General features: G+C 44.4%; 3 protein-coding genes, 3 non-coding genes and 1 pseudogene across 11 annotated transcripts; 6 read left to right on the top strand and 1 right to left on the bottom strand.

Annotated features, from left to right (window-relative positions):
* The first annotated feature begins 70,486 nt into the window (after nt 1-70,486).
* On the top strand, nt 70,487-70,558 carry Trnad-guc (transfer RNA aspartic acid (anticodon GUC)). Its single transcript has one exon. It is a non-coding gene; the product is annotated as a tRNA-Asp (tRNA).
* Nucleotides 70,559-71,197: 639 nt separating this feature from the next.
* Trnaw-cca (transfer RNA tryptophan (anticodon CCA)) lies at nt 71,198-71,269 on the top strand. Its single transcript has one exon. It is a non-coding gene; the product is annotated as a tRNA-Trp (tRNA).
* An 8,997-nt stretch (nt 71,270-80,266) lies between these two features.
* Nucleotides 80,267-107,502, top strand: Tmpo (thymopoietin). Of its 4 annotated transcripts, XM_051172765.1 has the most exons (9): nt 80,267-80,805; nt 88,854-88,980; nt 90,945-91,103; nt 96,476-96,573; nt 102,301-102,420; nt 102,520-102,615; nt 103,040-103,150; nt 103,914-104,002; nt 106,785-107,502. In XM_051172765.1, exons 1-9 carry the CDS (start codon nt 80,521-80,523, stop codon nt 107,065-107,067), a joined length of 1,368 nt encoding a protein of 455 aa, XP_051028722.1. In that variant the 5' UTR covers nt 80,267-80,520; the 3' UTR covers nt 107,068-107,502. The 4 variants fall into 4 exon arrangements, with proteins under 4 accessions (XP_051028722.1, XP_051028723.1, XP_051028724.1 ...); XM_051172766.1 differs by lacking the exon at nt 102,301-102,420; XM_051172767.1 differs by lacking the exons at nt 102,301-102,420; nt 102,520-102,615.
* Nucleotides 107,503-117,096: 9,594 nt separating this feature from the next.
* Nucleotides 117,097-121,720, top strand: LOC127212680 (40S ribosomal protein S2-like; annotated as a pseudogene).
* A 466-nt stretch (nt 121,721-122,186) lies between these two features.
* Nucleotides 122,187-130,411, top strand: Slc25a3 (solute carrier family 25 member 3). 3 transcript variants are annotated; one of them, XM_051172886.1, is made up of 8 exons: nt 122,187-122,337; nt 122,564-122,712; nt 124,112-124,236; nt 127,446-127,625; nt 128,532-128,713; nt 129,181-129,353; nt 129,888-129,998; nt 130,072-130,411. In XM_051172886.1, the coding sequence occupies exons 2-8, from the start codon at nt 122,568-122,570 to the stop codon at nt 130,230-130,232; spliced, it is 1,077 nt and encodes a 358-aa protein (XP_051028843.1). In that variant the 5' UTR covers nt 122,187-122,337; nt 122,564-122,567; the 3' UTR covers nt 130,233-130,411. The 3 variants fall into 3 exon arrangements, with proteins under 3 accessions (XP_051028843.1, XP_051028844.1, XP_051028842.1); XM_051172887.1 differs by lacking the exon at nt 124,112-124,236 and adding an exon at nt 124,405-124,526 and having other exon boundaries at nt 122,199-122,341; XM_051172885.1 differs by having other exon boundaries at nt 122,199-122,341.
* Nucleotides 128,866-129,110, top strand: LOC127183846 (small nucleolar RNA SNORA53). The gene has a single exon (XR_007830090.1). It is a non-coding gene; the product is annotated as a small nucleolar RNA SNORA53 (small nucleolar RNA).
* A 7,979-nt stretch (nt 130,412-138,390) lies between the features above and the next one.
* Nucleotides 138,391-139,032, bottom strand: LOC127212679 (inhibitor of nuclear factor kappa-B kinase-interacting protein-like). Its single transcript, XM_051172761.1, has one exon. It carries the CDS (start codon nt 139,030-139,032, stop codon nt 138,391-138,393), a length of 642 nt encoding a protein of 213 aa, XP_051028718.1.
* Nucleotides 139,033-142,784: the final 3,752 nt, after the last annotated feature.

Genomic DNA, 142,784 nt, shown 5'->3' with positions numbered 1-142,784 from the left:
CTGCCGGCCCGGGGGGCGGGGGAGGGAAGAAACTAAGGTTCTAGAAGGAACACTCTGAAAAACATTTTCCTGGCCGGGCATGGTGACACACGTCTTTAATCCCAGCACTCAGGGGGCAGAGGCAGGCGGATCGCTGTGAGTTCGAGGCCAGCCTGGTCTACAAAGTGAGTCCAGGACAGTCAAAGCTACACAGAGAAACCCTGTCTCCAAAACCCAAATTAAAAAATAAAAACATTTTCCCAAGACTACCCAGCTACTGGGAACAGAGTTTTTATGGAAGAGATAAAGAGAACTATTGTTTGGTCAAAACAAAGAGAGAAACACAAATTTTTAAAATTTTAGTTATTTCTGGTATCCACTTTTTTAAGCTAAAAAGGGAGGGTGGGGAACGAAAGGAATAAAAGCTCTTAAAAATCGCAAAAAATACGTTTGGTTTTTGTTGTTTTGTTTTGTGTTTCACGTCTGTCTTTCCCTTGTGCAAAAATGGATTCTTAGGTTGCGTCCCAGCCTAGAATGAATCTTCCGGGCTAATGACGAATTCGGGGATGGTAACGGAAATCGCTACTGACCTTTAAAGGGGCATTCTCTCTCCATCCTCGCCTGGCGCTGTTTGAAATGTCTGCTCAGACTCAAGGAAACTGTCTGCCATCGATTTCTCTGCGTTCCTCCCACAACATGGCTTGAAAGCGACCTGGAAACTATTGCTATGTGTTTTCTCATTACTGGGTCGACACCATCGGAAATGATGATTAATGATTCTGTCTTGGAAGCAGCACTCTTGACCTGGTAATTACTGTGTGGATCGTGTCCAGGCAGCCGTGAGCTTATCATAGACACAGCGCCGCCCAGAAGTGTGTCTTTTAAAACTTTCGCGGGGTGAAACTTTGTGGTTGCTGGCTAAAAGCCTGTGTGTTATGACGATATTAGTTCCCTGTGTTATAGTTTATTTTATTGCTGTCTTCTCCCTTTTCAGTATATGGCCCTCCATATACTCAGGTTTTTTTACATCGATATATACATCGTTTTTTTTTTTTAATATTACCCCTGTACTGAGCATGTGCAGACGTTTTTTCTTATCGTTATTCTCCAAACAACACAATCTAACAACTGCTGAAATAACACTTACCTCCCATTCCACGTTATGAGTCATCTAGGGAGGATGTGCATAGGTTATATGCAAATTTTGTGACGTGTTATATGAAAGACTTGAGCATCCGTGGACTCTGGTACCCATGGACATCCTTGAACAAATCTCTAGTTGATGATGAACAACCCTCCTCCTCCTCCTCTTCCTCCTCCTTCTCCTCCCTCCTCCTCCACCTGCTTCCTTCTCCTCCTCCTCCTGCCTCCTTCTCCTCCTCCTCTTCCTCTTCCTCCTCCCTCCTCCTCTTCCTCCTCCTTCTCTTCCTCCTCCTCTTCCTCCTCCTCCCTCCCTCCTCCTCCTCCCATCTTCCTTCCTCCTGCTCCTCCCTCTCCTCCTGCTTCTCCTCAGCCGTCCCCTCCTCCTCTTCCTCCTACTCCTCCCTCCTCCTCCTCCTCCCTCCTCCTCCTCCCTCCTCCTCCTCCTCTTTCTCCTCTTTTATTCCTCCTCCCCTTTCTTGATGCTTCGGTCGTGAGCAGAGCCGTTTTCTGACCCACATCCTTCTTAATGCATCAGGATTCTCTGACAATTTCTTAGTTTGTCATTCATTTTTTTCCTACTAACCTTGTTTTCTATTCCATCTCATTAGCTACTCAGTCTTTAGCTCCTCCCCCCCCCCCCATTTACATTTTACATCTCAGCAAAACACAGCTGAAGACCCGTGGACTTCCAGGTAAACAAGGAAGCTGACAACCACAATCTCTCTTCATATTAAAAGCAGATGGGGTGCTGGAGAAATGGCTCAGAGGTTAAGAGCACTGCCTGTTCCTTCAAAGGTCCTGAATTCAATTCCCAGCAACCACATGGTGGCTCACAACCATCTATAATGAGATCTGGTGCCCTCTTCTGGTATGCATACAAGCAAAACACTGTATACTTAATAAATAAATAAATATTAAAAGGGGAGGGAGGGAAATGTAGAGAGATGGCTCAGTGGTTAAGGGCATGTAATGTTTAGGGTTTCCAGCACCTATGTTTGACAGCTCATAACCATCTCTAACTAAAAACTCCCTCCTCTGGCATCAGTGGGCACCTGCACTCACATGCATACATACAATTAAAATATTTTTATAGTGTACGAGCCAGATATGGTGCTGTGTGCCTTTAATTACAGCACTCACTCGAGAGGCAAAGGCAAGCAGATCTCTGTGAGTTTGACACCAGCCTGGTCTACATAGTGAGTTCCCAGCCAGCCAGGGCCACATAAAGAGACCTTGTCTCAAAAAAATAAAAAATATATAAATTAAAAAGTTGCTTCCATTAAAGACATATTTCAGGTTGCCACACTGGACTGGTTAGACACACCTCCTTCTGCCCCACCCCATACCCAGCACTGGGGATTTTAGACACATACTACCACATATATAATTTTGTCCACTGCAGGCTGTATGTATGTGTACATGCATCTGAGGAGGTAGGAAGGCTTCTGGCAGGAATTGACTCTCGCCTGCCTTCCGTTCTGTGGGTTCTAGAAATCCAACTCAAGCCTTCAAACTTAGCAGCAAGCATTTTACCCCAAAATTCCCAAAATGTCTTAACATCCCAAAACCTTTATTTGCATAATTGAGGCTTCTCTTGCAAAAAAACAAGGCAGATATGTCAAGCAGGCCTCAAATAGCTTGAAAACATGGGGAAAGGAAATGGCTTAGGTTCCTTCGTTTATGTAAGGTTTATTGCTAGGGTGGGGCTTCCCAGAACAGACAGGGACCATCAGGGAGAAAACAGTGGCCCTTGCATTTGACGTACCTGGCCATCACAAGATGTGACTTCAATAGAACAAAATGTGTGCATGCCCTTGCATTGGTCAAATGATGCAGGGTCGCTGCAGTCGGATACAATTGGCAAGCCCTCCTTCAAATACGAAAAATCAAAGATTTCCATGAAATTTAGAATAACATTGACAAAGAGCACATCCTACGGGCCTTGAGTCAAGCTTTTCCTTTAATGCTTTTACAATCTTTCAAAAAAAAATGAACTTTGTCCAATGTAGGTAAAAATACTCCATCAATTCTAAAGACCGTTTTTCTCTCAATTCAGTGCCTCTCCCAAAACAAAACAACAACAACAACAAAAACCTGGATAAACTACAACTACTTTTTTACTTCTGAAACAGGTCCTTGCTCTGTTGCTCAGGCTGACCCCAGACTCATGACCTTCTGCCTCCACCTCCAGCCTTTAAATGCTGGAGTTAAAAACATGAGCCACCATAGCCGGCTTCAAGTAATTCTGGTCCCTAAGTCAGACTCAGTGCTCTCTATGCCACTGGCTCTCTCAAATACATAGTACCAATATGATCGACAGCTTTTTCCCCCCTGGATGTGTATAGAACAGTGGAACACATTATAATTGATGGCTCAGCCAAACGCAGTGAGTTCACCTCTTAGTAAGTGCCAAGCCAAAATAAGCACAGCCAAGCATGGAGAAGAACTCAGTCCCCTGCGGCAGGCAAGGAGAGCGCATGGCTGCTCTGAAGCAACACACTCCTGGAGCAAGGAAAGCAAGGATTTTATTTGAGGAACATGTATATATTTACATAGAAAAGTGCTTCCTGGGGCAACACATTCCTGAGCATGCTCAGTTAAGGAGCACACTTCTGAACATCTCAGTTCAGAGATGTAAAGACAGCCTGTGCAATTTTTTTTTTTTTAAATCACCTAGCTCAAGTCATGCAGCACACATTTGAAAAGTCAAAACTGGGCACAGGAACATCTGGGGCATGCTCAGATTGTCCTATCATAAGAGTAGAGAACAGACGGGCCAAGCATGGTAGCATAGGTCTTCAATCCGAGGACTCGGGAGGCATAGGTGATGGGTCCCTATGAGTTCAAAACCAGCCCACATAGAAAGCTCCAGGACAGCCAGGACTACTACATTGACTCGTCTCAAAAAAAAAAAAAGTACAAAATGGACAGTTTGGTCTTCGTGTGCGTCCCCTTAGAAGGATAGTGGAGGCCGTCTTTGAATGGACTCTGTGGCCTGCTTTTTGATCACTCCCCCCTAGCTGGGCTGTCTTGCCAGGTCACCTCGGAAGAGGATGTGCTCATTCCTAACGTAACTTGATGTGCTGGGGGTCAGGGCTTCTCCTTTTCTGAGGGAGAGGGGAGGAGGAAGGAGAAAGGAGGGCGGGACTGGGAGGAGAGAAAGGAGGGAGCTGCAATAGAGATGTAAAGGTAATACATAATACATAAATAAATTTTAAAATAAAAAAGTAAGGGCTGGAGAGATGGCTCAGAGATTAAGAGCACTGACTGCTCTTCCAGAGGTCCTGAATTCAATTCCCAGCACCCACATGGTGGCTCACAACAGTATGATGCCCTCTTCTGGCCTGGAGTTGTATGTGCAGCCAGAGCACTGCATACATAATAAATCAATAAATAAATCTTTAAAAATGAAAAGCAGTTTTAAAAAGAGCACAGGAATGCCTCTGGACATGCCCCGCTCTGCTCTCTCCTAAATGCTTCAGCTGGGAAATTTTTTAAAAGTGAAAGGCCATTTTAATTTTATTAATGTGGATGTTTGTCCCTTAAAGGTGCAAACCCTACTTAGCAACTAAGAGTGACATCTTAGATAATATGACGTTTGATACTTGATAGGGCTGTGTCAAAGGAAGAATGTGATGGTACTTTATTCATTACGTAGACAAGTGTGTCTTATACCTCCTCGAACCTTGAGTTCCTTTTATGTACAGTTAGAGTGATGGAAGCACTGGCTGCGCACAGGTGCTGTGAGGGCCACGTGAGTGTCACGTGAGTGCCACGTGAGTCGGTATGTGTCAAGAGTTCAAATCATTACCAGGCCAAGGCGTCTGGGTTTGCTCTTCTAAATACAAGTAGCCAGAATGATGCTCCGTAAGCCGCCCAACCCGTCATCCTCTCGCTCACTTAAATCAAGCATTTGTTGTTTCCTCCCCAAACACGATGTTCTGTGGGTTCCGGGCAGGTTCTAGCATTGCCTCAGTGGAGTGAACTCTGGTTCAGAATACTTTTTTTTTTAATTAAATTCTACTTATGTGTGCATGTGTGTATGTATGTGTGTGTGCTACATCTGTGCTTAAGTTGTCGGAGGACAACTTAAAGGAATCGGTTCTCTCCTTCATGTAGATCCCGGGTACCAAACTCAGGCTGTTAGAGAACAGCTAGTACCTTAACCCACTGAACCCTCACTGGCTCTGTCTTGGACATACCTAAGCCGTCAGTTTCCATAGATGCATGCAGGCTCCCCTTCCGTCTCTGGAAGATAAGAAGAACTAAAGCAGCTAGTTCAGACAGCATTGGTGAGCCCTAAATGGGTCAGTCCACACAGGGCGAGCTAGTTAGTACAGTGCCTGGCAAGTGGAGAGCCGCAGAAAACAGGATTTTTCACTGGACAGTTCTACTTTAAAAGAAGTATCTGGTCTACCTGGAGCAATGGAGAATCACAAGTTAGACATGGCTCCTCTTCACACATGCAGTGCCCTGGAGTTAAAGAAGCCTCCAGAAATGCACTGGATGCTGCGGTCACATTCCTAAGGACGCTTAAGTAAGGCGTGAACTCCTAAACATGTTCTCTCTAAGGTCATAGTTCAAGAAAGAAAGATGGCAGTCTGAAGGGGCGGGTCTTGCTCTGTGTTATAAGGAGACCTCACACTGTGTCCAACTACAAAACCAGATCAGACAGAGGGAGCAAAGAAGGGCTTATTATGGGAGTTAGGCTGTTAGCTGATTTGGAGACGCATTAAAACTGTAGGAATGCAACCATAGTTAAGGGTTACACTGAGGAAGCAGTAACTCTCCTGTTAGCCAGGAGAGGGGGGTGTTTGGTCACTTTTTGCAGTTGTACATCTGTTTTTGTCCTCGTGCCGGCATAGTTAAAGAATGGTCTCGTGTTTCTCTTGTTCCATCACGTTCTTGAAAACTCTCACGATTGATATTAATGTTTAAAGTGTAATACACTAATAATATTAATGTATAACAACATCCTGCTTATGCTTATGAAGGGAACCAAGTGATTTTGCTGATACAAATAAGCCATCCACTAGCTGTCAGCTGTAGGGGGTCTAACTGTCCCAGTTTTTCTAGCACTGAGAGGGTCCCTGAGACTCAGGACTTTTAGTTCCTAAAATGGGAAATATCACAGGTTAGCAAAGTAGAATTTGTCATGCCAGCTGCTAAGGCTGCCTGCTTCTTTCTCTGCTTTCAGCTGTTTGACAATATGTCCGGTGAATGACCTCATACAGGCTTGGTGCCTTGCCTCACTGGTCTGTATACAAGGCCTAAAGCAGGTTGCTCAGTGCCTCTGAATCTTGGTGAAATGCACTAAGGACACACCCAAACATAAACTCCCTAGCTTAAGTTGTTCCCAAAGCCTTTCATTAGTGATTCTTATGAATTGGAACTGGCTCACCCAAAACAGAAATGCCCAAAAGACAAATCATCAAAATCTCCTGCACAGGACTTCAGTGTCCTATGCTAAAGTGAGTGCAAGTTTTCCAGCCCATGCAGCTTCAGCTCCACCCGCTGCATCCCTTACCTCCCAGGGTCTGACAGCCAGAGACTTCTTTTGTCTCCATACACAGGGTCAACAGACCAACGTCAGCTAGAAATAGCAGCAGAGGATGGATCTTCACCCCTCTCCAACTCCTTAAGATTAGAGGCTGAAAGTGTCTGAGGCAGGAAATGAGAGAGAGTTGATAGGCGCTGGGGAGGGGGGGACGATGACACGCAGGCATGTGTACGGTGCCAAGAACTGCTGCCATCATAGCTGATTTACGGGAAGACATGGTGGCAGCTCACAAAGGATAAGGATACAAGACCGCCCAAAATATGTTGGAACCAACATGGCCTTCGTTTCACTGTCCTGGCATCTTATAATTAGCCTTGCAGAATTGCCCGCTCCCATCAGGGCATCTGATGCCTTGCACGTCCAAAATCTCCACACCCAGAAAGAAAAATGAAGTCAGCCCTTCTCTTGGAAAAATTCCAACTGGATCCCGGGGTGCCCACCCCCACCTAAGCTCATGAATAACATTCCCCTCCAATAAAGTTGCCCATAAGAGAAGCTACCGCTCACCCAGAAGCCCGGCAATATAGCTTATTCTTGAGAAAACCACACCCTCTTTTTGCTCTGGATATGTGTCCCCACTCTCCATTTCCTAATAAACCCCAACTTCTTCAAAACAAGAAGAAAAAAAATCCCATGAACCCAGAATATGTACCCACATCTTCTTCCTCTTCATTACTACAAATCTACACACACACATACACACACAAACACACACACATACACACACAAACACACACACACATACACACACAAACACACACATACATATACACACAAACACACACACATACACACACACATACATACACAAACACACACATATACATACACACACAAACACACACATACATACACACACAAACACACACATACATACACACACAAACACACACATACATACACACACAAACACACACACATACACACATGTACACACACACACAAAACCAGTGAATCGGGGAGGCAAACTGAGCCCTTCTAGTTGCCAGCTACACAACAAAGCTTCCTGTTTGGGGTGGGGGAGGAGAGTTCAAATTCAGTAGTGTTGGCTTCTATGTGAGTCAGGCAGCCTAACTCTTACTCAACACCATTGGTTTCCTCTTCTTTAGAATGAGTTGGTATATGAGCTACCCACTGCATTCCAGTCCAGCCTGGGCTACAGTGTACTACCATGTAGCCAAGGATGACCCTGAAAGTCTCTGGTTTTCCTGCCTCCATCTCATAGGGAGATACAGGTTTTCTCTGTGTAGCCTTGGTTGTCCTGGAAGTCACTCTGTAGACCAGACTGGCCTCGAATGCGGAGATCTGCCTGCCTCCCAAGTGCTGAGGTTAAATGCATGTACCACCACCGCCTGGCTTGAAGTTTTATTTTGATAGAGTGTTATCTTTACTCTTTCCTTCGGTGTTCCCGCATGGGCTTCCCGATGCATTTCCCTGCAGGAAATGCAAACCTGTAACAAAGTTTGTATTTCTAGAGTCCATTGTGGCTTACAAATTACTTTTTTAAAGAGGTTTTTGTTGTTGTTGTTGTTGTTGTTGTTTTAAAGGAAATTGAAAAAGAAAAAAAACCTGAAAGGTATTATTACATTTCTGTTTACAAGCTAGCAGACCGGGGCTTTGAGAAATCGCCTGGCGCAAGACAGCAAGGCCAGCAAGAAAATCGAGCCAAGCCTAGGAGCCTCCCTCCGCTCTAAGCTCCAAAGCCAGGCGCCAACGGATCCAACCCCTCCCATCCCAGGGGTCCTGGATGAGGCCTCTGGACCAGATGTTGCCATTGAACTATGCAGCTGTCGTTTGTAATTTCCTTTGCTGTCTCCAGGGTCCACGGTTTCATTTCACTTTATTTCTGGCAGGGTTCTTGCCAAACCAACGAGACTATGCCCTTTGAAGCCAGACCACTGAAATCAGATCCAGGGTTCCCTTCAGCGTAAGCTCTCGCAGCTGGCCTCCAGTGTTCCAAGAGAATTCTTAAGCTCCCGTCACTCCCCATCGCCTTCCACTAAGAAAGAATGTCCCAGCAGACTCACACTTGTCACACCTTAGAATCCCTTAGGTATTCGACTCTAAGCAGACACCACAAATAGGGCTTTGCATTTAATTCAGACAGACACCGAAATATTTCCCTGCCTGGAGTTCCTCAGTGAAGAAAGCGCGCGCGGTATGCACACGGAGGGAGCGGTGCTGGAAAGACGCCCAAGAATGTGAAACCAGCAGCCATGAGCCTACCAGCCAAAAGGGTGTGAACACAGAAACCCTTCCAGAATAAGCGAAACCAGGTAGGACTTAGGGCCAGACAGGTTTAAATGCCAGTTCCTATACTGGGGTGGGGGCTGGAGGTGGGTGTGGGCAGCGCTCTATCAGGCATATTCTCTCTCTCTCTCTCTCTCTCTCTCTCTCTCTCTCTCTCTCTCTCTCTCTCTCTCTCTCTCTCTCTGTCTGTCTCCTCTATACTCCCTGCTCCCTCTCTTTAGGGTGGTCCTCTGCATAATGGATATAAAAGTGTTTGAGAGACTAAAAAATCAACTGTTAATGTTGCAGGTGCATGCTTCCAAAGTCGGCGACACATCTTTTCTTTTCCAGACAGGTTTGCTATGCATTCCAATTCTCTTTGGTCCTTGTTTTTCTCCCTGTTTCTTTGATCCTTCACATGCTCAAAGTCGCCAAAGAACAGGCCCTGTGTTTGTTTCATAATTCACATGGTGTTCAAGCAGCATTCCAACCCCCCCCCCCCCAATAAAAAGGAAGTCTGGGGAAGTGCAGAGACCCTGAAAAGGAGGAGAAAAACACTCAGCCGCAAAAATATGAGCTTTTGTTTCTCTAGTCTAAAAGGAAATTTTGAGCTTTAAGACAGAGGAAAAAACCTGGAAATTAAAATTAAAGAAGAGATGGTTCTCAAAAGATGGTCAATAAACATTTGAAAAAAAAAAAAAAGTTCAATACGCTTAAGCTATCAGGAGAACTAAAACTTCATTAGGAGCCCACCTCACCCTGGTCAGAATGTGAGTGCCTATGGCTAAATAAAGTAACAAGCACTGGTACAGACAGGGAACGGGACCCTTAGGCTCTGCAGATGGGAACATAAATTAGACGAGCCACTGTGAAAATCATTACAGCTGGCCATTCCCCAGAAAACTAAAGATAGAATTACCATATATGACCCAGCTGAAAGGCCCTGAGACAACACTCCCTGGTCAGAGATATCTACACGTGTGTGTTTCCTGCAGCCCTGCTCCCAATAGCCAAGTTCTGGTTTTGGCCTAGGTTCACAATACGGTCCCTAGGTGCCGGCTGACAGCCGGTCACAGCAGCAGTGAAGTCCCAGGAAGGGAAAGCCATGTCAAAAAGGAAGTCTCCGGCCTGGATAGAGGCCTAACATTCCAGTTGGGCAACAGCAATGGCTTAGGCAAAGGAGCCTCCCTCAGGAGGGTGGACAGCCCTTAGAAAAGCCAGGCCACCCAAAGCCATGCTAGAGATAGGTGCAGTAGCCAGTCGTTGAACAAGATGATGCGCTTTTTCTTCCCTGAACTCTCCATGACTGCAGTCCCCGCAAGATGCCAAGACCTTGCTCAGGCGAGTTCACATTCTGAGTCCTAAGTTTCCCTGTTTCTTTTTCCTGTACCTTTCTTTTTGGGCAGAACTTAAGTATATGTTTTTTCTGGTGCACTGGACTCCCTTAATCTTTTCCTAAAGCCACCCCACCCCGTCCCCCATCACCACCATATGGCTGCCAGCTGCCATACAGACTCCCCCATCCCCTTAACTCAGACTGTGTGGCTGTTTTTCCTTCTTCATGCTCCTCTTCCAGGCAGCTGATGAGACCTACAGCTTTCCTGCCCTGGACTTTCTTAAAATTGTTTTATTAATAAGACTATGAGGCCAAGAGGGGAACTCAACCCCAACTTCCCCGGATCCTTTGGCAGCTACAGGAGGATCCCAAACTTCTACTAACAAAATGACTGGATAAAGAAAATATGTCAGCTATCACTTCCAAACCTGCAAAATCCTTAACTGCTCTCTGAGGTCTAAATACTTACCCTGGCATCCACAGGGAAGTGTGGTTCTCACCCCTCAGCTAGGAAGCTTTTTTTTTTTTTAACATCAGGTAAAGACTATTACAGAAAGCCAGCCCTGGCCAAAAAGCAGAGAACAACTGACTGTAGACTTGTCTTCCCCAATGGATACAGTCTAAAAATATACCCCTACACCTAAGACTCAGGGTGTACCCCAGAAGAGGGGGTAGAATGGACCAGGATGTCTGATGAGAAAGTACCTTCTACAAATGACAGAAAAGCTGCACCATGAAGTCTTAACTATGTGGTTGCCTCCACAAGACCTACACAATGACACCGCCAGCTGATATGCGAACATGGATGTGAAAAATGAAAGACAAAAAAAAAAAACAAAAAAAAACAAAAAAAAACACCTCACACAAGATAACACTTCTAGATGAAGAGCTACCATCAAGTAAAGACTGCTAAGTGAGTCAGTCAGGGTCAGCCTTTTCCAGGAATGAGCCCCTTGACAGATGACCTGATTCCTGAACACATACACATACAAGCAATAATAAAGGGACTCAGTAAGCTGTGTGTTTATATAATTTGCATATAACAATAATAATTAAAGAGGAGACTGAAGAGATGTGTCATTGTTTGAGAACACAGGCTGCTCTTCTAGAACTCAGGTTTGAGTCCCAGCAGCCACATGTTGGCTTACCAACCATCAGTAACTCCAGTACCAGGGGATCCAATGCCCTCATCTGGCCTCCAAGGCCACTGCATGCACATGAGCTCAGGTACAAGTGCAGACAAAACACTCATATAAATAAATAACAGGGACTAGAGAGATGGCTCAGTGGTTAAGAGCACTGTCTGCACTTCCAGAGGTCCTGAGTTCCATTCCCAGCAACTGTATGGTGGCTCACAACCATCTATACTGGGATCTGATGCCCTCTTCTGGCCTGCAGGTGTACATGCAGATAAAGCACTCATGTACATAGGCAAGTAAATAAATCTTTTTAAAAAAAAATAACAAATAAATAAATAAAACCCTTAATGCAGACCCCAGGGAGAGGGGGGTTGCTTACCCATCTTGCAGCCATATGATCTGCTCATCACAAATTAACAAATGTAGAAAAAAGGTTAAGAAGAGGTCATGAACTTGAGAGGGAGTGTGGGGAACACGGAAGGGATGGGTTAAAAAAAAAAAAAGATGTTAAGACAGTATTCATGTATGAAGTTCTCAAAAACTAAGTGTAGAATGGGTCATGCGTGCACAATGTAGCTTTACGCATCCGTGAAGAATAGAAGGCTGTCTTTGCAGGAAAATACAACTGGAGCTCATTACATCAACTGAAATAAACCAGACCAAGAAAGATTTATGGGGGCTGGAGAGATGGCTCAGAGGTTAAGGGCACCGACTGCTCCTCCAGAGGCCCTGAGTTCAATTCCCAGCAACCACATGGTGGCTCACAACCATCTATACTGGGATCTGATGCCCTCTTCTGGCCTGCAGGTGTACATGCAGGCAGAACACTGTATACATAATAATAAAAAGTAAAAAAATTTATAAAGTTAGTAGGTAATGTTGACTCAAGGAAGAGCTGCCTGGCTTCTTTGGGTTGCTTTTTGAGGCCAGGCTGACCTCAGAGTCTTCCTGTAGCCCAAGGTAACATTCCTCTCCTGATCCTCCTGCCTCCAGCTCCTAGAATGCCAAGGTTACAGGAATACACACTAGGGTTACATAACAGGCTGAAATCTACAGTTTGGAAAGATAAAACCATTTAGGCAATGTCTCAGGCATTCGCATATCTTTGCTACAAAAAGATGCCTTTGTTTGTTGTAAATCAAATCACAATTCTAGTGGGTTCTCATCTTCAAATAGAGCTCTGTCCAGGCAAAGGGATCCTTAGAAAACAATACGATTCACTTACTGTTCCCCAAGTCTTATACCACTTTCGTCTGCACAGGGATCTGAGTGTTTTCTGGAAATTGACTATGTTGTTAATAGTACACAAAGGATTAAGAATGGGAAAGTAAGAGCCGGGTGTGGTGGCGCACGCCTTTAATCCCAGCACTCGGGAGGCAGAGGCAGGCCGATCGCTGTGAGTTCGAGGCCAGCCTGGTCTACAAAGTGAGTCCAGGATGGCCAAGGCTACACAGAGAAACCTTGTCTCGAAAAACCAAAAAAAAAAAAAAAAAAAAGAATGGGAAAGTACAGAGGACTATGCTTATGTGCTGTCCTTCTGATCTGACTCCACTTTAGTTCACATATACCCCCATGTTCTAAGTTCCCATTGGACCCGTTCTGGTCTAAGACATGGCATTGCAGCTGTCAGCAAGCAGCATTTTGTAGATGAGCACACAGACAGGCTGTGCAATGTGAAAACCTTCTACCACCTTCCCCCTGCCCCATCTCCCTGACACAGTTCCAAAACTACGTACTAACTCGCCCCGCTACAGATTTGTTTTGCGTTTTCTAAACTTTCACTGATTAGAATCATGCAACAGAGCAAGGCGGGGGGGGGGGGGGGGGGGGGGGGAAGAAGATACAGAAAGGGAAAGAAGAAAGAAAATCTTGGGCAACACTAACCAGCCAGTGAGAAATAGACTCTGCATTTGGCCACAGAATCTTGGACTTATTCCAGTTCAGGAAATAACAACGAGTGTGCCAGAAGCAAACTTAGCTTTCAAGGCCAGAGGGGCCACGGTGTTAGCAATGCAAACTCTTCGAGTCTAAATGGCCACCAGGTGGCCTCGCTTTTCAGAACCCTATTACACAGTCTGTCTTAGTCCTGTAAGGCCTGGGAAGAGTGACTTCGAAGTCATGATCAGTTAAGTGACAAATTTTCTAATTGAGGGTTACTGAAAACAATGGAAGTATCTATTCCTAGGGTCTCCTAGCATGCACTTTTAAGCTGATAGGTCTGATTTTTTTTTAATTGGTGTTTTGTCTGTATGTCTGTGTGAGGGTGTAGATCCTGGAATTACAGACAGGTGTGAGCTGACATGTGGGTCCTGGGAAGTGAACCCAGGCCCTCTGCAAGAGTAATCAGTGCTCTTAACCACTAGGCCATCTCTCCAGCTCCCGATTAAAAAAAAACAACAACAACAACTAATTTTATATACTTCAGTTGAGTTTTCTTAGAATCTTGATAATATTATTTTCAACCTACCATTTAATAAGAATGCTCCCATATTTCAAAATATCTGTGATGCAGAAGACATCCCCAATGCATCATAAGTCACTTTTGCAGAAGGCATTACTATCTGCAGGCTTTCAGGAAATGTAAGGATGTCTGTCACCTGCTTCTGTCACTAACTAGGCTTTTTCTGCTCCCCTCAGGGTCTCCCCATACAGTCCTTATGTTGTTGGTTTTGTTTTTGGTTTCTTGTTTTGTTGTTTTGTTTTGTTTGGTTGTTGTTGTTGTTGTTGTTTAAGATTAAAACACATTTTTTAAAAAATTAGCTTAGTTCAAAAACAAATTTCAAGTCCAGGGTCAGTTTGATAGAAGCCCCAAGTCATTCCCAGTGCCCATAGAGAAACATACTGGCCATGCTGGGCCCCTGAATCTTCCCTCTTACATGACAGGCATGAATGGACAGGCCGGTCAGCTTTCCAAAGAGCCTGATTTATTTAGAACACCAGTTGCCGTCACCTGGACATTCCAGAGCCCGGGCTCTTTCAGGATGCTGTCTCCATTTTCCATTCCACTTTTGGCAAGGGTGGACGCTATAGTTTGAATATGAATTCCACCCCGCCCCACCCCACGCCCAAGAAATATGCCTTGATGCCTGGCGGTTATGCTGAATGGGCAATTAGGACATAGTGTTTGGCTGAAAGAAGCAGGTCACCAGAGGGATGCCTTTGCAGGGCCTCCAAGACATTTTCCTGTCTCTCTACTTCCAGGCTGTGAGAGAAACTCACGAGATCGCTCCCACCCCACCCCCCCAGCTCTGGGCAGATGTAGATCTTGAGCAAACCTGTCATCACCAGGAGTCATGCCTTGGCCACCAAGACTAATACAAGAGCAGTATGTGGCCCAAATCATTCAAGTCTCTCTATATAAATAACCACATCAAAATAATCCTTTGCTGGGCACAATGGATCATCCTGTAATCCCAGAATTTAAGACAAAACCCTATGCCTGAGAGAGAAAAACAAAGGTACAGGATGGGTGTGGTGGTAGAGTGCTTCTCTGGCATGCCCAAAGCCCTAGTTTCAACACTCACAACCTCAAAGATAATATAATAATTCTTAAGTCCGTTTTTCTGGGACTGGAGAGACGACTCTGCTGGGGATTGAGCTAGTGCTGTTATGTACTCAGATGTTAAGTGCTGACCCCCAAGATCTGGTTGCTACCCAGACAGGCACATTCTCACGTACACCAAGGATGCTGTGTGAACCTTGCCCACCAATATTCTCTGACTGGCTAAATAAAGTTGCTGACAGCCTATAACAGGGCAGAAGGGAAGTAGGCAGGGCTTAGGTTCCGGGGTGTGGGGTCGAAGAGAGACCACAGGACCAGGGGGAGAAGGAGGAAGAAGAGAGAGGAGGAAGGACCTGGAGGTTAGATGGGGTGTACCAGGAGCATGTAGCCAAGAGGAGCTTGCCCTGAGGATAAGCTGCTGGAGCAGATGCCTCCCAGGAGTCACCAGGCTGGCAAGTGATGGGCACTTATGTGGGTGTTAAAGGTGGTAGGATTAAAATAGCTCAGAACCTGCCCAGCTTAATTTATTCTTGTTACATCTCAATGGTTATCCCATCCCTTGTATCCTCCCATTCTTCCCTCCCTCCCATTTTCCCCTAGTTCCCCTTCCCTATGACTGTTCCTGAGGGGGATTTCCTCCCCCTGTATATGCTCATAAGGTATCAAGTCTCTTCTTGGTAACCTGCTATCGTTCCTCTGAGTGCCACCAGGTCTCCCCCTCCAGGGGACATGGTCCAATATGAGGCACCAGAGTTCATGTGAAAGTCATACCCCACTCTCCACTCAACTGTGGAGAATATTCTGACCATTGGCTAGATCTGGGTAGGGGTTTAAAGTTTACCTCCTGTATTGTCCTTGGCTGGTGCCTTAGTTTGAGCGGGACCCCTGGGTCTGCCTATCATAATGTTCTACTCGTAGGTTTCTAGGACCCTTTGGATCCTTCTACTTTGCTATTCTCCCATGTTTCTCTCATCTAGAGTCCCAATAGGATGTCCTCCCCTCTGTCCCAGTTTCCTGGTAAGAGGACCAGAATTTGATACCCAGCATCCACGCTAAGCAGTTCACAGCTTCCTGTGATTGCAGCGACAGGGACAATACCTCCTTCTGGCCTCTGTGGGTGCATGCATGAGCACACATGTGTGCATGCGTGTGCACACACACACACACATACATACACACATGCACACACACCTACACACATACATACACCCACGCACACCATAGTCATACGTAAATTTAAAATATATTTTTAATCAATTTTTCTTGCCAAATAAGGATATTGAAAGACTGACCTCAAGAGTTAAAAGCCATCTTGGGGCCCCAGTTTAGGGTGAAAATCATGGAAGAAGAGCAGGGATGGGCTAAGTGTTCGGTGTAATGTTGTTGGCCAGCCAGGTCACGCCTCAGGTGAAGGGAATCTACTTTTGGGTTCTTCAATTACAAAAATCCAAGACTATAGCAAGAAGCACATGCGGGAACAGCGCGTGTCATTCTTATGAGTCAGACGTCCATTCTGGTTGGTTAAAGCTCATACATCATCAGCCATTCAGCAGTTTCCACACCATCCTTATATGGCAATAATTGTCCTCTTCTTTTCTACACACGGTTTAAGAAATTTTGAGCCGGGTAGTGGTGGTGCACACCTTTAGTCCCAGCACTCGGAAGGCGGAAGCAGGTGGATCTCTGTGAGTTCGAGGCCAGCCTCGTGTACAGAGTGAGTTCTAGGACAGCCAAGACTACAACAGAGAAGCCCTGTGAAGAAGAAGAAGAAGAAGAAGAAGAAGAAGAAGAAGAAGAAGAAGAAGAAGAAGAGGAGGAGGAGGAGGAGGAGGGAGGAGGAGGAGGAGGAGGAGGAGGAGGAGGAAAGGAGGAGGAGAAGAAGAAGCATGCATTCACCAGTTTGAGACAATGGTTTGTAGAGGCATGTTGCTGTCCTTTATCTGAGTTTCTTCAAGGGCACGTGGTAAAACTGTACTTCCTAGCTTGCTTTCATGTTGCATGTGACTGAGCAATGTAGCTCAAATCCAAGGGATGAAACCTCCTCTGAGGCCTGGCCTGCCCTTCAGACTCACAGGCAGACAGACTCGGTCATTGGTCTTTCCCTTTCTTTCTTTCCTTGTTCTCTGTCTTTCTCTCTTTCTTTCTCCGTATGAATGTTTGCATTTGAGAGCGTGGGTGTGTGTGTGTGCCCCAGCAGGTGTTGTGGAACTCAGATAACAATCCTGGGTGTTGGCTCTTGTCTCTCACTTTGTCTGAGACGAGGTCTCTTGTTTGCCCCTGTGTGAGCCAGGCTAGCTTCCTGGAATTCTCCTGCTCCCCAGCCCTATTGTCTCACCGTAGGAGTGATGGGGTTACAGACTTGTGCTACCATGCCCAGAATTTCACAGACTCCAGGCTTCCAAACACAGGCCCTCATACATGCACAAGTGTTTAACCGCTGAGCCATAGCCCCAGCCTCACGTGGACCTCTTCATGCTTGCTCCTCTCTGTGCTTAACACAGAAGAGCACAGCCACCTTAGAATCCATATGTTGTACATGGCAGAGCCAAAAGATGGTGCTTATTTCACTTGGGTTTTTTTTTTTTTTCATGTACGTTTACACATAAAATTATTCTACACCTTGATGTTTTTGTTATTTATATAGCAAGTCTTCATAGTAAGGTTGTGCCAAGCTTATCAAACAAATTTGATAATATTATATTATTATCTGCCTTATCTTGTCATTTGTTGGGGTTTTTTGTTGTTGTTGTTGTTGTTTTTGGTTTTGCTTTTGTTTTGTTGTTTTTTGTTTGGTTGGGTTTTATTTGTTTTGTTTGTTTGTTTGTTTGTTGTTTTGGCTTTTGACACAGCATTTCAGGTAGCTAAGGCTGACCTTGAACTGTTGATCCTCCCCCCTCTATTTCTCAAGCACTGGAATTATAAGTGTGTGCCACCAAGCTCAGGCAGATGCTTTTTTGAGTATTGGGACTCCAACCAAGGGTCTGTACATGCTAAGCAAGCCTCGTCCATATGTCCATGGAACTTACAAAGTTAAGACATGCAACATGCGTCGCTTGAGGGACTCGTGAACAGAATACATGACTTTGACCTCTTTTTAGAGGGAGAATGGCTTATTATCTTCCTCCCAGGATTGCTATTCTATTTAGAATGTTCACTTCTTTTTTCCTTCATTTTTCTTATTTATTTGTGTGGTACGTGTGCACCACAGCACAAATGTGGAGGTTAAGACTCACAGGAGTCCGTTCGCTCCTTCCAACTGTATGGATCCCAGGAATTGAACTCAGATCAGCAGGCTTAGGAGAAATGTCCTTTACCTTCTAAGGCCTCTCAGATTTTTGTTCACTTGATTTATAAAATTTTTCATTTATGTTTAATTCTCTGTGTTCAGGTAGTTTGCAGGTGTGCATGTCTATGCCTGCAATACCCATAGAGACCAAAAGAGGGCGATAGATCACCTAGGACTGAAGTTGATGACTGAGCCATGGGCAATGGAAACTGAATCCAGGTCCTCTGGAAGAGCCGCCAGTGATCTTAACGACTTGCCGGCCTGCACTTCCCTCCCCTGCCCCCCCCCCCCATTTAATTATGTGTTTGCCTTTGGGTGGGGGATATACGTACACATGAGCCCAATGAGACGTTGAAGTGCCCTGGAGCTAGAATTACAGATGGTGACGAAATACTTGGCACCAGTGCTGGGTACTGAACTTGGATCTTCCGCAAGAGCAGCAAGCACTCCTCCCCAGAGAGCCGCCTCTCCAGCGCCCCCCAGATTGCTCACATCATGAGTCAGACTTAGGACTGGAGTTTCCTCAGAAAACCATCCATTTCATGAGGGAGATTTTCAAATGTGCTAGCATAGCGCCGAGCGTGACATCCTCCTTTTCTAAATGTTTCTACTTTTAATTATGGGAAAGTTTAAAGACACACAGGAGCGGATATACAGCGAAACGAGCCCCCGATACCCACTAACAGCTTCAGTAGTCATCAACATTTTCGTCAATATTCTTCCGCCTGTTCCCCAATCACCCTTTTAAAGTAGAACACTGTAATCTTGAACAAATCCCAGATTTCCAATTATCCCACTCTCATAAACGTCAGTCATTCCTCCCACAGAAAATAACCTCCTTAGAGAGTTTGATATTTTCTATGTCTGTAATTACAGATTTTTTTCTTTAATTTCCCAAAGACTTCCCTGAAGAAGAAAAAAAAAGACAATGTTTTTTGCTATTGTTTTTTGTTTGTTTAGTGAGTCAACTATTGAACTACATATCTATAGCACTTCTAATTTTCCTTCTTTCTTCAAGGATTTACTTAGTTGCTTTGCAGGGAAATTTTGCCTGCAAGGCATGTGGGTGCACCACATGCAAGCCTGGTATCCCTGGAGAGCAGAAAAGGGTGTCAAATCCTCTGGAACCGGTGTTACAGATGGTTGTGAGCCGCCACGTGGGTGCTAAGAATCAAACCAGTGTCTTCTTTTTACCACTGATCAAACTCCCCAGCCTCAAGTGTTTTCTTTGTTTGAATGCAAAGATCCCTGTTGCTGTTTTATTCTTACTACCCTGGTTGGGTCATTTGTTTTTCTTAGGCTGACTGCTTGCTCAGAGGGTAATGGTGGTTATCAGCGAACTGCCGGAAACAACTTCAGCCTAATGCTTCGCAGTGCTCCCTTTGCCCTGTTTTCTACGTGGTCTATAACTGCAGTTTTTAATTTTCTACTTTAAACCGTAAACTGTCTAAATTATTCTTTTTTTTTTTTTTATGTCCCCTCTCTCAAAAATACCAATATAAATAAATGGATAATTAAGCATTTAAATTTCTTCCTTCATTTGTGAATTCATGAATGCTATTGTATTAAATATTCATATTAATTGTGTGGCATTTATTTACCTTTGCCCGCCTTGTGACCTTGCTATTATACCACATACTGTAATAACTAACATTCCATTATCATAAAAGGTATCCTTGCGTATGTGTATTAACTCTAGAGATTTGTCCTTAACACCTGTTCAGCTTTGTACCTCTTTACAGCCACTTAAGCTTTGTGTCATAAGTTTCAATATTCCCTTCCTCAATATTATAAGTTTCGCGCTCGCTGGTGTGGTATGGCGGGATGTGGTGTGACGTTGGTTGGTTTGGTTTGAGACAGGGTCTAAAGTAGCCACAGCTGGCCTCAGGCTCGCCACGCAGCAGAGGACCATCTGATCTTCCGACCTCTGGCTCTGGGAAAGATGCTGGATTATGGGGGCAGATGAGCATCATCACCCCTGGTCCAAGAACCAAAGCCAGGGCTTTATGCACGCTAGTCCAACATTCTACTGAGTGAGCTACATTCCCAGCCCTATTTTTTCCCAATTAATTTTCTATTGGATGCTCCTCTCAGTCACTTGGTCCATATCTTTAAGACACCTTCTTGTCAGAATGGCGTTGTAAGTATGTAGTTTGAGGTCCTCGTCTCTGGTGGTAATGCATAAGAGAAAGAAAGAAGGGGGCCAAAAACACAGAACGAAACAGCTTGACTGGAAATAAGATGCATAGAAGTAAATGGGCTTGAAACAGCCAGCCTGCTAGGTTTCAGGTCAGATGTGGCTTGAGGTGACAGGAAGGCAGTCTCTGGCGTGCTAACAGGCAGGGCTAATGTGGGCATCACTAATGGACAACACAAACACTGGCCAGTGATAATGGCTGCAGCTACCGAATAGGATAAATTCTGGATATAAACAAACAGCAGGGCCATGTCACATGCTGTCTCCATAGCAACAAGAAGAACAGTACCCCACAGGGGAGCCAGGCTTGTGGGTTAAGACCAGAAAAATTAAGCTGCGCTCCCCACCCAGCTCAGGAAAGGAGGCTGGAAAGGGAAGCTACTGGTCACTGTGTAGGCCGACTGCTTCTGTGAAGTTGCGGGCTGGAAAAGCCGTAACCCTCTACTCGCTCCCATGAAAAGATACTCAGAACTACTGGATGATTGATACCCGTGATATCTCAGAACCCCTGTAGAGCAGGAAAGAGTGCCAAGCTGCTAGTTTAAGACCTGAGACCACTAGGCATTGGTGGTCTTTAATCCCAGCACTTGGGAGGGGAGGCAGAGGCAGGTGGATCGTTGTGAGTTTGAGGCCAGCCTGGTCTACAAAGCGAGTCCAGGACAGCCAAGGCTACACAGAGAAACCCTGTCTCCAAAAAAACAAAAACAAAAACAAACAAACAAAAAAAGACCTGAGATCAACATTTCATATTATACACTGAAATTTTTCTTAAAAGGTAGGAGGTTATCAGGTAATGAACAACCTCAAAAAATGCTAAACTGGAGGAAAAGAGGGAGCCAGGAAATCAAGGAGAAAGTACATAGATAAGTTTTTAAATTGTCTTCACCAAGGCCCTGCAAGCTAAAATCCAGAAAACAAGTAGAAACCAATACCAAGAAAAGTAATGCCACAATCCCAGCACCCAGAAGGCATTACCGATATAGGATTCCAATGGTTATATAGCCAAACTTGGTCTCAAAAGACACAAAGAGGGGGTAGGGACGAAGGAGGGAGCGAAGAAAGAGAGAAGGGAGGGAGAAAAGAACATTAGTATAATCAATACCACATTCAAAGGTTCTAAAGTGGGGGGGGGGTGCCAGATAAAGGAGAATCCTCAGAGGCCATAGACCAGCTAGCCTGCCTGTCTCAAACAAACAGAAAGGGTGTGACAACACCTAAGGCTGTCCTCTGACCTCCAGTGTGCACGGTGGAACACATGCACCCAACACCCGTACACAGACACTCTTACACACGTACAAAAGTTTGGAACACAGGCTACCACCGTAGGTGAGAAGCCAACAGTGGGCACCTCAACTCTCTATAAATGTAGAAGTTTACAAAAAGAAACCTAAAAACAAGACACTCATGTAGTATTAGGTTTGTTCTTTGGACCAGACCCTCATTTTATGATGAACACACTCTTCCTCCAGTTGGATCATTTCCTGTGGCACTGGAGTTCTTCAGTGTTGAACTGTCAAGCTCCACTTATGACAAGTCTGGCCTTATCACTCATCTTGACTTTAAAAAGGGAGTGAAGACGTGAGAGTTCAAGAAAGGCCACCACCAAACCAAGAGCCCTGCTCACTCAGGACCAAATTCAAACTTTAATTTCTTTTTCTTTCTCTTTCTTTTCTTTTTTTTTTTTTTTCTTTCTTTTCTTTTCTTTTCTTTTCTTTTTTTTTTTTTTTTTTAAATTACCTTAGTGTCCTTTAAGCATTAAGTCTAAGAGTCTATGGGGATAAGAATTATAAAACAAGGTGGGTGGTGGTAGCACACACCTTCCATCTCAGTGTTCGGGAGGCAGAGGCAGGAGGATCTCTGAGTGTGAGGCCAGCCTGGTCTACAGATCAGGTTCCAGGACAGTCAAGGCTACACCGAGAAACCCTATCTCCAAAAACAAAAATGAAACAACAACAACAACAACAACTCATCCCAGGGCTGCAGAAGTAGCTCACCTGGCACGGTGACTTCTTTGCTCGCATGAGGATTTGGTTTCCGTCCACAGCACCGCCTTCACTGTGTAAAGCCACACCACACGCCTTTAACCCCAGCACCCTGCAAAGTACAGGAAGAAAAACCTGAAATTCAATGTTACCCTGGGCTGAATACTGAAAAGAGACCTGCTGGGCCACATTAAGACCCTGCCTTTATTAAATAAATAAATAAAATTTTAAAAATAAAAATTATATATATGCTTTTCTTCCTCCCCCCCCCCCCCCCCCCGCCCCAGCTCCCTAGTAAGATAGGCTAGCTGGAAATGGCTCAGGGAAGGAAGGCTTTTTTCTGGCTTCCCAGATCGCAGGCTGTGCGGATGAACACAGTTGAAAGTTTCCGTTCCTGCCTCTGCGGTGGCGCACACATGTACAAGCATGACAATGTTGCAATGATGCTTCAGATTGGCTTCTGTGAAGCTAATTATCAATCTATTTTATATGTTGGGTTAGGTGAAAAAAAAAATATACATATATATATAATCAAAATGTGACCTGTTTTTTTTTTTGTTTTTTGTTTTTTGTTTTTTGTTTTTTGTTTTTCTCCTTTTGCTGAAGCTACTAGAAATGTTTGGGTCCATTTCTATGCCACATAGAGCTTCTACAGGACAGCGGCGCTGGAGGCTGAGCATCTGTGAGCAACTTCCCAGGGCTCAAGTGAGAACCAAGCGATTGTGAAGCCGATGTTCCTGCCACCCACAGAATCAGGAGGTTACCTGCCTAGCCAGGTACAGCCCCAGCAGGAAGCTTGACTGCTCAGTGAGGAAGCCTCCTCCCAACTTGCCTCTGCTCCTCTCACTGCCTACAGCCTAACAGATGATCTGTGACCCAAGTGACCCAGTTCTCAAGCCAGTCTCACTTGAATGCATCAACCTGGCAAAATCTAAATTGTACTCAGGGGCGTGGGCAGCTCTAGGAAGAAGGGGCTTTTGTCTTCGCAGCCTCTGTACTCCACTAGACAACCGGAGTGTACATTGAGCAAGACAAATGACAATTGCGCACACTGTTTCTGCTACAACGGGGACTGTGTTACAAACAGTTCTTACAGTGAATTATTTCACGTCTGTGATTTACTTACTCGTTCCTTTCTCTTTTTCCTATACATTTATATGTGCTGTGTATGTGTCCACATGTGTGCGCAAGCACTCACCCCGGGGTAGACCAGATGTAGATGTTGGCTGTCTTCCTCAATCAATCATCACTTTTCTATTTAAACTTTACTATATGTATTCATTTATAGTGTGGGTAGGTGGGTAAGTGGGTGAGCCAGTGCCATGGCACACGCGCGCGCGCGTGTGTGTGTGTGTGTGTGTGTGTGTGTGTGTGTGTGTGTGTGTGTAGAGGTCAGAGGACAAGTTGTAAGAATCAGTTCTCTCCTTCCACCATGTGGATCCCAGGGATCAGACTCCTCAGTCTTAACAGCAAGAATGTTTATCCGATGACCCACGTGACCAGCCCTACACTTTATCACCACCATCATCATCAGAGTTAGGATCTCTCGGGGAACCTGCCGCTCACCATTTCCAGCTATGATGCTTACCCAGCAAACTCCCAAGATCCTCTTGTCCACTTGCGAGTGCTAGGGTTACAGATGCACATCCACCATGCCAGCTTTTACAACTCCTCATGCTTTACCCACTAGGACAGCTCCCTACACACACACACACACACACACACACACACACACACATACACACACACTTTTTTTTTCTAGCACTGAGGAAAGCTTCACACTCTTTCAATGTTGTGTCTCCCAGTCTCTGTGGTGTCACTTTGGCTCTTCAATCCTTCCAGTTAGGATCTTAATTCTTTGTCAAATTTTAGTTTCTCTGAAGTTCTGTGATAAATGAAACATAAGTGGAAATTATAAAAATATGAAGCTACAGCTGGGTATGGTGGTGCACGCCTTTAATTCCAGCACTCTGGAGGCGGAGGCAGGAGGATCTCTGTGAACTCAAGGCCACTCTGGTCTACAGAATGAGTTCAAGGACAGCCAGGACTGTTACACAGAGAAACCCTGCCCTCTCAAAAAAAAAAAAAAAAAATCCGAAGCTAGTAGCTCTATCCTATTATAAAAATAGAATTCCTTTTTCCTTATTCAGTAATATATTTCCCCTGACTTTGTTTGGTTTCATGTCACTATTTGTTTTTATACTAAAAAAAAGATTATTCTTATTGGTATTTTCCAACACTTACCGCCCTACACTCTCCCCATCACTCATGGAATGCACACCGTGAAACCGTGGCCACTTGAAGGAAGTAACATAGGGTTTGAACCTTTGTTGGGTGATTTGAAGGAGGGCCCAAGGAAGCAATAGTTCTCTCTCTCTCTCTGGACTCAACCCCTACAGGAACCAAGGGCAACTCTCTAGTTATGTAGTCCATATGTCTTATTGATTAGAAAAGCGGGCTACAGCAATCCTAGAGTGAGAGTGAGTAGACAAGTAGCTGTCACTCATTTTGTCTGGGAGGGGAAGATATCTGGTGTCTTGCAGCTCACTCCATGTTTATGTTCTTTGTCAAGGGACAAAGTCGTGGGGTGTTCCTGGCTCTGCCTTGGAACATGGTGATCCCAGATGGCCTTGCCTGGGTTTTGTAAAGGTGTTTTACATCCATCAAGAGCACATCAAGACGTGGCTGTTCCTAACTTGCTTTTCTTTTTATTACCACATAGGGACTGCTGTAATCGCACTCTGCTGGAGGAAAAGCAGTATGGGGCTTCCTTGGCTCATTTCCCAGGGTTCAGCGGACTTCCACCTAGCATCGGTCCACCCTCACTGCCGCATCTCTGATTCTAAACAGATGTGCTGTGCTCTGACTTAACCTCATGCTATATGGTTTGGCTCCGAGACCACATGCACCATGTCCGGTTCCTTCCCGCTGCCTGCATTTCCACTCTGGAAAGACTCGCGGTGTACTGAGAAGCATGTGCCAGCCTTTCAGCAAGCAATACCCATGCAGGAAAGACAAGATGAAACTCCATCTTCATTTGGGCTACAGTATACAGGTAGATTTGTTTTTAAAAACCAGTTGAGTTGCTTTGTTGTTGTTGTTTCTTGCTGACTAGTTATTGAGAATTACAAAAATACTTGGTTTGTTCCTCAACCCATTTCCATGGACTTCTCCATAAAAGAAGCTCTCTTCCTGTTTTTAAATTACCAGTATTATCAATAGGCACAGCTAGCGATCAACTAAGACACAGACATTTGTTATATTTTAAAATAGCCTTAGTTAACCTGGGGCAGGGCAGACATTAATCCTCTAAACTACTTCCCATAGTGGGGCAGGAATGGGATCCCTGCCTCAATCCCATGCCATCCGCTTCTAATAACTTCTATCGAGCTACTTCTCATCCATAATCCCAAATATTCCCAAATGTTCGTCATCTGGGCCGGATTTTCCATCCACGCCGCCTGCCATGTGCTTCTCCTCCATCTAACCCATGGCGGCCTTGCTCTCTTCCCTTCAGATCTCCTCATCTCTCTCTTCTTGGGACCCTTAGCCACACCTATCTCATCTGCCCTGCCAGGTGGGATGGCTTTTTATTAATTAGCATCAAAATACATCAGACCATCCCCCAACACTTGGACTCTGTCAACCCAGCAATGATGGTTCTAATTTTTGAAGACAGATTATCTTCTCCATCCTTGAAGACTATCTACTAAGAACTTTTAGACAGGTCTCTTGTTTATTAGTTTTTTGGGGGGGGTTGTTTTCTTTTCTTTTCTTCTTTTAATTTGAGCCTTGGTGTGTGTCTGTGAATGCACTGGTACACAGTACGTGGCCAAGCTGATCTCAAACACATGGCAATCTAGTCCTGGGATGATAGGTATGTACTTGATGTCTGCCTTGGTTTTTGGTGGGTTGGGTTTTTTTTTGGGGGGGGAGGTGCATAATTTTTACTCGGAATCCTGCCAATCTGGTCTTTATGGAAACAGCCATGCCTTGTCTTCTTTCCTATCCAAGGAGTTTTCTTCAAGAAAGATGCCAAGCTTCTCTTACAAATCGCACAAGAGCCTAGCTGACCCACCGAAGCTCACTGAAAATGACTAATTAACATTTACAAAAACAGAGGATGCCAACCTTTATAAAAAATGAACCAAATACCATTGTAGTCATGGTCTGCAGACATAGGATATAGAATATAGAAAATAACTGATTTTTTTAAAAATGTGCTTTACTTATTATTGTATGGCTGTGAGTGTACATGTACATATGGGCCATGGTGTACGAGTGTGGAGATCAGAGGACAACTTTGTGTGGTCAGCTCTCCCTTCCTTCTTTATTTGGGTACCAGGAATCAATCTCAGGTTACCAACCATAGGCTAGTTCATCCTCAAGACCCTTAGCTCTGTCCACTATTGAAACTTAATCATACAAAAAGCCAAGCATGACAGTGGACACCCATAATCCTAACACTCAGGAGGCTAAAGAGAGAAGACTGCAAGTTCTAGGTCAGCCTGGACTACACTGAGACCTTGTCTCAAAAAATAATCCCAAGCAGAGCTGGGGAGGGGCAGCAAGATGACTCAGCAAGTAAAAGCACCTTCCAGCAAACCCTCAGGACTTGAGTTCTACCCGCTGGATCTGCAGGTAGGAGAGAACTGATTCCCACAAGTTACCCTATCCCCCACCCCCACCCCCACACCAATAAGTATAAGATAAAAACAGCTCAATGCTTAAGAGAAGGTATTGTTCTTCTAAAAAGGCAGGAGTTCAATCCCCAGAACCCAAGTCAGGTGGCTCACGACCTCTTGTAACTCTGACCCCAGGGGATCTAATGCCTCTAGCCTCCAAAGACACTGCCACACAAGTGCACATACACACATACAAATATGTGATTAAAAATAAAATAAATCAAAAATAAAAATAAAATAAAATAAATCACCAGGACACTGTGGTACACACCTATAATCCCAGCACTCAGAGAGGCAAAGACAGGTAGATCTCTGTGAGTTCGAAGCCAGCCTGGTCTACAAAGCTAGTCCAGGACAGCCAAGGCTACACAGAGAAACCTTGTCTCAAAAAAAGCAAAAATTAAGATAAATAAATTTTTAAAAATCTTTTTTAAAGACAAAAAGGTCTGGGAGATGACTCAGTGGGCTAAGTGAGTGGTGTACAAACTATGGTCACAGAACAAGAAAAAAATAATAAAAAAGCTGGTATTGAGCAGAAACCCTCGTCCTTAGCTTTCCGTTCTCAGTAGCTATGGTTACCAGCACAAGATCAAGCAGAGTAGGGAGGCGCTTATGTGTCCCCACCCCTAACTAAGGAGCCAATCACAGCTGATAGTTTCCAGAGGAAGGAGAAGGCAGTTTTCTTTTAAAAATACGAGTCCTAAAAAAATAAAATAAAAATATGAATCCTGGTAACTCAACTGTGCCACACACCCAGTAAATGGACAGCACAAAGTGGTGTCAATGGATTATACATAAAATAAGATGAAAAGAGAACAGGAAATTAAGCAGATAGGTGGAAAGAGTGAATCTGGAGGGAGTTGGGGAAGGGAGAGACCAAAATACATTGTATGAAATTCTAAAACTCAAAAAGGGCATGGGGAGGTGGCTGGAGAGAGATGGCCCAGAGGTTAGGAACTCTGGCTGCTCTCCCAGAGGACCCAGGTTCAATTCCAGCCCCACTTGGGCAGCTCACAACTGTCTGTAACTCCAGTTCCAGGGGACCCACAGACAAACATGCAGGCAAAACACCAATGCATATAAAATAAAAATAAAGCCTTCAAGAAAATGGGACTCGGGGCTGGAGAGATAGCTCAGTGGTTAAGAGCACTGACTGCTCTTCCAGAGGTCTTGAGTTCAATTCCCAGCAACCACATGGTGGCTCACAATCATCTATAACGTGATCTGATCATACTGTATACATAATAAATAAAATCTTTTTTTAAAATGGGTTCGATTGATGGCTGAGTGTTGTTATAGTGACAAAAAATTCCAAGTGTTCAATTTCGCCAGTGAAAACTCAGGAGCCAGATGCGGGGATGAAAACCTGCTAGCTCAGAAAGGCAGAGAAAACACCCAGCTGACATTCCTAGTCAGCTCATGTTCCAAAAGGAAAAAGCCAAAAGCCCATCTGGCTCCTCCATGCTGCCTTAAATATCCTTCTCTCAAGGCCCCTCCTTTCTGTTTTATCCCTGTCAGCTGGTTATTTGTTCCACCTGTTGACCTTGGTTTAACTTTATTTAATCTTATGTACAGAAAGCTCTTGGATTAAAGGTATGTGCCAAGGCTGAACCTCTCCACAATTAGAAACAGGTTTTTACAGTTTACAATCTCGGGATTCACAATGGGATCAAACATGCTGCAACAGCTCAGTGGTTAGGAGCATAGACCATTCTTGCAAAAGACCTGAGTTCAGTTCCCAGCACCCACATCTTGCAGCTTGCAACTGTCTGTAACTCCAACTCCAGGGGCTCTGACATCCTTCTGTCTGTCTCACTCATATGGAGACATATACATGTATATGTAAATAAATAATAATTTTTTGCTTTTTTTTTTTTTTTTTTTTTTTTTGAGAGAGAGAGAGAGGGTTTCTCTGTGTAGCCTTGGCTGTCCTGGACTCACTTTGTAGACCAGGCTGGCCTCGAACTCACAACGATCCACCTTCCTCTGCCTCCTGAGTGCTGGGATTAAAGGCATGCGCCACCACTGCCCAGCCTAATAATAATATTTTTTAAAAAGAATAAAATTCTCAAAGAATTAATAAAATACTATGCTGTGCAAGCATGACAACCTGAGTCCAACAATATAAATGGGAGGCAGAGGCAAGAGACTCCTTCGAAGCTTTGGGGCCAGCTAGCCTGACATATACAAGTTGAGCAGCAAAAAGACCCTGTCTCAAACAAAGCAGGAGGTTATAGCTGCCTCTGACCTTCACCCGCACGGTATGGCCTCCACCCACCCATCCACATATACATCCACAAATACCCAAGCACACGCACATGCATCAAACACAAACACACAGAAAAAAAAAAAAAATGCAAAGGGGGGCAGGCAAGACTGCTCAGTGGGCAAAGGGACTTAACTGCCAAGCTGACAGCGTCTGTTTAACCCATGGGACCCACACGGAAGGAGAGAAGTGGCACCCACAAGCTGCTCTCTAACAGCCACACTCATGTAGTGAGAAGGGTGCACATGTCCACACACAAACGCACAATAAACACCATGTCTTTTTAATCCGTCAGATAGAGAGGCAGCCACTATTCGCTCCGTCCTCTGCATCCTTTCCTTTGCTGCTGTGTCTTTTCGAGAGCCCAGGCAGGAGTGAGAGCATTAGAGAGCGAAAGATGGACGGTATTATTATGCCATACACTACTGGAATATAGTAGACCATGATTTTAATGTAGGAACCCATAAGCCGGTGTACATACATACACACATGCGCATATGTGTGTGGAGGGCAGAGGCGCACCTTCAGGGTCATCTTCACTTGCTCTCTGTCTTGGTTTTTGAGGCAGGGCTTCTCCCTGAACCTGGAGCTCGCTAACTGAACGAGACTAGCTGACACAGCTCTCGGAGCCACCCACTTCCGCCTTCCCAGGTACTGCGGATTCAGGTACGCAGGACCACACCCAGTTTTTCTTACATGGGGTCAAGTCCTTGTGCTCCGGCAGCAAGCACTTTACCAAGAGTGATATCCCTGGCTTTAATGAGATGTTTTTGAAAGGGTTTCTAAGGTTCACCAGGGATGGGGTGGGGAAACATCCCCAATGCCAATGCGCTCTCCCATCGCTCCCAGGGGCATCTCATAAACTTCTCAACGCCTGCCTCCACCTCCCCGAGTGCTGGGATTACAGTCATGTGCCACCACACCCGGCTTGAGACAAGATTTTTGAAGAGATTCAATTCAGGGGCTCCATCTGCTAAATGGAAGCCAGTTTGGGGGTTCAGTAATATTCACGCATGCATGCATTCATTCACTCACTGAGTCCCAAGTAGGGCTTCAGGCTGTGTTCAAGCTGCCGCCGCCACCAGGAGCTCAAAGCAAATCCCTGATAGTGGGAAAAGCCACCGGCAGAGTGGACTCGCCACCCACGGATCTCTCCCATGCGTGTCCCAGATAACCAGCGAAAAGTGAGGGTTCGAGATCAGAAGCGGGAAGCGGAAAGCAGTGAATCGGCTGGTCTCTGGGGGTTCGTTCTAGTCTTTCAAGCCTGCATCTCTGTTCTGGAAGGCTCGGACATGAGGCAAGCCGTCCTGCTGGCATTATGCACAAAACAGAAGGCGAGGTCGACAACTTCAAACAAGGAACGGAACCAAAAGGAAACAGAGCCCAAATGGATAAATGAAGTGTGTCCAGTACAGAAGACAACCAGCCACAGGGATTTCTCCAAGTACCAGATTTCATCATCGTGCCAGAGACAACTCATGTAGCTAGTGAGTGATTTGGAAATGTGCCCGGCTTCGTGTGTTCACACCTATGTGCAAAACGAGGGGCGAAGCCAGGTGTGGTGGTGCACGCCTTTAATCCCAGCACTCGGGAGGCAGAGGCAGAGGCAGGAGGATCACTGTGAGTTTGAGGCCAGCATAGTCTGCAAAGTGAGTCCAGGATGGCCAAGATAACATAGAGAAACCCTGTCTCAAAAAACAACAACAACAACAACAACAACAACAACAAGGGACAAGACTTGTTGAATGTGTCCAACAAATCTGGGAGTTTGCAGGGCTCCTCATTGTAACTGCACCAGTAAGGGGCAGAATTCATTTTTTTAAAAAATCACTCCCAAACTATAACCTATATATAAGAAATAGTGAGGTCAACAGCAAGCAAGATGGAAATGAATTAGGACGCTTGCCACCAAGACTACACAACTTGGTTTCAACCCCCAGAACCTACATGATGGAAGAGAGAACTGACTGCAAACAAGTTGTCTGTTGACCTCCAAATGCACTGGCCCATATGCATACACACACATGAGCACACATAAAAATAAATACAATTTTCTTTTCATGGGTTTTTTTTTTTTGAGACAAGAGTTTCTCTATGTAGCTCTAGCTGTCCCGGAACTCACTTTGGAGACCAGGCTAGCCTTGAACTCACAGCGATCCTTCTACCTCTGCCTCCCGAGTGCTGGGATTAAAGGTATGTCACCACACCCAGCTATAATAAATACATCTTTTTTTTTTTTTTTTTTTTAATCTTCATAGCTTCCTTGTTGGAGTAGGTGACTTCTCTCAGAGGTGAGTCTCACTCTTGAGGAAATAGATTAGTTACCAAGACAGCAGGTTGCTACAGAGCAAGGCCCCTTGTGGTTTGCCTCTTCCAAATGAGCTCATTTATCTCTTCCAAGTTGTCTGTAGGACCACAGAAAAGAGGCTTATCCTTGTCAGGAAATGTTGCAGTGTCGGTAGTCTCTCTCTAGCAGAAGGAAACCCCCTATGATCCTACAAAGCCCCTAATTTGTTTTGTCTGTTATCAGACTTGAGCTAAGACTTGCCAAGTGAGTCTAGATTTATTAAGAAAATATGAAGCCGGGCGTGGTGGCGCACGCCTTTAATCCCAGCACTCGGGAGGCAGAGGCAGGCGGATCGCTGTGAGTTCGAGGCCAGCCTGGTCTACAAAGTGAGTCCAGGATGGCCAAGGCTACACAGAGAAACCCTGTCTCGAAAAACCAAAAAAAAAAAAAAAAAAAAAAAAAAAAAAAAGAAAATATGAGAAAGCATCCCAGGTGGAAAGCATTACACATGAAAGAAAACAAAGGCAGACTTAATGAGAATGAGTAAAGGCAGTTGCAGGTAGGCCAGAATTGCTTGACTATACCAAAACATTAACATCTAGGAAACAAAAGAAAGCTACCTAAGTGGAATAGAGACTTCAAAAACTAGATTAAAAAGGCAGAAGTTGCTGGTAGTGGCACACACCTATAATTCCAGCACTCAGGAAGGCAGAGGAAGGTGGATCGTTGTGAGTTCAAGTCCAGCCTGGTCTACAAAGTGAGTCCAGGACAGCCAAGGCTACACAGAGTACTACACAGGGTGCTGGAATTAAAGGCATGTGCCGCCACCACACCCGGCAAAGTGGTTAGATTTCTAAGTGGATAAACATCACCTGTTCTCTCACAAGTCTGCTCCCCATCCCTTTACTTGGGATCAAAACAAAAACATGTTTGCATCCACTACAGAAGTTTGCAGCAGGTGGCATTATTGCTGGGAACCCATTCTAGAATGTCACATGGTGAAACAGGAAACCAGCAAGTTAGGGAAAGGGCAAGACTTGTTTCGTCATAGCCACCTTCCCCCCAAAACTAACCAGGGCCCCACGAAGGACCTAGCCACCTCCTAAATATTCACCAACTCTCATACCCACACCAAGGACCAAGGCTCCAAAGCATATGACAGACGACACCCAAAGCACAGCTGCATGCAAAGGTGTTGGCGTTTGTTTTAAAAAAGAAGCAAAGTGAGTTAGAAAAGAGCATTCAGGTTGATTTCTGATCTGTTATCTGAATCCTCAGTGGCTCTCTGGACTTAACAGGTAGAATGCGTAGGTCCCCAAAACAGAACTCAACTGACCCTTGAAAAGCATGAATTTGCCAAGTTTCCACTTATACTCAGGTTTTTTTAATTTGCTAACAACTTATTTATTTATTTATTATACAAGTGCTCTGTCTGCATGTACACCTGCAGGCCAGAAGAGGGCACCAGATGACATGATAGACAGATGGGAGCCACCGTGTGGTTGCTGGGAATTGAACTCAGGACCTCTGGAAGAGCAAACAGTGCTCTTAACCACTTAGCCATCTCTCCAGGCCCTCTAGCAACTTAAAAGCATTCGGGTAAAAAAATAAATAAAAACATTCAGATGAAGCATGTAGTCCAGGAGCAGAAAAACAATTTAAAAAGTTATGACTGTTGAAACTACCTAAAATTTACTACCCGATCTATTCTCTTTCCCTTCCCCCTCCCTCTCTTGTTCTCCCTTCCTCCCTCTGCTTCTCACACAAGTCCACACACTTATCACAACAATTATTCCCCTAAATTTCTCAGAGAAACACACAGGAGCTCTTGGCTGCCACAGCTCCTAATACCTGATAAAATCTGAAGAGGGGGTTCCCTGGGGATGCAGAACCATAGACCAAACCCAACCAGATGCTAGGTTTTAAAAAAAGGGCAACTGGCTCAGGTCCCTATTTAGCATATCAAAGCAAACCTGGTCCCCAAGTTCTCCCTACAATCCCTCCGCCTGCCCATTCCTGTTACAGGGCCCTCCTGGCTGGCATACTCCCCCAGCCCCCTACCCTAACCTCTCCAGCCTAGGATGCTGGGCTGCTCTTTCCTATATTAACTCATTTTGGTTCATTGTTCTTCATACCTTTGGGCCTCCTGGCTGCGGCACCGGGTTCCCCCTCTCCTCACATGGCTCAGGGTTAAGTCCACTCTGAACTCTCCCAGCCCCAGCCTTTGACTATGCTCTCCCACATAGCTATAATAAACTTTCCCACTCCACATACCTAGGAGGCAGTCATGTGCCTTTCATTCCCGACCCCCCCCCGACCCCCCGTTGTTTCATTCAACAGGGTCTCTCCCACTGCACCCAGGTCTCACAGAATCAGCTAGACTGGTGACTGTATTTTTGCCCAACACCGTTCTGCTTTTACGCATACACAGTCTCTGTAACCAGCAACCACTACTGCCACCCCCGCTGCTGCCGCCGCCACCACCACCACCACCCTGACTGTCTTTCTTTTCTTCTATTACAAGCCAGAATCTCTGGTGTGATTTTTCAGACCAACGTCAGCCCTGGTTATTTGCCCTTGAATGGTGAAAAGGGGGGGGCACGTGAAGAACGCGTAAAAGCATGGACACTGTGCTAAGTGACCCAGTATCAAACACAAATTGTCTTCCTCTCTCCAACAGCTCAGAGCATGGCGCTCAGCCCTGGCCGGCGATCCAGACTCATTCTTACTTTATGAGACCCTCCTCCCGAGAGCACCTGGTGCCTTCCCACCAATTGTCCTCTATCAGAAGTACATCGAGACTTTGAACTCCAAAGAGAAAGCTTCAGGTCTTCATTAAAACATCCCTGACGTCTTAGCTCCCAAGCCAACCTCCTTGACAATCTTCGAGTTCTCTGAAACAAAAAAATATTAACATACGCACCCCATGGGAGAGAGCCAGCCCCTAACACTAGTAATGATACTCTGCTAGGCTTGGAGACAGGAGCCTAGCGTAACTCTCTTCTGAGAGGCTTCATCCAGCAGCTGATGGAAACAGATGCAGAGACCCACAGCCAAACAATAGGCTGAGCTCAGGGAGCCTTGTGGATGAGTAGGAGGAAAGATTGAGGAAGCTGGAGGGGTCAAGGACACCACAAGAAGACTTACAGAGTAAACTGGGCCTGGGCTGGTGGGGGCTCACAGAGACTGAGCCACCAACCAAAGAGCGTGCATGGACTGCACCTAGACCACTACACATATAGTGTAAATGTATAGCTTGTTCTTCATGTGGGTCCCCTACCAACTGGAGCAGGGGCTGTCTCTGCCTCTGTTGCCTGTCCCTGGATCCCTTTCACATAGCTGGTCTGCCTTGTGTGGCCTCAGTGGGAGAAGATGCACTTAATCCTGCTGTGACTTGATGTGCCAGGGCAGGTTGGTACTCATGGGGGTGACTTCCCTTCTCTGAGGAGAAGGGGAGCAGGAGTTGGAGGAAGGGGAATGGAGGACGGGGACATGATAGTGGGACTGGGAGTAGAGGAGGGAGGGGCTGTATTCAGGCTGTAGAAGGATTAAATAAATTAATTAATGGGGGGGGGAAGCATTAACACGCATCCAGGTGTTGATTTTTGCCAAGCTAAAATCAGTGCACAGTAGGCTTTCTAAAATGACCCATTCTAGGGGTTGTCCCACACAACACACACAACAACATCTGCTTGAAATGCCTCCTGACTATATTAGATAGTGGATGCTTGATTAAAGTAGTAGTGAACACCATTACTATCAAATCATTAAAGCCCACTTACGGGGGCTAGAGTGATGGCTCAGTGATTAAGAGCGCTGCCTGCTCTTCCAAAGGTCTTGAGTTCAATTCCCAGCAACCACATGGTGGCTCACAACCATCTGTAGTGTGATCTGGCCTACATGTGTGTGTACATGCAGGAAGAACACTCAATACATAACAATAATAAATAAATACTTTTTTTTTAAAGCCCACTTACATAGTTCTAGCCTTAGTATGCATATAACTCTGCACTTGGCTTTTTCTGTTTTCACTATGTGAAAGCTTTGATCCTGAATGGTCTTCGATTAAACTCCCATACACAGCATTGGACGTTTCTCCATGATGGCTCCAATCTCCAGCGGTTGAAGAACCTGTGTTCAACAGCTCTCCAGTACTGCACCCTGTCTTCCAGGCGGTTCATTCATTTAAACATCAGATCAAGATGTATTACTCTTTTTTTTCCCCTGAGACAGGGTCTCTCTGTATAGCCTTGGCTGTCCTGGACTCACTTTGTAGACCAGGCTGGCCTCGAACTCACAGCGATCTGCCTGCCTCTGCCTCCCGAGTGCTGGGATTAAAGGCGTGCGCCACCACGCCAGGCTCAAGATGTATTCCTCCTGGAGCCCCTGTGAGAGGAGCTGGGACACACCAGTTTATAGGATGGTGCCCCTGCTCTCCCCGCCCTGCCCAGAAGGGACCAGAAGAGACTAAATATATCACTACAACCTCCTGTGAGGAGAGCTGCCCTCAGGCTACAGCAGGCACAGGCAGACACATGGGAACGGGCCACCAGGAAAAGCAAGAAAATGTCTTCCTTAAAGGTACGCTTTCCTAAAGGTACCCTCCCTTAAAGGCAGGGTGGGTAGAGTTTTGGAGGAAGAATGATCGTTTCCGCATACAAAGGCACCACCTGACTTTGAAAACTTCCAGATGAGCTCTTCAGAACAGAAAAAAAAAAAAACAAGTAAAAAGTAACAAAGAGACGGGAGCCATGTCATGAAATGCTTCATGGATAATGCTGTGGGCTGGAGGTTGGCGATTACTATCTGCAGAGGACTAGACAGTAAATCCTTTAGGCAGCGCCAGCCATATGGTCTCTGCCTACAGTACTTTCTCATTCTTCCATTGTAGCACAAATGCAGCCCTCACAGATAATAATATAAATGAATGGGTATGGCTATTAGGCCAACCTTACATTATTTAGTGGCACTTGAATTTAATGTAATTTTCATATATCATAAAATATTCTTTTGATTTTTTTTTTAATTTAAAAATTTAGAACACAATCATACTACAAAAAATAAAAAAATAAAATAAAAAGATAGCAGGGCTGAATTTGACTTAACAAACAAAGTTTGCAGAGTTCTGCTCTGGGCTGGTAATTACCAAATGCACTTCAGGTTAGAGTCACCTGGAGAATGCTTTAACCCTTCTGTGCCTAGCTTATAGTGAACACAAGTTCACAATGGTGTCTGGCCATGGCGGGTAGCTCCATGTTTTCAAATGTCGGATGACTCAAGGCTAGGATCTCAAACTCTGGAAATCACCACTCTAAGCTAAAAGAGCCACCGAATGGATTCGTGGCTTATAATAGAGGGATGGGATGAAGACTTGGATTCTTTTTTTTTTTTTTTTTTTTTTTAAGATTCCTTTATTCCATATGCGGTGCCCTGGCTGCATGTACACCGGCAGGCCAGAAGAGGACATCACACAGTATAGATGGTTGTGAGCCACCATGTGGTTGCTGAGAGTTGAACTCAGAACCTTTGGAAGATCAGAGTTGGATTTTTAAAAAGGCACTCTGTAGCCAGGCGTGGTGGCGCACACCTTTAATGCCAGCGCTCAAGGAGGCAGAGGCAGGTGGATCATTGTGAGTTCGAGGCCAGCCTGGTCTACAAAGCAAGTCCAGGACAACCAAGGCTACACAGAGAAACCCTGTCTTGGAAAAAAAAAAAAAAACCCGCACTCTGAAATGATGAAGAGATATATAACTGATAGGAAATATGTTCACTGTGCACATTGTTCAGCAAAGGCTATGAATTATATATTGTGGTCCCATATGTTTACATATGTATACATATATATTTAATAGTGGTGATTGGAAGAGAAGAGGCTATCAATCTGAGAGTGAGAGAAGATGTGGAAGAGATTGAAGGGGTCTTGTGAGGGGCTAGAGGTAGTGTTGGACCCTAGAGTCCACTCGGGTAGTAGGGGGTCGTCGCGAGAGACCACTCGAGGACCACAGTGTTGATGCAAAAGCACAAGGTTTATTGCTGACGCGCATCAGGGGGCCTCAGCACTCACTCGGGAGCAAGGGAGGCGCACCCCGAGTCACTGTTACAGACTTTTTAAAGGCTAAAACCGCAAAGGTTAGGAGAGGCTACATGCCCTATGTTAGGATTGGCCCTGGTGGTCGCTAGGGGTGCTTGTCTAAATGTTATTGGCTATTGCCGGGGTCGTTGGTCTTGGGGGCTATTCTTGGCAGGGAGGGGTGTTGGGGAGTTTCCAGAATTTCCAGATGGTACTTGTCTGAAAATTGTTTATCTTAGTTGAAATTGTTTATCTCGGTTGGCCACTTTGATCTCAGAAACTGAAGCTGAGCTGGCCTTCAATTCTTTTTGGATCATATTCCCAGGCTTGCCTGGGTCACGTTCCCAGGCTGGCTGAGAGAGAGTGCCTTACAGTAGAAAAATAATGTAATTATATTTGAATTAAAATGTATAAAATTTTAAAATCAAATTTTTGTTAGAAAGATAGGAATAGGAAGAAAAGGGTTTAGAAAGCAATAATAAGGGCTGGAGAGGTGGCTCAGCGGTTAAGAGCACTGACTGTTCTTCCAGAGGTCCTGGGTTCAATTCCCAGCACCCACATGGCAGCTCACAACTGTCTGTAACCTCAAGATCTGACACTTTGACACAGACATACATGCAGGCAAACCACAAATGCACATAGGTCATGGGCATATTTACTAGATCATGGACAACTTACTGCCCAAAGCCTCTCATGTGCCTATCCCATGCATGCTGGAATGCTGGCAGGCTCAGCCTTCTGAGAGTTTGTTTCGGAGGTAGCCACGGGCTCTACTATGTCACACCCAGCAGACAGCGCTTCACAGCACTTTCCCCCATCTTCTAGCTCTGTTTATGGCTCTCGCTGTCAGTGTGAACCCATAAGAACAGAGCTGACAAATGAGGCAGATGAAAGTCTCATGCGATAGCCAACTTTATTCAACGTATCAGGCAGTTTATACCCTGAGGGTTAAAAAGACAAAAAAAAAAAAAAAAACACACATGAGTAAAGTACATAATCACAAGGACAAGCTGTATGTGGCAAAACCATGTTGGTCCTTAGAGACCTATGAATAGCAACAGCTAACGTAAACCCACTCCCATGTAATACATCTGGGAGGGGCACAAAGGCATATCCAAGAACAATTCTGTGTTTTTTAAGAAACTGAGGTCACAAGACTCTTGTCTTTTTCTTGGAGTTTTCACCCAAGCACTTGTTATGCCGAGATTATCTAGATCGCGAGACCCCCCCAAAAAAAGACCACCAGGACTCGATACCAATGTAACAAACACAGAGTCCTGTATTATGGGCTCAGAACTTTGCATCATCATGCTTCCTGAGGCAGCAGGATAGAAGAGTGATACCGGAGCTTCAAGGGCAATGGGCTTATAAGGAAAAACTGTAATTAGGGGTGGGGGTCACAGGGAAGCAAGGACAAAACCATAAGGGGGGGTGAGCGTGAGTCTCAGGAATGCAGTCCTTTAGGCAGGCTGGGTGGGGACCGGATCTCCAGGGAAAGTTGTGAGTCTCAGGAATGCAGACCTTCCAGCAGGTTGGGTCCAGGAGGCTGAATCTCCAGGGATCATTGGGTGTTAATTGTATCTTCTGGGGAGTGCTGGCGGTTTAGTGGCAGTGTGTGGTGTTTCCCAGAACTCAGGAAGTAGTGGAATCACCTGGAGGACAACTTTCTCACAGACCATGGCATTAATTGTAGAATATAAATTACATATAGAATATGGCATTAAGTTTGCCCCTACAGGAGTAAGGGGAAAATGGGAGGGAGGGAGGAATGGGAGGATACAAGGGATGGGATAACCATTGAGATGTAACAAGAATAAATTAATTTAAAAAATATTTTTTTAAAAAAGTTTGCCCCTACGCACTCAGAATTCCCCTCTCATGACTCCATTCTTGGACTATGTTCTGACACTTACTTTCTTTCTGCCCTAGTGATTCTTTCACAACTGTACCAACACAGACCTTATCTCCAAATACGTCGCCTCCTGAAGCAATAAGTGAACAAAGATTTTGAGAGATGTGCTACTTGTACCTACTGGTTAAGGGTTTTTTTGTTTGTTTGTTTTGTTTTTGTGTGGTGTGTGTGTTGGGGGGATGGTCTGATGTATTTTGATGCTGATTAATAAAAAGCCATCCCACCTGGGCAGGGCAGACGAGATAGGTGTAGCTTAGGTTCCCAGGCTTACGGAGACAGAGAGGAACCCTGGGAAGGAGGGCAGAAGGCCACCATGGGGTAATGGAAGAGAGGCAGGAGGACACGGTCCCCAAGGAGAGAGGAGGAAGAAAGGTGCCAGAGATTAGATGGAAGAGAGGCACGTGGCTGGCGTGGATGGAGATTTGGCCCAGATGAAGAACATTAGCACATATTTGGGATTATGGATGGGACGTAGCTTGATAGAAGTTATTGGAAGCAGATGGCATGGGATTGGGACAGGGATCCCATACCTGCCCCACTGTGGGAAGTAGTTTAGGGGATTGATATCTGCCCTGCCCCAAGTTAACTAAGGCTACTTTAAAAATATTAACAGGTGTCTGTGTCTTGATTGCTTGCTAGCCGGGCATACTGATAATATTGGTAATTTGAAAACAACATGTGCGTTTTTCAACTTGACCCCGAGTCAGAGTCATCTTGGAAAAGAGAATCCCAAAGGAGAAAATGCTGCCCCCGGATTGGTCTGTGGGCAAGGCAGCCCACTGTGGGTGGCGTGACCTTTAGGCGCTCCTACATTTTATAAGAGCAGGCTGAGCAGGGAATGAGCCAGTAAATAGCATTTCCTCTAGGCCTCTGCTTCATTTCCCGCTTCCAAGTTCCTGCTTTGCCTAAGTTCCTGTCTTGGCTGCCTTAGTTCCTGTCTTGGCTGCCTTAGTTCCTGTCTTGGCTGCCTTAGTTCCTGTCTCGGCTGCCTTAGTTCCTGTCTTTGGCTTCCCATATTAATAGGCTGTGATCATAATGTGTAAGACAAAACTCTTTCCTTCATGAGATGCTTTTGGTCAGTGTTTTATCACAGCAACAAAGAACAAACTAATAGACTACCCAGCCTAGTTCACTGAATAAACTATGACTGCACTTTTTGTAATTTGGACTAGCAGGAATAGTTCAATGATAGGGTGCCCCCTTTATGTGAACAGACTCTGTGTTTGAATTTAGGGTGTGGGGAAACTTTCTTTGAAGTTCCATGGTACAATGTCTCACATCTGATGAAGCCAGTGGCTTGCAAACCACACTGTGAGGACAGGTGTTGGTGCGCCTGACATTCTAAGGCACGTGGGCCCCATTTCCAGCTTTTTTTTTTTTTTTTTTTTTTTGGCATGGTCTTTTGCCTGCATATATGTTTGTGAGAACGTGTCACCTCCTCTGGAACTGGAGTTACAGACACTTGTGAGCTGCCATGTGGGTGCTGGGACTTGAACTCAGGACCTCTGGAAGAGCAACTGGGTCTCTTAGCCTCTGAGCCGTCTCTCCAGCACCCGCTCTTCCAGCTTTAAAAGCATAAAGTTTTACAGTCAATATGGCTGTACATCCTCTGCTGCATTAAAACCAGGAAGTGTTCAAGGAAATAAGAAAACGGGGTCCCCTAAATAGGCTTGATTGTGTAGTTTTGAGAACTCAGGAAATGCTGTTACCCTGTAAGGTTTCCAGCACTGTTTTAAGAAATCAGGGGCTGGAGAGATGGCTCAGAGGTTAGGAGCACTGACTGCTCTTCCAAAGGTCATGAGTTCAAATCCCAGCAACCACACGTTGGCTCACAACCATCTATAATGAGATCTGTATACATAATAAATAAATCTTTAAAAAAAAAAGAAAGAAAGAAATCAGATGAACAGTAGTCCAGTGCATGGCTCACTCTTCTCTGAAATCAGTGGCTGAACCCATACAGGTCTAAGTGGTTGTGTTTAGGGATTAATTAAGGTTTCTCTTCAAATAGAAAACCAAAGACGGTTAGGTAGATTTGCAATTTAAAAAAAAAAAAAGCTGTGAGGTGCCACTGGACATTGTGGAACTCCATCTTTTCTTTCTTTCTTTTTTTTTCTTTCTTTTTTTTTTTTTTTTTTTTTTTTTTTGGTGTTTTGAGACAGGGCTTCTCTGTGTAGCCTTGGCTGTCCTGGACTCACTTTGTAGACCAGGCTGGCCTCGAACTCACAGCGATCCTCCCAACTCTGCCTCCCAAGTGCTGGGATTATTTGAGATAATATTTAGTATACTTAAATATCCTGGAAGCACCTGCTCAAGTTTTTCTTTCCTCCTCTCTATTTTCCTCTGCAAGATGAAACCCAGGGTTTTGCTCCTGCTAGGTCTGTCAGTAATCTGCCCTCCCAACCCACAGCTCTTTCTGAAAAACATGCATTGTGCAAGGGAAGTGTTTGGTTTTGGTTTTTTGAGTCAGGGTTTCCCTGTGTACCCCTGGCTGTCCTGGACTCGCTTTGTAGACCAGGTTGGCCTCAAACCCGCCAGCCTCTGCCTCCCTAGTGCTGGGATTACAGGCGTGCGCCACCGCACCTGGTTGTGCAATGGAAATGTAAAAATCTCTGGAATACTGTTTGTGGTTTTATTTTGCTATTTCTTATTTTAATTTAGATACTGATTAATTTGCTCCCTATATTCAAAAAATTATAATCGACCAAAAGCGTTAGAAAAGAAACAGAGTCATGAATGAAAAATCAGCAGATGATGGGGAGGGGTTATTATATAGGCTTGACACAAAAATATTATGAAATATACACAAGAACAGATGCTGCCCTTGGAAAAGGATCGTCAGCGAGCACATTTCCATAAACACATTCGGCAGAGGCTCTCTCACACACATACCACCTCAGCGCTTTACACTGAGTTAAATCATTCAAGATGGTGTGAGCAGATCACAGAAAGGCAATAAACACTCCAAATGAGCTGGGTTTGTCGCTAAAAAAAAAATAATAATAATAACAACTTAGACGCTAATAACAAAAGTCCCTAAGATTAAGGAGACTGGCAAAGTTCCCAAAGTGGAAAGTTCAATATTTGTTGACAAAAAGCCAAGTACAAGATGTAACCAGCCTGTACCTCGTGTTTGTAGCCACAGACATTCTCTCCAACGGCAGCCTGGACTTTCAGGTCTGAACGACTGCTGACTTTGAACAGTATGTACCTCTATAGGGGCCATCACCCAGTACCATTGCCAACAGAGAGCTTGCTAAACTATTTCCTTGCAGAACTCCCTCGGAGTCAGATAAGCACCTCGTGGGAAAACGTGTAGCTGCGCTTTTTAATCCCTTCTACATCAGTGCCCAAAAGCAACAGGGCCAGCTCCAAATGGAAATATACTGCTTTGCCAGAGACTGAATTTTTGTTTGTTTGTTTGGCTTGTTTTTTGTTTGTTAGTTTCGAGACAGGGTTTCTCTGTGTAGCCTTGGCTGTCCTGGACTCACTTTGTAGACCAGGCTGGCCGCGAGCTCACAGCGATCCGCCTGCCTCTGCCTCCCGAGTGCTGGGATTAAAGGCATGCGCCACCACACCCGGCGGATTTTTAAGGAGACATGTGGCCCTTATCTATTTTCAGAAGGATGGAGAAGAGGAGCATGAGCCCCTGGTGGGAGAGTTGGAGAGTGAGAATGGGCGGGGGGGGGGGGTGGGGGCGGGAGGCTGCTACCCCTATGGTTTGCTCTGTCTGCCTTTCAGAAGTTCAAAATCAGACTCAGACATTAAGATCTCTAAGAAAAGACTCAAGAAAGGGCACCTTTAATCCCCACATTTGTGAGGCAGAAGCAGATGGATTTCTGCGAGTTCCAGGCTTACCTGCCCTACCTAGTGAATTCCAGGACAGCCAGAGCTAGGTAGAGAGGCCTTGTCTCAAAAAAGAAAGAAACAAACAAACAAACAAACAAACAAACAGCGAGCACCTTTTAAATTTGGTTTAACATTAATCCAACTTTTCTCAAACTGGCTGGCTGTATAGTCTATTACTCACATAAAGTATTTACTATATCATCCTATTGCAGTGTGTTAAGGGGCAGAATATGGTAGCCAGCCTATAAGATGGCCCGAGCAACCCTCCCTTCCTGAGATACACATCCTTGCATCTTCATCAATTCCTACAGCAGAAATGACAGAGTGTGAATTTTGAGACTAGACCTTTAAGGACACTGGCGGTTCCACCTTGCACCTTCCTGGACTGGTCATTCTTAGCAAAGGCAGCCACCCTGTCATGAGGACACAGGCTGCCTGTGGTGAGCCTCACCCTGAGAGGAGCTGAGAAAGCACACGTGCCATCGTGGGAATCAGACCCTCCAGCCCTAACTGAGCTTTCAGGTGAGTGCAGCCCCAAGCTGTATCTCCTGGAGGATGATTTCATGAGCCATGCCCAAGTCAGAATGAGCCAACCAAATCAAACCACAGAGACGATGTAAGAGCAGAACTTTTTATTATTGTTTAAGCCATGAGGTTTTGGACCAATTAGTTCTGTAGCAATAGATAACTAATATAAGGCTACTAATTCACCTGTTCAAGTTGTTGTCTCGGAGGCCTCCTGCCTCGGTCTGCTAACCTAACCCAGGCCTAGAATGTTTTCAGCCTCTGAGACCTACTGCTTAATAAGCTCACCCTTTCTTGTTCTTACTGAGCTCAAACTCCTATCTCAGCCACCTTCTCTGGTGAATACCCCACAACTTGCATACCTACATTATACATATGTATGTATATATGCACATATATGCATATATGTATGTCTGTATATGTGTTGATGTGTGTACCTCATAAAAAGGTATCAGGATAAAAGAGGCCCAGAATAGAAAAAGTTTAAGAAGCCCTATTCCTGGGGTTTCTCTGTGTATAGCCTTGGCTGTCCTGGACTCTCTTTGTAGACCAGGCTGGCCTCAAACTCACAGCGATCCACCTGCCTCTGCCTCCCAAGTGCTGGGATTAACGGTGTGTGCTACCACGCCCGGCTGTTTTTTTTGTTTTTGTTTTAAACAAATGATTTTTTAGCCGTTTGTAGTGTCCCTGTCTCAAAGAACAAAAAAGCAAAATAACAACAACAAAAATCACCCAAAGAAATGCCCACAGGCCAACCTGAACTATAGACACTCCCTCACTGAGACTCTCTTCCCAGGTGACTGTACGTAGTATCCGGGTTGATGATTCAAACTGATCATCACAATGCAAAAGGAGATAGCACGTGGAGAAGATCATAAAAATTAAGGCCAGGAGCCACTAACTGCAAAAAGGAGCTGAGAAGTCGTTGAAAAGCAGAAAGCAGCAGCAAACCCGGTGGGCAACTCCTGGGTTAACAGCCTAGAGGCCACGTCCACCAGCTCCCCTTCCAAAAATACTCAGGGTTTCTTCGAAGGACCCTCCTTTGTGGTTAGCTGTGAAGAGAAAACCGGAAGAGCCCAAGCCAGCCACCTTTTTACCTTACTGGAGTTTTTCTGGTCATAGCAACTGGTAAAACCATGACATAAAACTTGTTTATTTAGAGCATAGCCCTGTGTTTTATTTGATGGGGGCAAAGTCCATTTTTTCCCCTCTGATATGGACCTTGGAGCTATTGGCAGCATCATGCGCCCATGAATGCAAATAGACTTTGAATAAAGCTGGCACCATGGAAGGTAACTTTTCCTGCAACTAAGTTGTTTTTTTTTTAATTTTATTAATTTATTCAGATTACACCTCATTTGTTATCCCTTCACTTATATTCTCCTGTTCCTCCCTCCCTCCTGCTTTCACTCTATTCCCCTCCCCTAGGTCTAAGACCGAGAGGGACGTCCTCCCCCACTGTATGGTCATAGGCTATCAAGTCTCATCTTAGTAGCCTGCTTATTCTTTCTCTGAGTGCCATCAGGCCTCCCCACCAAGGGGAGGTGGTCAAATATGGGGCACCAGAGTTCATGTCAGAGTCAGTCCCCACTCTCCACATAACTGTGGAGAATGTCCTGTCCTTTGGGTAGATCAGAGTAGGGGGTTCAATGTTTACTACTGTATTGTCCTTGGTTAGTGCAATAGTTTGAGCAGAACCCCCTGGGTCCCGATTCACCCATCACGATGTTCTTCTTGTAGGTTTCTAGGGCCCTCTGGGTCCTTCTATTTCCCCATCTCCTATATTTCTCTTACCTAGAGTCTCCGTAGGATGTCCTCACATCTATCCCATACTAGCCCAAAAGGCACGTCCCACAAAAGTCTTCACTTACCAGGAGATTTCAACTAGGTTTTCAGTAGCGTCATTAAACTCCGACATCAAATCAAACCTGAAGGCCACTCTACACCTCTGGACTTTTGCAATGACATAAGCCAATACACACTCTAAAACCGGAAACTTGAGTTCAGTTTTCTGAATTAACATTACATACCCAGTGCATAAGGGCTAACTAGCAAAAGCCACAGGCCACATTCCACAGAACATTGAAGACACTTTTCTCTGTCACAAAGGCCTTTTTCAGAGTCTTTCAACTCTGTATTCTTTTGTTGTGGTGGTGGTGGTTTGGTTTTGGCTTTTTGTTTTGTTTTGTTTTCTTGGTTTTTTTGTTTTGTTTTGTTTTGTTTTTTTAAGACAGGTTCCTACTATGTAGTCCTAGATGTTCTGGAAGTCACTATGCAGACCAGGCTGGCCTCGAACTCACAGAGATCTGTCTCCGCCTCCCCAGTGCTGGGATACACATGCACTTTTAGGAGGCACACATCTTTTGAAAAGTGGGTGTAGAGCTGGGCATGGTGACACATGTACACACAGCAGCTAGTGGAGGATGCTGCTCCGTCCCTTACCCAGCATGCCTAATCTATGTTCCACACAGCGTGCAGGACCACACTAGCTTTTTTTGTGTATGGGCTGGGATCTTCTTTTGTCTTTTGTCTGCTTTGTTTTGTTTGAGACAGGGTTTCTCCGCGTAGCCCTGGCTGTCCTGGAACTTGCTCTGTAGACCAGGCTGGCCCTGAACTCACTGAGTTCTACCTACGTCTGTCTCCAGAGTGCTGGGATTAAAGGTGTGAGCCACCGTCATCCCCAGTGGGCACTGGAATATGAACTCTGGTTTCCATGCTTGTCTAGCAAGCACTTGGAGTAGAATAGCAACCCATTCTTACCCACTGAGCCATCTCTCCAGCCTTTTTTTTTTCTTCCCCCAGCCTTATTTTTAACCAAAAAATAAAAAAAAAAGAGTTTTTGAGCCTGGGGATGGAGCCCAGGGCCTCAATCATACTAACAAACACCTTCTTCTTCTTCTTCTTCTTCTTCTTCTTCTTCTTCTTCTTCTTCTTCTTCTTCTTCTTCTAATAATAATAATAATAATAATTTATTTATTTTTATTTTATGTCCAATGGTGTTTTGCCTGCATGAATGTGTGTGGGTGTCAGACCTTGGAGTTACAGACAGTTGTGAGCTGCCATGTGGTTGCTGGGAATTGAACCTGGATCCTCTGGAAGAACAGCCAGTGCTCTTAACCTCCGAGCCACCTCTCCAGCCCCCTAACAAGCACCCTCTAACTCAGCTGCAATTCTAAACCCTGATGCTCAGGAGTTAGGCGGTAAACTACTTTGTGGCGTGCAGCATTTAACCAGAGTTAGAGGAAACCATAAACTGAATGCATGATTTAAAACCTGAGACCCTTCATCAGAGGCAGATCACAGACAGTTCCTAGGCATCAGCTTGCCAGTGGGTTATCTATGTTTCATCAGCTGGTTCTAAGGGAAAGACACCTACAGTGATGAATTAGGAATATGACTTGGGGCCATCAAAGCAGGGCAGAGCACCTGCTCCACAGGAGATAACGCTGTACCAGCTATTTGCACATCACCGGCTGGCTTTCTGTGTTCAAAATGTAGACTCTGAAAATAGACTTATGCTATATTTGAACTGAAGTTCAAGCCATTGTTCACAAATTGCTGAGATTATATATGTGTGTGTGTGTGTGTGTGTGTGTGTGTGTGTGTGTGTGTGTGTGTGTGTGCAGGGCTCATGGGAAGCCCAACCAGGAGAAAATACTTCAAGACACTGGGCATTTGGTCCACTTTTGAGTTTTTCCCTATGCTCTGTTTCTGTTGGTAAAATAGAAATAAAATAGTCAGAGAGAATGAATGAGAAGAGGCAAGAATATCAGCTATGCTACTCTGGAGCCGTTTCCTCTTCTTTCTTTCTTTCCTTTCTTTTTCTGGGCATTGGCAGGGACCATTTATTCGCAGTCTTCTTTCTAGTTAGATAAGGTCATGTGATACATCCTGCTGAGTGGAATGTGAGTGGAGGTGATGGATGCCGCCAGAGCTGGTCCTTAAAATCTGTCTCTGGGACCATCCTAGATGCATGGAGTGAGTTGGCCTCCAGGCGATGTGTTAAAGATAGTCGAGCCACAGGAAGGAGCCTGACTCCCAACCCACAAGTATGGAATAAACTGTCCATCAGATACCCGCCACTGACCTGTGACATGGGTAATAGATAAATTTTATTAAAACCATGATGCCAAGAGTTGAAGTTTACCTGTTAAAAACAGCAATGAAGTGGTTAGGTTCATTGAGCCTAGTAGCTAGCTGCCTGGCTGACAGTAATAAGCAATAGAGGTCTAATTTTTAAAAACGACAACTCAGGCTGGAGGGATGGCTCAGTGGTTAAGAGCACTGGCTGTTCTTCCAAAGGTCCTGGGTTCAATTCCCAGCAACCACATGGTGGCTCACAACCATCTATAGTGAGATCTGGTGCCCTCTTCTGGTGTGTAGTCACATGCAGACAAAATACTGTACAAATAATAAATAAATAAATAAATCTAAAACAAACTAACAAACAAAGGCTAACAACTCTGTGGTGGCACGTGCCTTTAATTCTATGACTGAAAAGGCGGAGGCAGGTAGAGCTCTGTGAGTCTGAGGCCAATCTAGTCTACAGAGTGAGTTTCATGGATGTTAAGGCTATGTAATCACATTCTGTCTCACAAACAAAAGAAAAAGGAAAACAAAATGAGAGCCCAGAGTGGCTCCTTCCTGAAACATCAGTGCTGGGGAGGGTGAGAAAGAATGGTGGTGAATTAGAGGCCAGCCTGGGTTACATAGGAGCTTCTGGCCAGACTGGCCTACACAGTGAGACCTTGCAGCAGCAGCAGCAAGACCAGAGAGCTTTACTCTTTTCTCTCAAGTAACATTATAACCTTAGGTGCTAGTGTAAAACTATCATGCCTTTTGGTTTCTTTCTTTCTTTTTTTAAGATTTATTTATTATGTACATAGTGTTCTAACAGAAGAGGGCATCAGATCTCATTATAGATGGTTGTGAGCCACCATGTGGTTGCTGGGAGTTGAACTCAGGACCTCTGGAAGAGCAGCCAGTGCTCTTAACCACTGAGCTATCTCACCAGCTCCCACTTTTGTTTGTTTCTTGACACAGGGCTTCTCTGTGTAGCCTTGGCTGTCCTGGACTCTCTTTGTAGACCAGGCTGGCCTCGAAGTTACAGTGATCCTCCTGCCTCTGCCTCCCAAGTGGCCAGCTTCATGCTTTATTTTTACTTTTTTGACAAGGTCCTACTGTGTTGCCCAGGCTTACCTTGAACTTGAATGTCTAGGCTTAAGAGATTATCCCCTCTTAGCTTCCAAATTGCTAGGATTACAGATATGTACCACTACATAGGCCTAAGCAAGCCACTGACTACACTTTTTTTCCCCCCCTGAGACAGGATTTCTCTGTGTAACAGCTCTAGCTGTCCTGGAACTTGCTCTGTTGACCAGGCTGGCCCCAAACTCACAGAGATCCGACTGCCTCTGCCTCCCAAGTGCTGGGATTAAAGACCTGTGCCACCACGCCTGACAAAAACTGAATTTGTTTTGTTTTTTTTTTTAAAGTGGCACATGCCTTTAATTCCAGCACTGATGATGCAGAGACAGATGGATCTCTAAATTTAAGGCCAGCCTGGTCTATGGAGCAAGTTTCTGAACAGCCAGGGCTACACAGAGAGACCCTGTGTGGATGTGGCAGACAAACAAAAATTTGAGGGGCTGGAGAGATGGGTCAATAGTTAAGAGCATAGGCTGCCCTTTCAGAGGACCCAGGTTTGATTCCCAGCACCCACAAGGCCATGCATAATCAGTTAACTCTAGTTCCAGGGGATCTACTGTCCTATTCTCGCCTATGCAGGCACTGTATACACATGGTACTCAGACAAACCACAATACATATAAAATAAATAGTATTTTAAAGATAAGCCAGGCACTGTGATATTCAACTGTAATCCAGCAGTTGGGAGGTGAAAGGCAGGGAGATCAGGAATTGAAGGTTATCCTTGACTAAAAAGCAGCATGTGTAGCCTAGACTACATGAGACCTTCTCTCAAAAACACAAAAATAACAATAACAATAATAATAAATTAATCAATAAAAGCAAAAGGCATCTCAGTGAGGTTTTTTTTTCTTTTCCATCAGAAATCATATCAGAGATTTCCGTTACTGTGACAAAATACCCGAAACAATCAACTCAAAAGAAGGAAAGGTTTATTGTGAATCGGGCTTTTGGAGGTTTTAGTCTGTGGTCACTTGGTTCTGTCACGTTGGGCCTACAGTGACACGGTACCTTATGACAAGTGTTCCTGGTAGAGCAGACCTGGTCACTTGTGACCATCAAGAAGCAAAGGAGATTAAAAAAAAAAAGCTGGGGCTCCAGTGATCTCCTTCGTGTGGTACCTCCAGTGCTCTAAATCCCTTGCGGGAGGCCTCATCTCATAAAGGTCGGTTCCAACACTGGTTTCTGACACTGCTGGGGACCCTGTCTTCTGTGCAGGCCTCTAAGGGACATTAGAGACCCTAGCCACAGCAGGGACCTTCACTGCAAATGCAGACACTGCACAGCTGTTTCATTCAAGTCTCTTTTCCAATAATGTGGCACACTCAAGACGTGTGTGAATGTTCCCACTGCACCTCTCCTGGGAAACACAGTGGAGGTGGATGTGATGGAGGAGGCCCACGTGAGCCAGCCCTGAGTGGGTGAGAGCGGGAGAGCTGTCTCAGGCCCTCGCCAGCTGTGGCACTTGAGCGAGTAGGCCCCTGTGCCTCGACTAGGCAGCACAATCGAGCTGGAGAGCTGGCCCTGCCCCACCCCATCCCACCTGCGTTGCCGGCATTGGGTGAGCTAGCCGGGGCAGTGCTGGAGAGCTCACACTAGTAGTGTGGATTCAGGAGAGCTAGTGGACTGACCAACTCAGCTACCACCCAGGCCCAGATGCAGGGCTTTGAGTTGTCCCACCCCAACGTCTACTCCATCTATAAACTGTTGGAGTACATGAAAGGGCGGGTCCTGCAGATCCAAAGCTGCAGGATCTCCATGACACAGTACAACAACAGGATATCCAAGAGGAGTCCTGGGGAGGATCCAATATTGATGGTGTAGCAGGAGCCAGAGGCCTCAATTGCAATGAATACTTGACTCATTGCAATGAACATTTGCAAGTAAAGATGTGTGGGCAGCGGGGTATACTGTGGGGCACACTGCGACATGCGGCGGCTTCCATGGTGAGATGGTTTCTATGCTTCGTTTTGGTTTTGAGATTTTTTTTGGTTGGGTGGTTGGTTGATTGGTTGGGGGTTGTTTTTTTTTTTTTTTTTTTTTTTTTTTTTTTATTTTAAATATTTTTATTTAGTTTTTTAATTTATGTGTATTGGTGTGAGGGTGTCAGATCTTGGAATTACAGACAGTTGTGACCTGCCATGTGGGTGCTGGGAATTGAACTCAGGACCTTTGGAAGAGCAGGCAGTGCTCTTAACCACTGAGCCATCTCTCCAGCCCGGTTGGGGGTTGTTTTGTTTTTGTGTTTTGTTTTGGTTTTTTTTTGTTGTTGTTGTTGTTGTTGTTTTGTTTTTGGGGAAAAGATGCAAGACCAGAGGGCAGTAACAAAGGGACAGGAGATGAGTGGGACCGGGGTGCATGATGTTAAACACAAAGAATCAATAAGAAGTTCTTTCAAAGTGAGTGAATATTAAAAGAATAATTCAAAGCTGGTTACAGTGGTGCAAGCCTGTCATCCCAGGACTCAGGAGGCAGAAGCAGAAAGAGTGTCACAAGCCCAAAGCCAACCTGGGCTATATCAAGAGTTCCAGGCCTTCTAGGGCTACACAGAAAGACTCTGTCTCAATAATAATAATAATAATAATAATAATAATAATAATAATAATAATAGAATTCTTTCAATTTTACACCACTTCACTCTGTAGAATCAAAGCTGTAGAAGTCTAAGTAAATCAAGGAAATGTGCATTAAAATATCTTAATATTATAAGCAGGAAAAATCTTTAACTACAAATATATCATTTTATATATTTTTACAATTAACCTACAAGGTAATGGAAACATTTTTATCTTCCTAATTAGTGAAATTTCTTTAAAAAATTAACTGACATAAACTTTTTGGAATTAAAATGCTGCTTTTTTTTTTCCTCTTGAGGCAGGGTCTCACTGTCTCTGAACATATACACACACACACACACACACACACACACACACACACACATATATATATATCCATCCCAGGCTGAGCTTCAACTACTAATTATGCTGCTTCAGCCTCCTAAGCACACAGGCCTGTGCCACTAGGCCTGGATATTTAAATTTTGCCTAGCCTAATTTGTCTTAAGTCTCCAGAATATCTGGAATAAACATGATTGTTTAAGAAAAGTATGTGTAGCTGGGCAGTGGTGGCGCACGCCTTTAATCACAGCACCCAGGAGGCAGAGGCAGGTGGATCGCTGTGAGTTCGAGGCCAGCCTGGTCTACAAAGAGAATCCAGGACAGCGAGGGCTCTGTTACACACACACACACAAAAAAAACCCTGTCTCGAAAAAACAAAAAGAAAAACAAAGAAAAGTATGTGAGGGGCTGGAGAGATGGCTCAGAGGTTAAGAGCACCGGCTGTTCTTCCAAAGGTCCTGAGTTTAATTCCCAGCAACCACATAGTGGCTCCCAACCATCTGTAATGAGATCTGGTGCCCTCTCCTAGCAAACAGGCATATGTGCAGGCAAAAACACTGTATACATAATAAATAGACAAATCTTTTAAAAACTATTAATAAAAAATAAAATAAATTTTAAAAAAGATAAGTATGTGAACTTTTTACCCAACCTAACTATTCTTTTCTAGATGACTTCCATGGCTCAGATCTTGGTTTTTGTACTGATGTCAGCCATCTAGAAACTTCTTCTGTCCCTCTCTTTATACAAGCTTTCCTTTGATTTACTTTCCGGTTGGTAAATTGGCTTAAACACATGCGGAAGCTCCCTCCCCGGGGCTCATAGCTGACACAGTCTCAGGAAGATTGGCCCATCCTGGGGGGATTTTTCTACCCTCTGCTTGATCATCCAAGAGTGACAAGCTTTCCCTAAGAAGACTACGCTAGACAGAGCTACTATCCTGGCAGCAACAATGAGTTCTGGGCAGAATCAACTGAGACGAGACTGCAAAGAAAACATCCTCCCTTCCTTCCTTCCCCGATCACGTGAACCAAATCTGTGATACAGACAGACTTGGTTCCAAATTTCTAACCGAGCCTATTTACACCCCCAGACAACATGGGCAGGGTTTTTCTGACCTAAGACTGACCCGCTAAGGAAGTTAAAGCTTGGAAGCTAACCGAAACTAGGAACGGCCTCTAAACTACACTGGCATTTACTCTTCCTTAAGTGACATCATTAGCCTTGAGAAATCAAATTCAAAGAAACCGGGGGTGGTGACCCATGCTTGTAATCCCAGCATCTGGGAGGCTGGAGAGAGAACTGCCTCGGGACATTGACCAAGGCCTTGTTGCTTGCTGCTGTTGCTGGCATCCGTGGTTATGGTGGTAGACAAATAACAGTCAGAATTTGGGTAACAACCTCTCTTGGTTTCCTTTTAACCAGAAAAGGAGGCTCCAAATTTGATAATACGAATCTGTCATGGTTTGGGAACGGCACACAAACCACTCAGACACCAATCTCAATCAAATAGGAAGATTTTTTTGAATGCACACACCGAGACTGACCATGGTCAGGAACACAGTGGACTCAGGAGCCAAACTGTGACCCTGGTCTGTTTGTAACTGACCTTTAATTTGATTGATCCTGCAGTGGGGACTTTCCAGTTTCCCATTGTTCCAGCAGAAAGGAACATAGCAGGGTATTGTGGTTTTGTTTAAGTAGGACGTGTATCATCAATTCAAGCAGAACATTCGGTAAGTATTGAATATCACCTTATGATCAAAATGGAGACTTAAAAACAAAATGGCTGAAGTTATGCTAGTCAGTGAAGGCCTAGATATGTCCGGACATGTCTCAATGTTGGTATGCCTCAATAAATTGTAATTCCTACCTGGGACAAAATAAATCTAATGCTCTGTACAGAGCTAAGCGTTTCATCACCAGCTTTGAAAGCCCTGTACCAACAAGAAGACAAACAAAAGCCAGTATGATTTTGCACACCTTTAATCCCAGCACTCGGAAACAGAGGCAGGCAGATCTCTGTGAGTTCAAGGCTAGCCTCGAATACAAAGTGAGGCTACACAGAGAAACCCTATCTCAAAAAAAAGTAATTCGTGGGAATCAGAGAATCTTGTTTTCATGTAGATGAGCCACGCCTATAAGCAAAGATCATGAAGAAATAGGCAGGACGTACTGGTCTGTTGCAGGGAGGACATTGTTTTAGCCTGGTTCTTCTATTTTTATTTTTTATGTACACTAGTGGTCTGGCTGCATGTGTGTCTATATGAGGTTGTCTGAGACCCTGGAACAGGAATCACAAACAGTTTTGAGATGCCATATGGGTGCTGGGAATTGAACCTGGGATCTCTCAAAGAGCAGCCAGTGCTCTTAACTGCTGAGCCATCTACCCAGCCCTCTATCCCTACAGCCTATTTGTTTTTTCATTTATTCAATCACTTTATAGCCTGATCCAAGCTCCTTCCTTTCTCTCCTCCCAATCCTAACCTCATGTTCCCCTCCTCTCATCCCCCCTCCCTTTCTTCTCAAAGAAGGAGAGGGTCCCCAAGAGGTACCAACCCACCCCGACACCTCAAGTCACAATAGAACTAAATGCATCCTCTTTCACTGAGGCCAGACAAGGCAGCCCAGGTGTAGGGAAGAGATCCAGAGGTAGGTAACAGAGTCAGAGACTGCCAGTTACTCCCATTGTTAGAGACCCACATGATGACCAAGCTGCACATCTGCTACATATGTGTTGGGATCTAGGTCCAGCCCATGCATGCTCTTTGGTTAGTGGTTCTGTCTCTGTGAGCTCCTGTGGGCCCAGGTCAGTTTACTCCGTAGGTCTTCTTGTGGGTCTTCTTGTGGTGTCCTTGACCCCTCTGCTTCCTCAGTCCTTCCTTCCACTCTTCCACAAGACTTTCGAGCTCAGCCTATTGTTTGGCTGTGGGTCTCTGCATATGTTTCCATCAGCTGCTGGATGAAGCCTCTCAGAAGAAGGTTATGCCAGGCTCCTGTCTGCAAGCATAGCAGAGTATCATTAATAGTGACAGGGGCTGGCTCTCTCTCCCACGGAATGGGTCTCCATTTGGGCCAGTCATTGGTTTGCCATTCCCTCAATCTCTTCTCCATCTTAATCTCTACACTTCTTGTACGCAAGGCAAGTTTTGGGTCTAAGGTTCTATGGGTAGGTTGGTGTCCCCCTCCCTCCACTGGAAGTCACACCTGGCTACAAGAAGTGGAAACTTTAGGGTCCTTAACCCTCCTCCCCTGATGCTAGGAGTTTCAACTAGAGTCATTCCCATAGACTCCCAAGGAGCCTCCTCTGCCCAGAGATGCCCCTCACCAAATTTCTGTTCTCTCTTGCCCCCTCACTCCATACCTGCTTCTTAATGTCAAGTGGTCCTCAAGGATGCTCTAGCAAAGTCCTCAAGAGTTGATGTTGCAGAGTCTTCACTGTGGTCTTGAAGTCACTTGTTTCTGGTTGTCAAAAGCCTACTCTGACTCTCCCAGAGTTCTCCCATGATACCGGTCAGGCCTTAATATTTATCTTGTTGTTGTTTCTGCTTAAGCCAGACAAAAGTTTTGTTATGTGACATTAAGAACCTGAGTAGGAGCCTGGCGTGGTGGCGCACACCTTTAATCCCAGCACTCGGGAGGCAGAGGCAGGCGGATCGCTGTGAGTTCAAGGCCAGCCTGGTCTACAAAGAGAGTCCAGGACAGCCAAGGCTACACAGAGAAACCCTGTCCCGAAAAACCAAAAAAAAAAAAAAAAAGAAGAAGAAGAACCTGAGTGACACAGACCCAAAAAACACAGACAGTATTGTTTCAAACAGACTATGAATACCTGTTTCTTCTTTTTCATAATCCACAACCAATTTTGTTACTTTATTATTGGTGCTTTGTTTTAAATGAACATAACTTTTCCTGGGTCTTCTAATAATTCATCAAAAGCAGCAGAACCAACCACCTTCAGCTGTGTAAGGGAGCCTGCTTTTTTGTCAGCTGGAAACCAGCTCTTTTATGAGCAGAAAAAAAAAAAAAAACTTCAAATACATTTTTCCCTCTGTGCTTTCTTTCTTTGCCCCCTTTGAGGTTAATATTAATGTAACATATCTTATTATTACTGTGAATTTAATCAAATTCTTATTTTTTTAATCAAATTCTTATTCCATTATCTTAACTTTATTCCTCAAGCCAAGTCCTGAAATTATTGCTAATTCTGTTGTCTCATTCTTTTTTTTTTTTTTTTTTTTTTTTTTTTTTTTTGGTTTTTCGAGACAGGGTTTCTCTGTGTAGCCTTGGCCATCATGGACTCGCTTTGTAGACCAGGCTGGCCTCGAACTCACAGCGATCCACCTGCCTCTGCCTCCCGAGTGCTGGGATTAAAGGCGTGCGCCACCACGCCCGGCTTGTTGTCTCATTCTTATAAAATGCCCTCGTTCTCTACCCTTGTTCAGGCAGACTGACCACTGTACTTGAAGTGTCATCCTATGGCTCCAGAGAGATGGCTCAGTGGTTAATAGCGTATACTGCTCTTACAGAGAACTACATTTCAGTTCCCAGCATCCATACTGGGCAGCTTATAACCACCTGTAACTCCGGCCCCCAGGGAATCTGGCTCCCTCTTCTGGCCTCCATGGGTATCCACACTCACATTTGCACAGACCCACACACATGTCCACGTACTTTTAAAACTACAAATCAGTCTTGAGCATAGCTTAGTTGTGGATGTGTCCAGAACATTTCCTGTCTTGATTTTGCCCGCTGGTTGTCAAGTTGTCAACAGTTCACCATGTTCCGCGTAGGGTGCTTATGTGAAGAGCAGAGTAGGCATTATTCAGTGGCTCATTGACAATTATTTCTCCCTTATTTCTTGCTCACAACATTCACATGCGTGCATGCATAAGGCAGAAATACACCATGGACAGTGGGTCCTTCCCCACAGCCCCATCCTTTAACCTCTAATGGTGTTACCTCCCTCTTGACATAATTGAATTAGTGGTGGGAATATGGCTGGCATAAAAATTTTGACCAATCAGATATACGGGTAGTTAAACTCTCATAAAGAAAGCCACACGTAAAGTTGAGCATAAATACTTCTTTCTTCCTCTTCTATATGGTGTGGTGTGTGAATGTGATGTCACAGAAAAGCATTTTGAGACCATGAAGGACTTTTAAATTTTTTCACAAGTGCCATATCTGGTGGTGCACACCTTTAATCTCAGTACTCAGGAGGCAGAGGCAGGAGGATCTCTGAGTTCAAGGACAGCCTGGTCTACATAGTTAGTTTCAGGACAGCCAGAGCTACATAGTGAAACCCTATCTCAAAACAAGGCAAAACAAAAAAACTTACAAGAGCCAACCCCACCCAAAAAAAAAAAACAGAGAAGAAAGAAAAGAGAAGCATCACTGGGTGTAATGCTACAAAATACCAGCAATCCAAACACTCAGGGAGGACCATGGGTCATAGGTTCAAGACCAGCCTTGACCAGGCTACATAGTAAAACCCTACCTCCAAGAAAAAGGAGGTGCAAGATCTTTACATGAGATAAACAGACATAGAAGATGCTCCAGATCACATTTTTTAACATTCTCGCCGAGAAAAGACAAGACAGTGTTTTGTGGAGCTGGAAAGATGGCTCAGAGGTTAAGGACACTGACTGCTCCTCCAGAGGTCCTGAGTTCAATTCCCAGCTACCACATGGTCACTCACAACCATCCATAATGTGATCTGATGCCTTCTTCTGACCTGCAGGTGTATGTGCAGACAGAGCACTGTATACATAATAAGTAAATAAATAAAATCTTTAAAAAAAAAAAAAAAAAAAGACAGTGTTTTGTTTGTTTCCATAAAAAAAGCAAACACTATTTTTGAAAGCGGGATCCAAATGTGCGAATGAGCATGTGAAATTTTAAAACATGGAAGCAGAATTTGAAGATCGAAATAAAGGTGGAGATATAAATGTGTAGAAATTTCTCAAAGCACAGCGTGAAACCATGCTAAGACTGATCCCTGCCACTCCTGGCCCCAGCTAGTGCAGCCAAAGCAATGAGTGCCAGCTTCAGGTAGAGAGCCTGACTCAGTAAGAAATAAACAAGAAAGTCGGCGGAAAAAAGCAGAGAAGCCGGGCAATGGTGGCACAAGCCTTTAATCCCAGCACCCGGAAGGCAGAGGCAGGCGGATTCCTGTGAGTTCGAGGCCAGCCTGGTCAACAAAGCAAGTCTAGGACAGCCAAGGCTACACAGAGAAACTCTGTCTTGAAAAGCCAAAAAAAAAAAGAAAAAAGAAAAAAGAAAAAGAAAAAGAAAGAAAGAAAAAAGAGAAGAAAAGAAAGAAAGAAAAACCAAAAGAAAAGAAAAAAGTGGAGAGTGGTTGAGGAAGACAACTGACAACTATCTCTAGCTTTTATACCCTCCCCCTCACCACCACCCTCCCACCGCACACACACATACACACACTCACCATGGGTACACACAGGCGTCACACAGAGTTGGAAAGCGGCAAGGAGAGAGCCACCTTGTCATCAGCTGTATTTTTACAGATTTCTATTGCGTGACTCAAGTTTCAGACTTGCCAGATATCGAAGCAGGATGTCCTGTATTTCCCAGACACACTTGTAAGCCTGACCCCAGTTTTCCTGAAGACTGGCTGACGTTTTTTAACTGGAGGCAGAGAAGTGCTGAACTTATCTTTTAAGAGTCTAATGCCACTGGGGCAGTGGTGGCACGTGCCTTTAATCTCAGCACCCGGGAGGCAGAGGCAGGTGGCTCTTCATTAGTTCGAGGCCAGCCTGGTCTATAAAGACAGTTCCAGGACAGCCAGGGCTGTTACACAGAGAAACGCTGTCTCGAAAACACACACACACGAATAAAATAGAGTAATTATCAGAGAAATATAGAGGAGGAGAAAGAATAATATACTTTGGGTAAAGCACATTGAAAACATTCAAGTTGACACTGAAATCCTGGTTACCAGGTCAACAAGTACACAAGCCTTCATTTTAACACTAGTATTTGAGATATGCATACTTACTGTACAGTTGTTTTGTGTCTTACACTTAACAACTTCTTAATAAAAGTTAATGTTTTTATAAAATGAGAATGTAGCTGCCGCAGAGATGGTTCTATGGTTCGATGGGTAAGAGCGTTGTTGCTTTTCCAAAGGACCCCAGTTTGGTTCCCAGCATCCACATCAGACGGCTGGCTCATAAACTCCTGTAACTCCAGCTCCATGGGAATCCAATGACTCTCCCTTCTTCAGGTATTGCCCACAGACGTGTACACAAGCAAACCAATAAAAAATAAATTTTAAAAGTAAGGATGTTAGCCGGGCGTGGTGGCGCACGCCTATAATCCCAGCACTCGGGAGGCAGAGGCAGGTGGATTGCTGTGAGTTTGAGGCCAGCCTGGTCTACAAAGTGAGTCCAGGATGGCCAAGGCTACACAGAGAAACCCTGTCTCGAGAAACCAAAAAAAAAAAAAAAAGTAAGGATGTTTGCTGGATGGTGGTAGCACAAGCCTTTAATCCCAGAACACAAAAGACAGAGGCAGGCAGATCTCTGTGAGTTCAAGGCCAGCTTGGTCTACAAAATGAGTTCCGGGACAGCCAGGGCTCCACAGAGAAACTCTGTCTCAAATAAACCAAAAAAAAAAAAAAAAAGGGGGGGAAATGTGGGAGAATTATTCTGTTATATGGGAACAAGAAAAGCACGTCTAAGCATAACACAATATCTAGAAGCTGTAAAAGGGGGAAAAAAGATAAATATAAATTTATTTTTAAAATTCTGCTTAGTATCACCACCATACACCAACCCAAAACACATGAAAATCTGGGAACTATTTGCATTCCCACAAACTGATAAGAAAAAGGCCAATATTTGGCTAAAAAAAAAAAAAAAAAAAACTGGGCAAAGGATAAGAATAAACAGTTCTCAGGAAATAAATTACATATTGCTTTAAAACATGAAAATATGCTCAGACCTCTCTATAAGAAAGGAGATGCAAATTAAACTTCCAGATTGGCACAGATAAGGATTTTCGCTAACACCATGTGGATGAAGGTTAGCGAGACAGATGCTCAGGCATATTGCTGGTGGGAGTGTAAACTGTCTCATCCCCTGTGGGGAACAACTTAACAACATCGATCTAAGTCTCAGCTGTGTGTTTTGGCAGGCACCATGAGTTGTATACCCAGAACCATTCCTTCCTAGTTGTTGCTAACAGACCCCAGTTGCTCAGGTGGCTGTGAGCCAGGCACCCAGCACTGAGTCTGTGCATTGGTTACTTATATTTATTAAGCAGCTCCTGGGTACTAGGCACTGTTATGTTCTCTGAGAAAACACTAATGAAGGACACCAAGGCCAAGCTTGATGACAACCCACCACACACTGGCTGAGGTATTAAAGCAAAGAGCAACAAAGCTGTCTTGGTATATCCTTCAAATAATAAGAGACGGTCTAATTTTGTTAAATCTGGACTGAGGCCTTTGAGAAAGCATTGGACGAATGCTACTGTAATATGAACTGGCAACATAGCACAAACTCAGATTAATAGATACAGACTAGGAGTTGGAGAGATGGCTCAGTGGTTAAGAGCACCGCCAGCTCTTCCAAAGGTCCTGAGTTCAATTCCCAGCAACCACATGGTGGTTCACAACTATCTATAATGTGATCTGATGCCCTCTTCTGGCCTACAGGTATAAATGCAAGCAGAACATTGTATATGTAATAAATAAATATTTAAAAAAAATAGATACAGACTAGAAAATATGAGCTCACCTTCATAAGCCTAAAATAACAACCACCTCAACACGGTCTCCATTGCTGTTCTACATGATGCCTTCCCACACTGAAGCGACTCCACCAGGGTACCCAGAAGGGAACTGGTACCTGGACCAGCTCTGCAGAAATTTATACAACTCACAGGTAAACGTCAAGCTATGTTCCACCCCTTTAAAAATGAGGGAAGCTGCAGTCTGGCCAGGGAGGCAGGTTCTCTGAGTACTTCTTATGGCTTCTAGTTTAGCGTTTTATGGGACTCCTGAGCGGGTCTCTGTGTCCATAGCCATTTCTTGCATCTTTTCTTGGGCTCTTTCCCTTCTTTTGGCTTCTTTCATCCTACTCTGATAGGTTAGTTTTTGTTTCGTCTTCATGTGTCATTTATTTTATCATTATCCCTTAAAAGCCTGTTTGTTTTCTAATGAGAGGCAGAAAGGGGATGGGTACGCATGGAGGGTCAGGTAGAGGAACTGGGAGGGGAAAACCATAATCAGGGTATATTATATGAAAAAAAAAAATCTAAAGGAAAAAATAAAGCCAACTATTACAAACTGAGGGAAGTTGGGATAAGGTAACTAATAAGATCCAAATCCAAAGAGGCTTGAAAAAGAGGAAGGATATGGGTGGAATAAAGCTTGGGCAACTTTGAGATAGTAATACAGTGTTTAATTTTCTGGGCACATTTCCTCCCTGACATGAAATGATTATATTATTATTATTGGCTGGGGGAAAAAAATTATACTGTAGACTTTGGTTTGTAAAAACAACAGAGATCTAGACCAGTGGTTCTCAACCTTCCTAATGCTGCAGCCCTTTGATACAGTTCATGTGTGGTGTCCCCAAACATAAAATCATTTTGTTGCTCTTTCATAAGTACAATTTTGCCAGTTATAAATCATAATGTAAATATCCAATATGCAGGATATCTGATGTGTGACCCCCCCCCAAGGGGTGTCTACTCACAGGTTGAGAACCAATGTTCTGGTGTATGAAAAATTACTAGAATCACTGCTGACTTTTGCTTAATTATCACCTACTGAATCCCTTTGGAACCCAGTAACAGGCTGACCAAACAAGGAGACACTTGCAAGGAAGCTGGGTAAGCCTTCTTGCTGTTAAACAGGACACATTTTTGGGGGGAAGTTTGCCCGGACTGGCTCTCCAGTCAAACGTCAACCTTGGAAAAATGGCCTCATTGCCTGCAGGAGTTAGCTTGCGACCCCAAAGTGACATTTGTAAAGAGGAAAAGTTGATAGGCTAAAGGTTGCCAAGAAGGAAGACCCAGAAGAATGAGAGGCCTCTAGGTTGGTTCTTCCTGTCACACAAAGCAGAGTTAACTTCGAGGACAGACTTGCCTGCATCAAAATACCTGTGGGCACACCACCCCTGGGACAGAGGTCTTAGGTTGCGTAAGAAAGCAGGCTGAACCTGGAGGTGGTGGTGCACGACTTTAATCCCAGCACTCGGGAGGCAGAGGCAGGCAGATCTCTGTGAGTTCGAGGCCAACCTGGTCTGCAGAGTGAGTCTAGGACAGCCAGGGCTATACAGAGAAACTCTGTCTCAGGAAAAAAAAAAAGAAGAAGAAAAAAAAAAGCAGGCTGAGCCAGGTGGTGGTGGCACACGCCTGCAATCCCATTGCTTGGGAGGCAGAGGCAGGCAGAGTTCGGTGACTTTGAGGCCAGCCTGGTCTACAGAGTGAGTTCTAAGACAGCTAAGGCTACACAGAGAAACCCTGTCTGGAAAAAAGAAAGAAAGAAAGAAAAGAAAACAAAGAAGAAAGCAAGCTGAGCAAGCCATAGTAAGCAAGTCAATGAGCAACACCCCTCCATGGCCCTGGCATCACCTCCTACCTCCAGGTCATAACTTCTAAGCCAAATAAACCCTTTCCTTCCCACGTTGCTTTCGGTCAGGGTGTTTTAACACAGCCACAAAGGGGCAAACTAGGACGAACCTTAATCTTTTAAAGACCTTGATGAACAGCCAAGCCAACCTTGACGTCAGCTGAGAGCACTTTTTGAATGGCATTATATCTGCATCGCGTTGCTTACTCAAAAACAGCTATGGTACCAAACAACGACTACTTCTATTCCTACTCCAAACGCAGAGTAGGAATCTCTCTAAATTCGAGCCAACCTGGTGTACAGAGCAAGCTCCCGGACAGCCAGGGCTACACAGAGAACCCCTGTCTTGAAGAAAGGGCGGGGGGGGGGGGGAGGTTGATAAAATATATTGGATTTACTTGACTTTCTTAGTTCTAGGACCCATAAACGTTACCAAACACTTTGAGAACTATTTGTTTACTCTTAGGCTTTTTGTTTTGTTTTGTGTTTTACGTGAGTGGAAATCAAACTCAGAGCTTGACACAGGCTAAGGCAAAAGGCACCAGAGCTACAGTGCCAGTTCCTACAATTCTCCTAAATGCCTGCATCACAGGCGCTGGTGGCTCTTGTTTGTTTTAATCCGTATCCACACTTATAAATTCTGTTGGTGTGTGGTTCGAGTCCTCCAAGATCCCAGACCTCTCTCTGGGCATCTCCGTTACGTGAAATGGCCGCGATCTCTGTGGATTGGATCTGGTTTTATACCTCGCTGGGACACCAGGGGGCGCAAAGAGACTCGGCTCTTGTTTTTCTTTAAATCTCAGATCCTGGTGGGTGTGGAGAACAAAAGACCGGGAACACTGGGCTTTGAGACAAAGGGACACCGGGCGGGGGGGGGAAGGCCGCCCGCCCAGTGTTGGATTCGGTTCCTCACTCGCCTTAGCCCTAACTTCTTCGCCAGGCCAAGGACCAGAAAAACAGCTTAAGCTGCGCAATAACGAGGAAACAAAGCGAACCACGGTAGAATTTAAAAAAAAAAAAAATCAACATAGGGTTAAGGGCATTTGAGCTGTTTGTTCCGCCTACTATTAGTAACTTTAAACTACTTTTATATAATATAGTAGAAAATTCAGAAAAACAGATCGGCACTATTTTTTTTTTTTCTTTAAAGATCTCAAAGAAACCGGAGACAAACTGCTGAGGTGCTTATTAACATATCAAAGCGGATGCTGGCCGCCTGGTTCTCCCAGCACCTCTAAACGTAGCTTCTACCAGTGGCAGAGTCCTGGCTCTTCTCAGCACTTCCCGCCCTAAACCCCTCCAACCACAGAGCTCCTATTCCCTATGTAACTCAGCCATTTAGGCTACGTTCCCTTTTGGTGCACTTGGCTCTCTTGCTTCCTGGTCCCCTCTCTTCTGCTCTCTCGCTCTCTCTCTCTCTCTCTCTCTCTCTCTCTCTCTCTCTCTCTCTCTCTCTCTCTCTCCCTCTCTCTCTCTCTCCCTCTCTCCCTCTTCCTCTCTGTCTGTCTGTCTCTTCTGAGCTCTCTCTGTCTGTCTGTCTCTCTCTCTCTCTGTCCCTCCCTCCCTCCCTCTTATCTTCCCCTCTCGCTCTCCTCCCTTCTCTCTCCTCTCACTTCAGTCTTGACCCTTCTAGATGCCTCCAGCTGTGCTCTCCCTCATACCTCCATACCTTGGAGCAGTCTTGCCCTTGTTTTTTGTTTGTTTGTTTGTTGTTTTGTTTTGTTTTTCCCAAGATAGGGTTTGTCTGTGTTGCCTTGACTGTCCTGGACTCACTTCGTAGACCAGGCTGTCCTCGAACTCACGTTCTTGCTTCTTTTTCATTCAACATTAGTCTTTTTCTTTTCTTTCTCTCTGCGCCTCCCCCCGCCCCCCTTCCACCCCTTTGAGACAGGGCTTCTCTGTGTAGACCAGGCTGAAGGTGTGCACCACCACCACTCGGCTTCCAGATCGGTGCCTTCTAGCAGATTTTTTTTCTTCTATTTCTTTCCAACTTCTCTCAGTATTTATAAATGCATAAAAGAGTAGGGTTCCAGGCCTGGCGGCGGTGGTGGTGCATGCCTTTAATCCCAGCACTCAGGAGGCAGAGGCAGGTGGATCACTGTGAGTTCAAGGCCAGCCTGGTCTACAAAGTGAGTCCAGGGCTGTCAAGGCTTCACAGAGAAGCCCTGTCTGGGGGGACGGGGGAAGAGTAGGGCTCCATGGTATTTTCGGAGTGGGTCATGAACATCATTTTACAGTTTGTTTTGTTGTTGTTTTTTGTTTTGTTTTTGCTTGCTTGTTGTGTGTCTTTATCTCTTTCTGTATGTAGCTAGTGTATCGTGAAATCCAGATGATCCTCCTGCCTCAGCCTGAGAGATGCTGGGATTGATGCCTAGCTGATGATGGGTAGGTTTTCCGAGACAGGGTTTCTCTGTGTAGCTTTTGCTGTCCTGCACTCACTTGGTAGACCAGGGCTGGCCTCGAACACCCAGAGATCTGCCTGCCTCTGGCTCCCTGAGCACTGGGATCAAAAGCGTGTGCCACCATGTCCGGCTCTGGGTAAACTGTTAGGACAACACTTTGCCAATAATAGAAGACAAAAATCTCAAAAGTGCTACAGACAGCTCCGCCCCCCCCCCCCCCCAGGCCCACAAGCAACTCAAAAACTGTATTTGAGGTTTGTGCCTGAAGCAGGAATAAAGTAGGGTTGTTTCATTTAGCTACTCAGGCTGCAGGTGGCACCATCCCTACGCAGGTTTAAAAGACTAGCTAAGCAGGGAAGCAGAAAGCCACGCAGTAAGAAGTATTCATCCACCGTCAGTTTGTGGTTTAGATCCTGCTGCCGGTTTCCTGTCTTGAGTTCCTGCCCTGATTTCCCTCAACGAAGAATAATCATTTGGACATGTAAGACAAGAATAAATACCCCAAGCTGGGCTGTGGTGGCGCACGCCTTTAATCACAGCACTCGGGAGGCGGAGGCAGGCGGATCGCTGTGAGTTCGAGGCCAGCCTGATCCAAAAAGTGAGTCCAGGACAGCCAAGGCTACACAGAGAGACCCTGTCTCAAAAAACAAAAAACAAACAAACAAAAAGAATAAATAAATACCCCTTGCCTAAATTGTCTTCGGTCAGAGTGTTTTATCACAGGACCATAAAAGCAAATCAATCTGTTGGCAATAGGATTAATGATCTTCTTGCTTTTGTTCTTATCTCCCTACAGTTTGGCCTCTTTTCTCCCCCACCCCCTTTGTGTTGTTGTTGTTGTCACAATCTCACTGTGAGCCAGGCTAGCTCAGACTCTCTGTAGGCCAGGTTAACACAGGCTGGGCTTGGATTTGTAATCCTGCTTGAGCTTCCCCACGTGCTAAAATTACAGGCTTGCACCACCCAACCTACCTAAATGACTCTAAACAGCTGGGCGTGGTGGCGCACACCTTTAATCCCAGCACCTGGGAGGCAGAGGCAGGCAGATCTCTATGAGTTCGAGGCCAGCCTAGTCTACAGAGCTCCAAGACAGCCAGGGCTACACAGAGAAACCCTGTCTAGAAACACACACACACACACACACACACACACACACACACAAAAGACTCTAAAACACAAATCAGGTCGTGTCATTCTCTACTCAGAACTCTGTGGCACTTGTCTTTAATCTCATAACTGTAGGTGAGGGAAAGGGCAGACAGATCCCTCTGTAGGTTCAAGGCTGGCCTGCTCTACATAGCGAGTTCCAAGACAGACAGACAGGGCTACATAGAGAAAGCCTGTCTTTAAAAAAAAAAAAGAAATTTAAATTAAAAATTTTAAAAAGGATTAAAATTAAAAGCCTCTTCAGGATCTTCCCATTTCACTCAGGATGAGAGCCCAAGTCCTAGGCTGACTCCCAAGGTCCACATGCCTTTGAAACAGTTACAAGACTACAGTGCACACTTAACTTTCTTACTCCTCTTCAAACACTCATACTTTAGAAGTTTCTTATTATGGGATGGGCGGTGGTGGCACACGCCTTTAATCCCAGCACTCGGGAGGCAGAGGCAGGCGGATCACTGTGAGTTCGAGGCCAGCCTGGTCTACAAAGTGAGTCCATGATGGCCAAGGCTACACAGAGAAACCCTGTCTCGAAAAAAAAAAAAAGTTTCTTATTATGGGATGGTCGTAGTGGCACACGCCTTTAATCCCAGCACTTGGGAGGCAGAGGCTGGTAGATGTGTGAGTTCGAGGCCAGCCTGGTCTACAAAGCAAGTCCAGGACAGCCAAGAGAGAAATGTTTCATCTTATTCAATTACACACACACACACACACACACACACACACACACACACACACACATTGCACTTTGATATTGTCCCCCTCTCTTATCCCCTTCCCACCAAAGCCCATCCTTCTTATTTTTAATTTTAATTTTATTCTATGTGCATTGGTGTGAAGGTGTTAGAATCCTGGTACTCGAGTTACAGACAGGTGTGAGCAGGCGTGTGGGTGCTGGGAATCTAACCCAGGTCCTTTGGAAGAATAGATAGTACTCTTAACCACTGAGATATCTCACCCATCTTTCTTCCTTTTCTCTCCCCCCCCCCCTTTTTTTGTTTGTTTGTTTGTTTGTTTTTTGTTTTTTGTTTTTTCGAGACAGGGTTTCTCTATGTAGCCTTGGCCGTCCTGGACTCACTTTGTAGACCAGGCTGTCCTTGAATTTACAGAGATCTGCCTGCCTCTGCCTCCGGAGTGCTGGGATTAAAGGCGTGCGCCACCACCGCCCTGCTCTTTCTCCTTTTTACACCACCCCTCCCGCACGCACATTTAGCGATGATTTCTTGCAAAAGCACGGGTGAAGGGTTATTTACTTGGACAAGGACAACTTATCAGTGCCTATGCCGTCTCCTTCCAAGACAGATGCAGCCTTACAAGTCCCTCCCTGATCCATGATGGGATACTGATGGTTTCATTCTTGTATAGGCATCAAGCAGGTAGTCACAAGTGCTGTGAGTTCATTTCCCATCTAACCACAGCCATTTCACAGCACTTCAATCCTCTTTTCTGCCTCCATGTTCTGGGATGCTCCCTGAGCCTTGGGAAATAGTCAGATCTGTTGTTGTTGTTAAGATATGTTTTCATAGCCGGGCGTGGTGATGGACACCTTTAATCCCAGCACTCAGGAGGCAGAGGCAGGTGGATCGCTGTGAGTTCGAGGCCAGCCTGGTCTACAAAGGGAGTCCAGGATGGCCAAGGCTACACAGAGAAACCTTGTCGTGAAAAACAAAAAAACAAAACAAAACAAAGATATATTTTCATGTTTAAGTTGTGTGTGGGTTATGTTCATGTGAATGCAGTACCCACAGAGGCCAGAAGAGGGCGATGGATCCATCGAAGCTGGAGTTACAGATGGTTGTGAGCTACCTGCTGTGGGTGCTGGGAAAACTCTGGTCCCCTGCTACAGGAGTGCATGCTCTAACCACTGAGTCATTTCGCCAGCCCCAGCATTCACTTTTTTTTTTTTTTTTCCTAGTGCTGGGATTACAGGCGTGGGAAACCGCCTGGCATTTACTTTTTTTAACCTACAAGCATATGCATCTAAGCAGCAAAGTGCAAACGGCAGAGGATTTGCTGCCAAAGCTTGCATGGCTCCCAGCCTTTCCTCACCTTCTACCTGTGTCACTGTGCTGGCTGGTCTTATGTCAGCTTGACATACAAACTAGAGTTACCTGAAAGGAGAGAACCTTAGTTGGAAAAAAAAAGACTCCATAAAATCCAGCTGTAAGGCATTTTCTTAATTAGTAATTAATGGGGGAGGGCCCGGCCCAGCCCATCGTGGGTAGTGCCATCCCCTGGGCTGGTGGGCCTGGGTTTTATAAACTAATGCAGGCATGGTGGCGCACGCCTTTAATCCCAGCGCCTGGGATGCAGATGCAAGCGGATCGCTGAGAGTTCGAGACCCGCCTGGTCTACAAAGCGAGTCCAGGACAGCCAGGACTACAAGAGAAACCTTCTCAACAAACAAACAAACAACAAACAAAAAGAAAGCAGGCTAAGCAAGCCAGTAAGCAGCGTTCCTTCGTGGCCTCTGCCTTTAGGATCCTGCCCTGTTTGAGTTCCTGTCCTGCGGGGCTGCTATGTGGAAGAGCAAGGCAAATAAACATAACTCTGCGTAAGATTCTCTCTTTCAGCCCTATTCACCTGACAGGGAACTAAGAGGAGCGTCAACCATTCTGTGAGATGCGATTACTATCCAAACAATTACTTAAATTAACCAAGATTTGAAGTTTTCAATACTACAAACTGCCCGTTATGCTGTCTCCGTCCACGGAGCACTGCGTGTTCTCCGTACTGCCATCACATTTGTAAGCTGTGGTTTCACTCCCCATGCTGACACTGAGGAATGTCCCACACCAGCCGGCTCAGGTTAATTACCAGCTTTTCCTTTCCATTTTAGGAAGATGGGCAGCAGGTGCTGAGCTGCACGCTCCCTGGTCTGAGGTGACTCAGGCTCCCGCTTAGCATGTGTCACAACACAGGCAGGGCTTTGCCAGGGACCCGGAGAAGCGGGCCGTATGTGCCTCTTCTCCCCTATAAGGAGCAGAGCAAACAGGTGATTCATCTGGCCTGGGTTCCTCTTCCTTGTAGCTCCGCCAGCTGAAAGACCTAGGGCAGGTCTTTTTAAGTCTCACCCAGAAAAGGGGCATCGCCATAGTTACCACAGGGGCCTTTGGACCTAGTAAGAGTTATTGGAGAGTGAAACGTGCACAGGCTACAGGGTACGCAGGGGGTTTGCTTTTTGAAAAAGTTAGAACAGTTAGAAGCGGAGGAAAACACACACACACACACACAAAAGGGCCAAAACACACCCCAGAAATTGCCATTTCTGCCTACATTAAACAAATAAGCGCTGGAAACAGATTTTTTAAAAATTACCATGTAATTTATGATCTATAAAAACGCACTAATTCTAAGTACGCTGCAAGAACAGGACCCTTTAAGATACATTAGTGAAAGTTCTGATATATACTGTTATTGTCTGTCTGGCTTCTACTATGACATAAACACCATAAGATCGAGATTTACCATGAAGATCTCTCAGTACATCTAATATAATGTCTGGTACATTGTAAGTCCTGAATCCTTTTCAATCATGCCTGTTTACCTACGGCTGTATAAACGTACGTGGTGACGAAGTTAAAGTTTGTAGATTAGACCCTCCTTGTTCTCCTGGGGAAATGGCTCGATCGTGTTTATGAAACAGCTCAGCATATCAGCAATGCTCCTATTGGTCCTGTTGCTGTGGTTTCAAAGCCCTGTGTTAGTCGATGGTTTATCTTTGTTTTTAATTCTTTAAATGTAGTATTGCTTAGTCATTTACAAACTTGCTCCTGTCATTTTTAAGTCAGGGATATAGGAGACGTCAGGCTGTCAGTAAAGTTTCTTTTGAAGGTAGCTCATCAAGAGCGCGGATCCTTTTGAGCCATGAACGCTGACTAATCAGTTGAATACTCACATTGATCGGAGCAGCTCCGACTGTACTAGAGATCTGGCACCATACAATATACTTAACCTCAACTTACGAACGAAAATACGAATTTGTGAGGATCTCAATTCATATGCGCTTCCATCACGCTTAACTCAAACACAAAAGCTATTTGGAACGCTTAGAGCTCCGGTAAGGTATTTTCCCGTAGTTCCCTAGCGTTAATTCGGAAGGGTATTTTGTTCTAAAGAGACAAGAACGAGCGACGTGTCCAGGTAAACAAGTGCAACAGCCATTCCAAGTGGTCCAGTTTTCAAACATTTATTCGCAGAAACTGGAACCAGGAGAAACGTTACCTTTCCTTTAAAAGACTCCGGGAGGAGGCTGCTCTCACAGCTCCTCGTTAGTATAGTGGTTAGTATCCCCGCCTGTCACGCGGGAGACCGGGGTTCAATTCCCCGACGGGGAGGTAGCGCTCTTTTTTTTTTTTCCTCTTTGTAAGCCCAGCATCAACCGTTTGACGTTCTGTTCACATATGCTGAAGAATCATTTGTAAACCAAACACTGTGTCCTTCTCGGAGCAATCGCCTTTTAGTTCAACACTCCCTGTGAGGAGAGAATTCGCTGTGTCTCAGAAAACACGGTTAGCGATCTTGGTCCCCGGGCAGTGCAGGGCAGGAAATGAAAGTCGGTGTGAGCAGGCGCCATTTGGCACAGGCCCGCGCGCGTGCGCAGCGGCGTCCCGCCAGATTACAAAGGGAGGTCGGTCCCTCGGTGCGCAGGCCGCGTGGGGGAGGGGAGAGGGCGTGTCCACCGCTAACGGGTGGGGGCGGGGCGGCCAAAGCGGAAGCGGCTGGGGGGAAGAGGAGGAAGAGCGGGTTCCTTCGGCCCAGCCGATCTAATTAGACGCCCACTCGTTTCCCGCCTCCGCCGGTTACCTTCCGACATAGACGGAAAGCAAGCAGACAGGGACAGTCCATTGCCGAGCGGGCCCGCTCGGTCAGCTCCTGAGTGACAGGCAGGGAGCCAGGGCGGGGTGGGGGGGGGTGGGGCTCTAGCCGCCATGTCATCGGACTTGTAAGAAACCACGCGAAGCACAGCCCAGCAGGACCTCGTGGCGCAACGGTAGCGCGTCTGACTCCAGATCAGAAGGCTGCGTGTTCGAATCACGTCGGGGTCATGGGTGTTTTTGTTTCTTTAGTTACCGTAATATTGCTTAATTGTTGAAAAATAAGGCTTATCAAATATGGTAGCATCTGAATGCAAAATTTAGGCTTTGGAAACTGAGGAGTTTTTGTTTTGTTTTGTTTGTGTAGTTAATGTGACAATACTTTGAGAAATGGTCTTACAGCTCTGCGTTAGGATTCAGAACCCGCTGCGATTTTTCACAGCAGTTACATATTACGGTGCAGACTGTTTCTAAATAAATTAATTAATTAAATTAAATAAGGTTTTAATCTATTTGCCTTTTGAGAGCAAGATCGTGTACAACTTATAAAAATGATACAGGTTTTAAGCATCGGGAGACATATTTTAAGCCAGTGGTTGCCACACGTGGCTTTAATGGAATAAGTGCCATTGAAAGTAGCGTAAACTGGAACGGACTGATAGAGGGGAGAAACTAACTCCGCCCCAGGTCGTTCATTATAGTACATTACAAGGTGATGCAACCTGTTCTATCTGCATCGAAAAGGTGAGATTTTGCACAAATGAAATTGGTATGTTCGGTTTAAGCTAAAGTAAAGAAGTACTGTGACACTAGATGCCTGGTGGGAGAAAGGTTGGTTAAACACTGAACTGTCTATTCAGAAACTTCTTGTTGGAGCCCTAACTCACTCCTACCCCCATCCCCAGAAGCTTGGAATGCTGCTGTTTTGAGACAGGGCTTTTAAGAAGGCGATTAAGTGAAAATGAGGCTATTAGATGGAGTCCTGATACTGTCTGACTGGCGTCAGCCACCCTCAAACAAACCGACGACGTTGCCACCCTCCGCAGGGCAAGGAAAGGGAAAGGGAGCGAGCAGGACCTGGGTCCCTCTAACTCATTCTGGGGGGTGGGGTTGGGGAAAGCAGAGTTGTGACTTTGTTATTCATGACTTTGACAAGATCACAAAGACCATGAGACATGGCCTAGACTTTTTCTGGACTGCACCCTGAGAATAACAGAGGAAGGTAAAACTAGAGGGCCTGTGTACCAAACAAGTTAGGGGGGTCGAATTAGGCCGAATAGAGAGCAAAATGCTATCTGGGCTGTAAAGCAGCAGGGTTCTGTTTTCGGTTCTAGTTTTTGTTGCTGTAATAAAACACTCTGAAGCAGAACCACAGAGAAACGCTGCTTGCTGAACCCCTCAGGCTCTTAACTTGGTTAGCTTTCTTACCCAGCCCGGGACCATCAACCTACGGAATGGAGCCGCCCTCAGTGGGCCTGCGCTAGCCTACATCTATTAACAAGGCAGTTCCTCCCTGGCAATTCCATGGGCGATCCCTCGTGGGTGAGGCTCTCTTCTCAGCAGACTGCAGGCTTTCTGAAATCGACAAAGCCAAAGAGGGCAAATATACGTTTCCTGGCTGTTTCTATTTGTTTGTTTGACACGGGATCTCACTATGTAGCCCTGGCTGTCTTGGAACTCTGTAGTCCAGGCTAGCCTCAAACTCAGAGATCACCTGCCTCTTGTCTCCTGAGTGCTGGGATTAAAGGGATGTGCTATACCTGGCCAGTTACTCCCGGCCCCCCACACACAAAAAAAACCAAAAAACTTCCACGGTCCTACCTTTTTCCCCAATGCTAGACCTGTGTAGTTTCTTAGAATGGCCAATTGTGTGGATTAGTATAATTTAGAAGCAATCTTACTCAGGATTTTAACTCGGCCACATTCATCATATAGGGACGACACGGAAAGAAATTCAGGAATACACACGCCCATATTTGAATCTTCAGTCACATTTATTTATTTGAAAGATTTATTTGTGTTCGAGCTTGCGTGGTGTGCGTGCGTGCGTGTGTGTGCGTGTGTGCGTGTGTGTGTGTGTGTGTGTTGTGGGGGAGGGGGGAATGCCCTTGGAGGCCTTAGAGGGCTTGAAGACTCCTGGAGGTGGGTTACAGGTTGTGCAATGCCCAGCTTGGCTCCTGGAAACAGTTCAGGGCCTCTGGAAGAACACCAAGCACTCCTAACTGCTGAACTATCTTTCCAGTCCCTGAATTCTTAAAAGCTTGATAACATGTAATAGCTCTATGACTTTGTGCTTATTTGCTTTAAAAAAAAAAAAAGCCTAGTATTATTTATCCTTAAAAGGGATTTATCTACTAGCGCAGTATAATCTGGTTATGTAGTCACCTGATTAATAACCTTTCTTCTGAGATTATTTTTATATCAATTATACAAAACAGATATTCTCCGGATGATCTGATTAAATGGAATTTTTTAATGTGTAATGTTGCCCACAGACTTTGAATTCTGATTAGCTAAAATGTTCTCTTAATTTCTCACGGTTTTTTATTTATTTATTTCGAGACAGGGTTTCTCTGTGTAACAGCTCTGGCTATCCTGGACTCCCTTTGTAGACCAGTCTGGCCTCAAACTCACAGAGATCCACCTGCCTCTGCCTCCTGAGCGCTGGGATTAAAGGCGTGCAACCACCATGCCCAGCTCTAATTTAGCTTTTCATAATTAACATATCTTTGTTTTGTGGGGAGAGATGGGGGAGAGGTATGCATGTGGAAGTGGAAAAATACTGCGGCAATCAGTTCTCTCCAAGTCCAAGTCCAGAGATGGAACTTGGGTTATCAGGCTTGGCGGGAGGTGTCTTTACCCATTAAGCCATCCTACCAGTCCTCTCACAATAATTTTAAAAGAAAAATATTTATGATATAGATTCATCAATGTTCACAGTAGAAATCTTGGGAAATAGAGAAAAAGAAGAAAATAAGTCACCTGTGTTTCGCTGCCCAACAGAACTGCTTTATTTTGTTAGGGGAAGGTGTGCGTGCTAAGGCATGCTCTATAAGGTCAGAGGACAAGGTACCAAGTCAGCTCTCCCTTCCATCTTGAGGGTTCTGACATCAAACTCTTTTTTTTTTTTTTTTTTTTTTTGGTTTTTCGAGACAGGGTTTCTCTATGTAGCCTTGGCCATCCTGGACTCACTTTGTAGACCAGGCTGGCCTCGAGCTCACAGCGATCCACCTGCCTCTGCCTCCCGAGTGCTGGGATTAAAGGCGTGCGCCACCACGCCCGGCCACCAAACTCTTTTCTTATTTTTCCCAGACAGGGTCTCTCTGTGTAGAGACTTGGCTATCCTGGAACTCACTCTGTAGACCAGACTGGATTCGAACTCCCAGAGGTGCACCTGCTTCTGCCTCCCCAGGGGACACAGAGAGGTCAGAGAACAACTCTGTGGGGTCAGTTCTTTCCTTCCACCCTTCTGTTGGTTCTGCACATGGAACAAACATAGTGAGGTACTGGGCCATCTGTCGACACAGGACTGCCTGATTCTCTGGGTAGAGGGTACGTAGACCAGGCTTGCCTTGAACTCACTATCAGCCTTCCATGTGTAAAAACTACAAATGTGTAAACATGTGTCACCTGAGACAGGATCTCACTGTGTAGCCCTGGCTGACTTGGAACTCAGTATGTAGACCAGGCTGGCCTCCCAGACGCCTGCCTCTGGAATGCTGGGATTAAATGCCAGTGCCATCCCCACAGCACAGCAAGTACTCTTGTTTGTTTGTTTGTTTGTTTGTTTGTTTGAGATAAGATTTCTCTGTGCAATAGCCCTGGCTGTCCTGGAACTCTCTTTGTAGACCAGGCTGTCCTGGAATTCACACTATGCTCAGCCTCCAGCAAGTACTCTTAAATAAATGTCAATAACATGGATGTTTTGTGTGTGTGTGTGTGTGTGTGTGTGTGTGTGTGTGTGTGTGTGTGCAGTATTTCCTCATATAGTTACGTCATAAGGTATCTGTTATGTTTTAAATCTGGAGTGTTCCATGTTGGCATAATGTTCTTGTGGTCTGTGTGCTGTTTAGCCTTGCTCATTCAAATGCTGATTTCTCTACCCCACTCTCTGGATCAATCCGGAGGTTGCATTGTGATGTTTATTCTAAGTATCTCCAGTTTCAAGTTTGTGTAAACATGTCACCATTTGTTCTCTATCTTGCCAATAAAGCCAACTAGCCAATGCTGAGCAATAACAAAGAATATGGTGGGACATCCTGGTCCATTGAGAGGAGGAGAAATTGCAGGAAGGAGAAGTTGGAGCCAGCCACAAGGAAACATGAAGAGAAATGAACCAGGCCGAGGAGATGAATTAAAAGCAAGTATAATGTGGGAAATCTGAATGGGAAGAAATCATACTAGTGTGGAGGTTGAGGATGGAGTAATTATTGTGCTGCATTGTGCTCTAGGCTAATTAAATAGGTCCTGGTGGTCTGTGTGGTTGTTTGGATATAAAGCTGGTCAAGGAGTGACCACTGACTTACTAAAATAATAACTCAATGCCAGCCTGTGATGACTCTGAAGTCTGTAGGAGATGGAACATGCTGGCAGAAAGGAGTCGTTAGGAATGAGTAATGTAATATCGTTAAATTCACACCAATCCCACGTAGCAGAAAGGAGTCGTTAGGAATGAGTAATGTAATATCGTTAAGTTCACACCAATCCCATGTAAAACAGTTTTTTACAAAAGCCAGGTGGACGTTAATAGCACGAGTAAGGGGCCAGTTATCCAAATGGTTAAAAAAAAAAAAAAATAATAATAATAATAAAGCTTTGGGACTGTGATGAAGTGATGTGTACAGAACCTCAGTTCACCCAACAGCAACAAAACAAAAAGCAAGAAAAGGCTTTATGACAAAATAATTGCACCAAATCTTGCTTTTTAAAACTTTCCATTAGCCCAGTGGGGAGCACGCCTTTAATCCCAGCACTGGGAGGCAGAGGCAGAGGTAGAAGGATCTCTGTGAATTTGAGGCCAACCTGGTCTACAGAGTGAATCCAGGACATAGAAACCCTGTCTCAACAAAACAAAACAAAACAGAACAGAACAAAAACTTTCCATTAACTTTAAAATATTTTTCCACTGATTCTCAAGGTTTTAGACATTATTTGTGTTTTAAGGTTTTTCTAGTTTAGTACCCATATATATGCGTGTGTGTGTGTGTGTGTGTGTGTGTGTGTGTGTGTGTGTGTGTGTGTAGCTATATATATACTACTTTAGGCAATAAGATAGTAAGTCTTTACTTTTTAAATCAAGGTCCCACTGACATCAAACTTGTTATCCTCCTGCCTCAGCCTCCTCAGTGTTGGGGTTTGACCTAGGGAAAAGACTGTACAATAAATGTGGTGAGCACAAAGCCTAGTGGCCAACTATTGGGATCCTGAAATAGACTAAGAAGGGCAGCCATGAGGCCTAGCACAGGGACCAGCTGGTTGTAAGAAGATGACAGACAACCTAAGAGGCAGGGACTCGTGCCTGTCAGGTCCTTCATGCTGACCTCACACAGACTAACAAAAACTCAGAGAAACTTAAAGCCAGGAGCTCTTAGTCTCTAAAAGAGGTCCCTGGTCTACAGAGCCAAGTTCTGGGACAGTCAGAGCTACAAAATAGAAGCCTTATCTCTAAAAACTGGGAAAAGAAAAGGAAGGAGAGGCAGGCAGATCTTTGTGAGCTTGAGGCCAGCCTGGTCTACAGAGCAAGTTCCAGGACAATACAGGAAAACCCTGTCTCCAAAAGCCAAAATAATGAAGAAGAAGAAGAAGAAGAAGAAGAAGAAGAAGAAGAAGAAGAAGAAGAAGAAGAAGAAGAAGGGGGGTGTGGTGGTGTACCCCTTTAATCCTAGCCCCTGGGAGGTAGACACAGTCAAGTCTCTGTGAGTTCATGGCCAGCCTGGTCTACAGAGTGCATTCCAGGACAGCCAAGGCAACACAGAGAAACCGTCTCAAAAAAACAAAAATCTAGGGGGCGTGGTGGCACACACCTTTAATCCCAGCACTCAGGAGGCAGAGGCAGGCGGATTGCTGTGAGTTCGAGGCCAGCCTGGTCTACAAAGTGAGTCCAGGATGGCCAAGGCTACATAGAGAAACCCTGTCTCGAAAAACCAAAAAAAAAAAAAATCTAAAAACAAACAAACAAACAAACCAGATTTAATAGATGGTTTCCTATATTTGGGTTTTGCTCTTTGTGTATAGAAGGAAGGTGATGGTGGCAAGACTCCAAACTAGGCCATGGTAGATAATTACTCTATGTTTTGTTTTGTTTGTTTTTTGTTTTGGTTTTTCTGAGACAGGGTTTTTCTTACATAGAGCCCTGGGTGTGCTGGACTCTATCGGTAGACCAGCCTGGCCTCGAACTCAGAGATCCGCCTGCCTCTGCCTCCCAAGTGCTGGGATTAAAAGTGTGTGCCACCACATCCAGCTTACTCGTGTACTCTAAAACACCTAAGTGATCGATTTTTTTTTAAACTAAATGTTGTTTGCTCCTGGGAAAAATAGAATGTGTTATTGTCTCTAAGGATTAAACTTCCTGGAAATTTTCTGCTGCAAAAACCCAAAGGAGAATGAACTAAGACAAAACAAAAATCAGAGTTCCGAAGCATTGTCTTCAGGCAGTTCTCTGAGGTGGCACCGAGACTCCACAGCTTAGGTAGAAGGCTGTCACCCTCAAATATCACTGACAGCCTTTTCTCCCAGAGAGCTGCTTTGTCCACCTAGCTCCCTGCGTAGTCTCTCCCAACAGGGCAGCAGTTAGCCTGAACACTATGTGCACTCCATCTCTGGTCCAATATAGGCCTGCTAACTGACCCATTTCAGTTAAAACAGCAATGTTTCTTTCCTAAAGCACCAGCAAACTGCACTCAAATGCTTCAGTTACAGGATAGCAGGATAATTTGCTAAATTGGAGGACCATAAAATAAGCCTGTTGATTCTGTGGTCTGGCAGCAAGAAGAAAGTTCTGGACTTTGTTTCTCTAGTTATAATTTTAGACTTTACTGGGAAAAAAATTAACGAAGATAACACTGCACATTGGGACAATCCCACATGGACTTGCTGCCGTTACCAGTCTACAGTATCAGGCTTTTGATGATTAACTTAATTCCACAGGAAAATAAAACACTTATCTATGTACCTAGGGAAGCTATGGGCGGAGTATAACTTTAACAAGGTATAAAAAGTATTAAGTACTTTGTTAAAACCACTATTTTTAGTTTGTGTTACTGAGCTTAATAATGTTGCTTAAACACATGTGAATACTGAGGGTTTTGTTTGTTTTTTTTTAAGACAGGGTTTCTCTCCTGTCTTAAAAAACAAAAACCAAACAAACAAAACCCAAACAAACAAAACCCAAAATAAATAAATAAATCAATAAATAAAGACAGGGTTTCTCTGTGTAGCCGTGGCTGCCCTGGAACACCCTCTGTAGACCTCTTGAATTCAGATATCTGCCTGCCTCTGCCTTCTGGGCTCAAAGAGCGCCTAGGTAGCCCAGGACCTTCAATTCTGAGTTATCTAAAAAGAAGAACTAATACAATAAAATTCCCCTAGGAAAATAATCTATCGTTAAAATACCAAAATGGTCTGCCAGGCAGTGGTGACATCACCTTTGATCTCTTTGCTTAGGAGTCGGAGGCAGACAGATCTAAGTTCAAAGCCAACCTGGTCAGCCAGGACTAGAGAGACCCTGTATCAAAAAACCAAAGTAAAACGTTTCTTCAAATGTATAGGTCCTTTTTTAGTGATGGTTATGCTTTTCCATATCTTCCAATTTAACCATGTAGAGATAGGTAAACATGGTTTAAATTTTTTTTCTGTTCATATTTTTAATTTTGTCCCCGTTTAAAGTTTAAGGCTTCTTACAGAACATAATTAATCTTGAGCTCGGACACTGAGGAAATGCTTAAGACACTCTGAATCTGAGGTCAGCTACTTCCTCTCCTGAGAAGCATCCTAAACATTTCCTGTGTGTATACACATATATACATTTATATTGTTTAAAAAAACGTATGGACGTTGAAACACTTAGGTTTTCATTAGCATTTATTAACTACAAATCTTATGGCGACTTTTTACATATATAAGAAACTCCGATTGTGTTCGCCCATATATGTAATTTATGTTAATGAGAAACATTTGTTGACATTATTGTGTTCTACAGGACTTGAATGGCAGATAAGAGACTCCGGCAAGTTCTAACTTGAATCAACAGCGTGAGTTTTCTAAGGTTCCTGGCTTCCTCTAAAATTAAAAATCTAGTACGCAGCACTACATGCACATTAAGTTGACTATTAAGGAGCTTCTAAACGTTGCGTCTCATATTTTGTTCCACTACCAAGCATTAGGTTTGATGAAGTTATGGTGGGATTCTTGGTGTTTGGTGTGTGTGGGGAGGGAGGGGGGGGCGGTCTTTAACCTAGATGGCTTAACAAGAATACAAAGCAGGAATTTGTTTCCAGTCCCAAGGAACTATTGAAACCAAAGCATTTAGTGATAGGGTAAGAAGCGAATGGGAGACTTTAAAATCCAATTTTGTAACAAATTCAAGTGGTATGAAAATAGCCAGTTGTGGAAGTCCGGCTTTTCCTAGATTCCAGAACAAAAGAGCATTTGCGAACCGAGGGGATTTGACTTCCTGCGCTGCCCCCTTTCATTCCCCCATATAATCACTTATGGAACAGAAGCGCCCACGGCCTGCCTGGTTCCTATGCTTCTCCCCTTCAGGGCCAGCATTTAGGTCGGACCAGACTGCCGCCATTCTTTAGGGGGGGGGGGGCTCGGTGTCCCGGGAGCGAGCCAGGCCCCGGCAAAAGGGTCCTCAACATCTGGTGCAGAACTCCGCGCGTCCGAAGGCGATCGAGCCCAGTGTAAGGATCCTCCGGTGCCGGGGGCTGGAGAGGAAAACAAACGGCGCGCAAAAACAAAAACAAAAAAACCCAACACAGTCCCTTATCAGCGTGCGAGGGGGGAAAAGGGTGGAGACCCGAGGAAACAAGCGGGCCCAGCGCCCGAGCTCCCGCCCGAGCGCCTTTTAAACTGCGTTTCTGCACCTCTCGCTCTGCGCCGCGGCGGCTGGAACCCGCGCGAGCCGCCTGGCCAATCCCCGCCGCGCTTCTTCCCGCCGTCCTCCAATGGAAGCGCGCGTTCTTGGGGCGTGCGCGAGACAGTCCCCCCCCCCCGTCCCTACCCCCCCCTCCAGCTTGTGTGTGGGCTAGACTCGCTGCGGGCTCCAGGCTTGGCCGCCGTACTTGCTTACTAGTCGTGCGCCCCGGGCTTTTGTGGCGGAGCACGGCCTGGGCTTTTTGTGTCCGAGTTCTGCGCTGTCCAGAGGCGCCGCTCCCGGCCAGGGATCTCTCCTCCGACCTCTCCAGGCGGAGGGCGCAACCCCGGGGACCTAGCAAGCCAGCGCGCCCGCCGGCGGCGACCGTGAAGGGGCCGAGCCCGAGATGCCGGAGTTCCTGGAGGACCCCTCGGTCCTCACCAAAGACAAGTTGAAGAGCGAGTTGGTCGCCAACAATGTGACGCTCCCGGCCGGCGAGCAGCGCAAGGACGTGTACGTGCAGCTCTACCTGCAGCACCTCACGGCGCGCAACCGGCCGCCGCCGCCGCCGCTCGCCGCGGGCGCCAACAGCAAAGGGCCGCCCGACTTCTCCAGCGACGAGGAGCGCGAGCCCACCCCGGTGCTCGGCTCCGGGACCTCCTCCGGTCGCGGACGCGCCGCCGTCGGCAGGGTAAGGCTGCCCGCACCCCCACACCCCTACACCTCCTTCCCCCGGGTCCGGGGATCACAGAGGCGGGCGTTTGGCGGCTTCGGCGCGTTGCTCGGCTTCGGGGGCTAGGTTCCCCCGCGTGGGGGGTCCCCGAGCTCGCGGCGTCCTAGTCGCGAGGCCGCCGGTCCCGGAGGAGAGGGGAGTCCGCATGGCTTTGCTATTTTGCTGCTCGGCCAGGTGCGCCAGGCTCGGGCGCCCTGCGCGGTCCGGAGTCGGTGTAGACGCGGCCTTGCAAGCCCTTTTCTAAAGCCCCACGCACGGGCTTGGCCCCAGCACGCGAGGTGAAGTTCGAGCATTTTTCCCGCTTTAGTACCGAAGTGGCTCGCAACAGTGACTCAGAGCGCTCCCTGGAGGGCAGTTTGCGGCATAGTATTTTCTGGCCAGATTTTTTTTTTTTTTTTTAAATAAAGCCATTCCCGCCTTTTTATATTTTTTGCATATGGAGGGCTTTTTGGACCGTTTGTTTACTCGTTTGTCTTACTCTTTTGCAGTCAACAGGCCCTGTTTTTAGTGGGTTGGCTTTACTTAAGTGAATTGAATGCTTTACACTGCATTAAAAATGTTGGAGGATCCTGGCTTGTGTAAGAGTTTTGGGTTTGCTTATCGTTTTAAGGGTTTGCTTGAGAAGTAAAGATTTGGAAGCAAAAAAGTTCCTGGCGTACTGATGTATCACTATTACAGTTTGAATCCTCAGAACAGTGAAATTGGGGTTCCCACAAATGCTTACCATTTTTTGTTTTGTTTTTTGTTATTCTTTGGTTACGTTTTAAATAGTATTTTGTAGGTGTGTACTTAGTTAATAGAATTCAAGTCATTTAGAAATTAGTTAGGGCTGTTGATGGGTTTAAATTAAAATCTTTGAGACATAATGACTGTTTTTTGTCGGAGTTGTCCCTACTGTTCACTGGTATAACCGAAAATGATTGCGGCTTGCTTCTCGTTTTGGTGCTGGAAATTGAACCCAGAGCCTCTTTTGCTACGCGTGTACTAGCACGGGGCTACGCTAAAAGCCAGTTGCTTCTTTGAAAGTTTTAACAGTGTTTGGTTGTTCTGCGTTTATTTCTTAAAATGTATTTTTTTCCCGCTGATTGCCCAAATGAGAGCGAAATATACATCATGTGCATGTGAGGATTTTATGGAGAAAACTATACCCTGAGCTTTCATTTCCCTAAATGCCTTAAGCCTGGCACGTAGCAGTGTCTGGTAAGTAAGCTGCCTGTGAATCTCAGCAGTCTAGAGATGCAAGCAGGAGGAGCAGGAGTCCAGGGCCAGCCTCAGTTACATGAACTCTTGTCCAAACCCAAGTAGATACTGGCCAGCTTATTATTGTCTTTGGTGTCTCCTATTTGTGGAGGGGAGGGCAAGCGTACCATTTGATTGCATTTTTAAATTTAATTTTTTGTGTTTGTTGGTGTTTCTCCTGCATGTGTGAGGGTTCTGGGATTAAAGGTGTGTACCACCACTGCCCAGTTTAATTCCGTTCAGCCTGCTTTTTCTCCTCCTCCTCCTTCTTCTTCTTCTTAAATTTATTGTTTCGTCTGCATGCATCTCTCTGCGAGGTTGTCAGATCCCCCTGGAACTGGAGTTGCAGACAGTTGTGAACTTCCATGTGGGTGCTTGGAATTGAACCCAGGTCCCCTAGAAGAACACCAGTGCTCTTACCCACTGAGCCATCTCTCTAGCTAGCCTCCATTTTATTGCACTTTTTAATTATACAAAATCATAGATTTTCATCCAAATTTTTCAGTTACATGTGTATCAAGTTCCCAAGTTTTCTCTCACTGGTTGACCTGCTCCATCCTCTCCTCACATTACTCCCTTTTTACTCCCTTCAACTTTACATGTCATACATGTTTTTTAAAATCGGGATTCTGCATTTGTATGCAGACATATGTGGTATTGTTTTTAAAAGTGGAGTTGCGGCCCTGGCTGGTTGTGAATTCAGTTTAGTCAAGGATGCCTTCGCGCCACCACACCTGGCTCTGAATGGCTAGTTTTCACGGAACACAATCTCTGTTCTACATATAACTCTTTTTTGGGAGGTGGGGCTTGAGACAGAGTTTCTCTTTAGCCCTGGCTGTCCTGGACTCACTATGTAGATCAGGCTGTCCCCAGCCATCCGCTTGCCTCTGCCTCCCAAATGCTGCAATTAAAGAAAGGCATGCGCCACCACTGCCCGGCAATTTTGTTCTTTATAGCTGAATAAAACTCCTTTATGTATATATGTCTTTTCTTCAGTGATTCAATAGTTTGATATCTGGATGGATCTGTGCTTTTTGTGGGCTTAAAGCCACTTTAGGGGGCATGGTAGTGCGTGCCTTTAATCTCAGCACTCAGGAGGCAGAGACAGGTGGATCTGAGTTCAAGGCCAGCCTGGTCTACAAAGCAAGTCCAGAACAGTCCAGGCTACACAGAGAAACTCTGTCTCAAGAAAACAAAAACAAACCTTTAATCCCAGCACTCGGGAGGCAGAGGCAGGCGGATCGCTGTGAGTTCGAGACCAGCCTGGTCTACAAAGTGAGTCCAGGACAGCCAAGGCTACACAGAGAAACCCTGTCTCGAAAAACCAAAAAGAAAAAAGAAAGAAAGAAAAGAAGCCGGGCGTGGTGGCGCACGCCTTTAATCCCAGCACTCGGGAGGCAGAGGCAGGCGGATCACTGTGAGTTCGAGGCCAGCCTGGTCTACAAAGTGAGTCCAGGATGGCCAAGGCTACACAGAGAAACCCTGTCTCGAAAAACAAAAAAAAAAAAAAAAAAAGAAAAAAAGAAAGAAAAGAAAACAAAAACAAACAAACGAACTAAAGAAAGCCACTTTAGGGGCCTAGGGAATGACCTATCATTCACACACAAGGACCTGATCTCTAGCACCCACATAAAAAGCTGGGCGTGGCAGTAGTGTGTCTTTTTTTTTTTTTTTTTTAAGATTTATTTATTTATTTTATATACAGTATCCTGCCTGCATGTAGATCTGAAGGCCAGAAGAGGGCATCAAATCACATATAGATGGATGTGAGCCACCATGTGGTTGCTGGGAATTGAACTCAGGACCTCTAGAAGAGCAGTCAGTGCTCTTAACCTCTGCGCCATCTGTCCATCCCTTAGTGGCACATCTTTAAAAAAAGACATGGAAGACACACACCCAAACCAGAGTGTGTATGTACACACAAAACCATTTTAAGTAACATACGCTAGCAGAGCATGGTGGCTCAACTCTGTCTGTAATACTGGCATTCAAGATGCTGGGACAGGACTATAAGAGTTTGAGACTGCAAGATGAGACTCTAAACCCGAGAATTGCTATTTTGTTTTATTTTTGTAAGAAAAGATTTTGAAGTGGGGCATGGTAGCACATGCCTTTAATCCCAGCACTTGGGAGGCAGAGGCAGGCGGATTGCTGTGAGTTCGAGGTCAGCCTGGTCTACAAAGTGAGTCCAGGACAGCCATGGCTACACAGAGAAACCCTGTTCTTGAAAAACCAAAAAGGAAAGATTTTGAAACAGGGTTTCTCTGTGTAACTGCCCTGGCTGTCTTGGAACTTTTTTGTAGACAGGTTTGCTAGCCTTGAATTCAGAGATCCACCATACCTGGCTGAAGTGTATCCCTCTCTTATATATATTTTTTTCCAACTTATCCTTTTTATATATTAAGTATACAGTGTCCTGTCTACATGTATATATACCTGCATGCCAGAAGAGGGCATCAGATCACATAGATGGTTGTTACCCACCATGTGGTTACTAGGAATTGAACTCAGGACCTCTGGAAGAGCAGGCAGTGCTCTTAACCACTGAGCCATCTCTCCAGCCCCCCAACTTGTCCTTTTTAAATTGTATGTGTATGAATGTTTTGCCCTCATTACCCAAGGGGGCCAGAAGGATCCTCTGGAGGCATCAGATCCCCTGGAACTGGCCTTAGAGGTGTTTGTGAGCCTCTATTGATAATCAAACCTGGGCCGTCCCTTCAGACTCTTGTCATCAACTCTTCAAAAGGGGCATTAAAACTATCTTGGTACTTATTTAGTTAATTTTCCCCTCATTTTAAATGGCACTGGATGGGATAGGTTTTCTATTACATCATCTTATGTGTTTGTCCAAATATAGTAAGCCATAAAGCTTTTGGTTGTGTGTAAAAATTAAATTCCAGTTCATCTGGTAGAGGTAGGAGGACCAGGAGTTCAAAATCATTTGGTGTACATAGTGGGTAAAGCCTTTATGGTTACACACATAAGACTTGAGCTTAAAACAAAACCAGTTCTGTCCTCATGTTTGAGTTGCTAATGTGTGCTGATTTTGTTTTTGACATTTGAGTCTCACTCAGTAATGTGGCCCTACCTTAATTATTATTATTTTTTAATTGGGTTATTTCCTCATCCCAGCTCAACTTACTTTACATGAAAGACCCTCCCCTTTTCTGAGCACCTACTATGGAGCTATACCTCAGCAGTAGATGGACAGTTAGAATGCTCTCTGTTAGGTTGATGCACAGTGCTTGGTGGGAAAGCAGAGCGCTTCCTATATACAGTGCCATGCTAGCTCTCTAGCAGGGAATCTTTTCTCTCTTGTGGGTCTCATAATCATAGGTTTGTATTCTGTCTACAGTATTTAATATACATTTATTTTTTTAATGTATATGAGTGATCTGTCTTCACACACACCCAGAAGAGAGCATCAGATCCCATTACAGATATTTGTGAGCCACCATGTGGTTGCTGGGAGTTGAACTCAGGACCTCTGGAAGAGCATCCGGTGCTCTTAACCACTGAGCCATCTCCAGCCCTATCTACAGTATTTAAACATTTTTAAAATGTAGAGCCTTGATTGGACTCAATGATATCAACTACTTGGAAAACTAATGTTGACAATCAGTACATGAATAATATGAGTTCTGATTTAGGAATCTAAATTATCACAAGTCCCACATAGAGAGGTCTTGAATTTCAGAAGTGTAGAACATTTATAATTATTGCTTATGTAAAGCTATTCTTTTGTTTTGTTTTGTTCCTGCCCTCACCTTCTAAGTGCTAGATTGCAGGCATGTACCACCATGCCCAGTCTTTGTGCATATTTTTAAAGGCTAAGTTGTTTCATATGTATCATCGTCATGGTATTTTACCTTGGGTGCATATGATGTGGTGTGTTTGTGTGTTCTTATTTTTAGCCTTTTAATTACCTGTCTTGATATCAGTATTTTTAGGTGTTGAAGCTATCTAGATAGTGGGCACAAGAGCAAACAGTTGTGGAGTTGGCAATCTGCCTTTTTGTTCTGGCATGCAAAGCATGCAGGTTTAGCTGTCAGGGATCCAGCGGGGCGTAGTAGCATTTCTGGGTGAACCTGTCAGGGGAGGTTGATGTTGTTTCTTAGTGGAGGTTGAGTCCAGACCCTCTTCTCCAGCTCCTTGTGCTGGGAGTTCAGGTGTGCCCCACTATGCCTGGGCTGGTGAACCCTGTTGCTGACTGGCTGGTCTTCCTGTTTTGTTTTGGGTTTTGAGAGGGTTCCCAAACCTCAGACAGGACCTGAACTCTTGTATAGTAGAGGACAGTGACCTTGAACTCCTGATGCTCTCTACTTGGTTTTACCTTCCAAGAGCTGAGATTACAGGCCTGTACTGCCACCACCTGGCCTTCTCATATAAAATGTAGAAATCTATGGCCGGGCGTGGTGGCACATGCCTTTAATCCCAGCACTTGGGAGGTAGAGGCAGGCAGAACTCACTGTGAATTCGAGGCCAGCCTGGTCTATAAAGCGAGTCCAGGACAGCCAGGGATACACAGAGAAACCCTGTCTCAAAAAAAACAAAAACAAAAAAAATGTAGAAATCTAATAATCATTTAATTAGGTTGGAAATTGAATAATTATGTTTCATAAGTGATATGCCTTGTGTTCAGTAGCTTACTACATGTGGTTTCTGAATTTTCTCCCCTTTTCTTTAATCTTAGTGTGATGCAGTATAAATTCACTGTACTAATAGTTCCCAGGAGAGGGTGTATGTGAAGGAACTATATAACTAAGGTCTCTGTAAATGTCACTAGAGAACACACTGAAGTTTTAAAGGTTAGCCTTGGGCCTCGGTTTCCTCACTTTGTAATATGGAGATATTAATGTGTCTGTCTCATAGGACTTTTAGGATTCATTTGGGGTGGTTCAGGGCAGGCTTGTGTTGCCCTGGAATTAACTTTGTAGACCAAGCTAACCTTGAATTCACAGATCCTAGGTTTTGTTTTTCGAGACAGGTTTCTCTGTGTATCACTGGCTGCCCTGAAACGCTGTAGATCAGTCTGGCCTCCAACTCAAGAGATTCCCCTACGTCTGCTGGATTTGAAGGCATGTGCCGCTATGCCTGGCTTAATTTTTAGCTTTTTTTTTTTTTTAAGATTTATTTATTTATTATTATAATTATACATGGTCTTCAGCCTGCATGTACGCCTACATGGCAGAAGAGGGCACCAGATCTCATAGAGGGTTGTGAGTCACCGTGTGGTTGCTAGGACTTGAACTCACCTCTAGAAGAGCAGCCAATGTTCTTAACCTCTGAACTGTCTCTCCAGCCCCAATTTTTTAGAGTTCTTTAAGTTAGTGCAGATAATCTGCTTAAAATGCAACTGGATACATAACGTATGTTCAGTGCAATGTTTTGTAATAGGAGCTGAATGTAGTGGCTCATGTCTCTAATCCCAGAGGAGAGTTGCTGGGGGTTCAGTTCAATGCCGGGTTATAGCACTGAGAGCTCTGGCTGCTCTTCCAGAGAACCCAGATTTGCTTCTTAGCACTGATGTGGTTGTTCACAATCTGTAACTCCTTGTTCCAGGGATCTGATACCCTCTGCAGCCTCCACAGGCCCTGCATGCACGGTACAAGGGGGCAAGCACTCATAATATAAAAATGTTTTTAAAGAAAAAGAGGTTAGCTTATATACTTAAAGCTACCATAAAGATAATTCCACACAGTTAATTTCCACTTGATTGAAGCTGCCTTGTTAACAATATGCACCAAACTCTCTACTTCCCTTCTTTCTTTCTTTAGTATACAATACCCTGCCTGCATGTAATCCTGCACACCAGATCTCATTCTAGGTGATTATAAGCTACAGTGTGCTTGCTGGGATTGAACTCAGGACCTCTGGAAGGGCAGCTAGTGCGCTTAACTGTCCCCCAAGTACTTGCCTGGAATTTTTCTCACTACAGATTAAAATTTTAAATCAAATAGCCTGTTGATGGACCCTACTCTGGTTCACTTATGCACACATATTGCCTACTTCAATTTTTTTTTTTTTTTTTCTTTTGGCCAGGCACTGTAGCCTATGCCTGTATGCCTGTAATCCCAGCACTCAGGGAGGCAGAGGCAGGCGGATCTCTGTGAGTTAGAGACCAGCTTAGTCTACAAAGTAAATCTAGGACAGCCAAGGCTACACAGAGAAACCATGTCTTGAGAAAATAGAAATGAATAAATATTTTTTCTTGTTCACTTGAAGTTTTTTCCTTATGGAAATGTGAATTGGTTTCCTGCTTCTAGAAGCTTATGCTATTTCTTCTTCTTTTTCTCTCTTATTTTGGTTTTTTTGAGACAGGGTTTCTTTTGTGTAGCCTTGGCCGCCTTAGATTTGCTTTGTAGACCAGGCTGGCCTTGAACTCAAAGCGATCTGCCTGCCTCTGCCTCCCGAGTGCTGGGACGAAAGGTGTGCGCCACCACGCCTGGCTAGTTTTTTGTTTTTTCAAGACAGGGTTTTTTCTCAGCTATCTCTTCGGCTACACAGGGCCTTAGACATGTAGTCTAAGCTCCCTACCACTGAGCCATACCCTCAGCCTCCAACAGCAGTGTCTCTAATAGTTGTCACTGTGTGTTAGGCTTGTACAGTCTAACGACAATTGAGTTTTTAAAAGCCTTCAAATACTGGTTTAGTTTAATCATATTGCTTGGCTAATGTAACAGTAAATCACCTTGTTGATTGCATAGAAAATGTCAGGTAAATGAATATTTTTCATATAGAGGCGATAACCTGTACTTTGTTTACAGAAAGCCACAAAGAAAACTGATAAACCCAGACTAGAAGATAAAGATGATCTAGATGTGACAGAGCTCTCTAATGAAGACCTTCTGGATCAGCTTGTGAAATATGGGGTGAATCCTGGTCCCATTGTGGGTAAGTTAATCAAGTCTCAAATATTCTTAACATAAGCAAGACCCCAGACCAATTTTTACTTTTATTAATGGTTAGAATTGGGGTCTTCAGGGACTATTTGTCATTATTTATAGAACCAACCAATACTTTAGTTTCTTTAACTCTAAATCAGGAAGCTAAATTGAGAGTTTGGGGAGGGATCTGTGGAGTTGCCTGTTGATGCTGTCCTCCTAGTCAGTGCTGGTCAGTAAGCCTTGTGGGGCTTGTCCCACAGTTGAAGAAAGTCTGGCTAAGTCTGAGTCAGTGGTCTGGAGAGAGAGTAATAAGTAGACTGCAGATTACTCAGTCCCTAACAGGTCCATTTCCTGATGGCCTGAGAAGCCTGTTTCTAAGTCTGTCTCTACCTAAAGAAGAGACAAACAGAAGGTATGCCAGCTAAACACTAGATTCATCGCTTGCTTTTCTAGGTAGCCGTGGTTTTTGCCAGGTTGGTTATGCTTTTCTTAGCAGGGTTTGGGCAAGAACCTTAAGATAGGAAAGTCCACACAACTTCAGGGTTGTGTAAAAATGTGTCTTTTGTTTGAGTCTGGATCTCACTGTGTAGCCTGCTTGGCTTTGCCACCCAAGTGCAGAATTAAAAGTGCATTTCATAGCTGGGTGCACGCCTTTACTCCCAGCACTCGGGAGGCAGAGGCAGGCAGAGCTCTGGGAGTTCGAGGCCAGCCTGGTCTACAAAGTGAGTCCAGGACAGCCAAGGCTACACAGAGAAACCCTGTCTCTAAAAAACAAAAAAATAAACAAACAAAAAAGTGCATTTCATAGGCTGCTCTTAGACAAGCCTGTGCTTATAATTATCAATAGACAGTTGATGTCTTCTGTAGAATTCTAAGAGACACTGAAGATGTATATTACATGGAAATGTGCTGGCACATGTTTGACTTATGACCATTAACGTCATTCCTGGATAACTATTGTTAATGAAAGGCACACCAGTTGTCAAATCCTCTTCCAGAAGCTAAGGAAAGATGCATATCTAATGTTAAGTACAGAATTGAAGATATTCGAATGATTTATAGAACTTGACACCTGTGCTTCCGTGAGTGTTCATAGGCACATTGATCTTTTGTTGTTATGAAATATAATTTTTTTTCTTCTTTTCAATGGTTTCTGTTTCTTATTTCATGTACATTGGTGTTCGGCGTGCGCGCGCGCGTGTGTAAGAGTGTCAGATCCTCTGAAACTGGAGTTACAAGCAGTCGTGGGCTGCCATTTGGGTGCTGGGAATTGAACCTGGGCCTTCAGAAGAGCAGCCAATGTTCTTAACCACTGAGCTATCTTTCCGGCCCGTATAATCTTCTTCTTGTTGCTGCTGTTGTTGTTGTTGTTGTTGAGGATTCCCATCTGCTTATTTAGAAAGCTCTTTGGGGAGCTGGAGATGGCTTAGCTTTTAAGAACATTGCTCTTCCAGCAGACCTATTTGAGTCCCAGCACCCACCCGGCTAACAACTATCTCTAACAGGGCATACATATAACACCCTCTTATGGCCTACCAGGCACATGGTGCACAGACACACATGCCAGCAAAACACCCACTCACATAAATAATACATTCTTTTAAAAGAAATAATCTTGTATTGACATCCCAGAGAAAGAGCTATTTTGGAAAAGAGTAGACTGTGGTTTTGTTTTTGTTTTTTTTTTTAATCACTTTAGAAACGGAAAGCATGTTGCTTAAAAACTGGCTTTCTGTAGGATCTGAAAGATGGTCCCAGCTTAAAGAACTTCTACTGCTCTTGCCAAGGACCTGAGTTTGTTCCCAGAACTCACACTGGGTGGCTTAAAATGGCCTCTCACTGTGGCTCTGGGGGATCCAAGTCCACTGGTCTCCAGGCACTCGTGTACACACATATCACACACGTGCACATTGTGCACATTTAAAAAGATGGTTTCATGCCAATACTAATGGAACCTTTGCCTTAACACAGGAACAACGAGGAAGCTGTATGAGAAAAAGCTGTTGAAACTGAGGGAACAGGGAACAGAATGGAGATCTTCTACTCCTCTTCCAACAGTTTCTTCTTCAGCAGAAAATACAAGACAGAATGGAAGTAACGACTCTGACAGATACAGTGACAATGATGAAGGTAAAATTTAAAACAACATTAATAACATCTAAAATTTAATTTTCTATCTATATAGCCATTTAATTTTTGCTTCAAATGAAATTTTTGTAAAGACAGAGTTCTTTTCTCCCCGCGGGCCCCCCCCCCCCCCATTATCACATCTACAGAAGGAATCATTTTGATATTTATCTTTCCTTTTTTTTTTTTTTTTTTTTAAAGATTTATTTTTGAGACAGCATAGCCCTGGCTGTCCTGGACTCGCTTTGTAGACCAGGCTGGCCTCAAACTCACAGTGATCCACCTGCCTCTGCCTATCGAGTGCTGGGGTTAAAGGTGTGCACCACAATCTCTCAGCCAGTCATTTTTATATTTAATGATTAGTTTTATATATGCTTTGTTTTCTATAATTCTATATAAATGATAGGCTGAGTCCTTTATGTGCTCTTTTGTTTCATGTTATATTTTTTTGGACCTTATTACATGTTTATGTGTTTATTCTTTATAATTACTATACAATGTTAACATTTAAATATGACATTTTCTCTTCTCTATTGATAGATATATAAGTTATTTAAAAGATTTTGCTTACCTAGATTGATTTCATGGCAGTTTTGACCGTGATTTTAAATAATTTTTGAGAGAACAGGAAGTATATTCCTTTCTAAAAATAGAACAAATGCAGGATTTGATCCTTAAAAGGTTTTAACTTATACTTAGTTAATTTTGTAACTATTTAATTTGGCTTTGCTTTCTGAGGCACTGTGTACCAAATTGGCTGCTGAGAGTGGGAAGTATAGGGTGCGTCTCTTCAGCAGCACTGTTTTAGCAAGGAGGCAAAGAGTAAGACCAGCCCAAACCAGTCATGCTTAAACTTCCTGCCTCTTTTGCCTCTACAGGAAAGAAGAAAGAACACAAGAAAGCGAAGTCCACTAGGGATTTTGTTCCTTTTTCTGAACTTGCATCTACTCCCTCTGGTGGATTTTTTCAGGGTATTTCTTTTCCTGAAATCTCCACCCGTCCTCCTTTGGGAAGGACTGAACTGCAGGCAGCTAAGAAAGCATATACCTCTAAGGGAGCCCCAGCTAGGGAGCCTCTTACTGACACACCCTTGCCTGGGAAGGGACAGAAACAGATGTTAGCCCCTGGGCAGAATGTGTCTGTTCCCTCCAAGTCTAGCTATGATAGATATGTAGAGAAAAGTTCCTCGGCATCTTCTCAGCGTGAGCTCGCTGCCAGGTTGTCCTCTGCTGCGGCTTCTCCTTCACTGATAAGAGAAACCACTACTACTTACTGTAAAGACATAGTAGAGAATATTTACCGTGGAGGGAGAAGCAGAGCTCAGCCCTCTTGTCCTGAGGGAGCAGATGTCTCAGACCGCTCGGTTCTCTCTAGTGAGAGAGAGGTACTGCAAGAGTCAGAGAGATCACAAGTCATTTCTCCACCGCTCGCTCAGGCAATCAGAGATTATGTCAACTCTCTGTTAGTTCAGGGTGGGGTTGGCAGTCTGCCTGGGACTTCTAATTCTGTGCCCACACTGGATATAGAGAACATATGTAAGAGACTTAGCCAGTCAGGCCATCAAGAATCTGAATCCCTGTCCCCTCCCCGGAAAGTCGCTAGACTCAGTGAGAAGCCAGTAAAGGAAAGGGACGCAGGCTCGTGTGTGGCGTTTCAGACTATACCTGGATCTGAACATATGTCTTCTTTTGCCAAAAGTGTTGTCTCTCGTTCTCTGACTACTTTAGGAATAGAAGTGTCTAAGCAACCACAGCATGATAAACTAGATGCCTCAGAACCATCTTTTCCTCTCCACGAATCTATTTTAAAAGTAATCGAAGAGGAGTGGCAGCAAATTGATAGGCAGCTGCCGTCGTTGGCATGCAGATATCCAGTTTCTTCCAGCGAGGCTGCACGGATATTATCAGTTCCAAAAGTAGATGATGAAATCCTGGGGCTTGTTTCTGAAGCCACCCCACGAGCAGCCGTTCAGGTGTCCTCCACTGAGTCTTGTGATAAGCATTTGGACTTAGCCCTCTGTGGATCTTACGAAGCTGCAGCATCAGCATTGCAGATTGCAGCCCACACGGCCTTCGTAGCTAAGTCTCTGCAAGCTGATATAAGCCAAGCTGCACAGATTATCAATTCAGACCCCAGTCGTGCGCACCAAGCACTCGAGATTCTGAACAGAACCTATGATGCAGCCTCGTATCTCTGTGGTGCTGCCTTTGATGGAGTGAGGATGTCTGCCCATACCATGGGGGCTTCTACTATGGGTCGGCGTTACCTGTGGTTGAAGGACTGTAAGATTAACCCAGCTTCTAAGAATAAACTGACCGTTGCCCCCTTTAAAGGTGGAACATTATTTGGAGGGGATGTACACAAAGTTATTAAAAAGCGTGGAAATAAACAGCAATAAGATTAAGAACAAAGACAGAACCTTATCTTTGATTTGGAGAATGTATAAACCTTTCCAGGAATTCTAGCAACTTTTTATGCCAGGATTTCTTTTGAGGCCTTATTAGTCCCCTAATAGAGCCAATTTCGAGGTGATAAGCTTGTACTCAGCAAGCACATATATAGAAGCCTAGTACAATTTAATAGATCACATTTGTCTCATTAGTTTACAGCATCCTGTTTATAACACTTATAACTCTTAGATTTAAAAAGAATTCCAACAACTCAAATGTCGGTAGAACCCTCACTTCCTTTACTACTACTTATGCCTAGGTCAGAGGCACTTGAAACACTGATTTTTTTTTTTTTTCTTTCCCCTGCTCAAAGCAATTTATTTTGAAAAGTCTAATGTGTAGAATGTTGTCTCCCAACAATGAAATAGGCACACTGCCCTTGTGATAGCCCTCTCTTCTGCTGCTTACTTTCATTTACATAAATCTATTGCCAAAAGGCATTTTGTTGCCCACTCATTACATTGCAAGAAATCTATAGGTGACCTTTGTAACTTAGTTCTTTTTGTCACTCTTGCCCATATTCTTGTTCATATTTTGTTTGCAACAAACTTCATAATAATTCTAGATTGGTGTAAGTCTTGAAGTGCCAATACACAAACTGATTCACAGACAAGTGTGTGCAAGAACCAAAGGGAAAGGGGCCGCCCTTAGTGTTAAGAAGTGTGTGCTCTGCGTGCATGTGGCCCTGAGTTCAGTTCACCAGCTCCTGTAAGATACTTAAAGAATTTAAGTCGAAAGGTTTTTTAAAGCGAATGATAAGAGATATATTACATGCCTGTATACACACACGCGCGCACGTTTTATAGTAAACGAATAGAAAAGGCAACGTACAGTCGTACGTTCTGATAGAGGAAGTAGCCAACAGTCCCTGCGTCTTAGAGTCTGTGGACCACAGTTCAGGAGCACGGCTGATGATCTGTGTAGATGTTCTGGTATAGTCCATGTCACTCAACATGACTATTTTGTTAGCTGAATAAGACACTAGAAAGATGGGGCTTTTTTACTTTTTACATGTATTTAAAGGTATGGTGCGTGTCCTGCATAGTTTAATTTCAGACCCAGATGCTAAGGGCAAACGAATTATTATTACTATACTCCAATGTCTGTCTGTATGAAGCAATGTATTACCTATTTTCATTTGTATAGTTGTAAGGTAAGATAGCTTGATTATAGAGACGTGACGGGAAATAGTCTTAAACATAACTAAGTACGGTCCCTTGCGTGTACATGTCCACTGCTATCATGTTTTTAGACTACACGTTCCATCGCTGCAGCTTTGTTATTTGTCTTCTGAAATGTACATGTATACATGTACCTGTTAAGTGCTGTGTGACGTCATTAAAGCAATGTATTCCTGTAGAATGCTTCTACAAATTCAATAAAGTTGTTAAATTTGAACAGTTTTGTGTGGTCTCCAGAAACATGTTTTATGTGTGCTTTATTCTTGGAATTTCAACAACTGGAATATTTGTGGATGAACATGCCTTTTCCATTTCATCATTGAAACATTCTAGCAGTATGATTGAAAATACTCTAATGGTCATGTGTCCTTTTCACTATTTGAGGACCATGTATGTAAATGGCTGTAAAAACCTAAACAAGGAATTAATTTGTAACCACATAGCCTATTTGTCTGATCAGTTTTTGTTTGGTGCTGTTTAAAGTTGCTTTAATTATGAGCTAAGAAAGAAATAAAGTAGATTTTATAATGGCAAGTAATATTAATAGATGTAGTGACAGTGTTGGGGATTAAGCTGGTTGCTTGGTCTTACTTGACCTGTTTGAAGTACTTTGGTTAAAAATCACTATCTTGGAGGAGGGGAGGGAGTGGCAGGTATATTTTGACTAATAGGTTAAATCTGGAAGGTCAGCAAGGCACAGAATTATCTTGATCGGTATAAAAATGGCTACATTAAACTTGTATAAAGTCAAGCTTTAAGAATTGATTCTATTCTTGTTTCTTTGGTAAGAAAGCAAGTTTTTGGAATTTAAGTTTTAGCATTAGTAGACCTGCCCTCGCTATGATAAATGGCCACAAAAATAGGAAAGTTAAGTGTTTGTTTTGTTCTGGGACAATCTCACTACATAGCACAGGCAGACCTTGGACTCAAGATCCTCCTACCTCTCCAGCCCCAGGTGTTGGAATTGCAGATGTGCACCGCCATAGCTGCTGGGAAGTTAAATTTTTAAATGTATTTTAAAGGTTCTGTATAGGTCTTTGAATTATGGTAAATCAAGACTAAAGGAATTAGAATACTCAGCTCTTTTTATGTATATGTTATTGGGTTAATGACTGAGATAGGACACTTTATAATTTTGTATATTGCTTTGGTACTAGGGACTGAACCCAGCACCCTGGGCATGTGTTCTACTACTCAGCTACAGCCCCCAGTCAAGGAGAGACTTTGTTAATATTAAAATGTTACATTAACAACACTGGCAGTTACCGTTTAGTAGGAAATGATTGGAGCCACACAATCTTTTTTGTTTTTAAAATTCTCCACTTCCACATGTGAAATTTTAATTTACTAGTTAACCTGTGCTGTATATCAGTAATGTACAGGCAAAACAACAGTAGCTTCTACATTTGCACTTGGTCTTAATTAAAAGTCTCCAGAGGAGCAGTTCGAATCCCCTTTTATTTTTAAGGCTATTCTAGGGGTGGGAAAAATAGAAAAGAGAGTAAGTAGGAAGAAGTAATGAAATTAAACAGTGGGAAGGGATCAAAATGGGCTAAGATTATAAAAGTGTTTTCTGTGAAAGAGGGTTTAAGATAAGTTTTACTAAACAGACTGCTGCCAAGGCATTACAATAAATAGATTGTCATGTTTACTAATGTGCCTAAAACCGGGCTTCCAAAATAACACTGGTAAAACATAACTTAAGTGTTTCAACAAATAATGGTTTCCTCACTGTTATTTCCAGACTCTAAAATACAGCTCAAGCTTGAGAAGAGAGAGCCACTAAAGGGCAGAGCAAAGACTCCAGTAACGCCCAAGCAGAGAAGAAGCGAGCACAACCAGGTATTTTCAGTTTTATGATCCCACATACAGGTGTGAGTCGTCTGACCAGTACTCTTGCCTTTTTGACCTTTGATAAATAGTTGGCACACAGAGCCAGCTTGCCCACCCCTTAAACTTCATCACATTGTTAAGTGGTATGCAATAGTGCACACCCAGTGAGATCTGTCATTAGCATAGCCTACGCTGTATATCCGTGCTAAGTGGTCTAGTGATGATCTCACGCTGCCCGTTTTTAACTTTGATGCAGCGGTTTTCAACCTGGGCATCCCAGTTTTTCTAGGCCAGTGTAGAACAGGAGTTTCTTTGTACTGCCAGCAGATAGACTAGTGACACAGAGACATATATATTTCTTATAGCTCTGGCTTTAGCATAGGTTATTTCCCAACCAGCTTGTATGACTTAACTAACCCGTTTATTCTAGTCCACGTTTGCCACGTGGCATGTTACCTCTCACTCCTACCTGGTACATCCAACTTTCTCCACGTCTGCTGGTGAATCTTTTACCTCTCAAATTCTTCCCCCAGTTCCTATCTCTGGTCAGAAGTCCCGCCTGTCCTCTCCTGCCTCAGCTATTGGCCGGCAGCTCTTTTAAACCTATCAGAAGGGGAGGGAATTGTATGTTTACAAAATCCTAAGGCAGGTGGTGCTTCTCTGCTGGTACAGAAATCAGCATTTGAATAATACGAAGGCAACCTTCCCACAGTGGGCCCCAAGGCTAGTGTTCGACCCTTTTGAGAGAATTGTTTTAGAAGATAAAATGCACTTTATTTAAGATGAACATTTATTTTGGGGGGAGGGCAGACTGGCATGATACAGTTTCCAAAAGGAAAATTATAGAAAACTGGGAAGAAAATAAGCACAAAGTATTAATGAATATATTGCTTTACAGAGGAAAGTTACTGGCTCTAATTTAGGCTTGGTACCTACTGTTCATTTCCTCATCTTTACTTGTTAGCTAGAAAATGTATTGCTCTGTCAATCATCTATCTTTCAGGTGGTCTGTGCCTCTGGTTTCTGTGGTGGTTTTTGAAACTGTTTTAACAATGAAGCCGCAGCCAGCCTGGAGCTTGCTGTGTAGACCAGGCTGCCCTTTAACTTGTAAAGCTTTCTGCTTCATTTCTTTTGTGTGATTGGAGTGGAGAGGTGGGGTCTATGTACTCCTGACCCTCCTGCCTGTATCTCTCAGATGCTAGGATTATAGGAGTGTGCCACCATTCCTGGGTAACTAGGTAAAGAAATCTGAACAATTAGTCTACATTAATTCCCACTATAGCTGTTTTTTCCTTCCTCCATTGGGTGACCATAATTGATTATGTCAATATTACCTGCATTCTGGAGGTAGTATAATCTGGCATGCTGGGGACTAGACCTGTGTTTGATGTCAGCACTATTATAGTTGGGCTGCAGCTACTCTATTTAAGCAGTAGCTGGTGACTACTGTATGGGGCACCATGGACCTAAAGGGTTGGTCTGAGTCTACATTCAGTTTCTTTGACAAGAATAGCTTTGACAAGGAAACACATGAATTTTCTTTTAAAAATATTTAAATTAATAGTTTGGGTGTTGAAAGGTTGACCCATCTGATATAAAGTGTTGTTGGGCTTTTTTTTTTTTTTTTTAATGACTGCTCCATCTGCATGTATACACCCATGCCAGAAGTGGGCATCTGTTCACATTATAGATGGTTGTGAGCCACCGTGTGGTTGCTGGGAGTTGAACTCAGGACCTTTGGAAGAGCAGTCAGTTCTCTTAACCACTAAGCCATCTCTCCAGCCCTTGGCTGGCTTTTTATTTAAAGGTTTTAACAACTGTGGATAATTACCTAACTCCATGATTTTATTTGAAGTGATAAAGTGATGACTTTTCTCGTTGTCCTGTTATTTGATATCTGTAACTAATTATTTTATTTTAAAAAGCAAAACAAAACAAACTTTCCTTGCTAAGTTCCTAGTTACCTTGAAGTAAATTCATACAAGAGAACCAAGTGGGTTTTTTTTGTTGTTGTTGGTTTGGTTTGTTTTTTGTTTTTTTGAGAACCAAGTGTTTTTGAGGGGGATTTCTCTGTGTGGCCCTGGCTGTCCTGGAACTTGCTCTGTAGACCAGGCTGGCCTCAAACTCACAGATCTAAATTCCAGGATTAAAGGTGTATAGAACCACATTGGATATAATACATTTTCTTATGGGTCTTTGTTTGTTGTCAGTTGTTTTGTTTGTGTGTTTGTTTTTGTTTTTTCAAGGTAGAATTTCTCTATATTGCATTGGTTGTTTTGAATTCATTCCATAGACAAAGCTGGCCTCAAACTTCCAGAACTATGCCTACCTCTGCCTTCTGAGTGCTGGGGTTAAAGGCGTGTGCTGCCACTGTGCCCGCCATCGCGATGACTTTTATTATGCTCGTGATCAATTATAACACAGTCATTACCCCCATCACATTCCAAGCCTGCCATGCTGCTGGCCCATTCCCACCCACACAGGTGGTGTCTAGTCTCCCTCCCTTTGCCTCTTTTCCTGACTTTAAGTGTGTGTGTGGGGGGGGGGTGATTTGTGAACACACAATGATGACATTCAAGTTTGCAAACACAAGTTATAAACTTTTGGTTCATGCTGAGCATCTTGGTTCTTCTAATTATACTTTTCTTAAGTTTTACATATTTCAAAATAACACCAAGGCTGCTGAATACAGTCTGGTGTAGTGTAGTGTAGTTTTTCATTTGTAGCACCAGGATATAAAGTAAGATGTCGTGCTGAAAATACTTGCCCTTGTAAGCCATAGTTTTATTACTGCTGTTTTGTTTTCCTATATGATTGGTTCTTTCTCCTCTTTCCCCCAACCCCCACCAAGTCTTACTTTTCTTTTTGGAGGTACTCTACATAGATTGTTTTATTTGCTCCCTTCTCCTTTACATCAGATGTTCCTTCCTTTCATCTGTCCTAGCGTTCACTCACAAATGAAAATATAGTCCTCGTCCCCGTTCCTTGTACAGCTGCATCCTACGTCTTGAGATTTGTGGATTTGCTCTGATTAATTCAGCTACTTTCCTTTTGATGAACGTGTGAGTTGTTTTCACTTATGAACGGTTTTGGCCAAGACAGCCAGCCTTCTGCAGGTAGCATTCCGTCTTTGTCAGCTTGCTGATGACAAAGTGAAAGTGCTCTGTGGTTTTTGCGTTACACCAACACTGAGTGAGAGTTCTGTGCTCTGCTGGAAAACACAAGTTAGTGTGACTAATACAGCTTCTTATCCTCACTCTCACCCCGTGTTTATACATTTCCCTCTCCCTGCCTCCCTCAGCCCTGAGATTCAGGTGCAGGAGCTCTTATATGCTTGCTTTGAGGAAGCGCCTTGCTATGTAAGCTAGCCTCCTGCTCCTCATCCTACTGCCTCAGCACCCTGTGCTTTATGAGTGTGCCCCCATGCCAGACCTGTTTGTATCGTACTGTGATGTAGTTTAGTGCAGGATTTATTTGGGGGGGCTGGGGTCTGTTTTGTTTTTTGTCCAGAACTTAGATTTTTGTTGGAATTAGTAGCCTTTAACAGCCCAGCTCTTGTGTTCTCACATGTCTGAACTACTTAACGTCCTCTGACTTACTCTTCACCAAGTAACTTATCAGAATTCAGTGAGGCCACACTAGGACTGTCTAGGGAACACCTTGCTGACGGTGGGTGGGGCTGTTACTCTTGACCTCAGAGCACTCACATCACATATATGATAATGAGATGGTCTTTTGGAATTTCTGCCATTGAATGATAACTTTATTAATCTTTATTTATAGTCTCACAGTCAGTTGCTGTGAGTGGTGGTATGCGCTTCAAGCCACACCACTGGTAGGCAGGCACAGGATTGTGAGCTGGGGGCCAGGGCAGGGGTCATAGGTATGTGTCACCAGGATTGAGAGCACAGATGGGCCAGGCATGGTGGTGCACGCCTTTAATCCCAGCACTCGGGAAGCAGAGACAGGCTGATCAGTGTGAGTTCAAGACCAGCCTGGTCTACAAACGAGTCCAGGACAGCCACGGCTACACAGAGAAACCCTGTCTCCAAAAACCTAAATAAATAAGCAAACAAGAGAGAGAGCACACAGATGGATTCTGTGTCCTCTATTGACATACTCAAGAGCTTGGCTGTTGGTAGGAGTTTATTCTGTGCATATAGTGTTTTATTTACACAATATACCTTTGACATTAGTTTTACATTTGGCAGAGATTTCCTAACTAATAGGAGGATAAAGAACCCCGAATTTCAGATTGCGAGTCAAAAAAAACCTTAAGATGCTGGTGCTGGGGAAATGGCTCAGTAGTATTTCTTTAAAAAATAAACTTGCTGGGTGGAGGTTGCACATGCCTTTAATCCCAGCATATACTTCAGGGAGGCAAAGGCAGGCCAATCCCTGTGAGTTTGAGGCCAGGCTGGTCCACAGAGCGAGTCCCAGACAGCCAAGGCTACACAGAGAAGCCGGGTCTTGAAAAAATAAAACGGCAAGAACAACCAAGAGAGAGAGAGAGAGACTCTTGTAATATCACATGAAATAAAGGTAAACATGAAAGTGTGCCATTGCAGGGTTTGGGCGGTGGTGCTGGCAAAGCAGAGCTCTTCAGACTTATTAGGCACTGGCAAAGACATAAAGCTGTCATTGGTGTTTGCGAAATGTTAGCTTGACAACAAAAGTGGTGGCTTACATGCACCATGCTACTGAGAAGCACTGGTGGGGTGGAGATGAGCTAGTGTGGAGGCTTACCAAGGGTCTCTTATGTGGTGCTAGTGACGGAACATGGCATTGTGCGTGCCAAGCAAGCCAGGCCCTCAGCCTCAAATTACGTTTTTGTTTTGTTTTGTTTTAACAAGTCAGTCTCATTATGTACTGCAGGCTGTCCTAGAACTCGTGGCAATTTTCTTCTGTCTCCCTAAAGCTAAGATAACAAGTGTTGTGCCACTGTGCTTACCCACTAAAGTTCTTTTTAAAGGTAGAGGTCTAGTTGTGAGCTTTTTTTTTTTTCCCCCCCTCCCTCCCAGAGAGAAATTGAACTGCAGCTGGATAGCAACAGCTGTCTACTCTCTGTGGGGAGGGATGGTACAATTACAGTCCAGCTTGTCAGGGGCCCTTCCAGCCTCGTTGTTTCCTAAGAAAAAAACACAGGCACTTAGAAATAATCCTGATGTCACAGAAAGAAGACTGGTTTGTGAATAGCCATAGATGTGTGGGGTTCGTTTGTTTTGTTTTTCTTGTGGTAGGGATGGAATCCAGGACCTCACACCTGCTAAACAAGGGCTCTACCACTAATCTGCTCCCATCATCAGCGTGCGCTCGCGCGCGCTCGCGCTCTCTCTCTCTCTCTCTCTCTCTCTCTCTCTCTCTCTCTCTCTCTCTCTCTCTCTCTCTCTCTCTCTCTCTCTCTCTCTCTCTCTCTTTCATCATCACCAGTCCGCTTTTTGTTTGAGCAAAGAGACAGCACTATAGTGCTAGGGTTACTTACAAACAGCAAGTCACAGGAGAAGCCAGTATGAGCTGTAAATATTCTCAGTAGACTCTAGTGTTTTTTAATTATCCTTTGCTTCCAGATGACTACAAGGCAGCAAAATGGGTTATCTTTAGAAATATTTTGAGGGCACGGCATTGTTTGTAATTGCTGGCATTTAGAGAGTTGTTGGTTTCTCGGTGTGCTAACATGGTCATTACTAAGGGGTTTGTGTTAGAATATGACTTTTTAATGTGTCAATGCTTGACTAGAGCTATTCTCAAGCTGGAGTTACTGAGACTGAATGGACAAGTGGATCTTCAAAAGGCAGACCTCTGCAGGCATTAACTAGAGAGTCTACGAGAGGGTCGAGAAGAACTCCAAGAAAAAGGGTGATGCAAGGCTTATTGCTTAGACTTGGGTTTTCAGATTGGTAGGGTTTTAGTGATTATTTTACATTTATTGTTTTTGTTCTGTTTTCAAACTAACAGGTGGAAACTTCACAGCATTTTCGTATAGATGGTGCAGTAATTTCAGAGAGTACTCCCATAGCTGAAACTATAAAGGCTTCAAGCAATGAACCCTTAGTAAATATGCTTCATGAACTATCTAAGTGCTGTTCTTTGTAATTATCCCTTAGTTGGAACTGGGGAGGTGGTGAATTTTGACAAATTAAAAATTTATATTATATTTTAAACTAACTTTCTCCATGTTTCTGGATTTTAGAATATTTGAATGTAGCCATTTTACAAATAAATTTAATTCATTGCACAAGAATCCTAAATACTATGAAGATAGGTTTTACTAAATATTTGAAGAATTCTAAGGTTTCTCATGTGAAGCACTGAATGTGTTTCTAGATCCCGTTACCTAAATTTTAATTAGGGGAAAATCAAGTATTTATAGAAGTGGATTCTCTCTTTTTTTTTTTTTTTTTTTTTTTTTTTTTCATTTTAAGTGTCTTTGCTATATTTGGATAATTCTGAGTCTGAATAATTTGAATCTTGGCAGGTTGTCAATAGGTTGACTGGAAATTTCAAGCATGCATCTTCTATTCTGCCAATCACTGAATTCTCAGAAATAACCAGAAGAACACCAAAGAAACCATTGACAAGAGCTGAAGTAAATGGATACAGTTTAGCCCAGCGCTATCTATCTATCATTCTTCTTTCAGAGCTATTTTTTTTATTTTTCAGTGGGAGGGGACAGAACTTTACTGGGAGGTTTATGTATTTTTGTGTGTTATGTATATGGTTTAAAGACAAATTAAGTTGTGAAGTGGAGCTTATGAGAAGCTCTTGCTGCTGTGCGGCTCTTCAGTCCCTCATTACTGAGGAGTCCGTGTGCTGCTTGTAATACACTCTTTTTGTCATGGGTCCAAGTTTAAAATGCTACTTGGTCTGTGAAGGAAGCTGCACTTTTGTTGAAAAATCAAATGATAATACATTCAAGTACCTTTGTGTGGTAAACTCCTGTATGACTGATCTTTAAAATGCTGGCTGCATGGCTCATAATTTTGATCTTTAGCCCAGGAGATGAAAAAAAATTTTTAAGTTGGAATGATTTAATTAACAATCTTCTAAACATACCATGGAATTCCCAGCAGGAAGAAACAGAGCACCTTTACTATAGAACAAGGCAATTCAGAGAGGAGATTGACAAGCCTTGTTGGGTTGAAGTGTTCCCCCCTTGAGTGTGTGCAATTAGTGCTCTAATAACGACATTAAGATACTGTTCAGTATGAGATTTGAAGAGTCTTGGAGTCTTGTGGATACCAAAACTAGGCCAGATGAGAGGGCATTTATTCCCCTAGAAATTAGGCATTTTAATTATTGCATATTTGTACTAAATTGTAACTTGTGATTGTTTCTTTGTTTCTTACTAGGTAGGAGAAAAAACAGAGGAAAGAAGAGTGGAAAGAGATATTCTGAAAGAAATGTTTCCCTACGAAGCCGCTACCCCAACAGGAATTAGGTACTTGGATGTACTGAAGCGAGTGTAACTGTTTTGGGAGCGTTGGGTTCTTTGTCTCAGCATTGTTGCAGCTTTGTTCTCAGGATCTAGTGGTTCTCGCTGGACACTTCCTCTCCACTACAGCACTTCACAGCTGTGAAAATTGAATCATTCAAAATATATCTTATTATGTGTAACTCTTTTTGGAGACAAGCTTTGGTATTAAGTATTTGGAATCAGATCCAGGTCCCTCCTGCTTGTTTGGCAAGCTCTCTACCACTAAGTCAGACCTGAACACACACACCCCTTTGCTTATTTTTAGTTTTACTTATTTTATGTGTTCCTATTTACTTATAGAAGCCAGAGGTAGACATTAGATGTAGGGTGAATGAATTCCTCTGTTGCTCCCCAGTTACTATTTTGAGGCAATGCCTTTTTTTTTAAGGATTTGTTTATTAATTTTATATATGAGTGCTCTGTCTGCATGTACATTTGCATGCCAGAAGAGGGCATCAGAGCACATTATTGATGGCTGTGAGCCAGAATATAGTTGTGGGAGTTTAACTCAGGGCTTCTAGAAGAGCAGACAGTGCTGTGCTCTTAAGTGCTAACCCTCCAGCCTGAGGCAGTACCTGGCCTGTGGCTAGAACAGTTAATCCACTGAGCTGATTCCTCAGCCCCTTCTCCCTATATTTTGAGACAGGTCTCTCACTAACCATGAAATTTACAATTCAGCTAGATTGACTGGCCAGCAACCCTCCTGTCTCCTCCTCCCAAGAAGCACACACTGCTGCCTTGTCCAACTTATTAGTAGGTAACGTGTAGACCAGAGGGCAAGTCTTGGAGCTAGTTCTCCTACTTCGCCCTGGGTTCTGAGGCCTGGTAGGCAGGCAGCCATTTGACTAGTCAAGAATGTACACACATGCTCATATGCACTGGGGCTTGAGCTTGGGTCCTTAGGTTAAACAGCAAGGACTTGGTTAAGCAAGCTGTTGTCCTACTTTTGTACGGTCCTTGAACTCTGCTGTCACTGGGATAACCTTAAACCCCTGATCCCTTTCATCTAAGTGCTGAGGTTGCAGGCATACGCTGCAAGCCAGGTGTTATTTTGCACACCCATTCGAAATCTAGATAGATCTAATGAAAAGGCTGTTTTTATGTGGGCAGGTACAAGCTATGTTCCCTGAAGGTTGGGACTGGTTTTCTGTGGGTTCTTGGATCATTAGGCTTGGTGGCAAGTGTCTTGACCTACCAAGGCATCTCATCTCCACTCATTCTGGGTGGTTTTTGTTAGTTGTTGGGTTCTTCGGCTTATTTTGTTTTGTTTCAGTCTAATCTTGGATTTACTTTTTTTGTTTTGTTTTGTTTGTTTTGTTTTAAAGATTTATTTATTATTATGTATACAGTGCTCTGCCTGCATGTACACCTGCAGGCCAGAAGAGGGCATCAGGTCACATTATAGATGGTTGTGAGCCACCATGTGGTTTCTGGGAATTGAACTCATGACCTCTGGAAGACCAGTCAGTGCTCTTAACCTCTAAGCCATCCCTCCAGCCCTTGGATTTACTTTGTAAACAAGGCAAATTTTAAGCTCCTGACACTCTTCTCCAGTGCTGGAGTCACAGGTACACAGTACTATATTCAGGTTCAGTTTTTCATAGCTGAAAAATTTACAGCCAAACTACCTTGTTTTTGTTTTTTCTCCCCTCCTAAATAACCTTTGAAAAGCTTTTAAGACAGGCTTAGAGGGTGTTTACCTATGGCTTAAATATTATTTTATAATAAATAATGTAACTTTTTTGGGAGGGTTTTTCAAAACAGAATTTCTCTGTAACAGCCCTAACTGTTCTGGAACTTGCTCAGTAGACCAGGCTAGCCTCATATTGAGAAATTTGTCCACCTCTACCTCCCAAGTGTTGGGGTCAAAAGTGTGTACCACCTAGGTAGCTAGAGAGACAGCTGTGGATTCTCTGAACTCTTAGCTTTTTGCTTGTGAGCCTAGTCTTTAAACAGCTGACCTTTTTTCCAGCCTGAAACTAATTTTTAAGATAAAAACATAGCGGGGTTGCAGAGATTGGCGAGATGGGTCAGTGGTTAAGGGCACTGATTGCTATTCAGGAGGAATGGGGTTCAAATCCCGGCACCCACATAGCAGCTCACAACTGTCTGTAACTCCAAGATCTGACACTCTCATAGGCATATATGCAGACAAAACACCAATGTACACAAAGTAAAAGTAAATAAACTTTTAAAAAATGTAGCTAGGCTGGGCATGGCGGCACACGCCTTTAAACCCAGCACTCAGGAGGCGGAGGCAGGTGGATCTCTGAGTGCGAGGACAGCCTGGTCTACAAAGCAAGTCTTGGACAGCCAGGGCTACACAGAGAAACCCTGTCTCGAAAAACAAAACAAATAAACAAAAATGTAGCTGGGGCTGTAGCTCTGGAATAAGAATGCCCCACCTATGGGCTGGAGAGATAGAGTGCTGGCAGCTTATCCAAAGGTCCTGAGTTAATTCCCATAACTGTCTATAATGAAATCTGGTGCCCTCTTCTGATGTGAAGGCAGAACAATGTATACATAAATAAGTAAATAACAACAACAACAAAAAAGTGCCCATTTAGGACTCAAGGCCCTGGCTTACTCACCCCCGCGACCACCAGGGAAAAGAAGATGATACAGGAAAACCACAATGAGTAGCCCCTGCTCTTATGTGCCAGTTGCCCGCAGCTGCTTTACACAGAGTGGTTAGACAGTGTGCTAACGTTGTTGACTCGGAATTCTCTTGTTTCACTTTGAACAGTGCTAGTTGCCGCAGACCAATCAAAGGGGCTGCAGGCCGGCCGCTGGAGCTCAGCGACTTCAGGGTGGAAGAACCATTCTCAACTAAATACACCCCGAAGTACGTGCCCTTGGCAGACGTCAAGTCGGAAAAGACAAAGAAGGGACGCCTCGTTCCCATGTGGTTAAAAATGTTGCTGTTTGTTCTTGTAGCCGTTTTTCTGTTTTTGGTCTATCAAGCCATGGAAACCAACCAAGGGAATCCCTTCTCTGGTTTTCTTCAAGATGCTAAGACATCTGACTGAAGAAATCACTTCGGCACATTCAACTTGATCTCCCATTTTTAATAACTGTAGAAAAACATTTGTGTCCACTTGTTGACTGAAGAACTAATTGTGATTTCACCTCAGTAAAGTCAGTGCTGCATTGAGAAGCAAACAGGATATGCACACATGGACCTCATTTCAATATTCTGGACTTTGGAGATCACATTGTGCCATATAAAATTTTTTTTTTAGCTCTGGAACTTTTTTGTAGGCTTTATTTTTTTAATGTGGACATCTTATTTCACTTTTGGGGGAAAATGCGTTGTTTTGTGTATTTGAAAAACAAGGCAAAACATGGTGATGTAATGTGAAGCTACACATTAAATACTTGGAATTCTTACAGAAAAGATTGATGACTTATTCTCTGCTGAGTAAAGATGTTTCCACTGAATGAAGTTCAGTAAGAGAGAGCCATGCAGCGGACAGTTGTTACGGAAGGTACAGCAGTGAGTAGCTCTTCTGTGACCTCTGCTAATGGTGGCGCTCACTGCTGTCGCAGCCCTAGCTACTTGCTAGAATGTTTTCCATATCATGAAAGTCCTACTTCATTAAATCCATTTCAGTACACTTGATTTTCCACAGGGATCTTGTAGAGTCGATGCCCGCACTAGGGAACTGTTTGCTGGCTGCACTTGTTTGAGAGAGCTGTTAGCTAGCTGTAAGACTGTCATTGGAATTTTGTGCTTTTTTATTTACAGCAAAGCGTTTATCCTGTCAATCCAGCTTATTATCAGAGTATTCTTTAGGTGAATAAGTGTGTTGGGGGTGCTTGTTTAGAAACTAGAAGCCAAACACTGGTCCTCTGTTTCATTTGCATTCATTGTTTATTGTCTTCTATTATCCCCCAAAAATACCTTCATGGATTTTTTTGACCAGAGGTTTTTGTTTTGGTTTGTTTTGTTTTTTGGGGGGTGGGGTTGTTAAGAAAGGGTGTTGAGTTTATGTTTGTCTTAGCCATATACTTCCTGATGTAATTTGATTTAAAAGTAAGACAGACTTGCTTCTAAATCATAGTTGCAGTAGCTAATGCTTAATTTGTGATTTCAAATAAGGTGGGCATTATGATTTTGTATACTCTTGAAATGATTTAAGAATATACTTATGGTTGTCTTACTTTTTAGCTGAAATTTACCTCATGTATGGCTTAGATAAATTGCAGTAAATTTAAATTTTAATACAAATCAAGTAAAGCATAAAAATTTTAAATCATTTAAGTTGTAATTTTACCGTCATTGACCGTAAAGCACACTAAAAATGTAAATTATTTTTAATAACATCCAAAATGTAAAGATAATTTTAATTTTTACAAAGGAGGAAGCTGAAGATGAATATTTAGACCAGCACACTTTGAATTAACTATTATATTTAGCTTTTAGATATTCTGTAGACATTTTAAGCAAACTTGCCATTGAAACCAGAACGGACAGGTCTGGTCCTTTCAGAGCATGAGCGGAACTGACTTAGATCTGAAGTGCTTGCCTCTCTGAGTAAAAGTGTCTCTTTTGAGATGAGCCACAGCTGGGGGCATGTTTTACTCAACTTTTCCACTATAAGGTAATAATAGGCATCTTTCTTCCTTTGTTTTCAGAAACTGCTTCTCACGTTAATGTCAGTCTTTTGTTTATAATTAAGAATTGTGAGAAGCCCCATTTAGTGTTCAAAAATGTGGGGAGGTAAATCAGACTTCACATACATATAATGTCAGTCTGCAGTAGGAAAAGTGTGGTCCAGTAATAGCAAAAGTAGGGCCAGGTGAAACATGCCATTTTTAAAAAACGTGAACTTGGTCTTTTTGTCTGTGTCTGTTTATTCCACTAGAGTAAATATGTCCTTGATGCAAATGCAAAGCATTTATTAATTCATAGATGTAGACTTTACCATATAATTCAATAATAAAGTAATTAACCCCTAGTTTTGTTGTTGTAATAAATGATTTTCAGATAACGTAAATTTTAAGATTTCTATATAGCATTCCTCATGTGGTATCCATTTATAGATGAAGCTTTAGCTCTCATTTTAGTCTGTTCCAGCTTTCTAATTACTGTAGTGCTTGGGTCCTCATCTGTCCTGTGTCGTCATTGGAGAATGGCATTCACAACCTCCCGTAGCACCTTGTCCCTCTGTGTAAGCAGTGACTTTCCTCCAATATGAGTTTCCTTCCCAACCATACCTCCATGGTTATGGTCCCCACCTCTCTCTTTTTGTTTTGTTTTGTTTTTAATATTTTATTTAATTTTAATTAATTTACATTGGTGTAAGGGTGTCAGATCTTGGAGTTACAGACAGTTGTAAGCTGCCATGTGGGTGCTGGGAATCGAACCTGGGTGCTTTAGGAAAAGCAGGCAGTGCTCTTAACCTCTGAGCCATCTCTCCAGCCTCCTGTTTTGTTTTTTGTTTTTCTTTTGAGGTAGGAACTCACAACGTAGCCCCTGCTGGGCCGAGACCTGCATCCCTGGTGCCCATTAAAGCAGCGCACAGTCACCCCTGGCTCATGTTTACTGTCTTAAGTATAGTCTTCAGGATTGTTGTTCCTGCTGGAGACTAAACCACAGTGTAACTAGAATCCGTCATAGCCTGTGTGTGGGAGATGAGGTGCTGTTGTTGTCTTTGTTCTTTGTGTAGTGTTTGTATTCTTTCTTTTGGGTGGGGTGGTGTTCAAGACAAGGTTTCTCTGTGTAACCCTGGCTGTCCTGGACTCAGACATCCATCTGCCACTGCCACCGCGCCCGGCCTGTGTTCTTACCTATGTGGCGAGTGCTGTCCTGTACCCTTCATATGTGATAATTCTGTGGAGAAGGTGTTTTTCATTTTTGGGTTTTTTGTTTTGTTTTTTCAAGACAAGGTTTCACTGTGGACCCTTCACTGTCTTGGACTCACTTTGTAGACCAACCTGGCCTTGAACTCACAGCAATCCGCCTGCCTCTGCCTCCTGAGTGCTGGGATTAAAGGCGTGTGCCACCATGCCCATCTTTTTTTTTTTTTTTTTTTTTTTTTTTTTTTTAGATTTATTTCATTTATATGCCTGCATGTACAGAGGGCACCAGATCTCACTATAGATGGTTGAGTCACCATGTGGTTGCTAGATCCTCCTGCCTCTGCCTTCTGCATGCTGGACTCAGGTTTTTTTAAAGATTCCATTTAGGCCGGGCGTGGTGGCGCACACCTTTGATCCCAGCACTCAGGAGGCAGAGACAGGTGGAGCACTGTGAGTTCAAGGCCAGCCTGGTCTACAGAGCGAGTCTAGGACAGCCAAGGCTACACAGAGAAACCCTGTCTCAAAAAAAAAAAAAAAAAAAGATTCTATTCGGTGGTTGGATGGCAGAAGATGAGAGCACAATCAAGGGCATTTTAAGAGAAAAGTAACCATTCCATGCGGAGGAAATTTGGCAGAAATGATAGTTCAAAGTTTGGGTGTTTTTTTTGTTTTTGTTTTTGTTTTTTAAAGATTTTTTTTATTGTTGTGTATACAGTGCTCTGCTTGCATGTATAACTGCAGGCCAGAAGAGGGTATCAGATTTCATTATAGACGGTTGTGAGCCACCATGTGGTTGCTGGGAATTGAACTCAGGACCTCTGGAAGAGCAGTCAGTGCTCTTAACCACTGAGCCACCTCTCCAGCCAGTGGCTCATCCTTTAATCCCAGGGAGGCAGGGACAGCCAGGGCTACGCACAGAAAGCCTGTCTTGAAAAGAAATCGAACAAAGGAACAAAAATGTTCCCGGCTTGATAAGTTGCCAGCGTCCACAAAATGGATGTCCTTGTTTCTTTCCTATATACTTTCTCATAAGGTCCCTTGTGAGTGACCTTTTTATGGTGTATTTGAGGACAAAAAGATCAGGGGTATGAAAAGCATTTAAATTCAACAAAAGTTCCTAGGAGAGGCCAAGACTGGAATTAATAGGACCCAAGCTGAGATTTCCGAAGAGTTAGTGGGAGTGGAGCAAAGATCTGAAGAAACGGTATGAATAATAGAAAACAGCACGGAGTGATGCCAGGTATGGTGGTGCGTGCCTTTAATCACAGCCTGGTCTATCTCCATAGTAAGGACCAGGAGTACATAGTGAAGCCCTGTTTCAAAAAGTCGAAAGAAAAATAGCTTGGTAGGAAATGAGTGGCACTGGAAATTAGACAGGCCCAGGAGTAAGGTAATGGGAGGGCCTGCTGAGCTGACCTACCTTCCTGTCCCCACCTAGCACAGGTGGGGTTTGCGGGTGTCCATTTGCCCAAGGCAGTGGTGCGCTTAGATTATGGAGAACTCTGGCAGGCCTAACTGTTCCATGGCTGGGCTCACACTAGGGCTGACGTCTTGTCGTGGAGGATAGAGCCAACAGTTGTTGGCAGGGCAGAAGTTAGGGCCGGTACGACACACAGGACATCTACAAAGGTGCAGTATCTGGCTCTGGTCAATGCACCGGTATGATCCAATGGCCCTGGTTGGATTGTTGAGCAAGAGTTAAAGCTCCTTGAAGAAGAGACTCCTTGATACATATTCACCAGTTACTTTTTACATGGGTGATAGATTGTGGATATATCCAAATAATGAAATTAGCAATAAAAATGAAAACTATATAAGGGTACATAAAGCATAAAGTCATGAGTGTACCCACCACTTTTTTTTTTTTTTAATGCCAGTGGCTTTAATAATCTCTCGTCTTGGGGCTGGAGAGATGGCTCAGTGGTTAAGCGCTCCGCCTGCTCTTCCAGAGGTCCTGCGTTCAATTCCCAGCAACCACATGGTGGCTCACAACCATCTATAATGTGATCTGGTGCCCTCTTCTGCAGATAAAGCACTCATATGCAATAAATAAACAAATCTTTAAAAAAAAAAAAAAATCTCTATGGTCTCACATTGTCCTGTTTTTGTTTTGGCTGTCAAATTCACTAATCAAATTGTTAAGAGGAACACAGGTGGATGAGTGAGCGAGCGCCTGAAGGGTACACACGCCAGGCCTATATTCACGCTTTACTCTCCATGGGCCACAAGTTTCCCACTTATGGCATTAAGACCAGAACTTTGGGTGAGAATGTCCCTAGCAGCCAACAGCCCTGTTTTGAAGTTAGAATTAGGTTGTATCGCTGACCCAGAATCTAGTTATATCACTGAGCTAGGATATACGTTGTCTCTTTAAAAAGAATAAAGGCAGATAGTCAAATTAACTAGGAGGCTGGCTACCTGGGCTACACAAAGATCAGGATGGTGAGGGCGAAGGCATCTTATCTCATAGGCTTCTCAAGAAAAATGTCAATCTCATTAGAAAAACCACACGCGGCCGGGCGTGGTGGCGCACACTTTCAATCCCAGCACTCTGGGAGGCAGAGGCAGGCAGATCTCTGTGAGCTCAAGGCCAGCCTGGTCTACAAAGTGAGTCCAGGACAGGCAGGGCTACTCAAAGAGAGGGAGAGAGACTGGAGAACCAAACAAAGTCACAGGCTACACTTGCTGACAGTAACTGCAGACCACACCCACCACCTCTGCTTCATGGAAATTCACATTGGGCAAGAGAGGAGCTTCAGACTATAAAGAGGTTGGTGCTGTCATGGTAAACAGCAGTTGTAGCTATGAAATTCAGTTTTTAACCACTTAGAACATCTAGAAAACACAGAACCTTGAAAAAGGAGCACTGAGACTGGAGAGATGGCTCAGTGGGTAAAGGTGCCCCACCCCCACCCACCGAGCCTGATGCCTGAGTTTGATCCCCAGAACCCACAAGGTGGAAGGAGTGAACCAGCTACTGCAGATTTTTCTTTGACAGCTACACGTGTGTGTGTGTGTGTGTGTGTGTGTGTGTGTGTGTGTGTGTGTGTGTGTTTCTCGTGTACAGACACATTTTAAATAAAAAAGGGACACTAACAAATTACCTTTTTGGTGTTTCAAGACAGGGTTTTTCTGTGTTAGACTTGGCTGTCCTGGACTTGCTTTGGAGACCAGGCTCACCTCAAACTCAGCAATCCACCTGCCTCTGCCTCCCTAGTGCGCCACCAAGCCCAGCAACAAATTGCTTTTTAGTCTGATTCTAATCCAATATCAGTAAACGGAAGGGCAATGAAATCTATTTTAAGCTGAGTCAGTAATGTGATAAGTGGCTACAACAAAAGAATGCAGAGCCCGTCCCTGCTTTGTGGTGACCTTTCAATTTAGACACAGAATGATAGCTCAAATACCTCTGAAGTGTGCCTGTTAATCATCAGACAGTATTTATGGAACACTTTCTGTACATGTGCTGGGAGTCTTCTGATGGGCAAAAACCAACCATTGTAGGATATATTTTTATTTTTTTTTAAGATTTATTTATTCATTATTATGTATACAGTGCTCTGCCTACATGTACACCTATAGGCCAGAAGAGGGCATCAGATCACATTATAGATGGCTGTGAGCCACCATGTGGTTGCTGGGAATTGAACTCAGGACCTCTGGAAGAGCAGGCGGTGTTCTTAACCACTGAGCCATCTCTCCAGCCCATATTTTTATTTTTTAAGATCAAATGCATATGTGTTTCCATGTGGGGATTTATAGGCAGTGGAGGTAGGTGCACGCAGAGGCTGGAGGAGGGCTTTGGAGGCCCTGGAGATGGCTTTAAAGACACTGGTGAACCAAGTGGAGTGGGTGCTGGGAATCAAATTCAATTTTTTTGTAAATGCGGCATATACTCTTCACCTCGGAGCCATCTCTCCAGCCCCCTGATCCTCCTTCCACTGTAGGGTTCATCTTACAGATGTGCAGTAAGTAAACCACTTCCCAAGCAAACAGTTTCTCTCAATCTGGAATGGTGGGGCTGAGGGGATCCAATAGTGTGAGTCTGTAATCCCAGCACTCAGGAGGCAAAAAGGATTGCCATGAATGAGTTTGAGGCTAACCTGGGATTCATGCAAGAAATCACCTCAAACAAAACAAAACAAAACCCCTTTAAAATAATAGGCATTTTGTCTTTTTTAAAAAAAGCTTATGGTTGGGCTGGAGAGATGGCTCAGCAGTTAAGAGTGCCACCTGCTCTTCCAGAGGTCCTGAGTTCAATTCCCAGCAACCACATGGTGGCTCACAGCCACCTATAATGTGATCTGATGCCTTCTTCTGCAGATAAAGCACTCATATGCAACAAATAAAAAATAAATAAATCTTTAAAAAAAAAAGTTATGGCAAGCTCAGGTTTTGGTTCTAGGGTCCCAGGATTTCTTAGAGAAGCAGCTGACCCAAGAAATGAAGTAAGTCAGGAACTGGCTGCAAAGTCGGGCATGGTGGTGCACGCTTTTAAACCCCCCGCACTCAGAAGGCTCTGAGTGGGCTCTGAGGTCTCAGATGCTCAAACTTGGGCTCAGTGGTACCCAGTTTCCTCCTGCTGCTTGCGGATGCAGATGTGGAGCTCTCAGCTCCTTCTCCAGCACCATTTGTACCTGCATGCCGCCATGCTTCCTCCATGACGATAGTGGACTAAATCTCTGAAACTAAACCAGACCCAATGAAGTGTTTTCCTTTATAAGAGTTGTCATGGCCGAGAGTGGTGGTGCACGCCTTTGATCCCAGCACTTGGGAGCAGAGACAGGCGGATTGCTGTGAGTTGGAGGCCAGCCTGGTCTACAAAGGGAGTCCAGGACAGCCAAGGCTACACAGAGAAACCCTGTCTTGAAAGACTAAAATAAATAAATAAATTTGCCATGGTCTTGGTGTCTCTTCACAGCAATAGAAACCCTAACTAAGACAACAGTTAATTATTGATTCCGGTAAGCATCATGAGCAGCCAGTCAGGCATAATACCTCATGCGCTTATTCCTAGCAGTAGCAGCTAAGGCAAGAATTAGCACAACTGGAGCTGGGCATGGTGGTGCACACCTTTAATCCCAGGACTTGGGAGACAGAGGCAGGCGGATAGCCATGAGTTGGAGGCCAGTCTGGTCTACAGAGGGAGTCCAGAATAGTCAAGGACGCTGAGAAACCCTTATTCGACAAGCCAAAAAGAAAAAAGCAATTACCACAACTGTGAAGAAGCCATTATGGGTTACAGAGCAAACACTTATCTCCAAACAACAAAATCAATCACTTATTGATGTAAAAACCAGTGATTGAAGATGAACAGAATCTTTTTCGTGGTCTCAGAATTCTCTCCCCACGTTTTACCTCCAATTACAGAAGAAAACGCAAGTGTTATGATGAAAGGACCTGGTGGAGAACTCTGGTCATTAAAGTTCACTTCGCAGTGACTAGCCAACCCAAGACCCACCCACCCCATGGGAGAGAGCCAACCCGGACACTATTCATGATACTCTGCTATGCTCGCAGACAGGAGCCTGTTAGAGTTGTCCTCCGAGAGGCTCCACACAGCAGCAGTTCACAAACAGATGCTGAGACTGCGCAGCCAAACCTTGGGTGGTGTGTAGGGAGTCCTGTGGAAAAGTGTGAGGAAGGATAGAAGGACCTGGAGGTGACAGGAGCTCCACAAGAAGACCAACAGAGCCAACTAACCAGGGCCCAGAGTGGCTTGCTGGGGCTTGATGCACCAACCAAGGACAGTACATGGATTGGACCTAGTCCTCCTACACAGACGTAGCTGATGGGCAGCTCAGGCTTCGTGTGGGTCCTCTTATCTAGCAAGGGGAGCAGGAGCTGTCTCTGACATGGACTCCGCTGCCATCTTTTTAACCACTTCCCCTTTCTGGGATTGCCTTGACAGACCACAGGGGAAGAGGGCATGCTGAGTCCTGATAGGACTTTATAAGCTGGGGTGGGTGGGAATGGGGCCTTGCCTTCTCTGAGGAATAGGGAAGGAGGGATAGGAGAGAGGGAGGGAGGGTGGGACTGAGGAGAGGAGGGGTGGAGGCTAACACTAGGATGTAAAGTGAATAAATTAAAACAACAACAACAAATGAAGGTTGGAGAGATGGCTCAGAGGTTAAGAGCACTGTCTGCTCTTCCAGAGGTTCTGAGTTTAATTCCCAGCAACTACATGGTGGCTCACAACCATCTATAATGAGTTCTGGTGCCCTATTCTGGTATACAGGCAAAACACTGTATATGTAATAAATAAGTCTTAAAAGCACTGGCTACGCTTCCAGAGGTTCTGAGTTCGAGTCTCAGTTGCGATATGGTGGCTCACAACCATCTATAATGAGTTCTGGTGCCCTATTCTGGTATACAGGCAAAACACTGTATATGTAATAAATAAGTCTTAAAAGCACTGGCTACGCTTCCAGAGGTTCTGAGTTCGAGTCTCAGTTGCGATATGGTGGCTCACAACCATTTCTAGTGTGATCTGATGCCCTCTTCTGGCATGTAGTTGTACATATAGACAAAGCACTCATATACATTAAATAAAATCTTTTTAAAAATGAGCTGGAAGCCGGTCGGTGGTGGTGCACGCCTTTGATCTCAGCACTTGAGAGGCAGAAGCAGGTGGATCACTGTGAGTTCAAGGCCTGCCTGGTCTACAGAACGAGTCCAGGACAGTCAAGGCTACACAGAAAGACACTGTCTCAAAAAACCAAACCAAAACAAAACAAAAAAACCCAAACAAAAATGAGCTGGAATTTAACTTGACCATTACTGTAACCACTATTTCAAATCTTTTGTTTGTTTGTTTGTTTGTTTGTTTCAAGACAGGGTTTCTCTGTGTAGCCTAGACTGTCCTGGACTCACTTGTAGACCAAGCTGGCCTCGAACTCACAGAGATCCGCCTGCCTCTGCCTCCCGAGGTGTGCGGGGTTAAAGGTGTGCACCACTATGCCCGGCTCTATTTCAAATCTTATGCACTGCTCCCTTGGACTTTGTTTGTTGTTTTGTTCTGTTAAAGGTTTTTCGAGAGAAGGTTTCTCTGTGTAACATCCCTGGCTGTCCTAGACTCACTTTGTAGACCAGGCTGGCCTTGAACTCACTGAGGTCCTCCCACCTCTGCCTTCCTAGTGCTGAGATTATACGGGTGTGCCACTACGCCCAGCTCAGATTTTATTTGTAATAAAATAATTACATTTATTTTGAAAAAAAAAAAAATCACCTCACAAGTAATGGGACAATTCAATATGCACGAGTTCTTGCGGCTGTTCTGTGTCATCCCATACATCATACATAATCTAAATCAGTTCATTCGAAAATGTCAAGGAGCTTCCTCAGGAAAACAGCAAATAGCGCGTGACACCTGTGCAGCCAGAGGACCTGGAGGACCCAGAGGACCCGGGGCCCAGCATTAGAAGGCCACAGCAGCTTCTGCTGGTGACTCTGCAGTGGTTTTAGGGGCCATGGTTGAGGCCCCTGGGCTCCTGAGGGTAAAGCTGAAGACAAGGAGTGGATCCCCATCACCAAGCTGGGCCGCCTGGTTAAGGACATGAAGATCAAGTCCTTAGAAGAGATGTATCTGTTCTCCCAGCCCATTAAGGAATCCGAGATTATTGACTTCTTCCTGGGCACATCCCTAAAGGATGAGGTTTTCAAGGTCATGTCAGTGCAGAAGCAGACACGGGCTGGCCAGAGAACCAGGTTCAAGGCTTTTGTTGCTATTGGGGACTACAGTGGTCACGTTGCTCTTGGTGTTAAGTGCTGCAAGGTTATAGCCACTGCTGTCCGAGGGGCCATCATCTTGGCCAAGCTTTCCATTGTCCCCGTGTAGAGAGGCTACTGCGGGAACAAGATTGACAAGCCACGCACTGTTCTGTGCAAGGTGACAGGCCACTGTGTTTCTCTTTTGGTGTGTCTTATCCCTGCCCCCAGAGGCACTGGTATTGTCTCTGCTCCTGTGCCCAAGAAGCTACTGATGATGGCCGGTATTGATGACTGCTGCACATCAACCAGGAGGCTGTACTGCCACCCTGGACAACTTTGCCAAGGCCACCTTTAATGTTATCTCCAAGACCTACAGCCTCTGGAAAGAGACTGTATTCACTTAGTCTCCTTATCAGAAATTCACTGATCATCCTGTGAAACCCCACACCAGAGTCTCTGTTCAGAGAACCCAGGCTCCAGCTGTGGCTACCACAAAGGCAATTTTATACAAGAAAAATAAAGTGAGGCTGGGCGTGGTGGTGCATGCCTTCAATCCGAGCATTTGGAAGGCAGAGGCAGGCGGATCACTGTTGAGTTCAAGGCCAGCCTGGTCTACAAAGTGAGTCCAGGACAGCCAAGGGTACACAGAGAAACCCTGCCTCAAAAAACCAATAAATAAATAAAATAAAAAAGAATTAAGTCTGTGAAGCAGAAGAAGAAAAAGAGGAGGAAGAGGAGCCAGGTATGGTGACACAGGTCTGTAATCTCAGCACTTGGGAGACAGATGCAGGCAGATGGCTGTGAGTTCAAGGCCAGCCTGGTCTACAAAATGAGTCCAGGACATCAAGGCCACACAGAGAAACCCTGTCTTGAAAAAACAAAACAAAACAAGAAAATGTCAGAGAATCTTAAATGGACTAGCATTCTCGACAGCGTATACTGAGCTCCTGCGTTTTCCAAAATGCCAACGCCATGGAGAAGAAACTGCTCCAGGCCAAATGAGAACTAAAACAGCATGAAAATTAATGCTAAATGCTCCATGGCTTTCCTGAGCAGATGCTAGCCTGGGGGAAAAAAAGACACTCACTTTCTTTTTTCTTTTTTCTTTTTTTTCTTTTCTTTTTCCTTCTTTTTGTTTTTGTTTTTGTCTTTCCAGACAGCAGGGTCTCTCAAATTCAGTTCTCTCTCTCTCTCTCTCTCTCTCTCTCTCTCTCTCTCTCTCTCTCTCCCTCTCTCCCTCTCCCCTCTCCTCCTCTCGCTCCTCTCTCTCTCTCTCTCTCTCTCTCTCTCTCTCTCTCTCTCTCTCTCTCTCTAAGACAAGTTCCCAGAGCAGGCATAGTGGCACAGTCCTTTAATCCCTACGTTTGGGAGGCACAGGCAGTTGGATCTCTGAGTTTGTTTATTTTTTCCGAGACAGGGATTACAGGCGTGCCCCACTACACCTGGCTTTATAAAGATATTTTTGGCCAGGCGGTGGTGGCACACATCTTTAATCCCAGCATTTGGGGAGGCAGAGGCAGGCGGATCTCTGTGAGTTCGAGGCCAGCCTGGTCTACAAAATAAGCCCAGGACAGCCAAGGCTACACAGAGAAACCCTGTCTCAAAAAACGGGAAAAAAAAAAATCTGTATAATACTTGGGAAGCTGGAGTGAAACTGCAGCCTTTACCATACATATAAAGGTCACCTTGTTGACAGGACAGATCAGCACACAGCTCTTTCAGCTGGCCCCAGATCTCGTCCACCAACCCCAGAGCCAGGTGCATATGGAGTGCTGACATGAAGGGCACTGGCTTTATCCAACTGTAACAGTATTATCTGGTGTTGGGAGAAGGGGGGAGGGGCAGGAATAGAATAAAGAGTAGTCCTTTTACTGTAAGAACCATTTTATAAATCATCAAGACTTCCTTATTTACACAAGACCAAATTATGTACATGAGCCATGTAAGGGGGGCGGCCCAAGGCAAACAGGTGTTTGGGTATTTCTTTTTTGGGGGGGGGGTATTTCTTATTTATCTGTCATTACTCCCTTTCCTATAGCCTCTATTCCTGAATGACTCCTGAGACTTTGGCCAGTCAGGAAGGAGGGAGTGTAATGGGGCTGGACAAGGTTGTTAGGAGACAGCAGTGACACTTTGTCCTTTCTTTGGCCAATAGAAGTTGCTTGAAGGTTAATTAACTCTACCTCCTTGGAAAGCCAGCTCTCACAATACACTTTCTGAATGTCTAAGTCCAAGCTGTGTGTCAGAACTTTGGTCAGGTTGCTGTCACATCTGCGGAGGGCCTGATACCACACATCTGTTTAGTTGTAGAACTTGGTTGCCAAGCAGTCCACCGCTCTTGAGGAAATATATTCATTCAGTGTTCTTTTCTTTCTTTCTTTCTTTCTTTCTTTCTTTTTTGATTTTTTGAAACAGGGTTTTTCTGTGATAGCCTTGGCTGTTCTGGACTTACTTTTGTAGACCAGACTGGCCTTAAACTCACAGTGATCCGCCTGCCTCTACCTCCCAAATGCTGGGATTAAAGGTGTGCGCCACCATGCCTGGTCTTTGGGCCTAACTTATTCCTTTAATGTACTTATGGTATTTGATGGTAACATTGGTGCAGGCATCCTTCTTGAGCTCTCTGGATGGTTTCTTTTTTTGGTGCTTGAAATGGGATTCATGGCCTATTGTACCACTGGGCTGTCCCTCCAGCTTTGGGTTGGGTTATGTGCCCCATAGCTTGTCTCTGGCACTTGGTTTCTTGGTAGCGCAGTTTGGGAGGTTTAGCAGCCTTGCTGGAAGCATTATGTACCAGGAGATGGGCTTTGAGATTAAGAAGCCTTGCCTACGTCTACTTCCAGTGTGCTTTCTCTGCCTCCTGTCTGTCACTGACGCTGTGAGCGCTCAGCTTCCTGCTCTTATCAGCATGCCCACTGTATGCTATCACACCTCCCCACTATGATGGACTCTTATTCCTCTGCAGATGTAAGCCAAAATAAACTCTTTTTTTCATAAGATGTCTTGGTCATGATGTTTCATCACAGCAACAGAAAGGTAACTAATGTAAGCCTCTTTTTTTTTTTTTTTTTTAAAGATTTATTCATTTATTATGTATACAGTGTTCAGCCTGCATGTATGCCTGATGGCCAGAAGAGGGCACCAGATCTCATTATAGATGGTAGTGAGCCACCATGTGGTTGCTGGGAATTGAACTCAAGAACCTTGGAAAAGAAGCCAGTGCTCCTAAACTCCGTGCCATCTCTCCAGCGCCCTCTTTCGTTTTTATGGAAAATGCTTTGTAAATTTTTATTTTTAAAGGTTTAAAAATGTTTGTTTGTTTGTTTACATTGTGTGTGTGTGTGTCTGTATGTGCACATGAGTGCAGGTTCCTGTGGAAGCCAGAAGATCTCATCAGATCCCCCGGAGCAGGAGTCACAGGCTGTTGTGTGCTGCCCAAGGTGGGTGTTGGGAACCGACGGCCAGTCCTCTGAAAGAGCAGCCAGCACTCTGAACTGCAGAGCTATGTCCCCAGCCCTGTTTTGCTAACTTCTACATGTCCTGTTGATGTCTCATGAACTCTGGAAGTATTTCTTCCATCCAAGGATCTGCTACATAATTTGAAGGACCTAATGGAAAATGGAAAAAAAAGAAAAAGGGGGGGGGTGTCCTTTGTAAATGTTAAGAATTTTAAAATGACACAGCAGAGCATTAAACACAGGGAGGCGTAGACCTAGTAGTGTAACTGCAGTAGTCAGCCCTTGAGCCTGCTCAGTTGGGTGTCTTAGGTTCAAAAAAAAGTAAAGATGAGCCCAGTGGTGGCACACGCCTTTAGTCACAGCACTCGGGAGGCAGAGGCAGGCGGATTGCTGTGAGTTCGAGGCCAGCCTGGTCTACAAAGTGAGTCTGGGACAGTCAAGGCTACACAGAGAAACCCTGTCTCAAAAAACCATTAAAAAAAAAAAAAAGTATTCTAACAGATTTGATCCTTAATAAACCTCCCGCCCCCCCAACCCCCTGCGTGGACCTAGGCCCCTGCTATTTGTTGTGAGAGTAACGGCGACCTTCTAAACGTCTTAAGCCCACACACTCTGTCAGTTACCTTCATTCCAGAACGTACCCGTGTCTCCAGGAATGAAGCGTTTATCGACTGTTTTCATTTGCCATGGACATTACTGTGAGGCATAAGCAGCTTTGTGTGAGCTTTTCCTGAACGTTCTTTCCAGGGGAACTTGGTGGAAAATTTAGACATGCCTATATCTAAAGTCAGTGAGTGGAAATTTTTTTTTTTTTTTTAAATAAAAAGTGCGATGATAACAGCAATTGCGACATAAGATCTTGTAGTGATAGCCTAGCTTTATATTCCTGCTTAAAAATTTTTATGCGGGCAATCACTTCAAGACTTGTAAAAATTCCTGGCGCCAAGGAGAAACACCTGAAGGTGAAGGGACAGACGGAGCAGGTCGCTTGCTTGGTCAAGGCCAAGATTACACATTATAAAAAAAAAAAAAAAGGGGGGGGGGTGGGCTAGGGATACGCGCCTGCGCAGTACGAACCCTTCTGCGCACTAGCCGGGCCGGAAGAGCTGGGGGTGGGCGGGGGCGGGAATAGGGTTGCTAGGAGGGCGCGATGACGCTCGGGCTCCGCGCTCCGCTCCGCTAATGAGCGGCTCGTGGCGCGGTGACGCTCTGCGTGCGTCACGGTGACGTCGCGCGCGAAGGGCACGGATCTCCGGGCGGGGAGGACATTCGGCCTCTGTGAGCCGCAGCCTCGCCCAGCGAGTGGTTGGGTGTTCGCCATCTTAGGCAAGTGAGTGCGGCCGGGCCTTGCCGCGGAGGGTGCAGGGCGGGGGAGCCCTAAAAATCCCTTGTGGCCGCCGCCTTGGCCATGGGCCCGGCCGGACTCAGTGTCCCTTGGGGAGGAAGCTGTGACCTCCTCAAGGGCGCAGAGCCGGGCATGTTTGGCGGGGCTCCTGTGATATTGCCCGGTGCGGCATCTCTCTCACCTCTGTCCTCTTATCTTCCCACGCAGGAGGATGTACTCGTCCGTGGCGCACCTGGCGCGGGCGAACCCCTTCAACGCGCCACACCTGCAGCTGGTACACGATGGCCTGTCGGGTCCCCGCAGCCCCCCGGGCCCGCCCCGGCGTTCCCGCCACCTGGCCGCCGCGGCGGTGGAAGGTGAGGTCACAGCTTGCCCTGGGCGAGCGCTAGTTTCACGATGCCCCCTTGCTTTGCCTCCGATATCCCGGCAGGGCCTGGAGGTCGGGGAAGGACGCACCAGCTCTGGTCCTGAGGACGGGTCTCTAGCTGTCCCTGGGTTGTCAACCCTGACGCCCATGGCCGCTGTCGGATCCTTGGCCCTCCCTCAAGGGCGTGGAAGGGCCCAGGCCCAGCGCCACTCAGTGACCTCGGTGTCCCTAAGGGAATAGAGGCAAAGAGGCGGTGAACTTCTTTATCTCCCCCATGAGCCCGCTTGGTCAGCCAAGACTACTGGGTAAAGTCTCCTTTTAAACCACTAGGCAGCCACAGTGGCAACTCCATGACCCTGATATGCCTCAATTTATCTTTCCTGGAAGTCTCCTTTGAGCTCATATTTTCCCAATTTTTTTTTTTGGTCATTTTTTCATTTGCTTGTGTATGAGTTAAAGGGGTTGGGAGGCTTGTTTTTGGTGCTATTGGTGGAAGAAGGTGACTTGCAGATTATAAGAGATGTGCATCCCTTTGAGTCTTCGTTTTGGGATTCGAGGTGGTTTACTTCTAACATAGTTTTGTATTTTAAATCCCAGGGGAATATATGTGCAGGGAAACCTGAAAACTGAATTTATAGGACTTCCTCCGTTGTGCCTGTATAACAGAAATGTCCCCTCCCCCGCTGATTCATGTGTCTCTTGTGTCTATTTAAGTGTGAAAGACAAAGCCCTTGCACTTTCTGACTTATTTCTTAGCATTTTCCTCTCATTTAAAAAGCATAAAGCAAATACTTGTATGTTTAATGTTTCTGATGGCAGGAATTAGACATATGTGGTTTCATAGGCATGTGTGAGTTCATAACTGGGTAAGTGGTTAATAGGTAGAGCTAATTGTACATGTCAGGTCCTCTTTCAGAATTTGATTTGTTCTTGGAATGTTTTCTTAGCAACTGCTTTAGTTGAAGTTACCAATGCAGGAAGCTTTAGAAAGAGGAGGCAAAATAAAAGGCAGTTGGTATCTCACAGATACATCTCCTAATAAGACTTGACTGACCTTGTGACTCACTCTACATGGGAACCCATTCCCCCCCTCCCCCCTTGAGACAGGGTTTCTCTGTGTAGACCTGTCTGTCCTGGACTTGCATTGTAGACCAGCTAGCCTTGAACTCAGAAACCCTCCTGCCTCTGCCTCCCTAGTGCTGGGATTAAAGGCATGCCTCACCACATCTGGCTGGAACCCATCTTTCTAGTAGCAGTTGTAGCCGATGGTTAACACTGTATAGTAGTTTTAGCCATAGTAGGAAATAGAATTCTCTTTTATTCCTCTGGACTTCCTCAGTCTCTGAAGAAATAATTGGATTTTTTTTTTTTTTCCTTCAATCAAACAGAGCAGTATAGCTGTGAGTATGGATCTGGCAGATTCTTTATCCTCTGTGGAGTTGGAGGAGTTATTAGCTGTGGCACAACGCATACAGCACTGGTTCCTCTAGATCTGATTAAATGCAGAATGCAGGTTTGTGTTGCATGCTGGACCAAAACGTATTGTTGAAACATGGTTCCTAAGCTGTAAGATAGACTGCTACTAACAAGCTGTGTGGAAACTTAACTTCCCAGGAGGTAAGTTGATGAGCACTAATATGAGTTTATATTAAAATGCATGGTGTGTCTTGTCTTATTACAGAGTACAGTTGTGAATTTGGCTCCATGAAGTATTATGCACTGTGTGGCTTTGGTGGGGTCTTAAGTTGTGGGCTGACACACACTGCTGTTGTTCCCCTGGACTTAGTAAAATGCCGCATGCAGGTTTGTATTGGCATGAGTGGGTTTTCTTTATATTTATTGTTTGATATGTGGGTGGGTGGGTGTGGAGGACTCTGTATGGAGTTAGCTCTCTACTTGAACCATATAGAACTTGGGTTGTCAGAGAGGATCAGGTTTGGCAGGCAAATGCCTGCCTTCTAACAGGCCTGGGGTGTTTTGTATATGGTTTGTCTTACTAATAAAGAGCGGTTTTAAACTAAAATGTAGCCGGGCATGGTGGTGCAGGCCTTTAATCCCAGCACTTGGGATGCAGAGGCAGGTGGATTGCTGTGAGTTCGAGGCCAGCCTGGTCTACAAAGGGAGTCCAGGACAGCCAAGGCTACACAGAGAAACCTTGTCTCAAGGGGGGAAAGAAAAACCAAACCTAAAATACGATCGTCTCACTTTCCCTCTTCCCTTTCCTCCTGACAACCCCTCCCATGCCTTCAACCTCCCTCCCTCTCAAATTGATGGCCTCTTTTTTTTTTTTTTTTTTTTTTTTTTTAATTCTTACATATTTATTGTGCTGAAGATGGAATCAGGGTCTTTTTTGGTTTTTCAAGACAGGGTTTCTCTGTGTAGCCTTGGCTATCCTGGACTCCCTTTGTAGACTAGGCTGGCCTCGAACTTACAGCGATCCTCCTGCCTCTGCCTCCCGAGTGCTGGGATTAAAGGCGTGCGTCACCACGCCCGGCTCCTGGAATCAGGGTCTTAAGTGCATGCTAGGAGCACTCTCTATCTTGAGCCACATCTCCAGCTTTGTCTAGTTTTTAAGGTTATTTTTCCTTTATGCGTATGGGTGCTTTACCTGCAGGTATGTTTGTGCACCACATGTTTGTTTGCCTGGTGCCCAGGAGGCCAGAAGATGGCATCTGATTCCCTGGAGGCTGTTAACAGATGGTTGTTAGCCACCGTGTGGGTGCTGGGAATCAAACCCAGATCCTCTGGAGGAGCAGCCTGAGCCATCTCTCTAGCCCCCATTCCCAGCTTTTTATAAAAAGCTGCACAAACGAGAAGTGAAATCACCCTAACGGCTACAGACTTCAGCAGGAAACAGCCCCAGCTTCACTTACTGACTTATTTAGTCACTTATGACTTCCCTGTGGGTACCCAGGGAGGCCAAAAGAGGGCATCAGATCACCCGGAGCTGGAGTTACAAGTTGCTGTGAGCTGTACAACCTGGGTGCTGGAACTGAACTCTTTTGGAAGAGCAATATATACTCTGAGCACTGTGCTCTCCAGCTTTTAATGTGCCTCACATGTGTGGGTGGAGTGCTAATTGTTCTGCTCTTGCTGTGAGTGCATCTTAACTGCTGATGTTCGGATCTGGCCAGAGGGGTTTTTTTTTTTCCCCCTGGTTTTTCGAGACAGGTTCTCTCTGTGTAGCCTTGGCTGTCCTGGACTCACTTTGTAGACCAGGTTGGCCTTGAACTCACAGTGTTCCTCCTGCCTATGTCTCCTGAGTGCTGGGATTAAAGGCATGCGCCGCCATGCCCGACTCTGGCCAAAGGTTTTTTTCCAAGGCCCCCAGTAGTTATTACATAAGTATTTTACATATCAGAATAGGCAGTCTTTGTGTTATGTAACTTTCTGTTCCTAAATATTGAGGCTAAGAACATGCTAATTTCTCAGAGAAGCCCTTATTGTCTATAGAATTTTGTGAGCATTGCCTCTTCTATGTTTATTTTTCTTAAAAATTGAATATCATATAATTACTGAAATAAAAGCAGTCAAACATTGCAATTTTATTTGTCCCAGACAGGATTAGAAATCTCCTTATCTAAAAGAGAAAGCAAGGTGAAGTCTTAGGATGGAGAGGAGGTGATATAAATCAGCCCCTCTAGTACTGGGGAGGTAGTGAGATAAGCTCCCTTACCCCCGTTGGATAGTAAATGAACAGATATGAAGTGTAACTTCTGGAACATGCATGTCTTTTGGAGTTAATTTAATTTCTAAAGCAAAAAAGATTCTTAGATGCTGTACCTCTTAAAAATGTATTTAGTTTGATTATCTAATGTTCACAAGGATTCATTCTTGCATCATAAGAACGGTTGTATTTTTTTACTTTTTGTTGTTGAAATTTAATAGTTTTGACTAGTTAAGTATAAATTAAAGGAAGCTAGACCGTGATGTAGAAGTTACAATCCTACTGGGCGTGGTAGTGCATGCTTTTAATCAGCACTGGGGAGGCAGAGGCAGATGGATCACTGTGAGTTCGAGGCCAGCCTGGCCTACAAAGTGAGTCCAGGACAGACAAGGCTACACAGAGAAATCCTGTCTTGGAAAAAAACAAACAAACAAAAAGCCTGGAAGTGGTGGCTCACACCTATAGTCTAACACTTGGGAGGCAGAGACAGGAGGATCACTATGAGTTTGAGGGCAGCCTGGGATGGAGACTCTGTTTTAACCACCCAGATCCTCTCAGTTGGGCTGGAAAGATGGCATAGTCAATAGAGTACTTGTGTAGAATAATTGTTATGTAAACATGAGGAATTTAGGTGATGCCTGTTAGCAAGTTGGGCGTGGTCACATGACTAATTCCAGCACTAGCAAGGTGGATACAGGAGGATCCCTGGAGTTCACTGGCACACAGAAGATCCCAAGGTAGAGAGTCCCCAGCATTCACCTCTGACATGCACACAGAAAGAAGCACATACACATGAATACACCATACAGAAACTTAAAGTCATAGGTATTTAGCTTATATTAAGCTAAGACCTTGCATATATCTTCTTTTTAGCTATTTAAATTTTAAAATTAAAAAAAAACACACACAGTAGTGGAATAAAGTGTTTGTGAAAAGTGTTAGTTATCTTAAATTTTTATTTTTATTAAACTCATTGTAAAGAATTTGACAAATAAAAACTCACAGCTAAATTAATATAGCTTTTTGTATTTTATTAACATTCCTCTATTTTAAAGGTGGACCCTCAGAAGTACAAGGGAATATTTAATGGCTTCTCCATCACACTGAAAGAAGATGGTGTTCGTGGTTTGGCTAAAGGATGGGCCCCAACTTTGATTGGCTATTCCATGCAAGGGCTCTGCAAATTCGGCTTTTATGAAGTCTTCAAAGCCTTATATAGCAACATACTGGGTGAGGTATGTGATTTAGCTTTGACACTAAAAGTTCCAAGTGTTTGAGATTGAAAAGGAGCTGTGCTTTTTGTTTGGAATGGCCCCAGGGCCAGGCAGTGGTGGCTCATGCCTTTAATCCCTGCCTTGGGAGGCAGAGGCAGGGGGAGGATCTCTGTGAGTTCCAGGACAGCCTGGTGTACAGAGCAAGTTCCAGTACAGCCAGAGATGTTACACAGAGAAACCCTGTTTCAAAAAAAGAAAAAAAGAAACTGCCCCAGAAACAAGGGGATAGGATGAAACTGTGTAGTCCATACGATTGCTGTTGAATTTCTAGTAAGTATGGTTGGTGTGTGTTAGTGTAAGTGAAGTCGGGTTCCTTCTGTGTAGGATAGGGTTCCCTATGTGTGTGCCATAGCTATTCAGAACATGTGCATTTTGTTGTAGTTAAACATTTGGTTCATGAAGCTGAGAGAGACTATACATTCGTTCTGATACTATGGATTATTCCTGGGATGTATAGTAAGAATAGTTCAGACACGCCAGGCAGGGTAGAGTGAGTGTACCTGTTCTTCTAGCATTCAGGAGGCAGAAAAGGTATATAATGACTTTGAAGCCAGCCTGTCCAATATAACAAGTAAGGCTACCCTGGGAAAGGCTGATAAAGTTAGGTCTTAAGCCAAAAAGAGGAAAGAAGAGTATTTTTAAAAGTATCTGAAGTTGGCTGGGCGTGGTGGCGCACCCCTTTAATTCTAGCACTGAGGCAGACACAGGTGGATCTCTGTTAGTTCGAGGCCAGCCTGGTTTACAAAGCGAGTCCAGGACAGCCAGGGCTACACAGAGAAAACCTGAAGTTGTGCTGTTTCGTAGAAAGTTAGACTGAAATAGCCAGTGCAACAGTAGTTCATGTCTGTTCTGTATTTTGATTTTTAGGAAAACACCTATCTGTGGCGCACGTCACTGTATTTAGCTGCTTCTGCCAGTGCTGAATTCTTTGCTGACATTGCCCTGGCTCCTATGGAAGCTGCCAAAGTGCGAATTCAAACCCAGCCTGGCTATGCCAACACATTGAGGGAAGCTGTCCCCAAAATGCATAAAGAAGAAGGCTTAAATGCGTACGTGAGCATTTTCCTAAAAGTAGCCATTGGGGAGAACTTAGTAACGGCCATTTGTCAGTCTGAAATGATTGATACTTGTTAAAGTATTGACGTGGGTGGGTTGGGACATTTCTGATATATTTGCAGTTAATTTGCATGTTACCAATGCCAACATGCTTCCTTAGATCCACCTTTGTGGATGAGTCTTGAATTGAGTTCTACTTGTAAACTTCTTGTTTCTTGTAGTTCCAGTCCAAGAAACATCCAGCAACTTTTTGGTTGTATAGTCAAAGGTGCTTGAGTCATTGGCATGTGAGAGTAATATACCTGCATGTTAGTCTTAAGGTTCTGATGGAAATGACATGCATTATGCTGTCGTGTGTTACTGTCAGGACTCGACTGGTGTGCGGACACTTCTGTGGTGGGTGAAAAATCTCTGCTAGGTTAACTAGGCACTTGTGTGAATTAATGTCCTGATTTCCTAGGTTCTACAAAGGTGTGGCTCCCCTGTGGATGAGACAGATCCCGTACACCATGATGAAGTTTGCCTGCTTTGAACGCACTGTTGAAGCCTTGTACAAGTTTGTGGTTCCTAAGCCTCGGAGTGAATGCACAAAGGCAGAGCAGCTGGTTGTGACATTTGTGGCAGGTTACATAGGTATGACTTACCAATCGATCCTCTATCTTACCATGTGACCCTAGCTGTCCTGGAACTCACAATGTAGACCAGGATGGCTTTAAACTCAGGTCTACCTGCCTCTGTCTCCTAAGTGCTAAGATTGAAGGTGTGTATCACACTCTCCAGCTAGTGTGAATTATTTAGAACACACTTCACGAAATTATTGGTCCCTTTGTATATTCTCTGCTGGGTTCTGAATACTCTTAATTACTTTTTTTTTTTTTTAAGATTTATTTATTATGTATACAGCATTCTGCCTGCAGGCTAGAAGAGAGTGCCAGATTTCGTTATAGATGATTGTGAGCCACCATGTGGTTGCTGGGAATTGAACTCATGACCTTTAGAGGGAGCAGTCAGTGCTCTTAACCTCTGAGCCATCTCTCCAGCCCTCTTAATTGCTTCCTAAACGCTTTTTTCTGTAGTTCCCATTGTTGTGGCATTCCAGTATTATGCTTGAAAATGCATCTGTAACTCCATTTTCTGATGCCCTTTTCTGATCTCCCTTCCCCCCAGCTGGAGTCTTCTGTGCGATTGTTTCTCACCCTGCTGATTCTGTGGTCTCTGTGCTGAATAAAGAGAAAGGCAGCACCGCGTCTCAGGTCCTACAGAGACTTGGCTTCAGAGGTAAGAGAGGGTCCCTTGAGAAGGAGTGTCCTCGTGTGGGTGGCTCCTTGTTCACACTTCCTCTCTGACCCAGGTGTGTGGAAGGGACTCTTCGCCCGCATCATCATGATTGGCACCCTGACTGCACTGCAGTGGTTCATCTACGACTCTGTGAAGGTCTACTTCAGGCTCCCTCGCCCTCCCCCGCCTGAGATGCCGGAGTCTCTGAAGAAGAAGCTGGGCTTAGCTGAGTAGCTGCATCAGAATAACACGGACTGAATCTGCTTGTTGATCAGTGTTGAAGAAAGTGCAAAGGAACTTTTATATATTTGACAGTGTAGGAAATGGTCTGTTCCTGATATAATTACTGTAGTACCCTTGCTTAAAGCAAGAGTTTCAGACTTACTGCTAAATAAACCCATCCATTCATGGTGTCTGAGTTTGTTATTTTAAAAACTAGAATGAAAAAAGATTTAGTCCTAAAATAGTTAGAAGATAAGATAATCCTCCAGAAAAAAAATAAGCTAGCCATTGGTGCTATTTCTAAATTGTCCCCTACTGAAGGAGGTCCTGTATTGGGAAGTAGTCTCAAGTTTCCAAAAACATGGTTTATGGTTTTAAATATGGATTTTTTAAAAAGAAATGGATAAATACTGATTTGTGATTTTTTTTTTTTTTTTTTTTTTTTTTTTTTTAAATATGATTGGTGACATACACCTGTAATCCCAGCACTTGGGAGGCAGAGGCAGGCGGATCGATGTGAGTTCGAGGCCAGCCTGGTCTACAAAGTGAGTTACAGGACAGCCAGGGCTACACAGAGAAACCCTGTCTCCACCCTCACCTCCTCAAACAAAAATAAAATATTTATTTTCTTATAATGTATACAGCGCTCTGCATGTTCACCTGCAGGGCAGAAGAGGGCAACAGATCTCATTATAGATGGCTGTGAGCCACTATGTGGTCTCGGGGAATTGAACTTGGGACCTTTGGAAGAGTAGTCAGTGCTCTTAACCTCTGAGCCATTTCTCCAGCCTCTTGTGGTTTAATTTTGACAAATTAATTTTAGCATAGCAAGTTTTTAATGCTGCTGAGTTTATTGATTCTTATTTGTAAAAGGCTATCCAAATTAGGCTAATTATTAGAATGATAGTTAAGGACCAAAACAGGATTGATTAAAAAAACAAAACCAAATTCCTCAGGTAACCTGATTTTCATACAACCAGACTATTAAATTGATAGTTTTGTTTTATGGGAAAGACTGCTAGATAAGTGACTGAGGAGGATGCAGTTAGAGATGGCAGCCTTGGGTATACTCCCTGAGGTGTGGTTGAAGGGTTTGGCCGCATTTTAATGCTACAGTGTGATGTCTTCTGTGTTCAGTTTTCCACTTGTTTTATTCAGAAATGCAAAGGCCCAATTTACATTTTCCTGGTTTTTGCTTTGAATTCCTTGGTTATTTAGAGAGGGCTGACAATCTCTACATAAGATATACATATGTATATATTAATGTATGTATATGTGGGAGAGGTTTGGGTAGTCCAAGAAATCTGTTTTGAAATGGGTCTCCCTTTTGTGTGTCTCTGGCTGCTGGTCTGGAACTCAACACAGTGAAGCCAATTAGGAGATCCTCCTGCCTCAGCTTCCTGGGATTACAGATTAGAGCCACTACAGCTTGCTTCTGCAAGAATTCCAAGAGAAATGCTTTCATTACAAATCTGTTTTCTAAGAACATTGAACCAAGTTTAGGAGCCGTGCGTGTAGTTAGCTGTAAGTTAAACGTACACCCATACTGAGAAGGGGAGGGTGTGAAATTGTTAGGTGAAATGTGTTTTCTGGGCCTAACAGGACGGTTACTGTGATCCTTAGAGCAGCAGTAGGCCTAAAAGTTGTGGCACAAAGTCGCAGGCATTTTCAAGTATCTATTGAGCTGTTTTGGCTTGGGGCCTTACAACTTTTTCTTTACCTGGGCTTGAAAGGGTCTCTTCCAGCTTATTTTATTAGTGGCTGTCTTTAGCATGGTGGCTCCAGGACAGGTGGTATTTAAGGCTTCCAGTAAAAGCAAGGCTGAAGCTGACTTAGGACTTAACCATTAAAGTCTTCTCAGAAACTTCCACCATACAACAAATACTAGATACAAGGAAAAAGTAAATATTTACTTATTTTTCGATAGGTCCTCATGTACTCTGGCCGGTCTTGAACTCACAGACATATGCCTCCCTCCTGAGGGCTGTCATTGAAGGTGTGAATCATACTTTGCCTAAGACTGAATTTCTTGCTACAGTGGTAGTTGCCAGCATGGAAATAGATTGGTGCAGCCAACCCAAAATAGATCAGGGACCTAAAACTATTCAGGATACACAAGGCGTGTTAGTGCCCAGTGTAGGATTCAAGTTCTGCTGAGAGCAGGTGTTGGTACAAAGTATACTGTGTTCAGGCTGTGGAAAATTGTTCTATCCAGTTAGTTCAAAACCATTTCTAAGTGCTCCACAGGAATTTGTTCCTCAAAATCCAAGTAAAATTTCTACTTAAAAATTTATTAATTTGGACTGGGCGTGGTGGCACGCGCCTGTAATCCCAGCTCTCGGGAGTCAGAGGCAGAGGCAGGTGGATCACTGAGTTCAAGGCCGGCCTGGCCTACAGAGCAAGGTCCAGGGCAGCCAAGGCTACACAGCAAAACTGTCTTGGGGGACAGGGAACAACAAATTCAATGGGTTGTGTGCTGTAACCCCAGCACTTGTGAGATGAAGGCAGGATTGCCAGTGTGAGGCCAGCTGGGCTACTTAGAACTTCTGCTTGCAGATGTACTAATAAATACTCAAATCTCATGATGCACATGTTGAGTTTTTCTTTTTTATATTTAACTACATGTCTAATGTTAGTTATAGTACTGAGATTGGCAGTTCAGCTGGACTCTGTTGGAATTGAAAGACAATTGACTTTATAGTGATGTCCAGAGGCTCCAAAGATTAAAGTTCGGGACCCACCATGTCCAGCTGATAAGAGCAGCTAAATCTCAAAGTCTGATTTTGCTAGATGGTTTGCATTGGTGACTGGTGGACCCAAATCAAACTGAGAAAGCAATGGCTTTTTGTGCAAAGCTTCATGAAATGTTTTGGTCATTTTTTTAAAACTGGGATTATTAACATTTCTGTGATACTACAGAAGAGTCCAAAATGTTCTTCTGAGTAGGTTTAGTGGGAGTGGTGCACGCCTTTAATCCTACCACTTGGGAGGCAGAGGCAGGTGGATCTCTGTGAGTTTCAGGCCAGCCTGGTCTACAGCATGAGTTGGAATAAAGGTGTGTGCCACCACACCTGGCAAGAAACAAACTGATTTAACTTTAGAGGAATCTATAGTTCACAGTTGAATGTTGTGCCTTCTCTAAAATATCAAAGAAATATATATATTAATCAGTTAGCTTTCCTTAGATTAACTGTTGAGTAATTTGTCCCTTAGAAGCCAGCCTGTTCTCAGTTGTCTTTATCCAAGTCCATGCAATGTCACCTTCACTTCTTAATACAGTTCCTTGTGCTGTGGTGACCCCCAGCCTCAATCTCAAGAGATCTACCTGCCTCTGCCTCCAAGGGCTGGGATTAAAGGCATGCCCCTAGACTATCAAGTGCCACACATGCAACAGTCACAATAAAACCTTGATAAAGTAAGTGACAGTTGAGGTGGGTCTCAGATCTTCAAATAGCTGGTTTATTTACTCATTTAAATGTATTACATTGTTTGAGCGTGCTATCTGAATGTGTGTGGACTTGTGTATACCTAAGCACGTGTGTGGACATCAGAGGAAAATTTGAGTTGGGTCTCCTACCAGGTGAGTCCTGGGGTTTGAACTCAGGTCATCAAGCTTAGTGGCAGGTATCTTTACCTGGTTTGACCTGATTACCTCTTTTGTTTTGTTTTGTTTTGTTTTTTGAGACAGAGTTTCTCTGTTTGGCCTGTAGTTTTGGGTGTCCTGGGCTCCCTTTGTAGACCAGGCTGGCCTCAAACTCACAGAGATCCCCCTGCTTCTGCCTCCCAAGTGCTGGGATTAAAGGTGTGCGCCACCACTCCTGGCAAGGTCTCCTGTAACGCAGGCTGCCCTGATGCCAAGCCTAGTGGCTTTGATTGATTTTTGCTGTTTTTTGTTTCGAGACAGGATTTCATTATGTATCCCAGGCTGGCCTTGAACTAGAAAGGTTTCTCCAACCTCACCCTACCAAATGCTTGCACTACAAGCATGGGCCACCTTGTTTGACTTCATAAATGTTTTTGAGCAAAGGAATGAAGCAGCTAAAGGTAGAATTCCTGACATGGATCAGCAGGCAGAACTTGAGTCATGGACCCAGGAATGGGAAACAAGTAGTTAAAACAAGCTGAGTCAGAGACAGGCAGAATGCTCTCCAGCTGTGGAAGGACAGAGGCCGGTTAAACCCTAGGTAACTTATTCAACAGGCTCTATCCCAAAGCCTCCTCCCCACCTTTTTTTTCCTAAAGATTTATTTATTATGTACATATTGCTCTGCCTGTACACCTGCAGGCCAGAAGAGGGAACCAGGTCTCATTATCGATGGTTGTGAGCCACTATGTGGTTGCTGGGAATTGAACTCATGACCTCTGGAAGAGCAGTCAGTGCTCTTAACCTCTGAGCCATCCCTCCAGCCCCCTAAATAGGCTGAGAGATGCTCAGTGGCTAAGAACACTAATCCATCACTGTACTTTTTTTTTTTTAACCACAATAGTTTCTGTAATTAGAATTGCTAATGTTATTATGGGTTTTGTGTGTGTGTGTGTGTGTGTGTGTGTGTGTGTGTGTGTGTGTGTGTGTGTGTTGACATATATAGAGGTGTCAGAGGATAGCTTGTGGGGGTCAGTTCTTTCTACCACGTGGACTCCAGGATTGAATTCAGGTGGCAAGTGCCTCTGAGCCATTTCACCGTTTTTAATGTAGATTCTCATTCTCAAGTTGTTTTGGCTGCTTCTGTGCACATCATCACAAGTGTTGTGCTGTAGCTTCAGAAGTCCCCTGCACCACATTGGCTTACGTCCTTTTGTAGTGGATGTAAACATGTCTTTGTTTTGATCCCAAATGTGGGATGAGGAACAGGCTTGTGAGAAAACAGGTGATGTTTATCCACTAGAAGACGAACTACCTCGTGCGGGGGGCTTGGTCTTTGCCAGCTGAAACACATCTTAGAACAGACTCTTGAGAGTATATATATGTATATATGTGTGCCCAAAACAGGGTGCTTGGGCTTTTTGGGTCCTGGTGTTGTTTGGCTGTTCATCACTCCACTTCGAGACGCTCCAAGAGATACCGCTCCAGAGAAGGCTTCGGGGCTCCGGGTTCTGACTACTGTTCGGGTTCCAGCAAAACCTTTGTTTGCATTGCTGGTCTGCTGAAGTCCTGCCGACTACACCCGGGCAATCATTCCCAGGAACTGAGTCCAAAAAGGTCTACTTCTCCTGTTCCCAGTAACCTCTTTTCTCTCCTATCTAAGGTAGGTGGGTTGGAAGGAAGGTATGAGTCTTAAAAAAAAAAAATCTCAAAGTAGGTTTGGAAAAAGTTGAAGCCTACACCCTTCTGTCTCTATCAACATTGCTCTAGATGCTACTTCCTGCTCCATTTCCCGTGACCCTCATGTTATGAGAGCTTATTGTAGGCATGAGGTTATCAGGTAATTCAAATTTTGATTTCTGTACACCCCTCCCCCTCCCCAAATCTGGTTGCAAGCTTTGTTCTGAGAATTTCCTGTCTTAATGTTTTATAAACTCTGCTTCCCAATTGCCGCCTGATATGCCAATAAAGCAGTTTATAGCCAACCACTGAGCAGGGGAGAGAATAGGGCTGGACTTCCTGCCAGCCAGGGAAGGAAGAGAAGAAGGGAATTTAGTCATGGGAGAGGTCCAAGAGACATCAGGAAAAGGAGCTGGGGCAGAAAAGCTACAAAGTGCAAGCATCTCTGGGATGTACGCTGGGAGGAAACCAGATTAGCTTAGAGGGTTAAGAATACAGTAATAAGCTGGGCGTGGTGGTGCATGCCTTTGATCCCAGGACTCGGGAGGCAGAGGCAGGCGGATAGCTGTGAGTTCGAGGCCAGCCTGGTCTACAAAGTGAGTCCAGGACAGCCAAGGCTACACAGAGAAACCCTGTCTCGGAAAAAAAAAATACAGTAATAACTGCTCAGTTATTGTGCCGTGAAGCTTATTAGACAAATATAAGAGTCTCAATCATCTGTGTCATAGCTGTGTTAAGAGAGAAACAAGCTAGTTTTATAAAAATATAACAGCTTATCTCTCCAAAATTCACATCTAATAATAACTGTAAGGAATTTGGGAGGTGACTAGGTCAGGATCAGGATGGGAGCCTTCATGAAAGAGGCCTAATGGGCTGGTGAGCAGAGTGAGATGACACTCTACAAACCAGAAAGCCCTCACCACACGTGTGTCTACCCATGCCTCGATCCTGGACTTTGCAGCCTCTGGGACAGTGAGGAACAGATTTCTAGTATTTTCAGGCTACTCTGATTTTGCTATTTCTTTTTTTTTTTTTTTTTTTAATTACTTTATTGTTCTTTCTGTGTCTAAGTAGTTTTGCCTGCATGTATGTCTGTGTACCATGTGTATGCCTGGTCCCTGCGGAGGCTGGAAGAGAGAATTGGAAGTCCTGGGACTGGAGTTACAGACAGTTGTGAGCTGCCATGTGAAAGCTGGGACTCAGACCTGCAGTCCTCTGGGAAGGGCAGCCAGAGCTCCTAACCAATGAGCCATGTCATCTGTCTGTCTGTATTCCTTCATTTCTTTCTTCCCTTATTTTAGGTTGTTTTTTGTTTTGTTTTTGAGACAGGGTTTCTCTGTGTAACCTGCTGGCTATCCTGGACTCGCTGGCCTCAAACTCACAGAAATCCACCTGCCTCTGCCTCTGCCTCTGCCTCCCAAGTGTTGCGATTGAAGGCGTGCGCCACCATGCCCTGCTCTTTTAAAGGCTTTTTTTTCAAGATAGGGTTTCTCGGTGTGGCCTTGGCTGTCCTGGATTCGCTTTGTAGACCAGGCTCGCCTCAAAACTTCACCTGCCTCTGCCTCACTAAGGGCTGGGATTACAGGTGTGTGTCACCTGCCCAGTTGGTGTTGGTTATATAGTAGCTTACACTAAAACACCATTGTTCAGGGCCTAGAGAGATGGATGGCTCAGCAGTGTAGACCTCTGGCTGCTCTTCCAGAGGTCTTGAATTCAATTCCCAGCAACCACATGGTGGCTCACACCATCTATAATAGAATCGGATGCCCTCTTTTGTCATGCAGGCATATATGCACATAGAGTACCCATATAACCATATGTAAAAATAAAAAAATCTTAAAAAATAATATTTCTTTTCCCCATCTCTGAAAACCAGGAAGATCCCACTGTTACCAGATTGTTTTCCCTGGCTGTAACCTTTCTAGTTTCTTTTCCTTTGATTGGGTAACATATGTGACAGCCCTGATCCCCCAGGGGAAGATCCTCAGCAAGGGTCCCACCACAAATAAGCTTCTGGGATGCCAGAGGCAAGCAGAGATCCAGAGCTAGCCTGGCTAGATTCCCACTGTGGGCTGGCGGTGCAGTTACTTTTTTGATTGCTGTGACGAAACACCTGACAGGAAAGGCCTAGCTACCAGAAATGTAAGGGCCGGAAGCAGAGAGGAGCGCTGCCGCTCTGCTCACCCATTTCTTTCTGCCCGGTATAGGATCCCAGCCCATGCGATGGCTCAGCGTCACCATGGACATTCCCACCTCGGTTTATGTCTCTCTGGAAATGCCCTCATAGAAAACGCTCAGAGGCTTATCTGACGGGGAAGCGGCAAGTGTCACTATCATTACTTTGTAGATTTAAATGTTCAATCTGTTTCAATTTACTAAGAGGCTGGAGAGACCGGTCAGCTGTTAAGAGTGCTAGCCGGGCGGTGGCTGGCGCACACCTTTAATCCGAGCACTCGGGAGGCAGAGGCAGAGGCAGAGGCAGAGGCAGAGGCAGAGGCAGAGGCAGGCGGATCTCTGTGAGTTCCAGGCCAGCCTAGTCTACAAAGTGAGTCCAGGACAGCCAAGGCTATAGAGAAACTGTGTCTCAAAAAACAAAACAAAACACAAAACCCCAACAACAAAACAAAACAAAAGAGTGCTAGCTACTTACCTAGAGGACACAAGTTCGGTTCCCAGCACTCATATCAGATAGCTCACAACTGTCTGTAAGCCTAGCTCTAGGGGATCCAATACACTCTCCGGCCTGCTCAGATACACACCTACACAACCACCATAAAGATAAATAAGTCAGAAAAGAAGCATTACGGAACAAAATAGTATCAAACACAAATGGTATTTATTCTGTTAGTCTGTTTACAACAGCAATCTAATTTTTAAAAAGTTACTTCTAATCTAAATAATATCAAGCTAACCTGAAATACGTGTTATTTCATCTTTAATGTCCTTAAGTTCAGCTTGGACTACTGTTAAATTAGAGATTTTTTCCTTCAAGAAAGCAATTTCTTTCTCTCTTTGAATTAAGTCAGAGCCTAGCCTCCCGACACGTAGCGTTAAGTCATTTACCAGTGGCTCCAAACGTGAAAAGTCCTTCTTCAGATTATATAGCTTTGGTTTCAGATCATTTGCAAAACTCACTGCCTTCAGAACTTTAGCCCTGTCACTTTCTAAGCTTAAAAATCTGTCCGTGTGCTTGTCAAAGTCTCCCTGGAGCTCAGCTAGCCTCTTTGCGACGGAATCAATTCTTCTGGAATTTTCCCTTGCGGTCTCTCGGAGTGCTGCCGTTCGGTCAATGCTGCTTGAGAGAAGATCACCTATGTTTTCTACTGTAGCGGTTTCTACTTTTTTGACTTTATTTTTAAGTTCTTGCACAGCTTCTGTTAATGATGTGACTTCATTTACTAAACCAGAGATGCGCCGTATATCTGTTTTTACGCTTGTAATCTTGAGACCCACATCTCTGGCCGTGGATGCTGTCCCTTGGTCTATTGTTGCAACGTCTTGAGAAAGACTTGTTACTGTTGTATTGAATATATGCTGCTTCTCAGTCATCCTGTTAGACCAGGCTTGCATCTCATGAATCTCTTCCCTCAGGAGCTTTAGATGAGCCACTATTTGAGATGCCTTCAGTTGTTGCAGGAGAGCTTCATATTTCTGATACTATGAGGAAATATAATATCACAGCGATTAAATTAGTCAAAAACTTAACATTTAAAATTCAACTTTCAATTTCATGTTTTTTTTTTTTTTCCTTATGTTCTTTGGGAAAGCATTCGATAAGACAGCATTGAAAGAGTGAGCCTAAGGCTGAAGGGGCTTTGGGTTTTGAATCCCAGCACTGAAAAAAAAAAAAAAAAAAAAAAAACTATAATAGGAAATAAAAATGAGGATTAAAATAATTTAAGTATATTGCTAATGAATAAGAAAAATACTCAGGACATTTCATAAACATTACTGGAAATGACTTTTCATTCATTCTTTTTATTTTTTTTTCTTGGTTTTTCGGGACAGAGTTTCTCTGTGTAGCCTTGGCTGTCCTCGACTTACTTTGCAGACCAGGCTGGCCTCGAACTCACAGAGATCTGCCTGCCTCTGCCTCCTGAGTGCTGGGTTAAAGATGTGCACCACCACACCCAGACCTGAAATGACTTTTCTTTTTTAAAAAAATGTATTTATTATTAATTTATGTATACAGTGTTCTGCCTGCATGTATACCTCATGTCAGAAGAGGGCATCAGATCATATTATTAGGTGGTTGTGAACCACCATGTGGTTGCTGGGAATTGAACTCAGGACGTCTGGAAGAGCACGCCGTGCTCTTAACCACTGAGCCATCTCTCCAGCCCTAACCTCTTTTTCTTTGTGTTCGTCTTTGTTGTTTGTTTCTCTGTGAGACAGAGTTTCTCTGTGTAACACCCTGGCTGTCTTGGACACACTTTGTAGACCAGGCTGGCTTTGGGCTTTGGACTTAGCGATCTGCCTGCCACTGCCTCTCAAGTGCTGGGATTAAAGGCATGCGCCATCACTGCCTGGTGTAGTTTTTATTGACGGGTCTTGCTATGTTGCCCAAATTGGTCTTGAACTTCTGGACTCAGATGATCCTTCTGCCTCTGTGTTAGCTTTCTGAATAGCTCAACCACAGGTGAGAGGCACCACTCCTGGTGTTTTTTGTTTTTGTTTTTGTTTTTCTTTTTTGTGCTGCTGGCCTCATCCATGTTAGACAAATGCTCTGCCACACATGTTAGCTGGCTTGCAAACCCTGTCGTTCCAGCTCTAGGGGATCCCACACCATCTTCCAGCGCGGTGGCGCACGCCTTTAATCCCAGCACTCGGGAGGCACAGAAGCAGGCAGATCCCTGTGAGTTCCAGGACAGCCTGGTCTACAAAGCGGGTCCAGGAAAGCTACAGCTACACAGAGAAACCCTATCTTGAAAAACCAAAAGTAAAAGCCAGGTGGTCGTGGCGCAGGTCTTTAATCCTAGCACTTGGGAGGCAGAGGCAGGTGGATCACTGTGAGTCTGAGGCCAGCCTGGTCTACTAAGTGGATCCAGGACAGTCAAGGTTACACAGAGAAACCCTGTCTCACACAACAACAACAACAACAACAACAACAACAAAAAACCCCAAAACCAAAACCAGACAAACCAACAAAAGATCTTTAAGGCAGATGATTGGCTGGGCTGCTGAGCTGATCAGTGACTAACGGTGCTTGTTGCCACACTGAGAACCTGAGTTCATTCCCTGGGACCCACATGGTGGAAGGAGAGAGCAGACAACCCCAAAGCTACCCTCTGACCTCTGCGTGCTGTAGTTTTCTGCTGAGAGTAAAGCAGTTTGACCAAACACCTTGCCAGGCCATACATCACATGCAAGTAGGATCAGGGCAGGTTCTGTTTTTGGGGGTGTTTGTTATTTTGACTTGGAAGCAGATTGTCAAGAAACTATGTAAAACTCATCAAAAAAGACATGGAACAGAAAGCAGCTATGGAGGTCGAAAGCATTTTTTCATAAAATAAAGATATGCTGTTTAACCTACTGGCATCAGGTGTTTTTCTAGAGGAACCATGTATTTCTTCAGTGTTTCTGGTGGGTCGTCATCGTTCTTAGATTGTACTGGCTTACTCAGTTACCTTTTTGAGATTATTTTGGCTAACATAAGGAAAAAAATGTAATATACTCAGAATAGTCTTTTGTGTGTGGTGTTTCTGTGTGAGTCTTTAATTTGTATATGCCAAGGCCAGAAGTCAGTGTGCATCTCAAGTGTATTCTGCTATGCCTCTCCACATTTTTTCCTTTTTCTTTTTCTTTTTGGAGGCAGGGTCTCACTATGTCCCTCTGGACTGAGAGCTGGGATCAAAGGCTTGTGCCACCACACATGGTACCACCTTATATTTTGAGTCAAGGTCTCTCTGTAAACATGGAGCTGACCGACTGGCTAGACTGGCTGGCCAGTGAGCTCCATCAAGAGGTGGGGTTGGAGGCCTATACCCCACGCCCAAGTTTTGAAAATATTAAAAAACAAGTCTTGACATGAGTTTGTGTGTACTACATAGACCAGAAGGCTATGTGGACCACAGGAGGGCCTCATATACCTTGGAAATGGAATTACAGGGAGTTGGGAAGCTTCTGCGTGGGTCCTGGGAGCCAAACTTGGAGTCACCTGGAAGAAGAGCAAGCGCTCGTAACCACTGAGCCATGTACGGCCCAAATTTCCTGTGGGTGGTGGGGATCCAAACTCAAGAGTCTCAGCTTCACTCTCTGTCTCCCTGGTTCCCAGAATAGGAGTTTTTGAATGCAGATTTAGGCAGCAGTGACTACAGCAGAAGGATTGCAGTGAGTCTGCTGAACTGAGGCAGCTAGCAAAGCCCCCCTCTCGGCCCCAGCGCACGTTTGGTTTCAGTGTGTATTTGAGGACCTTTTCTCTTCAAGAGCTTCACGCTACATCAATAACTGGTGGAGTTGGTGACCCAGAATGCATTTCGGCTAGAGGAGGCAGCTTGTGATAAGGTTAGCCTGAGTATGGCATGAATTAGTAGCTACAGACAGGAAGAACATCAGCAGCAACTGCAAACCATTTCATTTTTAGGGATCACCTTTTGCAATACACTTGTTTGCCGAGACAGCTTCTCCTGGGTGAGAGGAATAGAAGGTTTGCTTCTGTTTTATTTCTTTTCTTTTCTTTTCTTTTTTTTCTGAGACAAGGTTTCTCTGTGTAGCCTTGGCTGTCCTACACACTTGCTTTGTAGACCAGGCTGGCCTTGAACTCACAGGGATCCGTCTGCCTCTGCCTCCCGAGTGCAGACGTATTGTATGTATGTATGTATGTATGTATGTACGTATGTATATATGCATGCGTATGTGTACGTAATGACAGAATCTCATGCAGCCTAAGATGACCTTGAACACTTTGTAGTTGAGGATGACCTTGAATTTATGATCTTCTTGCTTTGCTCTCCCCAGTGTCAGATTACAGCCTTGTGCCAATAGCCTGCTTTTATGCAGTGCGGTGGACACAGCCCAGTGCTTCAGGAAAGCTAGGCAGACACTCTACCAGCCCTGCTCCTGTAACGTAATAGTGTCTGTATCTACAAGCACAGCACCACTGTTCCAGGAAATGATCTGTGGGCCAATCAGCTTCCCTGACACTTTGTTGGAGGCTCTCACTCTGTAGCTCAGCCTGGCCTGGAGCTCACTATGTAAGCGCAGGTTACCCTTCAATTCCTGATTCTCTCTCCTCAGTTTCTCAAATGCTAGGCTTCTCCCCCAACATTTACTGACTCCTTTTTTTTTTTTTTTTTTTTTTG

Source organism: Acomys russatus, chromosome 31, assembly GCF_903995435.1.
Source record: "Acomys russatus chromosome 31, mAcoRus1.1, whole genome shotgun sequence".
Classification (NCBI taxonomy): domain Eukaryota; kingdom Metazoa; phylum Chordata; class Mammalia; order Rodentia; family Muridae; genus Acomys; species Acomys russatus.
The sequence above is the reverse complement of the archived record's forward strand: the minus strand, read 5'-3'. Positions and strand labels throughout refer to the sequence as shown.

Excerpts from the sequence above, each read along its gene's own strand:
- Tmpo (XM_051172763.1), top strand. The coding sequence starts at position 80,521 with ATGCCGGAGTTCCTGGAGGACCCCTCGGTCCTCACCAAAGACAAGTTG. Across the intron at positions 80,806-88,853 it reads GACGCGCCGCCGTCGGCAGG|AAAGCCACAAAGAAAACTGA; the intron begins GTAAGGCTGCCC and ends CTTTGTTTACAG. Across the intron at positions 91,104-91,978 it reads ATACAGTGACAATGATGAAG|GAAAGAAGAAAGAACACAAG; the intron begins GTAAAATTTAAA and ends TTGCCTCTACAG.
- LOC127212679 (XM_051172761.1), bottom strand. The coding sequence starts at position 139,032 with ATGACTGAGAAGCAGCATATATTCAATACAACAGTAACAAGTCTTTCT.
- Slc25a3 (XM_051172886.1), top strand. The coding sequence starts at position 122,568 with ATGTACTCGTCCGTGGCGCACCTGGCGCGGGCGAACCCCTTCAACGCG. Across the intron at positions 128,714-129,180 it reads AAAGAAGAAGGCTTAAATGC|GTTCTACAAAGGTGTGGCTC; the intron begins GTACGTGAGCAT and ends CTGATTTCCTAG. Across the intron at positions 129,999-130,071 it reads ACAGAGACTTGGCTTCAGAG|GTGTGTGGAAGGGACTCTTC; the intron begins GTAAGAGAGGGT and ends TCTCTGACCCAG.